We start from the raw sequence: 144,179 nt of genomic DNA, 5'->3' as shown, positions 1-144,179 counted from the left end.
TTCAACATATCAAGTAGGTGATATTCCATCTTTTGCATCTTATTGCCAAGTGAAATGTCCCTTTACTGATTTTATATGATATTTCAAGCCTCTAATCAGATCTTTAAAATCAAACAACCAATATTTCAAAGATCCACCAATTTCTCAATAAACCCCAAATCGGGTATGCCCGAAATAGTGCCAAAAACTTCACAGCTTCACATATTATTAATAAATCTAAAAGTGGATATTTTTATAAAAATTTCAGCAGCATAACAGCCTACAAAATGACATTTCCATATCTGTATAACATTTACACAACAGCTCCCAAATGGAGGATAAAATAATGCTCATCGGGCTCTCGAAAACAACATAGAATAGCTCGGAAACACCATAAAAAACTAATAATCTATCATAGAAGTATAATCATGACCAAATACATATATTCAGCTCTATTTTAACATCTAAAAGTCTGAAATACAGTAGCAACCCAAACTGATATGAAATACTCAACTGGAAACACCAAACTCTTACAAAAAAACACACCCGAAAACCCACAAATCTGCACTGTTCAGCACAAAGGAAAACTCTGCATGAGCATGCACATGGAATGGCTTCAAACTCCCATCCTTAGCCTTCTTTGAAACCTAAAAACTCCCATTCTTGGGTCTCCTTCTCCACAAGTTTGGCAGCCTCTAAAGAACAACAAAGCAATGCGCAAAAATCAAGTTCTCGAATTAGCCCAAAATGCCTCCAAACGCCTTAAAAGAGGGCATAACCCTAACTCACATCCAAGAGGGGTTAATAAAACATATTTTAATAATAATTTTCATTTATTAGTCTATTAGCTTCCAAATATTATCCCCTTTTTCCAAAACGTCACCTTTTTGGGCCTGCCTGCCTTAGAAAAGATTATTATTTTTAATTATTTGAAAAGGGGACATGACAAGTCCTCCCCTTCCAAATATTTCTTGTCCATAAGCAATGGCTGAAAAATAGACCAATCAATCCACCTAGATCCCAAATGTAGTCATGAACTATACTATTGTCAATTAACATAGGCTCCTACAATATCCTCTGCAATATAACTAAGAGGAATCCATAATCAAACTGACAATTACTACTCAACCAAACTCCAAAGTCACAACTTCCACAGTCAGAAACCCACGAGACACAAACTCTTAGAACATCAAAACTCAAGTAAAGTGGACAAATCAAATTGCCAACATAGTAAATACCATCAACGCATCCCACTAGCCTATACAGAATGTACAATCCAACTCTGCAACAATGGTGAATGCTCTCGAATGAAACTATACCAAGTATGGAGAATCCACACACTATACAACTCCTACAGTCAACACAACTCTACAAATCACCAACCACTATCTCATAACCATAACTCCCATGCACCCCTAATGGTGAAAAGCCATCACAAGATGAACAGCAAGAAATGGAACCCAAACCAAGTTTGTATGCCATCAACTCCTCAGCACAAGGATCAAATGCTAACTGATGTACATACCCTACAATATAATGTTGATAAAAAAAAAAAACCTCAGTCAACAGCTCACCATGAACAAGTGATACAACCCACTATGACTGATCACCAGCTAAGTCAGGAGATGTCATAGCCAAAGGAGTAGAATCAATAACAACACATGTTGAAGCATCACTCCAAAACTCCTGCTCTAAGTCATGTATTATCAAGCTGTCAACTGCAAGACCTATCACCATGTCGTGCCCATCACAACTCTTATCCCGAGGCATCAAACTATCCCATAACTGATGATAAGCACTAGGAACCAAAGTACATCTTTGAATCATCATCTCATCAACATGGTCATCAAAGGTAAATTGATGAGCATACCTCACAATGTAATGCTGATAGAATGCGCCAATCTCAGTCAGTGGCTCAGACTGCAATCCAAATGTAACTAACTGTAATTGATCACTAACCAAGTTGGAACTGACTACTACCTCTAAAGACATCACCAAGGGAGTAGTATTACTAGTAGAAACCATGCCAACTATCAGCTCACCAACATCATACATGGTCTTTGATATAGCATCTCTAGTCTTCGTGCCATTAGTGCTAGAGGTCACCACCATGTCAAGCATACCACAACAATCTGCTACAACAACTAACTCAACTGAACCTGACTCTAGTGGGGATGAACCCGATATGCCAATGTTAGTATCAAGGATGGATGCATCCCCATCTCCACTATCTTTGACAATCTCGACCATGGACATCCTCGGATCATTAGACACCACAGCTTATGACTGTATAGAATCTAGTAAAGAGTGTAGTTGCTCTAACTCCATGGTCACCTTAGCCAAATGAAACCGTGACTCCTTGAAAGCCAACTGTGTACTCTCAAGAATCTCAAAAATCACCTCAAGCTGCTTAGTAAGCTCACTCACCTCATCTTCCTTGGCCAACAATGCATCATATGCTGTACTGCCCCACTCCATAAGATAATCTCTGTCGGCTACCAACTACATATAATCCTATCTCAGAATCTGGATAGCCTCCCATAAATAGTGGAACTCTATAAAGGAAAGATAACTACCTCTCTGCTCATCACTAGTAGGAGAACCCCATCCATAAACTGCTAACAATTGACGAGCAGCATCGAAATGTTGGCAAGTGATAGCAATGTCTCGCTCACTAACTCTCAACTGATTAGACACATGATGGCACTAGCTTGACTATCTCCTACAAACCTCCTCTAATGCACTGTCTAAAGTAGTATCCTCAAAGTTACTAGTCTCTAGAGTATTACCATCCATATCCTGTAGATCAACTCTAAAGCTAATATCAACAAACGGAGTATCAAAAACTATAGCACTGTTGTCCAACTCCTTTGTACCCAAGGAAACTAAGTTTTCAAAACTGCCCACTACATCCTCCTAGATGTCATCAATTCCAATATGATCCTGGGACTCATTTGTACACACTGCCAAATATGAAAGATCGTCAACACATTCTAGCAAGTATGGTCGACTAGATATATGAACAAAGCCCAACACTGGTGTATAAAAACTAATACCAACATCAGACAAGCTGCTAGCACAAGAAAAGACAACACCATGCAATCTACTAATCAAATCCATGATAGCACCCAAACAAACACTGCTACCAAAAAGTGTTAGAGATCTCCAGTCAACTAAATCCCAAATGCCAATATAACAATCTCGAGTCCATATCTATAAACTAGAATCAGCTGGTAACTCAAGCAAAATCCTCACTTGAGTAATATGACCAATACCAACTAACTCCACATACCTGTCATGATGAGATAATGAAGTCACAATACTGTTGATGCAGGAGCATCCAGAGGTATAAGGGCAATCCTGTGTCACCCAAAAAAATGTACTTAGACTTAGTTTCTGTTTCATGTGTTTTCATTTTTGGACACCCATTTGGGTCAAATAAAGGTTCCAACTCTCACAGTTCAACTATCAGTGTGCTAGAAAATCCCAAAAAAATAGGAGCATGAAATTTGGCCATCATTTTGGTGACCTAGAAGGTGTGAATTGGCCATATGAATGTAATTTTGATTTAGAGAATTCCAGAAAAAGAATTAGGTCAAAAGGCCCCACGGTTTGAAAGTTATTGCAATTTTTTAAGTTTTGGAGACCTCCTAAGAATGCTTCAAAGTCAGGTTAGGGGAATTAAATGACCTTGAGAAGGGCCGAAAAATGGGGGATGAGCAAAACTTGTCCGTAGGGCTATAGAGCACTTTGAGAGCTTTCTAAAAATGTAAACAATTCATCAATCGGAGCTACAGTTCAAAAGTTATGTCTCCCGAAAGTTTGATTACCATTTTTGGATTCTTCTAGATTTGCACTGACTTCTAACGTAGCTTTTGGAACCTTCTATTTGGTCAGTGGATGCCTACTAGCACTTTCTAGAATGTACTCCTAGTCCTTAACCTTTTGGGGTCTATTTAAGGAGATTTCTGGCATTGTAAAAGGCAGTTTAGAGTGGAGTTTGAGAGGAGGTACTGAAAGGAGAAATTATCTCCAGATTTATGCTATTGTAAGCCCTTAGGGCATGTTTTGAAGTTTATTTTCTCTGTACTATTTGTACTAGCTTATTTTTCAGTTAATACAATTTCCCTTTTCTGTTGTGTCCATTTTGTACGTGGGTTGTGTCCCCATCAACTGTCTTTGTTCACTTTCAACTAGCTGGACAAATTGTGTGAAGTACTACCAGCCTCAACCTCATGTGACGACGCATCTAATTGTGCCTGGTACTCTTTCTCAGCAAAGTCATGAATGTTCAATGTCTGCTCATCTCTACCAGGTATCTCACCATCATGCACAACAACATCCTCATAATCATCATCTGAACCCACTACGCTATAGTCACTACCTATTGTAACTATACCATCCTAAATACCTATGACATCACCCTTTAACAACCTGTATACAATTTTTTCAATTTGAGTATCAAGTTGACCATTACTATCAATCTGCGTAATATCCTTTCTCACTACCTCCTATGGCGGAGTAGAATCTGAGACCTCTGCCTGGCTATAAGCTAGTTTCTCAAACTCCTCATGGAAGTTCTTGGTAATTGTTTCATCTGCCCTGTGAGAAAATCTGCCAAATAGAAATCCAATCAACTTATCCACTTTAGCTGGGTTGGACAGTATGTCATTCATCATATGGTGGTGCTCAACCAACTGTTCAGACATGTCATGGCTTATTTTCCTAAGTTTATCTCAAATGTCTAAATAACCATCCTTTCTACTATTTTGACTTTGGATATCAATTGTCCAAGATCATGTCCTCTGAGACTCTGTACTATACCTGCTCATTCTGGATAAAGTAGAGTGTAACCCCAATAGGTTATAACTTCTTCAAACACTAAGAACTAACATGCAATTGATTAGAAGTAGCATGCAACCATAGATTTTGACATGCAGCTGATTAGAAGCAACATGCAAACACCAAATTCACCAAGAACTAACATGCAAATGATTAGAAGTAGCATGCAACCATAGATTTTGACATGCAACTGATTAGAAGCAACATGCAACCACCAAATTCACCAAGAACTAACATGCAAATGATTAGAAGTAACATGCAACCATAAATTTTGACATGCAAGATTTGGGTAGTTGTCAAAACTGACATGCAAACTTCTACAAACCCTCAGGCTGGCAAGATCATAGCTCTGATACCACTGAAATGTCTCTTTACTGATTTTATATGATATTTCAAGCCTCTAATCATATCTTTAAAATCAAACAACCAATATTTCAAAGATCCACCAATTTCTCAATAAACCCCAAATCGGGTATGCCCGAAATAGTGCCAAAAACTTCACAGCTTCACATATTATTAATAAATTTAAAAGTGGAAATTTTTATAAAAATTTTAGCAGCATAACAGCCTACAAAATGACATTTCCAGATCTGTATAACATTTACACAATAGCTCCCAAATGGAGGATAAAACAATGCTCATCGAGCTCCCGAAAATAACATAGAATAGCCCGAAAACACCACAAAAACACTAATAATCTATCACAGAAATATAATCATGACCAAATACATATATTCAGCTCTATTTTAACATCTAAAAATCTTAAATACAGCAGCAACCCAAACTGATATGAAATACTCAACTGGAAACACCAAACTCTTACAAAAAACACACCCGAAAACCCACAAATCTATATTGTTCAGCACAAAGGCAAACTTTGCATGAGCATGCACATGGAATGGCTTCAAAATCCCATCCTTAGCCTTCCTAAAAACCTGCAAACTCCCATTCTTGGGTCTCCTTCTCCACAGGTTTGGAAGCCTCTGAAGAACAACAAAGCAATGCGCAAAAATCAAGTTCTCGAATTAGCCCAAAATGCCTCCAAACTCCTTAAAAGAGGGCATAACCCTAACTCACATCCAAGAGGGGTTAATAAAACATATTTTAATAATAATTTTCATTTATTAGTCCGTTAGCTTCCAAAGACTATCCTCTTTTTCCAAAACTTCACCTTTTTGAGCCTGCATGCCTTAGAAAAGATTATTATTTTTAATTATTTGAAAAGGGGACATGACACCAAGGTACATCATCTTTGGTTCAAGGTCTGAAAGCACTCAACCTTATCTTGATGTTCAAAATTTTGAGGGGGTGGAAGAGATTATAACACCTTCTAGAATTTTCTTTAGAAGACCAAAATATTTGATTGATATTGATACTAACATTTTGAAATCAATGCCTGACAAGATTAGCAAGCGTACTTGTCAAAAAAAAGTTAATTTTATGTGGAGATTATTCTTTAAAGATTTAAATATTACAATTCAATGCCAATTATTTGTTGAAATGATGAGAAATTTTAAATTTAGGCCTATCATGAAGATTCTTGGGCTAAGAATGATGGACGATTCAAATCAAAAAAGCATTGTAAAGAATCTAATGAGTGGATATGACAAAGTAGGTTCTAAATCATGCACCAAAGATAGTAATATCACAAGAGTACATACATCAACAATAGTAAGTACCCAAATGAAGAAAGATTGACTCATGAGAAAGGCAAGCAAAACATTCAAAATTGGTAAAGGCAATCTAAGGAGAGCCATGCTAAGGCGTGAGAAATTGGAAGATCCAACAAAAAATGAGTTATGGACATTTAGCGATAGACTACTACAAAAGAATAAAGAAATTAGTGAAGCTTTGAAATCATTGATTGAAGATTTTTGGTCAAATAACACACGTGTTTCCCTAATCAAAGAGATTTTGTGAGGATTGGTAGCCAAAATCACGACCCACATGCAAAAAAAATTGGACTCAACTCAAACACAATTTTTTGTAAAATTTATTGGTATGTATCCTCAAATTCTAATAAGTCAAAGATTTTTTGAGATGGGTAAACCTTTTTATGTGAAGATAAATCATACACGCTCAACTTGTTGTTGTAGGATACATATTGAATTTTTTAACTATTTTGATGTTTTTAGGCATATATGTGTTTTTTTGCATTCTAAGTTTGTTTTGCAAGATTTTGAGATGAATGAGCCACCTAGATCTTTGAGAAAATCCATGTCCAACAGTTTATGTGAAATAGGGGATGGCCAACAATTTACAAGACATCATGCTTGGATGGTACATGCTTATTTTGTGGTTCTTTGCAACTTTTATTAACGTGTGAACATATGGATAGTACACATGCAATTGGAAATGAAATAGTAGATTACAAAAAATATAAGACACTGACATATGCTCTAAAAGATGGGAAATAGGGTAAAAGATGTGATTTAGTCATTGAAAATATTCTAGTGTATGAGTTCATGAAGATTTTTTGTGAAAATATTATTTACGAGTATGCAAGGCATACACATAGAGCTCTATGGCTAGATTTTCAATTCAAGTTGTGTAAGGATACGTTTCCACTAGATACCATTATTTTGGTTGTAAACTTCATAGATAATTACACACTACAACCACAAAATGAGGTGCAAGCAAAGTATTATATTTCTCAATAGGTTTCCATATTTGTTCACATAACATTCATGCATTCACCTACAAGTACAAAGGATGACAGGAAGATTTTGAGGGAGTACCATTTTTACATTAGTGATGATCGATCACATTCTATGAAGTTTATATATGGTTGTTTTCAAATATTTTATGGAGATTTGGCTAACAGGGGAATACCATATTGTCAGCACATTATTTGATCAAACAATTGTGCATCTCAATTCAAGAATGCATGGATGTTCTATTGGTTGAGTAGGATACATAGGTTGTCTAGAATTTAATATATGTGGAATTTCACATAGGTTGGTCATGGAAAGGGAGAGCACGATGGTGTAGGTGCATGCATCAAAAGAGCCTAGAACTAAAGTACAAAAATGGAGTAATATTGAACGATGCAAAATCCATCATCCAGTGGTGTGACACTATAATGGGTCCATGTAAGGAAGGTGAATCTATGGTTTGTAGATTTTTTTGGTTGATAGATAATACTAACATTGCACCATATGAAGATTTTTGCACACTAATAGTATCAAGTGAGTTGCACTCTTTTAGAAGCTTTGATGTAGGTTCATGGAGTATCCACACATGTAAAATGACATGCTATTGTCCATCATATGTAGAGGAAAATTGGGATGACTATGAGTCTGAATGGGTGGACAAATGGGATATATGGGTTTTGGACCTAATTGACACCTATTGTCCTCCACAATCACTGGAAATGGTGGAGATGGATTCGTCCATTGACTTTGACCACTTGTATGATCTAGTGCAACCTGGTAATATATATCTTCGTAATTTCAATATGTAACTTTATAACTTTTACGTAAGTATTTTTTGGATTATTGACTACATTTGGTACGTTTATCACTGCAAGCCATGTTTTTATTGTTATTGCAGCTAAAGACAATGAAGAAGGGATAGATTATTATTATTTTCGTTGTGTCCAAGCCAAACAAAAATTGGATCACTCAGTTATAGATGGTGAAGGTTTAGAGTACCATATCAGTGCAATGGTTATAACCAGCACATGGCTTAGATGATATTCTATGAAGAACCCTAACTTGTGCTTATTCGAGGATTGGCAAATAGAGAGAAAGATTCTTCATTATTCAAACCTTGTTGTCACATCAAATTTTCACTTAATAAAATATGGTGTAAAACCACATAATAAGATTCTTTAGAAATTTTGCGAGTTAGACCACGAGGCAATACTTGAGACATTAAAATGTAGAGCAGATCCAGTGGGTTCATTAGATTGAATAGTGCAAGAGGGAGAGAGAGAAAGTGAGTGGTGCAGGGGCACTTTGAATCATAGGGCCTTCACCTTTTCATTTTTGTTGTGTTATGCTCCAAGTGAGCCTTGTAAGTAGAATAAGGGTCATTGGACCTAGGTGTGGTAGTTAGGGTATTCGATGTCATTTAATGTCCTTAGAAAAGTCACAATTTTGGCCTAAAAATCAAGGCATACGTTGCCATAGGGAAATGAGTAACCTAAGGGATGAGTCATTAGCTTAGGGAAGGGTCCCTTGCATGGAATTGCTAAGGGATATCCTAAATAACAAGTTATAAGTGTTAAGAAGAGAAATCAAGAAAAATTCAAAAGTTGCTATATTGCAATTTTGCAATTTTTGCAAAATGTTGATTTTGCAAGAAATTATGGATTTTCCTTTTAAAACTTGAAGGAGGCCGATGCAAACCATAAGGATGAAGGGTAACGACCTAGGAGGAGATATAAAGACTTTCCAAACCCTAAAATGAGAGAAGTTAATATCATTACACGTACAGTCAGCATGCTATAGCATGATATTTGAAGGCAAAATTATTGAGTTTTTGAGTTTTAAGGAATTTTTGACATTACTTTTGTAGACTGTACTAGTTTCCATGGTATATTGGGTTGTTTAGAATAATTTTGTTTTAGCAAGTTTGGTTTGATTGTCTTTCTTTTCATAGTTGCTTAAAAAGTTGCTTGACAACTTTTGAGCAACTTCTTAAAAAGTTGTTAAACTTTCAAAAACTCTTCCCCAAAGGGCTAGTTGGTTCAAATCAACCTTATAACCATTGGGGACACCCTATATTATCCCTTACAAGTGGATGATAGGTATGATGTACTTATTTTGGCAAGAAGTTAATGAAATAACTTATTTTTCCAGCAAAATTCTCTTGTATAGACTGGTATAGTTGTTGGGACATGTGTCATTGATCCTAGGAGTTAGAGGGGTGAGTTACCTTTCATTTTCACTTGGTTTCATGTTTTTATCCTTTGTAGTTTGCAAGTTATTCAATTTTTGCTAAAGGTGCCTAGAAATCGGCATTAAACTAAGGGTTTCACCTAGGGCCTTGTTGTTTTGGCACTTTCCACCATGGGAATTTGATGCCCCTTAGTAGAATGCAAGCCCTATTAGTGTACTTCATGATTTTTTAGGTTTTACAAATGGCCAAGAAAGGAATGAATTTTTCCACCATACCCTAGGTGCATGGCTCCATACATGCACCGTTCAGCATTTCACCACAATCACTATAACTTTTTCTCTAGAGTGATCCAAGATCTATAACTTTAGATTTGTACTTGTTCCACATGCCCCTAGATGTTCCAATTTTTTTTTTTCTGATAAGTACATGTAAAAGGGTACCTGTAGTGTAATTGTAGCCTAATTAGGCCTATCAACACTTTCCAAATGTTGTTACAGCATTGGCTTCCAATCTCTTCCAATTTGTGAGGTTTACATATGTTTTATATGTCCTAAAAGGGTTCTTGAATCTCACTTTAAACTATGTCTTCATGTGGGTTTTTTCCATATTATGTTCAATTTACAGTTTGAAGGGCTCCTAGCCTTTTCAATGGCAAACTGTTGTAACTATATATTAGTGTTATTTGAACACAACATAATCACTTTATCTACTATATATATACCTTAATAGGTCTAAGGTGTTTTTGTATTCCATTCCATGGTCATTGTTTTCTTTTCATTCATGTTTGGGGGTATGTTCCCTTATTAGGCTTTTGGAGAATCCTTATGTTTTGGTGCTTTTGAACTTAGGAAAACCTAGTGATTAGGTTTCCTACCTTGTTTGGGTTGTGATAACCTATGATTAGTTCATTATTGATGCTTATGATAAGTGTCCCAACACTAAACCCTCTTTTTGGAAAATTTGAAGGATTCTAACCTTATCTAATTGCCTAATGGCTTGCCTTTTAGAAGCTTCCACCATGCACTTCTGCATCAAAACCTATCCGAAGTGAACTATGTAGGATCCTTAGGTGCCTTCTTTGATGATTCTAGAATGGGTGCTCCTGCACCAGTCATCTACTTGACTAGGACATGTTTGGGAACTTACATCTCCATTTAAACTCAAGTCTCCATTTAAAGGTGGCAATAAGTTTTTTGTTGTTCTATTAAGATCATTAATATATTTCAATGAGAACTTTGAGGGATCATGCCCAGCTTGAGTATCTTGGCTTTCCAAGTCCTATAAATGAAATGCCATTGATGAATAGGCATTTCTAATTGAAACATCTGTGGTGTTGAAATGAAGTGTGTGACCATATTCTTTGCCTACTAATGAGCCAATTTGAGGTTTCACTTCACATTGCTCTGTGGACAATTCTATAGCACTTGTTACTTCTCTATCTGAAAATTTTGCGTCTGTGTACCTGTGCACTCTTTCCCAATAGTTGTAGGTTTTGTCTATTCATCCTAAGTAATTGGCATACCTTGGATGGCACTAAAATAACCATTTTCTTCTTAAATATCCTTTCTCTCAGATTAATCTCTCTATTAAGTAGGTTTTCTATATCTTCCTTTGTATATTTAATAGATGCAGCTACAATTCCTCTATTTATATTTTTCTATATATTAAGCTTTCCTCCATAGGAATGAAAAGGCATGGGGAGTGAGTCCAATTGTTTGTCATTGTATTAAAAAGGTAGTTCTTGGCCATGCCACTGATGGGAATCATTTCAACCTTATTTTCAGAATCAGTAACTCATTTTTCTTGAAAAAATAATATATATTATTTTCAATGTCTTTGAAATATCTGTAGCTGGTAGCCAATTGCTTATTCATTTATTTTCAATATTCATAGGAAACTAAGGTATTTGGTTACCTAATAGGTCCTAGGAATCTTAACTAGGGTCCTAGAATACTCTTAGATGGACCCATTTGACCTAAATATGTAAAGAGCAAAAATTGCTCAAAAGTTGCAATGTTGCTCAAAAAGTTGCTTGAGCAACTTTTGCAATTTTTGCAAAAAAAAGTTGCAAATGGAATTTTGCGAAGTTTTAACTATCCATGCTCAAGTATATGAGTATGGGAAATATTTTTTCAAAGGTTAGAAGGTTTCTAGTCAAATTTGCATTTTTAAGCAACTTTTGCAATTTTGCACAAAAAGTGCAACTTTTGCAAAGTTCGCTAGATTTCACTTCTAGGACTTGGAAAAGGTTCCAAACTATTAAAAAACAACTATAAAAAACCTAATCCAAGGCTATCATTTCCAGAAACTCAAAAAGACCCAATTTTTCCTAATTAGCAACTTTTGCTCATATCTTGCACAAAGTGGCCTAGGCATGCATATCTTGCTCATATCTCTCTCATCATTCATCATGGGATCGAACTACCTATTTTGTTAGCTCCAGGTGGCTGGGTAAACCTTAGCCCCAATCTTGTCCCATCCTGTTGAGTGCTCCAACATCTCTGGCACATCAAACTGAAATGTCCCTAAGAGTTACTAAATGTCATAGGGCAGCAATCTTTGGCGAGGCATATCTCGAAGCTCATGCAAGGTATGGATGAGATTCTAGGTGCTATAGGACCATGTTGTAGAGACATACAATAACCTCTCACTTTTTGGAGATCTTACTCTGTTTAGATTTTGTGAGGTCATCTCGAGTGATGTTGAATCTTATAGTGTTGGCCAGTACAAAGTTGTCAACTACCAAATCTCCCTCACCGTTTGTCATGGGATAACACTATCTGTTCCCTTAGCTCTGAGTGGTCGAGTAAACCCTAGCCCCAAGCTCATTCCATCCCATTGAGTGCTTGAAAATTCTCAAGAATGCCAAACTGAAACGTCCCTAAGAGTCACTAAATGTCATAGGGAAGCAATCTTTGACAGGGCATATCTCAAAGCTTATGTGAGGTATGGATGCAATTCTAGGTTTCATAGGACTATGTTGTAGAGACTTACAATAACCTCTCTCTCTTTTTAGAGATCTTACTTCATTTTGATTTTATGATACCATCTTGGGTGATGCTGAAACTTGTAGTGTTGGCTAGTAAAAGTTGCCAACTGCCAAATCTCCCTCATCGTTCATTATGCGATCGAATTGTCTATTTTGTTAGCTCCAAGTGGTTGAGTGAACCCTAGCCCAAAGCTCATCCCTTCTTGTTGAGCACTCAAAAATTCTCGAGCATGCTGACCTAAAACCTTCCTAGGAGTCACTAAATGACATAGGGTAGTGATCTTTGTCAAGGCATATCTTGGAGCTCGTGTGAGGTATGGATGTGATTCTAGGTGCTATAGGAACGTATTGTGGAGACCTACAATAATCTCTCACTTTTTGGAGATCTTACTCCATTTTGATTTTGCAATGCCATCTTGGGTGATGTTGAAACTTGTAGCGTTGGCTAGTACAAAGTTTCCAACTGCCAAATCTCCCTCATCATTCATCATGGGATCAAACTATCTGTTCCAGGTGGCTAGTTAAACCCTAACCCCAAGCTTGTCCTGTCCCATTGAGCGCTGGAATGCTTTTGGGCACACTGAACTGAAACATCCCTAAGAGTCACTAAATGCCATAGGGGAGTGATCTTTGACGGGGCATATCTCAGAGCTTGTGTGAGGTATGGATGTGATTCTACATGCTATAGGACCATGTTGTAGAGACCTACAATAATCTCTCTCTCTCTATCTCTCTCTCTCTCTCTCTCTCTCTCTCTCTCTCTCTCTCTCTCTCTCTCTCTCTCTCTCTCTCTCTCTCTCTTTGAGATCTTATTCCATTTTGATTTTGCAATGCCATCTCGGGTGATGTTGAAACTTATAGTATTGGCTAGTACAAAATTGCCAACTGCCAAATCTCCCTCACTGTTTGTCGTGGAATCAAACTATCTATTTTGTTATCTCTAAGTGGCTAGGTAAACCCTAGCCCTAAGCTTTTCCCATCCTGTTGAGCTCTCCAACGTTCTCGAGCACACCAAATTCAAACATCCCTAAGAGTCACTAAATTTCATAGGGAAGTGATCATTGATAGGGCATATCTTGGAGCTCGTGTAAGGTATGGATGCAATTTTGGGTGTTATAGGACTGCATTGCAGAGACCTACAATAACCTCTCTATTTTTGGAGATCTTACTCCATTTTGAGTTTGCAACGCCATCTCCAGTGATATTGAAACTTGTAGAGTTGGCTAGTACAAAGTTGCCAACTACCAAATCTCCCTCACTATTCATCATGGGATCAAACTATCCATTTTTTTAGCTCTGGGTGGCTAGTTAAACCCTAGCCCCAAGCTCATCCCATCCTGTTGAGCACTCAAATGTTCTCGAGCATGCCAAACCAAAATGTCCCTAAGAGTCAATGCCATAGGATAGTGATCTTTGACAAGGAATATCTTAGAGCTCATGCAAGGTATGGATGTGATTTTGGGTGATATAGGACCATGTTATAGAGACCTACAATAACCTCTCTCACTTTTTGGAGATCTTATTTCATTTTGATTTTGGGACACCATCTCGGGTGATGTTGAAACTTGTAGTGTTTGATAGTACAAAGTTGTCAACTGCCAAATCTCCCTCACTGTTTGATGTGGGATCGAACTGTCTATTTCATTAGCTCCAAGTGGCTAGTTAAACCCTAGCTCAAATCTTGTCTCACCCCATTGAGTGCTCAAACATTCTCAGGCACGCCAAACCAAAATATCCCTAAGAGTCACTAAATGCCATAGGGCAGCGATCTTTGACAAGGCATATCTCAGAGCTCGTGTGAGGTATGGATGTGATTCTAGGTTCTATAGGACCATGTTGCAAAGACCTACAATAATATTTCTCACTTTTTGGATATCTTATTTTGTTTTGATTTTGCGACGCCATCTTGAGTGATGTTGAAACTTGTGTCGGCTAGTAAAAAGTTGCCAACTGCCAAATCTCCCTCACCATTCATCATGCGATCGAACTATCTATTCCATTAGCTTTGGGTGGTCAGGTAAACCCTAGACCCAAGCTCATCTCATCTGGTTAAGCACTTGAACATTCTTGGGCATGCCGAACTGAAACGTCACTAAATGCCATAGGGCAATTATCTTTGACGGGGCATATCTCAGAGCTCGTGTGAGGTATGCATGCAATTCCAGGTGTTATAGGACCATGTTACAAAGACCTACAATAAATTCTTTCTTTTTGGAGATCTTATTTCACTTTTATTTTGCGACACCATCTCGAGTGATGATGAAACTTGTAGTGTTGGCTAGTACAAAGTTATCAACTGCCAAATCTCTCTCACCTTACATCGTGGGATTGTACTATCTATTCTGTTAGCTCTAGGTGGTTGGGTAAACACTAGCCCCAAGCTCCTTCCATCTCATTGAGCACTCAAATGTTCTTAGGCGCGCTGAATTGTATTGTCCCTAAGAGTTACTAAATGCCATAGGGAAGCGATCTTTGATGGGGCATATCTCAGAGCTCGTACAAGGTATGGATGCAATTTCAGGTGCTATAGGACCGTATTGTGGAGACCTACGAAAACCTCTCTCATTTTTTGGAGATCTTATTCCATTTTGATTTTGTGATGCCATCTTGGGTGATGCTAAAATTTGTAGTGTTGGCTAATACAAAGTTGTCAACTGCCAAATCTCTCTCACCTTTCGTCGTCGGATCGTATTGTCTGTTTCATTAGCTCGAAGTGGATGGGTAAACACTAGCTTTAAGCTCCTCCCATCCCATTGAGAACTCATACATTCTCGGGCATGCCAAACTGAATCATCCCTAAGAGTTAGTAAATGTCATAGGGCAACAATCTTTGACTGTGGCAATTGGGTATGTCATCTCATCCAATGATGAAGACTCATGATATAAGGTAAAGGGGTGATCATACATCTCATTTTGAACATTTTTTTTTTATGGTAATAAGGTAATCCTTTTTTGTAAGGTCAAGGAACTTGAGGTCACCTATAAACCTAAGTTGCCTTAGTCCTAACGATTTCTCTTTTTTTGTTGTTTTTGTTAGTAAGTTGACAATAAGTTTTTTGAGATTCATTACACCTTATATAGGTCCCATGCATTACCAAAAATCACTTGGTTAAGTTCTAGGAAGATTTAGTGCAAAAATTGCATTTTGCAATAAAAGTTGCTGACTACTTCTTGGCAATTTTAGCAATTTTTTGGAAAACCTTGAAATTAACGTGGTAGCCAATCAAACTAACTAGTAATCTATTGGAATGGATGTCAAATGATGAAAATAACATCTATGAATTTAGAGGAGACATAAGGTGTTGGTGATTATTAAGTTTTTTTATATGGCAAGGAATCACTGCTAATGTTAAACATGTATATAGAATCATTAAGTTATTGTCAAATATCATTACTTCTTGTTTGGAATAGCAAACTAGTACTTTGTCAAAATGAAACACCACTCTAGCTGCATGTTATCACTAAATAGAGTTAGTGGAAGATGTTAAGGATCTTCTTGGTTGTCTTAATAGCCATTTCATGGGTTTGAAACATAATCACTTCCCTTTGTGGAGAGTTGTCTAAAAATCAGCAAATTACATGTTGTTGCAAAAAAAATACAGTCATAGGATGTTGGAATATTTTTTCACTCATAGGATGTTGAAGAATCTCTTGGAATGATGGAGTAGATGATAGAATGAAGTTTGTGAGATAGTTATTAGGTGTTCCTTGAAGTGTCTAAGATGTCAGTTTGAAGCAAGAAGTTGATTATGATCCATTTCTCAAATTTGCTCATTTTTCCCTTATTGCTTCCCAAGTCTTGAATAGGGAAAGTGATCAAGTAGTTTTGTGAAGTTGGGTAGAATTTTTTTCAATGTTGTAACCAAGTTGGAAAGAGTCTTTGAAGACACTTACGAAGGTGGGAAAAGTAATTTTCCTTAAAAGTGTTCTTGTTGGGAATCCACTAGCTTTTGGTGTGAGCACTCTGCATCATTTTCGATGCGATTTTAATTTTTAAAAAATTACATAAAATGTAAACAAGAAAAATAAGATATATATTATGATAACCAATAATGTCATACATGAACAAACATATAATATATTATGATAACCAATAATGTCATACATGAACAAACATATAATATATTATGATAACTGTTAGAAAGGTTAATCTTTCCTTGGATATATTAATTGGGATATTCCAAGGGTCCCTAAATATAGTTTGTCCTCTTGTACACATGTGGAGGACATGTCATTGTTTGTCCTTTATTCCACATGTAAGGACAACTCTTGTTTATTTCTTTATTTAGTTTATCCTCCTTAAGAGGATTGTGACACTTTGCACACACCTATTATGAATGTGGCATTCATAGAAATCGGAGTTACAAATGCAACTCCTCTCTCATCTCTATATAAGAAATGCTCCTCCTTCTTTCTTCTTCACTCTTAGCACTTGATGTTATTGTATTGAGCTACTTTTGCTCCAACAATATCTCTCTCTCTTCTCTAGGCATTTGCCTTCATTCATAATACTCACAAGGGGTTTTCTTTGCTTTCCCCTTATAAATCCTTGTCTCAATTGTTAAACCATCTTGGTGTATGCTCTTGGAGTTTTCTTATCTTATGGTAACATTGTTTCACACTTAACTTACTTGGATTGTTTCTCATTCCTTGCTCAATATTATAATTTCTTACAATAACCAATGATATCATACATTAACAAACATATAATATATTACGATAACCAATAATGTCATATATGAACAAACATATCATATATTAACCAATAATTTCATAAGTCTAATAATGTCATGCATCAAATCTAAAATGTGATATATACATCAAATGTATATCGAATATGTCCACTGACATAAAATCCACATATATGTTCACTAATGCCTATACATGTGTATCTATCAACTATATCTTCTCCTTCCCACGAGGGGAAGGAAACAAATCCCTAGAGGTCTTTGGTTGTAGTGTGGAGGGAGATAATGGGGATGATGGGGTCTTCCTCACATGCCCGCTCGTCCTCTTGTTTAGCTCTTCTCTAACTCGAGCTGATACAAACAAAGTAGATATGAATCAATAATTATTATACATTGAAATCAAATATATGTTCACAAAAAATTAATTATTTTCTTACTGTCATCAAATAGTCACTCTATACGTCCACCTCAAAGGCTCATAGACAATCGAGTGTAATAAGGCCCTACAACAATTCAATCAATATAATCACTTATAAATAATATTATAAATTTTGATACTAACTATTATAAACAAAAACTAAAATCAAGAAAATTATTTCATACCTCGGTCAATGGCTCTAAACTAGCCATCGTTGCAGCAACTCCATGATCGATGGACTAGCAAAGATGAGGAGTCTCAGACGTCAATAGTTGCATGTCATATAATACAATTTACATGTAACATGAAACATGAAACAAATATAATCAAATGAATTAAATTAACATGAAACAAATGTACCTCTATGAAGCTCGTATCACACCTAGTCTTGGAGTCCCTTGTGAGTGTCGATGGTCCAGTAGAGAACTAATGCACATGCATAATTTTTTTTGTCAATCTTTCATATGATTACTTAATAAATATATGTATTAATTTAAATGATTAAATCGATGCATACCTCTTGACTCATCGACAAAATGAAAAATAGGCTTGGGGAATCTGTACCAAGGTCGGCAACACTCTTACCCTAAATTTTGAACAATGTTAATACATGCTAATTAATTAGTCATTCACTATACATATGAGATGTGATCAAATTAGTTTATTATAATTGTAATTTACCTGTATGTCAATGTCAAATGTGTCACTCAGGAACTCATCAGTGACTAGCCCATCATCCATTCAGTCTCTAGCATGATTGCCAAATGTGCATAAGGATCGACATGATCATGTGCACATGTGACCACAACGCACAAAAGGCTCCTCCTCAACTAATGGACTCATGCAATGAATGAGGGTCTATGTCAAAGAATTAATGGTCCCTAGAGTGTTGGTCTTTACATGTTCCTTCACAACTAAAGGAATAATCACATGCTCACCATGTGGCTTGACAACAAGTGCCCTAACTACATTAGGGTCACGACATGCCCTTGACTTCTTAGATGATGACCCCCACCTCTACCATGAGATTCTAATATATCAAAATAATTGTGGATCTCTCCAAGGACAAATTCATAATATAATTTCTTTAAAAAATACATTGGAACTTTATGATTATTGCAGAGAGGGGCATTGAAGACCATCTACCATCTATCCCAAAAGTTATTTCTAATACCATCATGTATGCACTAATGGATGGGGGACCTTTTAGTTGTATGTTTAACGGTATCTTGTTCTACAAGCTTTTTAAACAATGTGCAAATGCTACCTTTTGCTATTTCTTTTTTTTTACATCTTGATATGATAATTTTTTTGCATAATATCTTCTTTTTTCATCCCTCTTAACACTCCAAATATCCAACTAACCACTAACAAAAGCTACACGGGTCATAATGGACTCAAGGGAGGATGCCAATCATGCTCTCATCAGATTGGTTCGTCCACAAGCTTTCAACCTACCAATGAGTACTTCTAATTCATTTTTCCCTCTTTCTATTTCATTCATTATGTTGTCTTGGGTGCTAGAAGGAGGTCTTCCAATCGGTGTAGGTTGTGGAATTTCTTGCTCTTGTTGTGGAGGGTTTTAATTTTCATCTTATGGAGGGTTTTGATTTGGATCTTGTAGAGGGTTTTCATTTTGATTTTTTTGATCCGATTGGAGATTTGGCAGTTCATTATTCACATTTCCTAATAAGAAAACCAATTGCAATCTAAATTTAAAAAAACAAATTTAAAGAAAATTTGAAAGAAAAACCTACAAAACAATACAAAAACAAGAGTAGAAAACATACGACATGATCCCGATCTTGAACTTCAGTGACAAGGAGGCATTTTGAGGAGGTGGGTGACAAAATTCTTCAATTTCTTCAATCTGCATGCATGCTGTGAGGAGAAATGCAAGAAAAATAAAATCGGCCACGGGTTTGTAGCCCATTTCTAAAATTTCTTACTTTTACAAAGCATGTGCGTGCTTTGTAAAAAAAATTAAAAACTTTGTGTCGTGTTTTTGGCACCACAACTTGGTGCACATATCCATATATGAAATTATTAATATCTAGTTTTTAATTATTAAAATTAAAATATTTTCATTTATAATTTCAAAAAATATGTAAGTTTTTTATTCATTATATATATATATATATATTCAATCAATAAACTCAAAATTATAATGCATGCTTCAACCAATTATTAATAAACAAAAGGACCAATATATGTATAACATTATCTTTAATTTATTTGAACACCATCAACTCAAACTAAATAACTAAAATTAATTTTTTATCTAAATGAAAAATAATATTTCATTAATGAATCATTTGGATAACTCTAATACTTTACCTTTCACTTGATTACTATAATCTTATCTAAATAGTAAAGTGTAAAATTTTCCTAATCAACAACACTAAAAACCTATTACCTTCACCTCACAATACCTGCAAATGTGAACAACCCTACAATAGAACCTATTATACATTGTTTGGTGCATTTACATCCTCAAGAAAACCATTATACATACATCTTACGTCCATTAAATCTTCATCTCTCATGCATTTTTCTAAACAATTTTAGTGCATGCTCTCATATTTTGATGCCTTCTATTGTAGTATCAATTACATATTATACAAAAATTACATTTAAATTCTAAATTGATGAATGTCGATGCCATGTCATAGACCTTCCATTTAGCACATGCACTATGAGGATGCTCCAATTCTAAAGTGGGTCATGTATATGTGTGTTCGTGTGGTGGAACACTTTTTTTAGATGTCATATAGAGGATGTGCTAGCAAAATGTAGAAGACATATTGTCAAGTCTATATTGACATTTATAGATTCTTAGAACTTATAAAATTAAATTTGATGCAATGAGTCTTCGTGAATTGGAAGCACTCAACATCTACTCCAAGATTGTAATTAAATGTACAACTTGACTCAAGTCTTACCCAAAAACCCACCACATTAAAGGCAGGGACTTTGACACTTGTGCCCCTTGTTAATGCATGAAACACAACATGTGAATAAATAAAGTTAAACTCTTTGGTAATAATAGATATGCTAAAAATTTAGTAATAATATATATAGATAGATATAGATATACATATAGATGTAGATGTGTGTGTGTGCGCACACACACATGACAGATAGATATACATATACATGTGTGTGTGTGTGTGTGTGTGTGTGTGTGTGTGTGTGTGTGTGTGTGCACAAATAATTTAGAAATTATATATATATATATGAAATTAATTTCTTAATTATTTGTACATGTATTGTGATCATAAAGATACACACTAGGTGGACAATTTAAAACCCTCTAATTACTTAACTACAAGAAAGTTTCTTCGCAAAAGATAGTCTGATGAGTTTAACATTATTTGAATTTCAAAGTAATATACATCTAGCTTATCTAGTATCACCATAGTTGAGCGCAAAATGTTGCCCTATTAAGAAACATCTTGAATAAAAAAGAATAACTACATTATGACTCAAGAAAGTTTTATTTTTGCTATAATTAGAACATAGAATCCAAGAACATATTAAGAAAAATGCTTAATTTTATTCAGTGGACCTATCATAAATCATATTCTCTAAAATCTCAAGTTATTATATGAAGATCTAGAAATGAATGAGTATAAGGTCAAGAAATTATGCAAGATCACGTGCACATATATGGCTCTTTGTTGTAATGGATAGTTTGTCATCAAGTAAGTTACTCTCCATTCTACTTCCATATTGTGGTATCTTTGATCTGCATAAGTTATTAGTCATTGTGTGTGGGGGGGTGGGGGTGGTAGAACATAGAATCCAAGAATGTATTAAGAAAAATGTTTAATTTTATGCAATGTGCCTATCATAAATCATATTGTTTAAAATTTTAAGTTATTATAAGATCTAGAAATGAATTAGTGTAAGGTCAAGCAATTATGCAAGATCACATGCACAAGATCTTTATTCCAATGCTCAATTTGTCATCAAGTTAGTTACTCTCTAAGTTGCTTTTATGCTATGTTATCTTCAATCTACCTAAGTTATTGGTCAATGTGCATATACACGTGTTTTATATTTATAATATAGAAAAGAAAGCAAGAAACTAATGTTCTCATTTATTTTAGGTCTATTAGTTGTAACAATTTTTTTTAAATGATTTCTAAAATTTAGAATGATTCTATTAAAAAAAAAATTTCAATCAATATTATCTAATTGAAAAATTTCCTAGGGTATAATTGATCTTTAAAAACAACAAAAATAAAAAAGGATTGATAAGTTCATTCAACTTTTTCCCCAAATCCATCGATATGAGTCTGCTCATATTTGAAATAAAGGAGACGTCATAGCAACACCTTCAATGACTTCAACAATCTGATTTCACTAGAAATTAGACCCCTGAACACTGTCATGGACAAATGTAGTTCTTCTAATTTCTCAAGTCATCTGATCTCCACAGGGATCGAATCAGGACTGAGTCGATCGTTCCTTCACACATCTAGAACTCAAAACTTCGTCATGTTCTGAAGTTTTGAGGTCATTAGACTGGTAAACCAATTACCAACCAAAAGCAAAACCCTAAGCCCTCTCAGGCACACCAATGCAGGCCTGCGTCAATCTCAAAGCAATTAAACCACAACATTTCTCGTCAAACCCTAGATCTCCACATTCTTATCAGAATAAAATTTAGTAAAGAGTCCTACAAAATTCTAGTAAACCCTAAAAAATCCAACAAACCCTAATGTCAAATTCTTTTCACACAACCATAGTTCTGCCGCAAAAATACACACCAACACAAACAAATCCCTATTTGCACAATGTAGGACATAGTCGGAGCACATCAGTGCTTCCCATGGCGGCACGGCCTTCCTGAAGCCCAAATCCTCCACCAATGTCGTGGTTCAAATCTGTCGCAAGGTTGCACAAACTGTGTCTTTCATTTGTTGTTGGTGCTTTGCATTATCCTCAAGGAGACAATTTCTTTTCTGGTTATTGTTGCTTTTGCCTTTTCCATAGCGAACCGCTCATTTGCGAATTACCTAGAAATTTAAACAATAATACATATCAAAAATCAAAGAAGCAACACTTATTGTTGTTCCTCATCATTGAATGAATGAATGAAAGATTTTTAATGGTATCCACGAGGCCACAAGCCTAAGGGACCCACATAGAACTCCTAGTTAGTCTAATGTGATTTCTCTAGCCTATCTTTTGTTGTGAATCTGCATAAGTAAAATGGCACCCCTGAGGAGTCTTGGTCCTTCGAAAAGGTTATTTATGTTGTTCACTTTTAATATTTCTTTGTGTTGGTTGAGAATGTCTTCGTACATCATACAATCCTTCAGATAGTACCACTCTATTTCCACCATGCCCTCATTGCAAAATCTACAAATTTTGTCCTCCCGCTCTTCCTTAGGGACCTTCCATCTACCAATTTCACATCTCAAACAGTGGGAACCAGATCTCAATTGAACAATTAGGATTTTTGTCTTTCCTTTGATCTCGGCTCATAAATATTATTTTTCATCATGTTCGCATGTGGGATTAAATTCTTTGACATAATAGGCTTTTTTTCTACCTAACTAATTTGCCCACATGACAGATGTGACTTTTCCTACCACCCACTTTTTAATTTCAGAATTATTTTCCGAGCATTCTTGGTAGTCAATGTTCCACTTATTGAACCATTTATCATTTTTTTTCTTCCATGTCTTCTTTTGATGAGTCAGTTCTTTGTCAACCACCCTACTAGGTCAGCGATGTGCATCCATTTTATTCACCTTCTTTAGATAGCTCAGCAATCTAACAAATCCCAAGGCCTCCACCGAGGACATGTCCGCCTCCACTAAAATAATATCATATGGGACTATGGATTTGATTCTGAGATTAGTTGTAATGAAGTGTTTGTGAATCGTTTCAATTTGTCGCTATTTATGGTTTGATATGATGCTCCCCCATACCTCACTGCCATATAAAATAACTGATATCACCAGAAACCCAAAGAGGGTTTTCTTAGTCTTCCAATCCCATAACTCTGTTGTCCTGCACTTATTTTGAAGAAGATAAGATGCCTTCCATCCCCCTTGTCTCTTTTTTGATCTACATGTTTCCCAACTAAGCCGGTAATGGAAATCTATCCCCAAATACTTATATTCTTCTACAATTCCTATTGCTTTGTCATTAAATATGAAAGTGCATTGTTGTTTTCTCTTCCTCAAAGAGAAGACTATGATCTTGGTCTTAGAAGTGTTGACCTCCATCCCTACCTCTGTGCAAAAGGTTTCTAAGTTCTTCAAATGTTCTCTCAACCCTTGTGTTGTTTTAGCAACGAGAATAAGGTCACCAACATATAAAAGCAATCTGATCACATAAGAAAACAGGTGAATCCCCTCTCCATTAGCTTTGTTTAGCGACTCCTCTAACTTGTCAATATAGACGCCAAACAAGGTAGGCAATAACGGGCATCCATATTTGACCCCTATGTCACTACCAAAGCATTCAGAGATGCCCACTTTGGTTCTGATTTTTTCTTTGGCCTGTTAGTAAAGTTTATAAACAACAGCTCTATACTCTATTGGGATCTCTAATTCTTCCATCATATTCCATAACTTATCCCTAGGGACAGGGTCGAAAGCTTACTTAAAGTCAACAAAGCAGTAACAAGCCTTGTCCCCCTGTTTATCGCACATTTTTTCTATGAGGAACCTTAGGGTAATGTAGTGATCAATGGTGGAATGTTTTGGTCTAAAACTTGCCTATCCCATAGCTTTTTTCCCTTTTTTTTTGCCCATCCATTGATTCTCTGCTCTACCATACTCCTGTAGAGTTTTCTTACTAGTGGGTTTACCATGATGGTGTGGTAGTTCGAAGGGTTGTTGACATCCTCACCCTTATGGAGAGGAATAACTACATTGGTGGTCCACTCCGTGGAAAAAAAGCCTTGCATGACCATGTTAAAACTATTCCTGATGTGTGGAGTCAACAAATATGTCCCCCACTTTAGAAATTCAGCCTGCAACCCATCAATATCTTGAGTTTTTCCACTTGCTAATCCTCTTATCCCTAGAGTAATGTCTTCATCACAAAAAAGTTCATCTGAATTGTTGGTTGTGGGAAGTGAAACTTCGTCCTCTAGTCTGTCATAAAGAGTCTTTGCATACTCTAACCATTGAGAATCTGTAATTTTATTTTCAACCTGTTTTTTAGCTTCTTGTAACTTCCTCCAAAAATCTTTAGGATTGTGCTTTCCTAACATGATTAGCTCCTTCCTTCAATTAATCACATATTCTTCTTTTTTTGGATTTGATCAATTGTTTGCTTATGATTGTTTTGGTTTCCTTTCTCCCTTTAAATTTCCTTTTTACAGCCTTGCATTCTTCGTCATACCATGGATTAGCCGGAAAGGTGTTTGAGATGCTCGTCATTATCCTTGTTCTCTTGCAAGCCTTTAGTGCTTCCTTAATTAGTGGGATTAGAAAATTGCTGTTGATGTGACTTTTCTTATCACTATTTTCCTTGATATTCATGATGTCATGATGCATTTGGAGCTATTGTTCAAGAGCGGTGCAAAATATCTTTTTATTATCGTTGTTTATAAGAATCTTGCCCTCTTTATGAGTTTTTGTGCTTTCATCTAGAACCTGATCACTTTTTAGTCTTTTGACCTTCAAACTGTATTTAATACAGAGAGGCATATGGTCTGAATTTAGTTCTATGGGACATTGTTTAATTCTGAAATCAACTACTTTGGTGATGACTGATTGCAAGCATATTAGATAGTCTACCACATTTTGTCCATTATGCGTTTTGCAAGTAATTTTTTTTTGATTTAGGCCACATCTTCATACCATTACACACAACTAGTCGATGGAGGCTACATAGCCCTAAGAGTTCAGCCTTAAAGTGAGACACCACCTTTTTCATCTTGTGAAGTCTGTTTGTTGATATTGTAATCATCTTTTTTTAGCCACAAGGGATTACTATCCTCTGTCAGATCGTTGCCCAGTTGAATAGCCTGGTTACCCGCTATCCTAGCATTAAAATGTCCTAGAAGGATTTGATTAAAGGAAAACACATCTTTCTTTATAGTTGCAAATGGATCTCCATTGTATAGCTGTCTCTTTTTGTAGAATTTAGAGTTTTTTGGTGCAAAATAGCACATTGCTAGCCATGTGATCTCCTCGTCATCCTCAATCTTTAGCCATATAAATTGTTTATTTTGGTCATCTTTCTCCAATTTTATGATTTTGTTCAACGAATCTTTTATCAAGATAGTAATCCCTCCACGACCTTTACCTGTCTTTATTTCTTCATTCCACATGGAAATTTTATTGTACCCTTCGAAATCTGGAATCCTACATCCCTCATATTCTTGTGTTTCTATGAGACAAATAATGTCTTGTCCCTTGGCTATGGGCCCCAACCCTGGTCCTTTTCTCCATGGATATCCTCTACAATTCCAACTCACTATGTTTAGATACTCCCACGAGGCCCTAAGTTCCTATTTCGGGTTTGTTGATTTGTCGACAATCTGTACTTTATCGTTTTTCATCCAAGCCCATTTATCGACAACCCTTGCTAATTTTACTTTCTCCCACTCCTTACTCCTTTTCTCTTGTTGGTTAATGGTTAAATCCTCATCTAAGTATATCTGAGTGTCTTTGAGTAACCCCCTGTTCTTCAAGATTGCACTCTTATCTTCTCTGTTGGTGAAAGTAACTCTCACATGTCTAGTTTTCCTCATTCCCATTCTTCTCCCAATTATGTTTGCTTGTCAGATTTTACCTGTCCATTTTAGTTTGTACCTAAGGAAGTCATATGTCAAAATCTTTGTTTTCTCACATTCCCCATAGTCTTTTAAGCCTTTGATAATGATGTTTACAGCCCTTTCTTGTATTTCCTTCTCCTCTCTGATTTTTTTGAAAGACTTCCTTCTATTCTATAGATGGTTCATTGACCACTTCTGCCCATGATTTGGCTTCTTTTATTTGCTCTTTTAATTCATTCACTTAGCACCATGCCTACTAATGTTGCTTGAACTTCCTCCATTTTTGTTGTAGTATCTGATTTAGTTATTTTTTCCAAGTTATTTTCTATTGTCACTTTCCCTTCGTTCAAAACCTGTTTGATAGTGATTATTTCTTGCTACCCTCTCTTGATGTCATATTGAAGATTTAAAACCTACTTTTTCAACCATTTATTTTCTCTTTCAAGTTCCTAATTGGTTATTGTGACCTCCTATAACCTTTCTCTATCATGTTGTCCTTTCTCCTCCAAGTTCTCTACCCGTCTTTTCATGTCCATAAGGTCATTTACATATGTTCCAAAGACCAAAGTAAAAGAGAGGAGGGGTTCTAAGGTTCTTGTAGAAAGCTCCCCTCGCAAGTTCCTTTGTCTACTCCATCTTTTATTGTAGGAATCCCTATCACAATTTCCTAAGATTCCTCTTGTATTGGTGAAACATCTTTTGCTTGTTCCTTTGTGTCAGTTATTAAGAAGTTTTTAGCTATCCGTGATAAAATCATGATAAGTTTTCCCTTCTGCAATTGTCTTTTCTTCTTTCAAATCTGTCTCCATTTAAGTATCCCTAGGTATTGTTTTTCATTGAAAATAACATAGTTTTAGTATAATTCTACTTTCCTTCTTTACAAAATTATAACAATTTTTGGACAAAAAAACATAACTATCATCATGAATAGAGAGAAGAAACGAGTACTTGCCTTTAGTTTTTATATAGATATGGTTTTAATTTATTATATTTGTTAAAATTAATAAAATATTATATATTTATAATTTTCTACGATGATATTAATTATTATTATTATTATTATTTAAATTTTATTTATCAATATAATTATTGATATATTTTTTTTTTATTGCATGTATATGATACTATTATATTATTACTAAATCATAATATCCTGATAATGATAATATATAATTATATTCCTTAAATGATTATATAATATAAGAAATTTTTTTTTTTTTAGTATTGCTAATTGAATGACAAAAATTACATTAAAAAAAATACAATATTAAAATATAAAGATCTAAACCAACCCACTTACATTCAAAAAGATATTAAAAATGAATCATAGTCAATAAAAAAACAACTAAACAATCCACCAAACCCGACCCAGCTAAATGAATTCACCCAATCAAATCTTTAAAATATATTTTTACAAAATTGTGAAGTTTAAAATCTTGCATCTATGCTTATGCAACATATTAGTTTGACAACAAAAGTTAAAATCAATTATTTCTCACTGTAGAAACCAAAAAGTTTAATCACTACTTAGCCTACCGGTAAGTACTAATAACTCCATCAAACAAAACCAATGAGAGTGATTATATCTAAATCAATTAGATGCCCATCCACTATAAAAGTGATACTTAAAATTTAATACTCAATAGTTTGGGATACATTGTTTCGAGTACTTATAATTCAAATCAATCATGCCAACCATCATTAGTTACCAATTCCTCTAAACATTTCTCAACTTGCATTGAATTACAAATAATTTATGTTATTCAAATAAATTAATAATCTATAATTAAATTATTCTATTATCATTTTTTACCAATAAAAATAATAGAATTATTTTAAAAGTATTATCTTCTTCCCTGCAATATTATTATAACCATTCTTGGACCGAAAACTCCCAACTATCATAGGAAAATAGAAGATTGGATTGTGATTTTGAATCACGAAGTACACAAACAATTAACCCTTCAGACTTAGAACCAAGGCTTGAAAAGTATCTATTTACAGATGCTTGAGACAAGACAAAATGACCACTTCAAATCAAAATAACCTGATACAGCTGCATTAGAAGAAGAAAATGGCCTTCAACTCAAAATAGCAAGATACATATGATACAGACGAAGAAAAATGTCCCCCAAATCAAAATAGCCAGATACAGATGCAACAGACGAAGAAAATGGCCTTAAATCAAACTAGCAACATACACAGATAGGATGCCACAGACAAAGGAAAGTAGCCTTCAAAAAAAATACAGATACTACAGACAGAAAAAATGCTCTCCAGATCAAAATAGTCATAAACAAATGCTACACATAGAACATCTATTTTCTACAAAATGCTAACCCATATTCTATTTCCCACAAAAGGCAGGGACTCTAGCTCCTCAAGAGCTCTTGTTTAATTTAAAGTTTAATATAACATAATTCAATGATAAGGGATTATATGCACTGGAATGAGAGATTAAATTGCAATGGCAAACAAAAATGATTTAAAATCTCCTTTATCCATTAAGCCAAAGCCAATAAGATGAAACTTCTTGACAATTAGACAGACAGCATCTATCCTCTACGCAATAAAAACATCAAAATGCAAAAGAAAATTGCATGTCAATAGCATAGTTATGCTTGACAAGTCAAGTCATGGTCTACAAATTGCACATAATCTAACTCTCTAAATTGTTACTTGATAGAATCCTAAAAATATACTGGATATCCTGAGACGCGTGTAAAATACTCAGCCCCAAATACAAACAAATGAAACTGAACATATTACATAATAGAAAGTTCACTTTTTTGAACTGCATTGCAGGCATCCAAATCTTACCAAGATTTATCAAAGTGTGCCGGCTTCTCCAACAAGGTATCATGGCACAATATAGATGATACACATCCCAAAATTAGTTAAATGTGCAGTTTCTGTTTTTAAATATACAAACTGGCATTGAAAATTTTCAAAACTATGCCAAAAATTGAAGCATAGGAAACTTGTCGGCCGGGATGGAGAAATTTTGCTCTCCTAGTAGAGAAAGCAGTCAGGAATAAATAATTTATATGTCCAACCCTGCACGTAGCCACATTATCTAGCACATATGAAATGGCTGCATGATTGTAATCTTGTCCAAACTCTTTTGGAAGATACAATGACAAAGTCTAGCCATTGTCATCAACTCATACAACCCCAGCCATAAGCTTGTGTATCAGCATGGACTATTAGATTATGCCCTCCATGCATCATTATCTTGAGTACCTGATGGAGAACCAGGTACAAAGGGAACAAATCCCCGGCCCCCAAACATAGGACGCATAAATGAATCATCAAACTTTCTCCAGTAATAATGCACTGTATACGAAGGTGCTTGAAGTAGCATGCGTAAGCTGCTTGGCCTTCTTATATGCTGCCCATCTTCTCCTGTCTCGCCATTTCCAAGCAGTGGATGTTGTAAGCTCTTTGGACTTGATGGATCTGATGTGTAACCACTCCCTGACTTTGAGTTATGTGGCAATACTAGTCTGATTAAAGGCTTTGTAATCAAGCCGAAGACCTAGACAAGTGTAAAACTTCAGTTTAGCATAATTGTAAATGGTTATTTAGCCTAAAGGAATTCTTTCCTGCAAACCATGTAATTCAATGCTTGAATTGAATGAATTCTTCAAACTACAATGCTATGAGAAAAATATGGAAAGAATAATATGAATCTTCCTCTCATCACTTAAAAGCATCTGGAACTCCCCTACAAAACATCATCATGGGAGAGCATCCATATTATATAAGGCAGTGATTATCATACCACTGTGCTGAAAAGGACCACTGTAATAGTGCTTGTTATCATAATTGCATTTTCAGACAATTTTGTAAGACCTGACCTTGTAAACTGTCAAGAGTGAAACCATCATAAGTCTCCAGATCCACATCAAAGTAGAAAAATGCAGAGCCTTCAACCCTCTTAATGTGAAACTTTCGTCCACCCCTAATATTGAATTCACATATAAAACTTACCTGATTGTAAGCTAGGGCCATTGAAACTGCACCTCTCATTAGACCAGCCCACCATATGATAAACTGGAGAAGAATATAAACTGTTACTGCTCACTTAACCTAAAACACAAAGCAATAAAAATGCAGGAAAATACAAGGAAAAGCCATCATTAGAAGCAGTTCAATTATCTTACTTGCTGCCGAAACGTAATTTTAGAACTTGGTGTCTTCTTTAAGCAGTTTGACAAGAAGGAAAGTGGGAACACAAAAGCAGCCCTTCCAACCAAAACCAAACCCAGGATAATGCAACTAAGGCCAACAGAAGTCCTGGGGCTGCATTAAGTGGATTATATTAGTTACAAAGCCATTACAAAAACTGAAACCATGCATATGTGATATAAGGAGAATTAAATGATATTTGAAGTCAACATGAATACAAATAATAAGAAGGTACAAACCATGACAAAAAATATAAACAATTTTCTACTCTATACCTCTAACTAAACTCTCCAAAAAATTCATCGAAAGCCAAATTCAGTGTACTAATAAGAAACAGTCAGAAAAAAGGGCCTTTATGTTAACAAATGAAAAGCACATTTCTGGAAAGCCCCTTCAAAGGATCATATAGATCATAGCTGGTCAACAAACCTGGCCATAAAAGCCTTCTTAAGAAAGTAATTGCTCCTGTGTATATTGTCAATCAAGAATGTGCTCCTATCGTGAGTTAGACTATAAATATTCTGGATAGTGATTAAAGCTTTTCTTTGTCAAGCAATCAAAGTGGAAAAATGTTAGTCCCATTCAAAATGGAAACAAGGATGCTTATCAGAAGAAATAATGTTGGAATTAAAGAAAATCCACGAGGCAAAGCTTTCACAAACCACGCCATAGGTTTTTGCATAGTTTTATAGAGCCCCAAAATCCTAGAGAAAACTGGCTTATTAGAAAGGTAGAAAAATAAACTACCATCCAGAAATAGGTTGATGCAGTGCTGGAAATGCGATCTATGTTGCAAAAAAGGAAGTACATAAAGCATCTCTAAGTACAAAAGTTAATATAAAATGAATACATAGGAATGGGTTGATCAGGTGGGCTGCGAGGAAGAAGAAATAGTGATGGCACAGGAGGCTAAAGCCCGAGGAGACCCATTGGAGGACCATGAGGCTGAGAGTATGGGATCTGAGGATGAGGATGCCACTGAGATTGAGCCTCAAACAGAGAGAGAAGATGGTTTCAGAATCTTCAATGACCTATATTATGCGCACATGTAGGAGAGTTGTGGGGTTGACAAGTCACTGATATAGGCTACTTTGAGTCCTAGCCTTCTAGGCTCTAACTTTTATCTCGATATATGATTTGAACTTTCGATTCGATGGATTTCATATTCCATGAATATTGTAGGCATTTGACACTAACACTTTTTATATTTCTAATGTGTTATTTAGTTTAAACTTATTTCTTTCAAAAATTTGCATTTATACTTGTGATCTGAGTTACCGATTTGTTTGGGTATTGCCCTGATTCAGAATCAAAGGCGGATGGGTGCGTGATTCTTCCGGAAGCCCTACGGAAGCTGGCCGGAAGCCAGTCACAAGCTTTCGGATGCGTTTGGAAGCTAGCCTCAAGCTTCTGGATGCATTTGGAAGCTAGAAACGACTGGCTTCCAACGTCTAGCTTCCAACCGCATCCAGAAGCCTGTGGTTGGCTTCTGGCCAGCTTCTGCAAGACTTCCGGACACATCCAGGAGTTACCCACAAGCCCAGCAGCCAAAAACACTGATAAACCCAAATAAAAACTTAGGTTGCCCAATATGCTCGTGTTTTAATTAATTTTTTTAGGTTGTTTTTTGCTATGAAACCCTAAAACGACCATAAAGGTGAGTGTTGATGTATTCACAACTCATTTTGGAACTTTGTTTGCACCTACAGCCCCTTCTCATTTGGTCTCTAGTTTGCATTGCCATTGTGAAGCCAGGTTTAGTATTTTCAAAGAGGATCAATCGAAGGGCGAGAGATAGTTTTCTCAAAGGAGTTTAAATCATTCAAGGTAAGTGATCAATCCCATTCTCGAGTATTTTGATGATTTTTCTTCAGTTTTGATGAATTTTTTCAAGTTCTTGAATAAATATTTCAAATTTTTTTTAGTAGCTATAAAAAAGCAAGTTTGTGTATCTATTTTAGTAGTTTTTATTTATTTCTTTCCACTTGTATGCATGATGTTCATAGTTGTTAGGACCTAATTAAAATTTATTTATTTTCTTATAGAATAGGTTGCAAAAAACTAGGCAAGAATGGATGCCAATAGTAGTGCTAGTCAAAGTTCAATGGGGGGCCAAGGATGACAAGGGACTAATAATTTCAAACCTGATATAGGTTCTCCTTTGTGGAGACATACAACACGGATATTATAGGTTGCACGAGGTGGCTCATACTATTGGAAGGGAAATTATTGTCAGTAACAAAGGACAACCTTTCAATAACTCATATTCCAAGGTGAAGCTTCATTTTATGGGCCCTACTAGCAAAGGATTTGGAATGTGCAAAGGCAAAAATGGTACTAAAATGACTAGTGCAAAATTACTTTCATTTGTAAGAGAACAAGAAGCTTCTGGTGTATTGGTCAATTGATCAAAAAAAAACTGCTATCAAGGTCCATCCTCAAAGAGCCAGATGCATCCATTCACTAAACCAATTGTATCCTCACAACACCCATTCTTGCAAGTACTTGTACCAAGAGAGGATGAGGAAGAAGTGGGAATTTCAATCCACAAAAGAGTCCCACTACACACCGCATTTAAAATGGAGGCAAGAGACCGTGCTAATGAAGTTATTGCACATTGCCTCTATGCAAATGGGCTTCCTTTCAATTTGGTGAGATCGCCATATTGGAAGGAAATGGTGGCAACAATCAAAGAATCACCAGCTGACTACACAAGCCTGGGGTATGAAAAGGTGTGTACAACTCTATTGCAACAAGAGAAGACACATAAAGAGAAAGACCTTCAACCAATCAAACAATCTTGGAAAACTTCGGGTCTACTATTGTAGTTTCCCCCAAAGGGGCAAATGTTTTTGAAGGTTGATAGTGAGGGGCAAGTGAAGGATTCTGAATTCATTTCTAGAATGCTCATCGAGGCCATCAAGATGATGGGTAGTGAAAATGTGGTATAGGTGGTCACAGACAATGTCAAAAATTGTAGGGCTGTTGGTGCTTTGGTTGAGAGTCAGTATGACCATGTTTTTTGGACCCCATGCACTGTTCACTCCCTTAACTTGATCATGCAGATGTTTGGCACTCAAATAGATTGGGTGAAGAAAAATATACCAATAGGGGGAGGAGATACAAATGTTTGTGACAAACCATCGCATGTCACAATCCATTTTTAGATAATGCTCAAAATTGGAGTTGCTGAAGGTAAATTTATTTTTTTAAATCACTATGTTTCATGGATTTGTAATTTCATAAAAACTAAAATTTTTAATTTTATTGTCAATTGACATATAGTTAACTTGCTTAGGTTGCTAAGACCCGCTTTGCATCTCAATCAATTGTTATGAGACGACTCCTCAAGGTAAAAGATGCATTGAGCCAAATGGTCATTGATAAGCAATGGGGCATATGGAAGGCCTCAAATTCAAAAAGAGCACAAAGGGTCAGGAATTTGGTCTTGAATGAGAGTTGGTGGGCTCGTGTGGCATATGTATTGGATTTCACCAAGCCCATCATGACTATGCTCCACTTTTCTGATACAGATACACCTTGCTTGGGGGATGTGTATAATATCATGAACAACAAGGGTAGAATTTGGGTTGTTTGCTTTGGGGTTAAAGCATTCAACCTTTCAAGCATCTTCAACCTCTTGCAATCAAGGTCTGATCACAAATAAGTTTTTAATTTTGTTTTGTTTTAAACTTTTATGTTTACACTTGCATTCTAGAATTTAATGTTTCACATATTCTTTAAAATTAATTTACTTTTCATTTGTATGTTTTGTGACAACTATCTAGGTTGCTAGTTCTTCTGCTGCTGAAAGGAACTAAAATACATACTCCTTTATCCATTCAGTGAAGTGCAACAGGTTGGGCTCCAAGAAAGCCGAGGACTTGGTCTTTGTCCACACCAACTTGTGTCTTTTGTCACATAAGAATGATCATTACAAGGAAGGGGCAACAAAGCTTTGGGATGTAGCCCCTAATGTGCAGATTTGGATGCAACACTTCATGCTCTACTACAGTCGGAGATGGTAATGATGATAGTGTGGCACGTGGTGCATCTAGCATAAGTGGAACCCTGTTTGGTTCAAATGATCTTTCAGCAGTTGCAAATGATAATGAGAATGTGGATTTTCTAATGAATCCTTATGATTTAGACTCCAATGCATATTAATTGATTGAATCTTCAATCATTAACTAAGTTTTTATTTTGTTGGAATCTTGAACATGACCTATTTGAACGTATTGTCTAAGAGTAAACTCTAATGTTGGACACGCACATATTGATATATAATATCTTGAATTTTGATAAAGGGTGAAGTATCATAATCATACTATCAAATGATTTGTTTTTATATATTTCTTGCATTTTTTTGCATATATATATATATATATATATATATATATATATATATATATATATATATATATATATATATATATATATATATATATATCCTCTCACATCCGCATCCAAAAAAAAAACCCCTACATCCCTTATCAGCATCCAAATCGATAAGTTAGCTTGTGATCAATGTAAGCTTGTATATTCGATTTATCTCAATAATTGTCTTTGATGTTAATTTATTCAATAATGCATGAAAAAAATTTAAATACTTGGAAATCTTTGAATTTCTTCGGTTTCTCAATTTGTCGAGTTTGAGTCTAAGTCAAAAATCAGCCTTCGGAGTCCGAGGCGAGCACAAGTCTTGTAAATATGGTCCTCAAAGCTAAGGTGATTAGAGATGAAAGAGAGTTGAAAAAGGCTAACCAAATTCTTGAGATTGATCTCTTACAGCTGCTTACAAGTTCTGAATTAAACTATGTATTACTTTTAACATCAACATTTTGGATCACTCCATCATATATCACTAAGATTAGGAGATTTAAATAAATTTGCAGGACTTGTTCTTTGAAAAAGAGGTGAGGGAGACAATATTAGAACCAATAAAAGGAAATAAAGGTTTAACAAGGCAGAACCGGTAATAACCAGAAAATAAAAAATTCAGCAAAGACAAGATGAAATGGTAAAAAATTTTAAAAAGTTAAAATTATAGTTCAAAAGCATATGAAAGGTAATGATACAATTTAATAAGCTAACAACTAAAAGTGCACCAAGGATGTATTGGGATAGGAAAGGAGCAACTGGAGGATTGAAATTAAGGTACAAATGTTAAGTAATGTTATTCATAAGATAATAATAGGTTACTTAAATAAGGGAGTAAAAATTAATCAGTGCTGCATGGGACATTGGAACAAGGGGATGGTGGGACCAAGGGTCCCAGGGATGGCAAGGGGGTGGTGGCAGAGTGGCACTAATATACATATAGTACTTGAAATACTGGTTATAAAAACATGTATAAAAACTACATTTTAAATGCGACAATGACAAATCACTAAAATTGCAAAATTGCAAATACTAGACTGAAAAATTGAATACTAAAAAGAGTTTGACAGAAAAAAATCTCAAATTGGAGATTTCCATTAGATCAAAAATATCATACAGATGATTATAATGAGTAGCATGGTATTAAAATAAGTACATGTCAAAATGTGGTGGAGGGATACCTTGAATCATCCCCGTAGGAAAGCTCTTCCTCATCACTAAGAGTATAGAACTACTTGGCTCCTCGTAATCAAGCTTCATTAAACTAACACCAACCAGCCTTGCATCTAAGGTTGTGGCATCCTCATTGATCCATGCTACTCCTCCAGCTCTAAATTCCATCTTTTTGCTGCTCTCTCTTTATACACAAGTGTCTTGCAGTCCATGAGATGCAAGACACTGGACGAGCTATAAGTAAACCAGCTCCTCTCAGCAGCTGAACAACTAGAAACCTGAGATAATAATCAAAAGGCTAGATGGCAATCTTGGATTTCGGTCCATAGCAATTCCACCACAAAATTGAGTCTTCTTGTACCATAGTTGCCATATCCATCTTGGCCACCTCGAATAGCCAACAAGAGTAGCAACTTTGGTCCACTCAATGCAAATCATGTCGACATCTAGAGGCTCATACATCTTCTCAATGCACCTAAAGAATCCTACCTTCACCTCTACCTCTATGGTGTAGCTCTACCAAGCCAACTAATGTACCACTTAGGATTCAATGCATAGGGAGCCATGTGCAAGGGAGTAATGTGTTTAGCTTGTCCTATTGAACAATTTGCTGAATCTGCTCATTGCAAAAAGCTAATGCAGGATGCTCTCATTTGGTCAAGCATAGTCAATGCACTCATACACCTCTCCAAGGTTAAGCGCATACCCATCCCCACAATTGATGACCTAACTAGAGTAATGATGGAATCTATATATTTGGAATCACTCCAAAACACATCATTCTTCGCTATACTATTCACCCTCCTCCCCTAGCACTGATTTCAATCTATTGTCATAACCATGAATTGCAATGACTCTTGCAACTCAAACATTGCCTCCAAGATAATGAAATAGGATGCAAATCGGGTCTCAATAGTTTCAAGAACTCCTTAGAGAAGCTCATGAAGAGTACATGTGAATGAGATGGTTGCAAAAACATACGCACATCTCTAGCATGACTAAGCAGTTCGCTGATGCACATTATTTGCCCCAAGTCCATGAGTGCATTGTTAATGGCATGCACAAAACATGGAGTGCACCTATTTGTAAGTTGTTTCAATAAGTTCCATGCAACTTTGCACACATGTGCTACATCTATCACTACTTGAACCACATTTTGTGGTCCAACCTCCTCAATAGCCTCCTTGAGGACCTAGAACTGAAAATCAGCATGTTTGTGATGGCTGGAACAATGAAATGAATTAAGAAAGTATGGGCCCTCTACGAATGTAACCATGATATTAGTGAGTGGATGATGGCTAATGTCCATCCAGCCATCCATTATTATAATGCATCTAGTCTTCACCTAATATTCCTTCATCTTCTTGATCAACACATCAATCATGGAATATCCTTATTCAAGATTGCAGTCCTCAATTTGGTCTTGCCTAGTGGAAAATATGATGCTCCTCCACTTGCTACCATCACCAACATCTACTTATAATAAGGAGATCGAGCTAGAAGAAATGGGGATGCATTGGCAAAGAAGAACTCGAAATCACTTGTACTTGCAAAAACTCAATCTCTCTCCTCCACCCTTTCATTCATTCTTTTATCCTATCTACACCTAGATGTTGGAAAAAGTTAAAAAAAAAAAAAAGGAAAAACAAATGTGATTAAAAGTTAAGGATTTTTACAATTTTTTCATGGCAACAAAGCATAGATGGGAACTACATGCCTTTAAGGTTCAACCATAGGCAAATAAAACGATTTAAAGAACAATAACTTTTGATGCCCTCAAGAGAGGAAACTTCCCAACACCCTTGAGATGCTCAAGAGACTGATGCGCATCCCCAATATCCCAAAGACATTTTGGTCATCTTGGTAGAACACCAAGGAACGCAGGGTTTGATTTGGGGGTGGGGCATCCTTATGGTTCAATGTTATTAATAAAAAATAAGTAAAATCAGAGACATGCAATTAGTAGTAGCAAAATTTCAAATAGCTAATGATAGGATAAAATTGGACAATATGAAATATAATGTTACAATAAATTGAACGAATTAACAATACTACAATTATTATAAATGAAAAAAAAAAAACCATAAATAGGTGATAAAGAAACAATTATTATTGCATCATAAAAATTGAGTTGGAGATCCCTATTGTTCCAATGCACTCAGTAACTAATAAGAAGCTCATTATAGAATCTTATAACATTCATCTTTAGAGATTTGTTAAATTTTTCATACACATAATAGAGTTGTAATGTCAAAATTATCAAATGAGCAAGCCCAATAATGAGAGGTGTTCTCTCATACACTTCAAGTTAGGGAAGACATGGGACAATTGTTCTACATGACAACATAGACACATGCTTCTGACCAAAAATAGTTCATATACGTGTAGAATGTTGATCAATTACTCTAAAACTATCTACCACTTAACAAGGCCTTTGACGACACAAAGATAGTCCAACCTTCTATCACTAACCCACAATGGTAGTTCAAGATGGAACGTAAAAGGGGTCTTGAAAAATGCAGAAAGGATGCATTCACACATAGTTCAAAAACTTGGACTTGAATTATATTTAGAAGCCCAAAATTGTAAACTGAACTCCTAGACTCGACACTCAGTACAAACTCGAAAAAAAAACATGACATGGACAACAAATAAAACTCCGAATTAGACCCCAAAAATCAATCAAATTTAGATACATAAAAGTGATTTTCCATAACCAGTGTTACCCAAGGACACGTTTCCAATCAAAATTGACTCGTCTCCATTTTCGTTGATATGTGGTGATTGATCAAGAAAATACTGTACACTTTTCATAATTCTTTGGGATTCGGGATTTTTCGAGTTGACTTGTCAAGGATTTTTGAGTTGACTCATCAACTATTTCCCAAGGTTGATTCCTCAAGTAGTTTTAGGTTAACTTGTTAAACAATAATCTAGCCCTAATTTTGTAAGTGACAAAAAGCGTGTATAAAATGGCATTAGGGTGTGACTTCATAATGTATGATGAGATAATAGCTTCTTGCAACAATATTGAGTTCTAAGGGATTACATATTGTAATAGGGTTGTAATCACTAGATAATAAGAATATTGGACTCGTTGGTGGAAGTAGCTCAAGGATTGGGTAAACCACGTTAAATCTCTGTGTCTTGTGTTCTCCTTTGTGTGCTTTATTATTTTCTAATATTGGATATATTTGCATGTAATTGTTATTTTTGCCTCTCTAATCCTAACAAGCGGTATCAAAGCTAGGTTGTTCCAGCTATCCTCAGCAGGATGGTTTCACGGTTGAGTGGGAGTCTCACGTTTGAGTGGGAGCAATGGCAGACGAGGGTAAGCTAAAGGTTGAGAAGTTTACCCAGCTGAACTTTCAATTATGGAAAATACAAATGGAGGACTATCTTTATTAGAAGGATTTATGGCAGCCATTACAAGGAAAATTCAATAAAGAAGCAAGTATGACAAATCTGGACTCGGATATTTTAGACAGAAAGGCACTTGTAAGTATTCATTTATGCCTGGCACAATCGATAGTATTTAATATTACAAAAGCAAAGATAACTGAAGAGTTGATGGAAGCCCTAGCAAAATTGTACGTAAGCCCTCCACTTCAAACAAGGTATTTCGCATGAAGCATTTATTTAATATGAAGGTGGCTTTGTTGCTAATCATTTAAATGAGTTCAATATGGTTACTAGTCAATTATCTTCTATAAATATTAATTTTGATAAAGAAATTAGGGCTGTCTTGATTTTGCGTTCTTTGCCTGAAAGCTGGAATGGCTTGGTAATGGTTGTGAGTAACTTTGTTTCTAGTTCTAATAACCTAAAATTTGATGATGTTATTGTTGTGATTTTGAGTGAGGAAGCTCAAACGAAAAGGTCGGATATACATCATGAAGTGTCTTGAATGCACAAAACAAAGGCAAAACGAATGAAAGAGGAAATAGTTCTAGAAATCATGGGAAATCAAGAGGAAAATCTAAGGGAAAGAGGTCTCAATCCAAAAAACCAAGAGATTGTTGGTATTGCGAAAAATAAAGGCACAAGAAGAAAGATTGTTGGACTCAAAAGAAAAATGATGGAGACAAACAAGAGGGAAACAAAGAGGCAAATGTGGTAAGTAATAAATCTGAAGAGGATGGTTTGCTTCTTTCCTTACAAAATGTTGATGATTCATGGGTTTTAGATTCAGGGGCTTCATTTCATGCTACACCCCATAGAGATTATTTTCTTGATTATGTCCAAGGGGATTTTGGGCTTGTTTATTTGGGAGATAATTAACCTTGTCAGATTGTTGGAAAGGGGAAAATTAAGATTAAGTTGCAGAATCGGAATCATTGGCTACTATAAGAGTTAAGAAATGTTCCAAGGCTAAGTAGAAATTTAATTTGAATAGGGCAACTGGGTGATGAGGGTTGAATTAAGGTAAAAAAGGTTTTGTGGGCACTCGAAACCGCATACAATAACAAAAGATCAACGATAAAAAGTCCACCATGTTTTACAAGGACTGAGAACCTATAGTAACATCATCAAAAAACCAAGTTTTACAAGGACCTGAAACCTACAAGTATCATTCTAACGAAAAAACCAGCTGGAAAGTAAAACCACAGTAAAGGACAACCAGCACAAAACCAAAAACCCAGACCAGTGATAATTAGCAGCAAAAGAAAAACAAAAAAACCCTATCACTGGAGCTCGTCCACAACCTTGGTCAAAGTTTTGGCAATATCAGCAATCCCTTGAAGGAGATCCTCAACAACGGAGACAAGGGCAGCTTCAATGGCCCTTTTAGTACTCTAAAGCTGAAAAAGTAGCAAAAGGTGAGAAAGTAGGCATCTTATATCTTTGTACAGATCATATTGTTCCTTCTACTTTAAATGCTTCTGTGAAAAATGAATGTTCTGAAACTGTTGTTGCAGTTCAGAAAGGGAGACAAAATAGTTCTTATAGATTTAGAAAGAGCACCATGGCACAACAAACTTGGGCACATGAGTGAGAAATGTATGAAATTACTTCATTCAAAGAAAGTTTTACCAAGTTTAAAATGTGTCAATATGGATTTCTACGAAAGTTGTGTAATAGAAAGCAAAAGAGAATGAATTTTGTGAAGAGTGGGAATGAAAAAAATGAGAAATTAGAGCTTGTACATACAGATGTATGGAGACCAGCTCAGGTATCTTCCCTTGGTGGCTCTCATTATTATGTTACATTACATTCATTGATGATGCAACTAGAAAAGTACAAGTTTATTTCTCTAGACATATATCTAACGTATTTGTAAATTTTAAGAAATGGAAATGCTTGATTGAAAATGAGATTGGTAAAAGGCTAAAATGTCTCAGATCTAATAATGGTGGCGAGTATTGTAGCAATGAGTTTCAAGATTATTGTTCCACTAATGGTATTCATAGACAGAGAACTGTTCCAAGGACTCCACAAGAATAAGGAGTGGTTGAAAACATGATTAGGACAATAATGGAGAGTGCAAGGAGCATGATGTTGGGCTGGCCTTAAACATGTGAGCAAAAGTTGTCAATATTGTTGTATATTTCATCAATAGAGGTCCCTCTATTCCTTTGGGTTGTGGAATTCTAGAGGAAGCATGAACTCGTAAGAATGTGAGTTATTCTTTTCTCAAAACCTTTGGTTGTGAAGTATTTGCATATATAGATTTTGAAAATAGTGCCAAGATGGAAGTTTGTAAGAAAACTAACCCGTACAGCAACAACAAAACCTCTAGTCAGACTTAATTCATGGTTAGAAATGGTGACAAATGGTTTTACCTCAACACTTCTAACTCTGCCGCAATATGCTAGAACAACAATGTAATAGCATAAATGATCAAAAGAGACTCAGAGATTTGCAGTATGTTTTTAAATACATTCAACCGAAAATTCATTAACCTGATTTATACTCCATACTAGACGTTTAGCAACAATATTCATAAATGCTCCTCCATAATGCTAAGCACCTCGTCTAGGTGTTGCAAATGCCCCTCCCAAGGCCTACTAAAACCAAGATATCAAAGAACACCAACAAAAACTCATAGTGTTTGTAGTGGCATCTAAAAGTTGTCTTATGCACATCCTCCTCATAAACACATATTTGATGGTATCTAGATCGAAGATCTATCTTTGAGAAATAGTCTGCCCCATGTAGTTCATCTAATAACTCATCAATGCGAGGAATAGGGTACCTATTCTTAAACGTCCTTTTGTTCAGATCATGGCAATCAATACACATGCGAAGAGTACCATCCTTCTTCTTCAACAAAACTACCGAAGAAGCAATAGGGCTAGAGCTGGGTCTGATATGTCCCATGTCTATGAGTTCCTTGATCGTCCTTTCTATTTCCTCTTTATAGTGCCTAGGGTGACGATAAGGAGTGATAATGACGGGTTTAGCGCCCTCCTCTAACTCAATGATATGCTCAAACTCTCTATCTAGGGGAATACCCGAGGGTATGTCTTCAAAAACCCTCTTGTGCTTATCAAGCACTGGCTGAATGTCACAGTGAAACTGCTGTCCTGAACCTAATGTAGCCTTAGAGGAGATGAAATAGTGCATTGCCCACTTAATGCCATCATACCTCATAGTAGAATCCATCCTCTGAGCTGAAATCGCTCTAGGTTCACCCTTTGGCATAACCTTGAGAATCACATGTCAGCCATCCTATAAGAATTCTAGCTACATCTTACCATGATCAAATGTGTACCTGCTAATAGTTTGTAACCACTACCTACCCAACATGGTGTTTAAACTTTAACCCATCCAAGTCAACAACATAAAAATATGCCTCTAGAAGATAGTCATCAAAGTGAATCAAGAGCCCTGACACTTTCCTTGTGCACCTTAATCTATCACTTCATGCTACCCTAACTTCAAACTCAGGTATATCATCAACCTGTAACTTTCTCTTTCATACCCAACATGTGCTTATCAAATTATGTGATGCATATGTATCTAAAAGGCACACAATACACTACCCTCTAACTATGCCCTTTAGACGAAAGCGGTGACCAATGGGATCGCTAGAAAGGGAAGCTATGATAGGAGACTATCCACGAGTGGATTCTTTCTTCCTCTCTTTAGGAGGTTGCTCCTCACTTCCCTCCTCATCGCTGCCTCCCTACTGCTCATCCTCCTCTTCTGAAAGAACCTCAACATAATGTATTTTACCCTTGCCAAGCCATCTGTAATCTGATGTCCATGACTCCCTACAGGTGAAGCACAGCTTCTTCCTCCTCAATTCATTCTGTCTCAAAGTCCAACCTGGGGGGGGAAGTCTTATGCTGATTCTTGTTCTTATGGCTCGAAGTAGACCCCTTATAAGGTTTCTTAGGGGGTTGTAGTATCGAAGGTAAGTGCAGATCATGTGGAATCTTAATAGCATCATCCAAGGTGTTTGGTTCAAGGACCTTGACCAAACCTCTAAATTTGTCCTATAAGCCCTCTGTAAACAAGTTTTGTCATATTCGTAACCATAACCGAGATCCGTTGAAACTCGTCAATGAAGTCATCTAAAGATCCATCCCTTCGCAACTGCGCCAAATCCTTGTAGTAGACCTCAATGTCCTTCCTGTCAAAGCGAGTGATCAGCTTAGAGCTAAAAGTCTCGTGAGATGTAATGAGACCATGATCTTGGGTGACTAGTCCATGGTGCCACCAATCCTATGTTGCTCCCTCTAAATACATCATGGAAAATCTAATAGCTTTTGTTTCCGACATGGGTTTGAGTGTCAGGAATGTGTCTAACTTGTGAATCCAAGCCCTAGCAGACGTCTTACTGCTACCATCGAAATTGGGGAGAGATAACTTGTTCATGGTGTGCTTCAAGTCTCTATTTTGTACCCTAGGTCTCATGTCCTGTTGTGTCCTCTCCAACTCCCTTTTTTTATTCATGTATTGAGTAAATGTCATTTTTTACTTAACCGGATCAAAGAACAGATCCCATTCATCGTACATAGCCATAACATTATCCGGAAGTAAGCATGTTGCCTTAGGTTGGGCTACCTCTACCTTGGCATTATTATCAACAAAAATGGGCATCAATGGCCTGTCAGTGTTCTGTGTCGAGGCCCTAGCAGCCCGAGGTGATCCTGCCACACTATAACTCCACTGTGATGACTCGGTGCTCTCTTGTGTATCAGAGCTAGCTATTGCATAGTGTCTGTAAGCTATTGAAGTGCAGTAGCGATATTATTTTGTCCATCTCTAATAGCGTGCAAGGTTTCCCTCACTTCTTGTTCGTATTCATTAGCATCATAAGCCATTTGAGTGACTTGTAATTGTTCAACCTGTCCAACTTGTATGTTTGTCTCAAAGGTTAGCTCCTCATCAACTGTGTAACTATCTTCAATGTCAATCTGATCTGAAGATCCTGCCTATTTAGGTCGGATGTTAGTAAAATTATATGGCTCCCTACTCCTGCCTATCTAACATTTTTCCAATTATACAAAGTTGTATGGATATAGATACGGATACAAATACAGATACGGTATTGGGTACGAATACGGTCATTCTTTAAGACCACCAATATGGATAGGGTTGGACACAACATTAATAAATAAAACATACACATATATTTTACCTAGTTTTTAACTTATAGGAGATTTTCATTACTTCAAAAGCGATATTGACCCAAATATTTATAAGTTAATTTAACACTTCACAATATGTAAAGATAGTAGAGTTGCACTAGAAGATGAACTGAAAAATGGGTTGTTGATATAGAAAAACATTTAATTTGTCTTTCTCATTTGATGTAGGTTTTGTTTAAACAATTTTTTTTAAATTGCTTTAATAAAGTTTTTTTCAAATCAAATTTAGAAAGATGTATGTCAAATCTTTAAAAAAATCAAATCCCATAGTATTTGGCATGGTTAGAAAATCAAGTTTTTTAGGCAGACATGGGTACAATATTTGACATATATCCGAACAGTTTTGGATACGTTTCCAAATTGGATACGGGGATACAAGCGCCCAAGGAAGGGCAAAGGAGTTCCTAGCAACTCTGCTATTATAACCAGCCTGCAATTCCAATAGTTTACCCACAGGTTGGCAAGTCTTGTGGCTCTAATACCACTCTAAGAAACCGAACCCATACAACAACAACAAAACCTCTAATCAAACTTAATTTATGGTTAGAAAAGGTGACCAATGGTTTTACCTCAGCACTTCTAACTCTGTCGCAATTTGGTAGAACAACAATGTAATAGCATAAATGATCAAAAGAGACTCAAAGATTTGCAATATGTTTTTAAATATATTCATCCGAAAATTCATTTACACAAGTTATACAACATACTAGACGTTTAGCAACAATATTCATAAATGCCTATACTGGCCTGAACTTAGAGATTGGACATTTTACATAAACAAACATAAAGCAAGTAACAATGACACCTGGTGTTGTCATGTATAGTCTGCCATTTCACCCAATCATGACGAGGATAAGTCCATTTGCCAACTCACTTAGTATAGACTCGTGGCGGCCTGCATTGAATTCCCAATGCTCCCCGTGTTCATTGCTAGTGGTCACGCAGACCTGCACTCTAGTTATACTACCCGTGACCTGTGATAGGTGGGTTTCTTTACCACTTCCTCCTTGCAGTGATAATGTAAGTTGCTAACGCCTCCCACCTTTATGTGATCAATCAGACTGCTTGTTTAACCATATCCGACTACCAGTAGAAACTCCTGCTATGTTGATATCGATGATGGCTACTAGCTCACACCCTGCCGGTTAACTCTGCTATTTCTAGTTAATCTCAGAAAAACGTCTCTTTCTATGAATGATAGATCACTTACTTCTGAAGTTCGTCCCATATTTGTGATGAATCACAATGCAAACTCCACGTTTGGTTAGGAGTGGATCCTTCGATGAGATGTTCGGGCTACGTCCAGCTCCTCCACTGTCCGTCCTCAAGAGCAACCAGTCACATTTAAGCAACCTTTGTTGTTCGAACAATATCATATTTCACGATGACAATCCCAAGAAGGCTCATTGCTTTTATAACCTTGATATGAGGGGAAGTGCAAACAACTAGGCAATGTGGGATAAAAACTATTTTTATCTTTTAGTCACTTAAGTTACTTTTGTTATAAAATTGACTTTAAGTCATAAAGCAACTTTATGAAATAAAGTGACTTAACTATAGAAAAGCTCCACAACTTAAATATTTCCCAAACGAAACTAGAGAAATTCCTGTGACTGGTTGGCATATTCAAGATTAATGTCGATAGCCTATCTGAACGAAAAGATAGACCAACAAGGCGCTAGTAAGGACTAGCACGGAAAAGGGGACATTACAAAGTTAAATCTAAAAAACGTGTATTTGTTGGATATAGCATTGATGAATTTGCTTAGACTTTCGAACGTGAGAATCATAAAATTGTAATAAGTAGGGATGTCATATTTAGTGAGAAAGTGTTGTACAAAAATCTATTGCAGCAGTATAAGAAGGAAGAAAATAATTATGTAGTACTAGATGATACTCCAAAAGATGATGTTCCAGTAGTTCCTTATGCTCCACCACAACAAATACCATAAACTCCAATGAATCTTACACGGTCACAACAAGGCTGAGTAGACCTCCAGAAAGATTTTCTCCCTCTTTCTATTGATTTTATTAACATATGTAGGTCAAGCGATTCCTAGTAAGTCGATGAATCCTCTCGGCAGTTTTTGGCCCACAAATCTCCTAAATCGGCGATTCATGCAAAAATCATCCAAAACTAGGTCGAGAAATCAGTCTCGCAGCTAGAAAAGAGGGTGACTTAGAACCAAGGTTGCATGGGAACTGGGGTACTTGGGGTACTTAGGGTACAGGTACAACGGGCATCGCTATTTTTCATAATAGGGGATTGGGGTACTTGGGTATGTCAAACTTTATTTATAATTATACTCTTGTATTTATAGAAAATCTGAATTTATGAGTCATGACAATGGTTTTTCAAAACAAGAACAGTGATAAAAGTTTGCAAATGTAATGTAATGTTTTCAGTTTTAGATTTGCTATATGTTTGTAATAATAATATATGATAAATGTTTAGATGCATAACAGAGAAGGCAGACTTTAAACATGAACAAGAAGATCATAAATCACATGACCATGACATATTGCAAATGATAAACTTTTTACTTGAACAATGATAAAGTTTATTGTTAATCAATATTGTATCAAAGTTTCAAATTTATTAGGTATTGAATTAAGCTTGATAAACAAGAAACTGATATGCAAACAAAAAATAAAAAATTTTAAACAAGGTCCTTAGCTATGATGCTCTCCAACGAGTACCCAGTACTTAGGATACGTGTAACTGGTACTTGGGTACGTGGGCACTGAGTACAAGTACCAGGGGTGTGGGTACAAGTACCCATGCAACCTTGCTTAAAACATTAAAAAATAGACATTTTTTTCAATCTTTTTATTTCCCTTTCCTCTTTCTTATAACCCTAAAAGGCTTTCTAATTGTTTAACATGAGAAGAAGAGTGGAAAAGTGAGAGAGAAGAAGAGAAGAGAGACCATAGGGTTGCAAACAGCAAGAAAGAAGAGCATCAAGGAGATCAAAAATCGGTTTGGGGAGGCCATAAGATTGCATTGGGAGCATTAAGTGTAAAGTTTCTGCAAATTCTGATGGAAATATTCAGTAAAATCTGCAACAAACTCTGATCTAATATATTTCCCTTATGAAGATCGCCCTTATCGAATTTCAGATTGTATATGAGATCTTTCCTTGCTGATAACAGTTCTGTAAATCTTTTATATTCTGCAATAAATTGCTTGGATGATATTGCTTGAAGAGACAAACTTAATTGTGTAAAGTGTGTTCTTCAAACTGCAATACCATCCCTCTAAATATCTTGACTAAAAGACGTGACCCTCAAAGGACATGTCCCTTTCCTTAGTCGGCTTATTATAACTTCTCATTAATCGGCGATTTCAAGTTTAATTACAATCAACTAACACAATGTGCTAGGTTAGTGTTTAATACCAAATCAACATAGAAAGTTGCCATCTCACAAGAGGAAAACAAGGAGTATATATAAAGCCATTAGTAGACATTTAGAATGAGAAGATGAAGTGCGATCTGCACTTCCAGACCTGGAGATTATCATGTTATATGCTTAACACTCCCTCTTAACTTGATAATCACACAGAGAGATATCATATCTAGCAACATCAATACAGATGAATAAGCAAGAATTAACACTCTATATCTGTCTAAATCTTCTTAGTATGTGGTATCATAGAACACATGATACAATGTCATATTACTAAATCTGTGATATGACAAATCACTGCTACTACTGATAAGATATAGGATAAAACTGAAGAGTAATTTAATTTCTTCATTTATCCAAGTTGTCACTCATAAAAACTGGTATTTTTATATCACAACAAGATCCTGAGTTTAAGATCTACCAGAATACAAGATAAACCCGAAGAATACTAAAATTCTTCCTTTATCCAAATTGTAACTCATAGACATAGCAATGTCTACATCACAATATGATCTTGAACTCATCTAGATCTTACAATAGAACTCTATTGTTTAACAAATTATCTAAGAGATCGTCATCTCTCATAATGTCTTTTAGACAAGTATTCATTATCTCAAAGATCGTCACCTCTTAAGTAATGAATACAATTGGTGAAGCCCATAACAGTCAATAGCCTGACAAATAAAATTATTTTATTAATAATTTGAAGAATACAAATGGATTACAATTCAACCGTACCAAGTCTTCTCCTGAAGTGGTTTATCTTTACTCTGGATAGAGGTTTCGTGAGAATATCTGATGTCTGATCTGCAGTGCAAACGTATTCTAACTTTACAGAATTCATGTCTACCATATCTCTTACATAATGGTAAGGAATTTCAATATGCTTGGACCTGTCATGGAAAACACGATTCACTAAAAGGTTGATTTAACTCTGATTATCACAATGAATAATCTTAGGATTCATGGCTTGTCCAAATAATCCTACGAGTAACTTCCTTAGCTAGACTGCTTCTCGAAAGGCCATTGCTGCTGCAATGTATTTGGGTTTTGTGGAGCTCTGAGCTACTGAAGACTGCTTTCTGCATATCCAAGATATCATATAGCTGATCCTAAACTGAAATAGCATCCTGGAGTACTTTTTTTGTCTTTAACACATCCACCCCAATCTGAGTAGGTGAATCCATGCAAATCTAAAGCAACCTTCTCATATTTGAGTCCAAAATTAAGAGTGCCTTGTCAGTATCTCATAATGTGTTTAACTGCAACTAGGTGAATTTCCTTTAGCTCAAACATAAACTGGCCTTAAGGCATTAATAGCATAGCAAATATCTAGTCTTGTATTTACTAAATACATAAGGGACCCCAATCATCTGTCTGGAGAGAGTAGAATCTATGGAAGGTGATTTTGTTGTTGCTTCTTTAAAATTATGTAAATTAATCTCCATTGGAGAAGACATAGACTTGCAATTCCACATCTTAAATCTCTTTAAATTGTTTAATGTATACTTTCCTTGATTAAGTATGATACTGTCAGAATTCTGCCATACTTCCAATCCTAGGAAGTAATGGAGGAGTCCCAAATCTTTTATCTCGAATTCTCTAGTTAGATGTTTCTTGCACTAATCTATGTGATGATCATCACCTGTTATTAGTAAATCATCAATATACAATATCAGAATTACCATATCATTTTTTATCTCTTTTATAAAATAAATTGGGATCGGCTTTATTCTTGAAGAATCTTAAGCTGGTGAGATACTTATCAATTCTTTCATACTAAGCCCTGGGAGCCTGTTTAAGCCCATAGAGAGCTTTCTTGAGCCTGCAAACAAAAGCGTTAGGATCATGAGTTTCAAATCCTTCAAGTTGCTCCAGATATACTTCTTCTGAAATCTTTCCATTTAGGAATATTGTTTTTACATCCATCTGATGTACCTTCCATCCCTTTGATGCAGCAATTGCTAATACTGCTCTTACGGAGGTATATCTAGCAACAGGAGCAAAGGTTTCTTCATAATCAATCCCTTCTTTCTGAGAAAATTCTCTAGCTACAAATTTGGCTTTATACTTCTCAATACTACCGTCAGCAACATCCTTTATTTTAAATATCCACTTGGAAGAAACAACAGATTTTCCTTTAGATCTTGGAACAATTTCCCAAACATCATTTTTCATAATAGATTGGTATTCTTCTATTATAGCTTCTTTCCAAGTTGTATGTTTAATAGCATCAGAAGGATTGGTTGGTTTTGTTTTGGATAAATCACTCATGTTTTTTGTATCACTAGAGAATCTTTTAGGTCTTTTTCTTTCTCTGACTGTTCCGAAAGGTGCAGCAAAGTCTTGAGTTGTTTCAACTTTTTTGATGGCCCAAAGTGGTCTTTTCTTTGAATTTTCTTCAAGGTTCATATTTTGAAATTCATCTTCGATGTCTTCTAAGTTCTCCCTCTACGACCCAGATTCATTATTTCTTTCAGAACTAGATAAAGGAGAAGGTTCATCAGAACTTATGGCCCTTTTGAATGCAAGATCTTCTTCAAAGATTACATTCTTACTAAGTTCAATACTTTTTTGTCCAGGTATGAAAATCCTATATGCCTTAGATGTTTCACTATACCCTACAAAAATACCTTTCCTCCCAAAGGGTTCTAACTTGGTTCACTTTTCTTTTGGAACATGGATATATACAGAGCACCCAAATACTCTAAGATGACTTATATTGGGTTTAACCTTAGTAAATACTTCTTCAAGAGTTTTATCTCTAAGGCAGGAATGAGGACTTTTGTTTTGAATATATACAGCAGTACAAGAGGCTTCTGCTTAAAGAAAATATTCCAGATTTTGATCAAAAATCATGGCTCTAGCAGCTTCTATAATTGTCCTGTTCTTTCTCTCTGCTAAAACAGTGTACTCCCTCTTAATCCCTGATTCTTTACAAAACCTTTTAAACGAGTATGAGATATATTCCCCTCCATTATCAGTTCTAAGAGTTTTAATTTTATGCCCAAAAATTTTTTCTGTTAATGTTTTGAATTCTTTAAATCTCTGTAGGATTTCTTCTAATTCTTTGCATTTTAAAAAGTAAATCCATGTTTTCCTAGAGAAGTCATCTATGAACAAGATATAATACCAAAATCCTCCAAGAGAAGGAACAGACATAGATCCACATAAATCTGAATTAATTAATTCTAGCACATTATTTGTTTTTCTAGTGCTATCATGAAAAGGACTTTTGGTGTTCTTACCCAGAGCACACCCTTTGCAAATACTTGACTGGTCTGTATTAAGTTTAGGTAATCTAGTAACCATCTTCTCCATAGTTGATAAAGTTTTAAAATTTAGATTTCCTAATCTTTTGTGCCATATTTCATTTATATATGCAGCTTCATGAACTAAGGCTTGAATAGATCGACTAAATTTTGTATTCAATTCATACAAATATCCTTTTCTTTGACCAATTAACTTTGCTTTCTTGATGGAGGAGTTCTTTGCCCAAATTAATACTTTGCCATCCACAAATAAACATTATGCCCATCATCTTCAAGTGTTGTAATTAAAATTAAGTTTCTTTTAATTCCTGGTACATAAAGTACACCTTTAAGAAGAAGAGTATTTCCTGATTTTATTTTCAAAGTACAATTTCCAATTCCTTCAACAAAGTGTGCTGAATTATCACCAATGGTAACTTCACCATTAACCTTCTTTGATAAAGAGTCTAATGTTTCTTTGTATCCTGTTATATATCTAGAAGACCCACTATCAATTACCCATGCTTTATTTAAAATTTCATTTGATAGTGAAGAATACAAAACACGGTTCTCAGGATCATAAGTATCTTCTTCCTGAATAACATTTGTACACTTTGCTTGTTGTTTGGAATTTTCAGAACAATTAGATCTCTAGTGTCCAAATTTTTCACATTTGAAACACTTTATTTTAGATAGATCTTTCTTCGGTTTTCCATTCTTTTGGTTTCCCTTTTTCTTCTTGAAATACTTCTTCTTGCCCTTATAGGAGTTTGTATTAAGAACATGAAGTTCTTCATCTTCTGTTTTCAGTTTCCCTCCTTTCTTTAGTTTTCTAGATTCCTCTTGAACACAATCATTCTTGAGTCTGTTAAAGTTCAGAAGATTATCTTTGGCACTTATTCCTTGTGCAAATGTCTCCCATGAATCTGGCAATCCATCTATAGCCATAAGTGTTGATTTTGTGTCACTAATAGTGGTTCCTATACTTGATAATTCATCTCTCTGAATGTGATTTAGTTGCCTTTTCAGTGCGAGAACCCTAGTTGCATTGTTTACTTCATATGCATTTCTTAATGCACTCATCATATCAAAGGCAGTTTGATGTTTTGTAAACATAGGTATGATATCATTTTTTACTCCATCTAAAATGATTTGAATAGCTTTTCTATTTCCTCTACTCCAGATAGATTTGTGAGGTTCAACTGGAGGTTGTTTGGATGCTCCATCAACAAATTGTTTTACATCGTTCTCTTCAAGAATCATCATGATTCTGAATTTCCAGTCATCAAAGTGTTATTTTCCATCAAATCTATCCTTAGGTCTGATTGTGTATGCCATTGAAAATAGAAGATAGTTGCTAGATATATATAGAGTCTAGTAATTGAATTTTGCAGAGCCTAGGTTCGACTACCAGAGCTCTGATACCACGTAAAGTTTCTGCAAATTCTTATGGAAATATTCAGTAAAATCTGCAACAAACTCTGCTCTAGTATATTTCCCTTTATGAAGATTGCCCTATCGAATTTCAGATTGTATACAAGATCTTTCCTTGCTGATAACAGTTCTGTAAATCTTTTATATTCTGCAATAAATTGCTTGGATGATATTGCTTGAAGAGACAGACTTAATTGTGTAATGTGTGTTCTTCAAACTGCAATACTATCCCTCTAAATATCTTGACTAAAAGACATGACCCTCAAAGGACATGTCCCTTTCCTTAGTCGGCTTATTATGATTTCTCATAAATCGGCAATTTCAAGTTTAATTACAATCAATCAATCACTAACACAATGTGCTAGGTTAGTGTTTAATACCAAATCAATTTATAAAGTTGCCGCCTCACAAGAGGAAAACAAGGAGTATATATAAAGCCATTCGTAGACATTTAGAATGAGATGATGAAGTGCGATCTGCACTTTCAAACCTGCAGATTATCATGTTATATACTTAACACTAAGGCAACACTCCTCAACTCATTAGCAAGCGGTAAGTGTTGATTTTTTTTTTTGTATGTTAGTGTATTTTTCGTTCTTCTGTCAATTTTCTTAATTTTCATTTGTAAATCTTGAATGTGTTTTTACATGTTTTTGACTAAACTGCAAGTTGAAATTTTGCAAACCCTACAATGTTTTTATAACAAATTTGCAAACATCTATTTAATTTTACACTGTACAATTTGCTCAGCAAATAATGTAGAGTTTTCTGTTTTTTATTTAAGTTTGAGTTTGTAATGGGTTTTTCTTATTGCAGCAGCCTTAACTTTCATTTTCCATAATGCCTAAAATGGAGGAGGCTTGGATCTATACCGAAGAACTTCTTGGAAGAACAAAATAACAAACAAAATGTTACTTTTGTAAAGAAATAAACTCAGGTGGCATCTATTGATTCAAATATCATATTACAGGCATAGTTGGACATGATATTAACACGTGCACTAAACAAACCGCTGAGGCAAAACGAAAATGTTATATGGCATTAGAGGCATTGGAACAAGATAAGTTAAATAAGAAAAGACAACTTGAACAGTTAAGTGCTATTGGCTCCCATGCTCCCTCGTCCGCATCTGCATCTATAGGTTGCGTTGAAGAGGATTCTTCTAGGCCTCCCTTTCGTCCTAGTACTAATGCTGGTGCTGATGTTGGTGCTGGTGCTGGTGCTAGTGCTAGTCGTTCTTATACTGAGCCTAGGCCTATTATATTTCAGCCTAGACTGCGGAATTCCAGATTAAATAGTTACTTTGTGTCACGCACTACTCCTGGCTCACAACCCTCACTTGAGAGCATCAGTAGTTTGAATAAGAAGATTCATGATGCTGCCAGAAAACAAATTTGCAAGTTTTGGCACTTTTGCAACATTCCATTTATTGCAGCGAGGTAATTAACTCTTTTTTATTTGTTGTTTTTTTTAATTATTTCTACTTGTGTAATCATAGATTCATATTTGATATTACATAATGATTTGTCATCTAAATTTCTAATCATAATCGATTTGTGACAAGACTCCTTATTGGTAAGGCATGATAGATGTCGTAACTATTTGTGGTCCGGGCTTTAAAGCCCCCTATTGAAGCTGAGTTGAGTGGCTACCTCTTAAATGAAATGGTAGAGGACATGAAGTTTAAGCTAGCAAACCACCGAAAGGAATGGACCGTAAAGGGTTGCACTATCATGACTGATGGTTGGATAGATAAGAGGGGAAAAACACTAAATTTTCTTATTTCTTATGAAGGTGATTGATCATTCTACTTTCTTATATGCTAATTTAAATTTTGATTTGTTGATTGCTAACTTGTTGATGGTCCATGATAGTTGAATGTTCCGCTCTCTTCAAATTTTGCAGGATCCACCATGTTCATCAAATCTATTGATGCTTCCTTTTCATGTCAAAAACGTCACATACTTGTGTGAGGTTATTAAGGAAGTCATAGTGGAGGTGGGGGAAGAACATGTGATGCAGGTAGTGATAGATAATGCAACAAGTTATGTTACTATAGGTAAACTTGTAGGTTTTAAGTTTTCAATTTGACTTTATCAAATTTTGAACTTTTCTAATTCTAAGTTTCTTAACATGTGTAAAATTCTAATTAATTTTAAAATTGTTACAGGTAAATTATTGATGGAGAGGCACCCTGCGATATTTTGGACTCCTTGTGCCGCACATTGCCTTGACCTCATCATGGAGGACATTGGTAAGATTGAGTGGATCAAATTATGTGTAGAAAAGGCCAAATTATGTGTAGAAAAGGCCAAAAATGTATGCAAGTTTAAATACAATCATGCATTTGTCCTTGCCACAATGAGGAAATACACGAGAAATAGGGAGTTAGCTCATCGAGGCATCATGAGGTTTGCCTCAAATTTCATCACACTGAAGTCCTTGATGACATCAAGGGAAGAATTGAGGCGCATGATTGTTGGGGAGGAGTTTGTTTCCTCTTCCTATGCTACGACCACCGCAGGGATAGATGTGGGGAATATCCTCTTTGATAAGATGGTTTTTGGGCACCTACTCAAAAAAAATCAAAGTAATTTTTTTTACAATTTAAAAATTAATATTAGTATTAATATTTATTATTTAATTGTTTAATGATTTAGTTTTGTAATTTAATTTTGAGTTTTGACTCAAATGGTTTTTTTTACATTGTGCAGATAAGTGAGCCCCTTGTATTTCTCCTGCGAACTGCTGATGGGGAGAAGCCCTCTATAGGCTACATATATGAGGGCATAGACAGGGGGCCAAGGAGGCCATTAGAGCCCAGTGTGCAGGAGTGTCAAAGAAGTATGGCCCCATTTGGGACATTATTGATAGCAAATGGCAGAATCAACTCCATAAGCCCATCCATACAGCTGCCTATTTTACCTTAATCTAGCATATCATTTCTTTCCTGACTTTAGGGCAGATGAGAAGGCTCTCACCGGCCTATACACAGTCATGCAAAGGTTGAGTCTAATGGTAGTGCCACAGCTGCAACCATTAAGTTGGACAAACTCAATAATAATGAGGGGCTGCTTTTATCTAGCAGGATAGCCATAGAGGCTCACACATCATTACAATCAGGTAAAAATAATGTATTTTTAAAGTTAATTGTTACGACTTGTGCATTTTAGTTTTTTATTTTGTAACTTAGCCTTAAAGTTGTGATTGTAAATGAGACATTGTTTTTATTTTCCCTCATTTCATATAGATGGTGGCAAATGTTTGGCCAATTAACCCCAAAGCTTTAGAAGATTGCCATCTATATTTTGAGTCAGCCTAGCAGCGCTTATAGATGTGAGTGTAGTTGGTCCATGTTCGAGCATATCCACTCAAAGAGATGAAACAAGTTGTCTGTGTAGAGGTTGGACAATCTTGTATTTGTTCATTACAACCTCCGCCTTAGGACCAAACAACTTAATGTTAAAACATATTTTTTTCATGGTGATTTGGATGAAGAAATATACATACATACATACATATATATAGAACAGCCACTAGGATTTAAGGTCAAAGGTAAGGAGAACTTAGTGCGCAAGTAAAAAAAAAGTTTATGTCTTGAAGCAAGCATCTCAACAATGGTATATTAAATTTGACAGTTTTATGAATGAGCATGGTTACACTCTATGTCATTCAGACCATTGTGTTTATTTTAAGTGGTTAGATGATGACAGTTACATTATTTTCTTTATATGTTGATGATATGCTTGTAGCTGGGTCTAACATAGATCATATTGAGGTATTGAAACAACAATTAGCACATTCATTTGCTATGAAGGATTTGCGGGTAGCAAAACAAGTCCTTAGAATGAAAATTTGAACAGATAGAAAACACAAGAAATTGACTCTATCTCAAGTTGATTATATTGAAAAGATGTTGCAATGTTTCTCAATGGAGAATGTCAAAGCTGTCAGCACACCTTTGCCTGATCATTTAAAATTGACTAAGGAGATATGTCCAAAGACACAGGAAGAGGAGGCTAAAATGTCCAAGGTACCTTATGCTTCAGCTATAGAAAGATTGATGTATGCCATGGTATGTACTAGGCCAGATATTGCACATACAATGGGTGACGTTAGCAAGTATATGAGTCATCCTAGGATTGAGCGTTAGAATGCAGTCAAATAGATTCTTTGATATTTGAGAGGAACATCCAATAAATGTTTACATTTTGCGGGCTCTACTTCTGATTTACAGGGCTATGATAACTCAAATTTGGCAAGGGATCTAGATAGCAGGAGTGCTACAGGATATGTATTTACTATTGGTGGGACTGCAGTGAGCTAGGTTTCTCGATTACTGAAGGTGAATGTTTTACCCACTACAGTATGTCGTTGCTACAGAGGTAGCCAAGAAAATGATATGGCTTTAATTCTTCATGGAAGAATAGAAAACCCACAGAGGGATAATTATCTGTATATAGTTAATCAAAGTGTCATTCATCTTGCCAAGAATTTTGCTCTACATTCAAAGACAAAACACATACAATTGTGGTACCATTTCATTCGGTCAATTTTGGATGATCGACAGTTAAAGTTGGACAAGATACATATAGATGCTAATCTAGCATATATGTTTAAAGGTCCTGACAAAGGAGAAGTTGAACACCTTTTCAGCTTCAGTTGGTCTTCTAGACTAAACAGAATAAAGGAAAAGTTAAGTCCCAGGGTGGTTCGATCCAATGGGAGCCTTAAGCAGTAGTGGTATTGCTACATGATCAGTCTCCAAGTGGGAGATTGTTGTTTACTGAAGAGTCTGATCAGTCCCAAGTGAGAGGGAGATAGTTGATACGTGGTGACCGACCAGGAAAGTGTTGTACACCTTCCATAATTCTTTGGGATTCAGGGCATCGCCTTGAAAAAAAAATTGGTTGACTCGTTAAGTATTTTTAAGTTAACTTGTTACGACAAAGTAATCTAGTTTTAATTTTGTGAGCAACAAAAAGCTTGTGTAAAATGGCTTAGGATTAGCAATTTCATAATGTATGATGAGATAGTAGCTTCTTGCAACAGTATTAAATTGTAAGGGATTATAGATTGTAATCAAGTTGTAATCACTGGATAATAAGAATATTGGACTCGTCGTCGGTGGACGTAGCCCAAGGACTGAGTGAACCACATTAAATCTTTCTGTCTTGTGTTCTCTTCTGTGTGCTTTATTATTTTCTGATATTCGATATATTTGGATGTGATTGTTATTTGTCTCTCTAATCCTAACAGTTTAAGAGGCGTCTTGGCTAGCTGTCCCATAAATTAATGTTTCAGTCTTTGATAATTTGTTTGATTTCCACTCTCATATAAACTCTAAAGCTCAATTATTTAAGGTTCTATAATTCACATAAGCATGCTTTATCAATGTTTTTATATGAATAATCAAAATTTCGCTATATATGTTAAATTTTCCCTATTTCTTATATAGTTGTCCCCACTACCATCCCTAACGTCCCCTACTCTAGAAAAAGGAAATCTGACCCAAAAGCTCATTTCCCCGTTCCCTCGTCCCCTACTCCAAGAAAAGAATACCCATTCCCTTGTCCCCTCATCCCGAAAACCTAGGGTAACATAGGTCATAACTCAAAGATTACACATCATGTGACCCTCATAAAAAGTTTCTTGAAATATATAGAAAGGATGCATTTGCACATAGTTCTAAAACCTTGGACTTGGATTTGACTCCTAGAAAACTCGTTTCCCTGTTCCCTATCCCCTCTGCCGAGAAAAGAAAAATCGTCTTGGAAACCCATTCCTTGTTCCTCCATCTCCTTGTCCTAGAAACCTAGGGTTAATAGGCCATAACTCAAAGGTTACAAATCATGTGATCCTGATAAAAAAGTTTCTTGAAATATATAGAAAGGATGCAATTGCGCATAGATCATAAGCCTTGGACTTGGATTTGACTTAGAAGCCCAAGATATTGTACCAAACTCAACACTCAACGTGAACTTAACAAAAAACATGGCACAAACTCCGCACAAAATACCTCATAATTAAATAAAAAGAAGAAATCAATGCATTTAGAGAACATGAAAATTAATTTTACTATAAATTTCTTATAATCCAAAGACTACTCATCACGTCATCTTCAAACTATCAAAATTTAAAAATTTCTATCACTATGTTTGTTATGTTCAAGAGCTAGGAGAGTCTAATCTTAGGAATTGGAAGTCCAAGCCTTTGATTCAAGTGTCTTGAAGCAGCATTCAATTGAGTACTCTCCAAGACTCGACTAGACTCGACAGAAGTGTCTAGTCCACACAATTTGGCTAGCTTAGAGACTTGGGAGTTTGGTGACTCTTACCATATACTCACAAAGTCTTCTAAGTATTCACAGAAGCATAACAAGCAGAAGAATCAAGAATAAGTAGATTTTCTCCTTTTTGCCATTATGAGAATTGTAAATTAATAAACAAAACAAAATTTGTTTCTACAAATACAACGAAATCAAAAGATTGGTGCCTATACTTGTGCAAACAATATACCACATGAATACATCTCAACAATATCATCCACAATCAAACCTTTGACATACAAATCTCACTCTCAAATGCATTCCCCTTTTAAGTGCAATTTATGCCTAATTAATCCCTAATCAATCAATCATCACACACATTCCATTGGAAAAGACTTAGAAAAATACTTGATTTCAAACTAATCAAATTACAACACAAGCGCAACAAATGTGTACCTAGGAATATGAGTTATATTTTCTTGAAACAATCGTTCTTGCACAAGAATTATTCTATTTCTAGTGGACTAAAATTAAAGATTCTTAAAACCTGTTTTCCATGGAGTCTAAAAATGAAAAGACATTAGGAGTCTTGAGATTGTGGAGACCAATGGTATAAAATTGGGGTGGGAAGTGGGCAATAGTAAGATGATAGTGGAATGGAGCTAAGACTACAGTGAAAGGATTTACACAACTCCCAATGAAGCTTAACAATATACTCAATTATATATGATGATGGTACTGATGTTTGTTTTGCAACCACACCAACATAGAATAAATTATCATGTTTTGTATCTTACCTTCATTGAGAAAATCCTCATGTATGCTGAGATTGCAAAATATCATACATGCGACTCCAAGGTTCTTTTATGTCAAATTTTGACTTGTAGATAAGCTCAATGGTATTTGTGATATGCTGGTAACGCAAAGGGACTTACGTAATTTTTCTCAAGATAATTTATACAAAACTAGCTTCAGGGGCTATTCAAATGATATGGCAACGAATGTACTTTGAGAAGTTTTTACAAAATATGTTGAAAGTAAAGGAGCGAAGGTTTAGAGATCTATACAAATCCAAAGAATTCAAAGATAATATTGCTTTGGTACGGTCAACCTTAGTTTTCTTCACCAACTCAACTATGCAAAAAAAGGTACAATCTTCAAGGGTTGTGTGAGAAAATTTCATATCACAAATAAACACCATCACGGAACAATGCAAATTTAGTGATGGAAGTTAAGCATACACATAAAAGTTTTACAACAACCTTAGACTGTGCATAGAAATCATCTATCTACAAAAGGTATGAGGAAAAAAATATCATCATTACAATACAATCAATCTCATTCACCTAACAATTTGAAAACAAAACTAATCCAAGTGAGGGAGTAAAGATATCATGCAAGATCCAAAACACTTCAAATTATCACCAAACTTCAATGAAAACTTTATTAGCGTAATAGCTCTTTAGCAACATTCTCATCAAATTACAATGAGTAGCCCTGATTATGCTACCTCAGCCCTAATTAGGACTAGGGCACAAAGAGAGAATCTATCATAAACAACCAAGTCCACATGAACCAATAAGAAGATAGCTCATTTAGTGGAAGAGTGGTCAAAGTCAACCCATAATGGAGGTAAGATTCCCACTCAACATTGATAGCTCACTCACTCGAAATTGCTCAAGTTAAATTCTCTCCCTTAAATGTTGAGAATTTAGACATAACTATCTTCATCTCATCCATGCAGTCACTTGGCGTAGTCCCCTATTTGAACTCCATAATAGATACATCCCTTTTGCACTTAGTTATTTTCCTATCTGGTGTTGACTCCTAAATTTTGTATAAGATGTTCAAGTATATGGAAGTACTCTTGAAGTCTTCTGCCAAGGACATTTGTGCTGAAAATATTCTTCTACTCTAATTTTCATTGTTTCTGCAGTCACTTTCACATAACTAACCTCTTCTAAAATATTGCCTCAATAGCATTGAGGATCCCTTCTCGAATTTTTAATTTGGACTTCTCAAACAACTCCTTCCCTATGATTAGTAACCTATACCACCAAGCAAAGTCATAAGCTTCACCTTCTATTAACACCATTCCATCTATAAATTATTGTTTGAGAGTCTCCGTCAGTGCCTCCAAGTATGTGATGGTCTTGTTATGATAGATATGGGCGTATTCCCAAGCTTCATCCACACACTATATTCTAGAAACGATACTTAAGGTTCTTCCATGCATCTAGATCAAGTCCTAAATAAATCTGCTTATAGTATACTTAAAACTTCTTTACCCACTTTTCAATACCTTAGCAACTCTCCTCATTCTTTCAATGTCACCCATTGATTCTTTCGAAAGCATTGTAGGGGGATTAGATGCCTAATTGTACTGACTAACTGGATTTGCCTTGGTAACACACTCTGTCAATTCTCACATCATACTTCTCTCAGTTCTTCATCCAAACACATCCTTGGTGACCTTGGAGAACTTTTCTGCCCAGACCTTCCCCATTGTCTTGTGGATTTTGCTCAGAAACTCCTAGAACTCTATTGTAGGATCAATCTCTTCCTCTGGATCTTTCTACATCCTCTCTCTCAACAATCCTAGAGCAACTAAATCTTACTCATGTGCCTAAATATGGTCTTGTTTTGGCATTGCTTCTACATGGATTTCTCCATCTATAATAGGAATTTTTGCCTCCCAGATCTCCACCTATCATTGTATCAGGGCATCCTCTACAGTAGTTTCTCACTCTTGAATCCCTTGTTGGACAAATTCCTAACAAACATTACTGCTTTTCCTATCTTATACCAATAGAGTAATCTAAACTTCTTGTGGCCATCTACTCATGTTGGTTCCTACCTCTTCCCTTGTGAAATTATCAATCTCTTGCAAGCTTAAGTCCTGTTGGGGCATGCTCATGCTATAGCTGACCTTTCCTTGTTCTACAGAGGCCTCTAACTTGGCAAAGCTAGTATTTTCCTTGGTTACACAATCTAGACAAACATATTCCCTTTTCCTCATTCAATATTTTATGATTGAATTTCACCTTTGGTTCTAACTTCTAATGGTTGCCCAAACCTATCATCTTCTCATCCTTAAACCCCCACCAAATCATAACAAGTCATAAATTATCTTTAATCTGCTGACCTAATGCTCCACCCACCATCTTGTGAATTTTAAGACTGTTCTTGATATACTATAAAGGTCTCTTACTTTAAGCCTAGACCAATCAAGTAGTTGGATGACCATACTTTTTTCCTCTTCAAACTTAGGTTGCAAGACATACATATTTTATTTTGCTTGCTCTATAACTTGGATGATCTTGCATGCTCTAATTATTCTAAGTGGCAACCTAGAATACATCCTTTTCTTGAACTCATATTCATCTACAGCATTGGCCTAGAAATCCTCAAGATGCAACTTATGCCTTTCCTATTTGCTTGTTGCCACTCTAATTGTATTATAAGGCTCATAATCCATCCTTGTTGTGTGAAATGCAAGATTATAGAACTACAACTTTTTTGTTGACTTCTCTACTAGTGGCAAACATGGGCATACTTCATTAGATTTGCCTATTATGATTCAGAATTCAAGTCCTATTTTCCTTCTTTTGAATTTTAACATATGCAATCAATTGCCTAGTGACTTTCAATTGCACCATGTTGTTAGTTGAATATATCTTGGAAGCCTATCTGGTTCCAAAGAGAATCTTGATATAGGAGAATGTTAGGAATTGTATAAACCAAGTCGTATTTCCCAACCATTTTCCTTGCTTCTAATAATAACCTTGTGGGAAACCCCCCCTCACAAAGATATGACAATATGCATAGCAAAGGCATTATTGACTCAAGAAATCAATCCTATCATACAGGCACAAGCAATGTACTTCTAATTGGTTTGGACCGCATGCTATCAATGCTTTGCATTTCAATCCTACAATATTTGGTAAACCTAGCCAACATGTACACAAGAGCTCGTATAAAAATTTCCAGACTATATTTTTTAGATGCTCATTAAAGTTGCCACAAATAATTTTTGACCAACCCATCACTTTGACTCCATCAACCACTTCAATAAAGTACCACATCCATGGCTTAAAAATGCAAAACTATGAACATCTGAATATTCTACTTAGCATCATTACAAAATCACTATACTCCCACTTGCAATCCAGCCAAGCAATTTCTTTGGGCAATTTTCAATAATGATCCTTAGGCTTCAACTATCACTTTTGATTTATAGCTGCATCATAGCTATCAACTCTACCACTATAAATTGCCCTCTCCCTAGATTTGTGTGTCATTTGACAATACACTAGGATTTGAAACGCCTAGGAAATTGTTGGAGCGAGATTTGCAAACCTCTTTCCATCTAGAGAACATCACCATTTCCTCTAATTTGTAATGCCTTGCACACTCAACAATCAGGTTTGAACACTAAATGGTAGGAAGGAATCTCGCTGCCACTACAATTCTACTTTTGTCTATCTCCCTTGCCAAGGATGTTAGCAAATAAGCAGTCATCCTTTTGTTGAATTGGTCCATGTGAGGCATCCCAAATTTGTATCAACAACTTCCTTCCATTTCAACATGACCTTGGATTTCAAAAGAAATCCCTTCACTACGTACTTGATAATTGTCTATCTTGTCAATTCAGATCTCGTGGATTCTATCATCTTCTTTCTACAAAACAATATAATTGACATAAGAATCGTGCAATGAATTTAAAATATAATATATATAACTCTTGATTTCAACCACGGAATAATTTCTAATTTGACGAAAGCCTCCAAAAATTTGAAACTTGATTATAAAAATTATTTCTTCAAAACACCCACCCCTTCTTGAATCCTCCAATTCAACGTGAGAAGAATGATATGAAATCCTAATCTTATACAGAAAACTCACCACCATCTTGCCAAATTGCCAATGCATTAAATTTAGTAGAAGCATTTAATACCTTCAACATATCTTCCAATTTTCTATTCGGGGAGACATTCTTCTTTTTTCCTCGTACAAGGTGCCCCAAAATCTCTTGCCACTTGTCATGCAATTTCTGTTAATCTTCAAAGTTTCTATTTTAGGCATTTAACTTCATTTTTTTAATAATTTTTAGCCAAGATTTATTATTTCCAATGTTTTGTTATTTGATTATTGGGAGCCATTTAGGAGGAATGTTCAAAAAAGGAATGGAGATGAAATTTCACCATGGAAGACTCCTTGATCATGTATGCCTAAAGTGGAAGTTGATGGAAAAAGTGATAAATGGCTAAGCATTGATTGTAAAATACGTGGAGGAATAATAAAAATGTCAAAGTCTTCGAAAAATCAATGACACCTAGTGTGCTGCAAAAGTTGGAAGGGAGGTGAAAATGTTCAAAACAACTAAGAATGAGAAAATTCCTTCACTAAGCCTTACGTGTTATCTAGAGCACTAATCCCAAGGGTGCATGGAACATGTTCCAAGGTTGAAATTCCTCCATAGTCAAATTTACACCTAGGTGTGCTAAACCATGGGTCTTAATGAATTGTTTCAAATGTGGCAAAGTGTGCTTATGAGCACTATTTCTCAAGTGGCAAGGAATTCTTTAAAATGTAGAAAATCAATTTCCAAGCCTAGAATGCTCCCAAGGGTGTGGATCCACAATGGCAACGAATTTGTTCGTAATGGAAAAATCCTTTAGCATGGCCAAATTGTGCCCTAGAGTGCTTAATCTACTAAGGCGTGGAAAAGTTTGAAAATGCAAAAACCTACTAAGGTGCCCAAGCCGTGCCCTAGAGTGATATTCTTAATAAGTTAATTAATCTACATAAAATGGCCAAGTAAATGAAAATTCCTTTGTGTTCAAAGAGCACCCTTGAGCGATAATTTCAAATCAACATGGAAATTGTTTTAAGAGAGAAAAGCCATCATTAAGACAAATTGTGCACATGAGAGTTAGTTCTTCATGGCCAAGAAATCGCACCGAAAGAACAAGAACCCTCTAGACCACTATTTCTATTGTACCAAGGAATTATTTTAAATGTGAAAATTCCTCCTCAACATCTACTATGCACCCAAGACCAATTTGGCTAGATATGGTGAGAAATTCTTGTATCCATTGATGATTCACACCTAGAGATAGGAAATTGAGTGAAGCATTTTAACAATTCGTTAAATGTTAAAACACCAAGGTTGACATTGCAAGAAACATTAGAAGGTGTGATTTGATTTTGCCAGAGCATAATATCCATGCCCATGTCTTATTATTGCCCATGGAAGGAATGGAAAAGGATGATTAAAAATTTGGTCAACTATTGAAAATCTAAGGATAAGGTTGTAAGAAAAATTGAAGTGGGGGTATATAATTAAATATGAAATCTTTTCTTCAATTTTTCCATGTCTTGTATGCCTTTCCAGTTTTATATATTTCAAGGATGTCTTCAAACAGTGTACATTTTGAACCAACTCCTTGTTCAACTTCCCAAAATTGCCTTTTTTGGTCATTTCTTTGCCAATGCTCATCAAACCTAGCAAAATAGACTTACTATAAATACAAAGTTTGTTTAAAAAGTAAAACTAGGGTAGCTAGGACATAGTGAGAATTACTAAAAAATGGACACTGACAAAAATAGCAAGTTCCAAAATCAAATTTAGGTCATTCTTAGATGTAGTTAAACTTACTAAATCTAGACTTATTAAAAAAAGAAATTCCCAAAAATAGAAAGTTCATCAAAAGACTCAATATTTCACTAGCATCCCCTCTAGAAGATGACTTTGCTTTTATTCTTGGCCAATTCATTGTTTTCCACAAGAATTCCACTTTAAGAACCAAAGGCAAGTTACATTTCACTTCTATACTTAGCAATAGGGCTCAAAGCTTCATTCAGAACATGACGAACTTCAAGAGACTAACACCAAAACTACCAAGAACCAAAGCCAAAAAGACAAAGTGGACCAATAAGTAGAGGGCCCAAATTTGCAATGGGGGCAATGTCTAAAAAAGTTACAACAGATGGCTACACAATTTTTTAGAGTTCCATGAAAACTTGGCACTGTCTCTTCCTCTTGCTCTCAATCTTCCTAATTCTCCCACTCAACTAATGAAGAATTAGCTAATGCTCTCTTTGAAATTTGTTCTTACTTTTCCAATCCTAACACAATCATTCATGCAACCTCTCACACTTTTTTGCGACTCCTTAAGATGTGGGTGAGGCTCATAAGCCATACATTATAGTTACCAATACCATAAATAAATAAAAATGTTACTTTTTGAGCTAAATGGTAAAGGGATGTGTAAGCATTTTTGATGCAGGGGCATCCGAGGGTCAAGGTTGTTGACTCAGATGTGGGTTTTGGTCGAGATTTACTTCCGGGGGTCATAACTTTTGACTCGAATGTGGGTTTTGGTTGAAATTTTACAGGTAGTTGCACTAGGAGTTATTTGGATTGCCGATCGAGCTCAACTCAATAGGTGGCCGTTTCGACATTTTTCCGGGAGCCTGAAAACTCATCTTGACCTCCGAAATTGGTTGTGTTTTTTCCAATTTTGTTTTTGTAATAAATCCGAAATCGTATCTTTGATTTCGTTGATTAGTTGGCAATTCATCTTGCCTTAGTTGGGAGCTTTTCCTGGGAAAAATCAGGATTCATAGGATGAGTTCTAAAAATTACCAAAAATGGAAATTTTCATTTTTCCCGAAAATCTGCCAAATATGGTAACTTTTGGATTTGTAATAAGTAGGCATTTGTTTTTATTGTAGAGGTAAAGTAGAGTTGCAGAATTCTTAATGAAGAGTTATTATAAAACATTTGTTTTGTGTCAAATTCTAAATTATTCTTTAATGACATTGGGGTTATATCATTTGGTATCAAAGTAGTAAGATGGTTGGGAGAGGAAGAGGAAGAGGAAGAGGAGGTGTCACGCCGATGCAAAGATTGGTACTAGATATGCCAAGGGAGATTGAACAACTCAATGAGCGGTTAGATAATCAAGAAATACAAAGAGGAAATGATACTGATGAAGGGGGAGAAAATGAAGACGCGAGACTGGGGGAAATGAGCTACGAAGATAGAGTTCTCAGGGCTTTAGAAGGAAAGAGTGAAGCAATAAAAATTGATGTTTCAAACTATGCTGGTAGTCTTTATTAAGATAATATCTTATACTTTCTATAATAGTCAACTACTTGTCTGTAGTCTGTCTTTCAGTCTAGATAGGAATGTTTCCTATCCTATCTCTTTTGTCTTTAGTCCAGATAGGAATGTTTCCTATCCTGTCTCTAGTTTTGTTTCTAATTCCGTCTTCAGTCTACGTTGTTTCTTTTAGAAACAACGTCCTTGTAATTCTTTATAAGGAACACATTTGTTCCTCTATTAACCAATGAATCATCCGGAAATCCGTTAATCTACCAACTCTTCTTGAATCCTGTAACATGGTATCAAAGCTATTACTTAAATTTTTCCGAAAAAATTTATAATTTCTTCGTGAAATTATTTGTTTAAATTTTTTCAAAATTATTTTTGTTGAATTTCTCTAAAACCCGCTTAGGGTTTTCGGCCTAGAGAAATTCTCGAACTCGAGTCTGCTTGTGTTTGTTCAGCATACTCTAGCCCCATTCGTCCATGCACATTGATCCTTGAAGAAAAATTTGCCATTTTTTATCAAGAAATCTGAAGTTTTTTCAAGCTTTTTTCAGCTAAGGCCGTTTTTTCGAAACCCTAATTTTTGGGGTAAAACAAATATTTTGTTTGCAAATTCTTGATGGGTTTTTCGAGAACTCAACTGGGTTGTCCGTTTTTCTGGGTGCCTCGATTTTTGTGCCTCAATTTTCGAGCTAGCGGATCCAAAAAACGACAGCAGATTCCTTTTGGGTTTTTCGAGCTCTCTTCTGGGTCATTCTCTAATTCTTCTAGGTCTTTCGTATTTTTGCCTCGAAGAACGTGCCTTCACAGATTTTCACAATTTTTCATTGAAAAACGTGCCATGGCATCTCTGACAAATATTCTACTCGAACATAATTCCAAATTCAATGGTCGCAATTATGGAACCTGGAAGCAGTGCATTATCGCAATTTTCGAATATCGAAACACCGATCAACTTGTTTTGGGTGTTAGGCAGCGTCCGACTTCTCCGGGTCCTAATCAAGGCGAAGCTACATTTTTCGCCTTCTGAATCTGTTTCTGAGATTCTAGGTTTGTTGATTTTCTCCTCAAAAATCATTTCAAGTTGTCTGTAATACGCAAGGTTGTGGAGATTCTAGGTTTGTTGATTTTCTCCTCAAAAATCATTTCAAGTTGTCTGTAATACGCAAGGTTGTGTGAGATTCTGGGTTTGTTGATTTTCTCCTCAAAAATCATTTCAAGTTGTCTGTAATACGCAAGGTTGCGTGAGATTTTGGGTTTTACCGTTTTTTCCGCAAAAACGAAGTTTTGTAATTGCAACTTATTTTGAGTCATAGCACTCTTCTGGCAAAGCTTCTTGGTTTCAGCATTCTGTAGATCCAGGGAGGGTCTCAGTTATCACAGAATGTTCCAACATCCGTACGTTGACCATTAAGGGAGGGTATTAAGATAATATCTTATACTTTCTATAATAGTCAACTACTTGTCTGTAGTCCGTCTTTCAGTCTAGATAGGAATGTTTCCTATCCTGTCTCTTTTGTCTTCAGTCCAGATAGGAATGTTTCCTATCCTATCTCTAGTTTTGTTTCTAATTCCGTCTTTAGTCTACGACGTATAAGGAATTACAAGGACGTTGTTTCTCTAAAAGAAACAACGTAGACTGAAGACGGAATTAGAAACAAAACTAGAGACAGGATAGGAAACATTCCTATCTGGACTGAAGACAAAAGAGACAGAATAGGAAACATTCCTATCTAGATTGAAAAACGGACTACAGACAAGTAGTTGACTATTATAGAAAGTATAAGATATTATCTTAATAGTCTTAAGCCAGAAGAACTAATAGACTAGCTGAATGAGATGGGAAAATTTTTTGAATGGAAGCCCATGACAGAAGAAAAGAAGAAGTTTGCGTGCACAAAGCTAAAAGGACATGCAATGATATGGTGGGATCACCTCCAAAGGGAACGAGTTAGAAATGGCAAGGAGAAGATTAAGACATGGATCAAGATGGAAAAAAAGCTGACAGAAAAATTCTTACCCATGGATTATTCACAAACCCTCTTTCGCGGATTCCATAATTTAAAGCAAAACTTGTCTTCAGTGCAAGACTATACAAATGAGTTCTACAAGCTATCCATGCACATAGAGCATCAAGAAAATAACAAGCAAATGGCTGCTAGATATGTTAATGGCTTGAAATTCTCTATTCAAGATGAACTGAGCATGCATCATGTTAACAGTATGGAGGAAGCCTACCAATTAGCTTTGAAGGCTGAAGAAAAATATAACCAAAGGAATAGAGGTGGTCAAAGGGGTACATCAAATCCATTTCAGGGAGGTTCTAAGAATGGCCGGGGAGAGAGTTTTCAAGGCTCTAAAAAAATTATAGATGCTAGGCAGGATCCTCTAAATCAAGAAAGAGGAAGGGGGTTTCAGCGAGGTCGAGGCTACAGAAGTGGAAGAGGCTGGGAAAACTAGAGAAGGCCTTTTACTTGTTTTAGGTGCGGAGAAAAGGCCACAGGGCTTTTCAGTGTTCCAATTTCAACATGCAAGATAGAAATCAAGGAGGGCCATCCAGAGTGAACCTAGCCCAGGCTGACAATGAATCTGAACAAGAAGTACCTCCAGATATGGGAGAAAGTCTCATGATGAGAAGGACGATGATTATTCCAGCCAAGGAGGATGTAGAGGAGAAGGGCATTGACGATTCATGGCTGAGGACCAACATATTTCAGACAAGGTGTACCTTAAGGGGAAAGGTATGTCAAGTAATTGTTGATGGAGGCAGTTGTAAGAATATGGTCTCTAAAGAAATGGTAGATAAACTAAATCTCCAGTGTGAAAAGCACCCTCATCCTGATCGGATTGCATGGTTTAAAAAGGGAAGTGAAGTCACGGTAGATAAGAGATGCCTTGTTAAATTTTCCATAGGGAAGGTCCACAAGGATGAGCTATGGTGTGATGTGATTCGATGGATGAATGCCATGTCCTCTTGGGTCGTCCTTGGCAGTATGACCGAAAGGTTGTTCATAATGGGGAAAAGAATACTTACATCTTTTGGAAGGATGGATCTAAGGTAGTCTTATTACCTCTAAAGGGTGATGGAAAAACTCAAAGTATGATGTCTGAAAAAGAACTTGTTAAGGAGATGAAAGTGACAGGGTGTTGTTATGCATTGGTAGGACAAAAGGGGAAAGAGGAAGACTTGACTATACCACCAGAAGTAGCTACAGTGTTGGAAGAATATTCAGATGTCATTCTAGAGGAGCTACCTAATGGACTTCCCCCAAAATGAGATATCCAACATCATATTGATCTTATTCCAGGAGCAAGTCTCTCCAATCAAGCAGCATATAAAATGAGTCTCACCCAGCATGCAGAACTGGACAAACAAGTGACTGAGCTCATACAAAAGGGCTTAGTACAAGAAAGCATGAGCCCCTATGTTGTCCCAGCATTATTAACTCCAAAGAAAGATGGAACGTGGAGGATGTGCACAGACAGTCGAGCCATCAATAGAATAACCATCAAGTATTGTTTTCCTATCCCACATTTGGATGACATGCTGGATGTTCTTGCTAGAATGAAGTATTTCTCTAAGATTGATCTACGAAGTGGGTACCATCAGATCCGCATCCGAGAGGGGGATGAGCGGAAAACAGCTTTCAAAACTAGGGATGGTTTGTATGAATGGAAGGTTATGCCTTTTGGTTTATCCAATGCACCTGGTACTTTTATGAGACTCATAGAAAGTTCAATCATAATTTCAGCAGCATTGTAGCACCTGTGATAGATTGCACTAAGGGTCGAGAGTTCTCGTGGGCCAAAGAGGCTGAAGAGAGTTTCCAATACGTAAAGAAGGTCACTAAAGCTCCAATACTAGCACTACCAGATTTTGACAAAGTGTTTGAAGTGGACTGTGATGCCTCACATGTGGGCATCGGTGTTGTACTTAGCCAAGAAGGTAAACCCATTGCCTTTTTTAGTGAAAAATTGAATGATGTGCGGAAGAAATATTCTACATATGATATGGAATTCTATGCAATTGTGCAAGCTTTGAGGCACTGGAAGCATTATCTAGTACCCAGAGAATTTGTGTTGTTTACAAACCATATTGCTCTAAAATACTTGAACACACAAAAGAAATTGAACGCTAGACATACAATGTGGGTCTCCTTCCTACAAGGGTATACCTTTGCTCTAAAGCATAAATCAGGGAAATAGAATAAAGTTGCAGATGCCTTAAGCAGGCGAGTTGTTCTTCTGAATATCATAGAAACAGAGGTGGTTGGCTTTGATGCAATCAAAGACTTGTATGAATCTGATAGTGACTTTTGGGAAGTTGTTGATCAGTTGAAGAATCCAGTACCTAGACATGCAAACACTATTCAAGGTGATTATCTAATGCAAGATGGTTACTTATTCAAGGGAAAGCAGCAATGTGTTCCTATAGGCTCAATGCGATAAAATATTATTCGGGAATTTCATAGTAGTGGTATGGTTGGGCATTTCGGGAAGGATAAAACAATAGCTTTGGTGGCAAATAAGTACTATTGGCCAAAGATGAAGCGAGATATCACCAGATTTGTGAAGAGGTGTCAAGTTTGTCAAGTAGCCAAAGGGCAGTCCCAGAACACTAGATTATACATGCCATTACCAGTACCAGTTAGACCGTGGACAGACTTGAGTATGGATTTTGTATTGGGATTGTCACATACACAGCGAGGTAATGACTCTATTTTTGTAGTTGTGGACAGATTCTCAAGTTTGGTTCATTTCATTGCTTCTAAGAAAACTAGTGATGCTACTAGGGTGGCTGAGTTATTCTTTTCTGAGATAGTCAGATTGCATGGGGTACCAAAAAAAATCACCTTTGACAGAGATACCAAGTTCTTGAGTCATTTTTGGCGGACGTTATGGAAGAAAATGGGAACAAAATTACAGTTCAGTAGTGCTTACCATCCACAAACAGATGGACAAACAGAAGTTGTCAATCATAGTTTGGGTAATCTGTTGCAATATATTGCTGGAGAGAAGCCCAAACAATGGGATTTGGCGTTTCCTCAAGCAGAATTTGCTTATAATAGCTCTGTGAACAGGTCAACTGGTAAGTCACCATTTCAAGTTGTTTATGGACATAACCCTCAAGGTGTTCTCGATTTGGTGCAGCTTCCTTTGGGTGATAGAGTCAGTGATGATGGAGAAGCCTTTGTAGAGCAACTCCACCAGTTGCAAGAAAATGTAAGACAAAAGTTGCAGGACAGCAATGAGTAGTACAAAGCTTCTACAGATGCTACTCGAAGGTATCAAGTTTTTAATGCAGGGGATCTAGTGATGGTTTACCTCAAAAAGGAGAGGTTTCCTACTGGGACTTATCATAAATTGAAATATAAGAAAATTGGTCCCTGCAAGATTTTGAAGAAGATTAATGATAATGCGTATGAGGTAGAGCTCCCAAGTGGTCTTGATATATCTCCTCTGTTTAATATTTCTGATTTGTATACTTTCCATGGTGATGATACCTCTATTGAAAAAGAGGATGAGGTAGACTAGACACACACCATACCCATCAAAAAGAGAGAAAAGGTTGCACAGATTCTAGACAAGAAGATTGTTCAGACTCATCAGGATGACTACAACAGATACCTTGTGCAGTGGGAAGGGTTGGCACCGACTAATAGCACTTGGATTACGGAATGGGAGTTGCAAAAGCTAGATGAGCCTAAAAGGAAGCAGTTTGAGGACCGGAACTCGCAAGAGCTTCATTCTTTTCAAGCAGGGGAGAATGATGCAAGGGCATCCGAGGGTCAAGGCTGTTGACTCAAATGTGGGTTTTGGCTGAAATTTTATAGGTAGTTGCACTAGGAGTTCTTTGGATTGCCAATCAAGCTCAGCTCAATAGGTGGCCGTTTTGACATTTTTTCGGAAGCCTGAAAACTCATCTTGACCTCCAAAATTGGCTTTTAGTGTTTTTTCTAGTTTTTTTAGAATTTTGTTTTTGTAATAAATCTGAAATCGTATCTTTGATTTCGTTGATTAGTTGGCAATTTGTCTTGCCTTAGTTGGGGACTTTTCCTAGGAAAAATCGAGATTCATAGGATGAGTTTTTAAAATTACCAAAAATGGAAATTTCCATTTTTCTCGAAAATTTGCCAAATACGGTAATTTTTGGATTTGTAATAAGTAGGTGTTTGTTTTCATTGTAGAGGCAAAGTAGAGTTGCAAAATTTTTAATGAAGAGTTATGGCATTCTGCAACATTTGTTTTGTGTCAAATTCTGAACTATTCTTTAACGACATTGGGGTTACATCAATTTTGAGTGCATTTAAGATACACGATCATGTCCCCTAAGGGTCTTACGGACATCCCAATGTTTCCTTGCAAAAAGAAAGATATGCCCCAAAAAATGTCCTCCTTGAAAGAGACATACGTTGATAAGCAATGGTGGTGGCAAGACGTCAGGGGAACGTTTCCCATAAGTTTTTACATCTTGGGGACATCCTTATCCCAAAAAGAGCTAGATTTTCAAGGGGAAAGTAACCCCATGGAACACTATTTAAAAAGTTAAAAACCATTAGTTATGCATAGATGTTAAAATATTTTGATACTACATAGACTTCAAAAGGGATGTCTCTGACAAATAATTCCTAAGTGACAAATGCTTTTTAGGTAGTAATTACTAGCCAAAGATTGTCTCCATCAGATTTCTGATATGCTAAATATGCTTCACATCAAAAACAAGATTTGCGTTTCACTTTCACATACCTTTGGCAAAACTCTAAATTGGTAACTTTTGCATTGGATCCAAACAAATAAACAATTTTAACATCCTTCCTGCATTTGAAAGTAGCAACTCTATTGGATGCATGAAATATTAAAGAATATGGGAATTAATTTGAAGCAATGTTTTGCATCTATATGCTTTGTGTGGAAAAGGTGTATCAAGTTTTAACTAACATTTTAGTAGACTATAAGCATCAAGGAATCAACATAAGTGAAAAACATATTTAATGATGAAAACAAGCTTTTGTAAACAAAGTTACTCAAGTATCCAAGAACATGTGACCATTATGCACCATACTTGCATTCTAATATTCACCTGAATATGTAGAGACAAGGAATAATATTGTAAGCCATATCAAGGACTTTGATAATAGATGCACCTCTCTAAGGATCTCTTTGCCAATGTGACTAGAATTTGCATTGTTTCAATACTCCAAACCAGCTAATTGGAGGCAACTCACCTTGAAGAGGTAAACTTTTGTGATTGATCAACCTTGCTTGATGAAGAGAGAATATTATACATTCTTATAACATTGTATCAAACTTTGCAATTGATCAACCTTGCTTGCTTGTGTTTACATTCTTATTTCACTAATTGATTAGTTTCTTGTTATTCCATTGTCTTACTATCCATGATATTATATATTAGAAAATAACTATTCTCAAAGTTGAAGTCAACCGATTCCTTCTACTACTACTTGGAGTGTGTTTTAGGACACGAACCATATAGAATAAAATAGCAAGGGAACTCTATTCTATCTTGAATAAAAACCTCAACTATGCTAAACAAACAAACCATATGATCACAACGACGATTCTAAGGTTCCAAATGCATGTGCTTTGTTTTCCATGATCCAAGGGGTCTTATGTGGTATTAATTTCCATGCTTTCAAATGATTTTGCATTTGAGCTTCTAGATTCTTCTTCTATTGAGGTTTTTAAAAAGGAAAAAGATCAACGGTTGAGGAAGATTATTCTAACTCTAACTAGACCTATGAACTATTGTAGACAAGTTTGCAAACATTGAATCTAAACCAATCCTTCCTTTACCAAATTTAAAAATTACACAAGGAAGATGCTATCTTCTAAGGGATCCAAATTATTTTCACATTACATGTGCTCACCAACATCTAAATAATGGACATGGTAATGAAAATTAAGTTTTCATTCACAAGTTCAGACCAACCTTGCACAATAGTTGAAAATCATCCAACTTTCAAAGGTAAGAACATATTGATTCCAAAATAAACATTCTCATCAAATCCTTAACCCAATTTAATAACTTGAAAATTAAATCTACTCTATGTGAGAAACAAGAAACCATGCAACATGAAAAAAGATATTAAATTCACCAAGAATTGAACAATGAATTTACATAAGAAGTGTTTTATGCAACAATCTCTCTAAATCTCTCCTTTATGAATGAAATGAGAGGGGTTCATATAGGAGTTCAAATACAGATGAAGGGCCAAAATCAATTTACGATCGATGGCCAAGATTTAGGAAACTATACCCTAATTAGAGTTTGCAATGATTATCTAAGGAAAACCAATGAAAAATGAACTAGTCAAATGGAGCTTTTCTTGATCAAGGATAAGGTCAAGTCCGCTAAACTTGGACAGGTTGTCTTAAAATAATCTAATTGGTAGTGATAAGTGGTTTCCAACTTAATGTGCTTGTCTCTTTGAATGAAGTTAGTTTTAAACAATTCTTATTCAGTTTTGGGAATTTGGGAAAATATTCCCTAATTGCATCATCATTAAACATCCTTGAACTCTAAATTTTCACCCTCTTGAATGCTCTTCAAATCTTCAAATCTTGGACTACTTGGTGTGAACTATGAAATGAAGAAGATGTATTTGAAATTTTCCCTTGCCCATCCATCCCTCTTCCTATTTTGAAACTTATTGTAGGTGAAGTCCTTGGTTGTGTTTGTTCTCCTCATCTGTGAATGTCATTTTTCCTTATACCATTTGAATTCCTTCCTTTGATCTTGATCTTTGGAAATTTAGGGTTGTTGTGGCATCTCCTTTGTCTTTGTCTACCCTTGATTGTTCATTTCTCATCACAAGCTTGCATTAAACCTGCAACAGAACAAACGTTGAGAAAATTGTTAATAAGTCATTAAAGTCACTTCACCAATCTTTCCAAAAATATAAAAAATGGCCTTGTGAATTTTGATAATGATGACGACTCGTCCTTGGAAATGCACTATCATGTCTGATTTTTAGGATATTTCTCATAATGAGGCAATTTTCACCATTGATTCCTTAGTGATTTCACTCTCTTTTCAATGCATAAACTAAACATTTTCCCTTTGAAACTTGGCCATTTCCTCTTTCCCACTTGGAATTTTCTTTGGATGCTAGGTAATTTGAACCTCAAATGGCTTTGGACTCCACAATTTGTGATATTGCTATCAGGACTTAACTGTGTAGTTTTTTAGTCAAACTCATTGACTCCACAATTTTCCAACTCTTCTCTTGCTCTGAAACTGATTTTCATCTATAGTCTGCACCTTCACCTAGGTAGTCAACATTTAGCAAATTTTTCATCACTTTCAAAAGAACTTATTTTGAATGAAAAAAATGTTAGAAACTGCCACTCGGATTAGAAAACCTTGACAAAAATCCTCAAGGAAATCAAGAAAAGGACTTGAACATTGCCTCTAAAATTAAGAAAACTTCACTTTCCATATGAGATCTAGAGATTTGATTCTCACTTTGTGAATAAAAGAAGTGCTTATGTATTTATAGAAATTATTGACATCCAAGAAGAAATTGATTTAATACTTTGTTGCTTTGTGTTTTTTTGTTTAATTTTTCCCTTTCTTCCTTCATGGTCAATCCCTCTTGGATAAATAAAACCATTTTTTTTTTTTTCTTTTAGCTTCGTCTTTCTTCTTCAAAGCTCTGTCTTCTTTTTTTCCTAGTAAATTGACCTCCTTGGAGTAAAGAAACTTGTTTCTACAGAACTTGCTTTAATTTCTTTCTCTTCAAGTTGATTTCTTTTTTTGCACAAGTATCTTTTCCGTTCTTATTTCCAAATTGATTTCTTTCTTTTTCTTCTCCATAATTTCCTTAAGTTTTATGTTTAGGGAATTCGTTTCTTTTCTTGATTGGGCTTTATCATGCTTTTCTCAGAATTTTCCTTCTTCCTTAAGTGGACTTGACAACGGATTGAGGATTCTTCCATGTTGGAGCAGGTAGATTTTCCCCATTTTACCTTGGGTGGAGTGAGGAATTCTATGTTATGCCTAAAGCAAGTTCCATGCTTTCCCAAAAATGAGCAGTCTTTGTAATCACTTATGGATTTTCCTTATTTTACCTTGGGTAGAATAAGGAATTTTTCCTTTCTTTGGTCGGACTTCACATGGTTTTGAGGATTTTCCTCATTTTTGTTGGTGGATTTGACATTGGTTTGAGAAATTCTCTCTTGAGAGGTTGAAATTCATGTCTTGCAAAGGAATTCCCAAACTCTTCACATTTTTTTGCAATTAACCTCAATACCTAGCCGGACTTGGTCTTGCAAACCAGATTTTCCACAAATTTCTGTGAATTCTTGAAATCTGGGATTTTCACAATAATCTCAGTTGCAGACATAGCCTCTAGCTTCCCCAAACTAGAAAGTTCTAAAAAAGGAACTTCAAAAACAAGCAAAAAAGGAGGAAAAAATCAAAACCCAACTGACCTATTAATGCCAAAAATGAAACTTTCAAAAAGGCATTAAAAAAAACATTTTCCTAAAAAGTAGTATAGCCAGAATTGACCTCAAGCAATATCGATCTTCGTCATTTGGTCCTTCTGAACCTCATGGCATCAGATTACACATTTAGTCATGCTTTCTCCTGATGACACATTTTTTAATCTGCCGAACTTGGATTGAAATCCTAAAATTTGCACTGTCAAAAGATCAGAGACTGAAGCATAAACAATAAAACCTAAAACCTTAAAAGGGAAAACTGGGGATCCCCATGTGCAATGGGGCAATGTGTAATTACATCACAACACTGCTATAAGCAAAGATTGAGAATTTTGCATAATTTTGTTAAGATGTCTTCACTTAGAGTCAAGGATATGACATTCGGATTTGAAGCTGAAAATTACAAGTTCCAGGTTCCTTCAGCTAAACATAAGAGACTTTTTGCAGTTATGTCAACTCTACACTAGAACAAATAGGCACAATGTTAAATGATAACATATAATAAAATCATATTTGCACAAAAATATAATGAACTTTACATCAAATCATGTTAAAAAATAAACATTCATTTGCTAACAACAAAATGCAGGTTTATAGCTCATCTCACCTTCTTTTAGCCATTTTCCACTTTTCAATGTCCATGGCATCCATTCCCACATAAAGAAATATAAATACTTCAGCAATGAAGGACATTGTCGCAAATGAATGCCTGCATCCATTGAATATCATGAGTTTCAATAACAGTTACCAAAGGGGCAGAGGGAATATCTTAGATTTGACTTTAACTGATATCCTTTATTTTTCAAAAGCTAAATGTGCAATTAAAACCAGAAAAAATAATAACAAATATATGTTATTAATTTATTTTATTTTGTTGTTCTATAGATAATGACATCACAGATTTAAGTGAACTCTTTTACATACTTGGTCGTAACCCTTGACTTTTCTGTAACATTATGCCATGTGTAGTGGGACATTACAATGCCACAGAAGAAAACAGTCAAAATGCCACTCAGATAAAACAGCTGCACAATGACAAAAGACATGTAATTTAAAATTTGGTATTAAATGGAAGAAGATGAGAAAACATTCAATCTATAAACCACCTAAAAAACATAATGATGGTAACCAAAGCCTTCTAATGAAAACATTTACTTACTTCAGCAAGCATATACGAAAGGTAGGCCATGAGTATCATGATTGCAACTTCACGATCCGTAGAATGTCTGATTACATGATCAATGTACATACAAGAAGCAAATCAATCACCAGAGAAAATGACAAAGTAAAGCTTACTGCATCACTCACCGTAACTGTTAAAAAAAAATGTTCAGAGGACATTTTTGAAAAGGAAAGCTGTGTGATGCTCTGTAGAAGAGATGAACCAAAAATTTTACTTTGGAAAAACAAACCAGATAATAATCAAAGGTCATCAAGCTGTGGTCTACCTAAAGCAAACAGGGGGAAACTTCTAAAAAAACAAAAGAAAAAAACCAGGGCAGTATATGCAAAATGATTGTCTTGCTTTCAGTAATGTATTTGAATAAAAACATAAGCTCTATGCACTTTAAAAACAACCATCTAGCCAGAAAGATTCTAAAAAATGCTACTGTAGTTTTCAGCCAACCTTCCAAAATATAATGCTTTGATGATATACGCACTTAGAAGTCCTGCCTGCAATATCAATGGAAAGAAGAGTAAGAATGCATTGAGAAAAAACCTTTATAAATTCACTGCAGCTCCACAAAAGCTTACATTAATAGAGAGAAACATGTATACATTATTAACTAAACAAAATCCACATGACAAGTCTCATCTTCGGGACTATTTGAGCAAGTGTTGGCAGTTTTATGAAGATTTACTTACTGCAACTCCCAATCCTGTGCTTGTGAAAAAGAGATAAACAAAGTTGCCAAATAATTGCAATGCTGTAATCCCATCAATGTGTGTGAGGTCAAAGTTATGAACGGCATTGAAAAGAACGACAGCTGTAGCGTCATTTACAACACCTTCCCCAAATACCAGACTATAGAGTAAAGGAGTTTCATCCTGATTCAATATCTGCATCATAAGAGGATTCAGATTTATATTTCTCAAGAAAATGTCACACCAAATAATAGAAACATTAGCTGACAAATAAACAGGAACACCATGAGTATGCATTACATAGCATACTCCTAAAATGAAACCAGCATGAATTTTAGTTCTTGTTCTCTTTGCTCAAAACAAAAGGAATTAACCAATCGCATTGAATCTTATAAGCAAAACATAGCATGCAGGAACTCAATGTAACTTTAATTTGTATGGATGATTAGAAATAAAATACTGAAGTAAATTTAATATCTGTGGCAATCTTGCAACTTCTATTTCTTTTGATTCTATAGATTCCAACTCTATCTATGGGCTATTATATATACTAGACAAGTATCATGTATAAATATCACAATAATACATTTCTTGCTCTTCTAAATCATAACCCTGTGGTACAACCTTAATACTCTTCTGTCTACCGTCCATGTTCACAATATGAACATCCATTTTCTACAATTTTTGTCCTTAATGGTGAAAGTAATAAGTTGTTTTTTTTTTTTTCTGAATTTCTCTCTTCACAATCTTTGGCAAAGACATTTGCCACTTGAAGTTGAATAGCACAACATGCAAACTCAATTTTTTCATGTTGCAACCTTTTTAATATTAAACATAATGTACTTAATATAAGCTTGATCCTTGTCTGCTAAGCATTTCACCAGTCATAAAATAACTTAAGGCCTTCTAGTGTTGCCACTGTAAATCATGAGGAACATGTTGTCTCCTGTGTTTCAGTAGCTGCCACCATGTATTTTCTTTCTGCAGGTGGCAGAATAATAGCAATTTGGTTTTACTGCCATTACCATATGCTCAGAAAAATCATAATGTTTCTCCTTACCAACAATACCATCTCACCAACAGCAATTCATACCCAGCTAACTTTATTAGTTATGTTAATTATATGTTGGCTGGGTTGCCACCACATCTTAAAGAAAAGGAGGCCGCTATACCCTTCTGCAGCAACGTATGTCCAAGCTACTTCATCATATCAACCAGCAAAAAGAGAACCAGTTATGATGCAGAACTCCATAAGACAACAATAATAAATATTTAAGTAATATAAACTATAACTGTCGGCATCTCCACAACCAACAGAAGGTTATTGTGCAAACTTCTTAGTGATAATAAGAACAAAAGTAAACTTGCTGAAAGTATGCAACAATTGGCTTGTAACATGTACACCATCATGGTAACCTCAAGTTCCACTTTCCAAAGGACTCCATCTCTTGAGGGATTCCAATGCCAGTTCAACTGTATTAGAATCAAAACAAGTACCAGTAAGGAAGATGCAACAACTTTCACTTATTTCCTGGGAAGAATCCTGTGCTCCAGTAGCTGCTGCCACGTTTTTTCTTTCTGCAGGTGGCAGAATAATAAGCAGTTTGGTTTTACTACGATTGCCTTATGCTCAGAAAAATCATAATATTTCTCCTCCTCACCAACAGCAATTCATCCTCAGATAACTTTAATAGTTATGTTAATGATATGTTGGCTGGGTTGCCACAACAAATTGAAGAAAAGGGGGCTGCTTTACCCTTCTGCAAAAATGTATGTCCATGCTACTTCGTCATATCAACCAGCAAAAAGACAACTGGTTTTTGATGCAGAACTCCATAAGACAACCAAAGGAACTATGTAAGTAATGCAAAGTTGCAAACCATAGTGGCAATATAACAGCTTCTCGCGATAAGTTAGATGCCGCAAGAAAACTCATCCTTTTCGTGCGAGAAATCAGGAAAGAGAAGTTTCAAACTTCTCTGTGCAACAATTGCCACTTCTTGGCGATAACTTTACAAGTTATTGCAGGCTTCAACAGTGAATCTGGAACAACCAGCAAAATGCCAAAACAGAACTTATTTGCAGCATTGACCATCTTGGAGAGTGGAGAAGGCTTTAGCAGGAGAACAGAAGTGTTTGGCAGTGATCTAGAGTGATTGTAAGTGGATTTGGAGCGGATACAAAGCTCTTCTCAAGCAAATTCAGATTCACAAAACTCTTTGAGTTAAAAATTGTTTTGTCTTGCCTTAGTTCCATCTTACTTTATTGAGATTCTATAATACCATTTGCAATGTTCTCTAACACGTTTTAGAGTGTAATGACTAAAAGATCTAAGACCATGTTTTAGCAATTTTTCCAAAACAAAATCATAGCTTTCAACTTTTCTCAATAATTTCATAATCTAATACATTTTTTATTTTATTTTTTCAAGTTTCAGCTTATGTCTAAACTTACTTGAAGTTTTAAACTTATATATTTTATTTATTTTGTTCCTAAATATGTGTATTAAATTTCTAAAAATCTGTGGCTTCAATATGAATTTTATATGTGTAGGTTGATTTTACATTAAATGGCAAATATGGATTACTGTACGACTGGTTCAGCTGCAGAATCTGGTGGTGGCCCCATAGATGCATGTCCATCTGGATTCATAGGCACGCATCCTAAAGCAGCTAGAGAAAGTGCATGGGAATATAGCTTTGAAGGAACAGAGTATAATAGCGTGATATGCATAAAATGCAAAAAACAAATTCATGGAGGCATATCTTGTTTGAAGTAGCACCTTGCAGGTATAAAAAGTGTGACACAAGGGTTTGTGATGCAACTACAGAGGAAACAAAAAGAGAGATGATTGCTTTGCTCGATGCCCAAGAAGAGGAAAAGTTGAAAAGGGAAAGGGCAAAATTGGCCATGAAGGGCATCCATTTTTTAATCGCAAGATATGTTTCCTTTTTAAGAATCATATATTATTTTCTAATCACCATTCTTAGTTTGGATTGTACTAAAACAATGATCATGATGCATAATGAACCGATGTGGGTTCTAACCAGGTATCCCTGTCACCCTTGATGAAGAAGAAGAAGCACTTGAGAGAATAGTGGGCTCTCTTCATGGCCCACGGATCAGCACACCTACCATGCACTCAGGCTCAGCTTCCGCTTCTGCTGGTCTGAGTAGACCATAAAAATATTCTATTCATGGTTATTTTGTGCATAGAAACACACTTGGAGCAAAACCATCACTCGAGAGTACTGGGTGGAACCATGATGTGCATCAGCAAGTTGACATTCAATGTGCCAATTTTTGGTTTGTTAACAAGCTCGCCTTCTATGTTACCCCAAGTTTCCGGGATGGGGGGACAGGGGGAAGGGTTTCTGGGACATTTTTTTTTTTGGCAGGAACAGGGGACGGCAGGGGACAGCTATATATATATATATATCTAAATTTTCAAAAATATTCATCAATTCTACATTCATAACAAAAATGAAAATAAAAATTAGACTTCTCTCTCATGAGTCATGACATACATTAAAAAAATTGTATTAAAATATCAAAAACTTTTAACACAATAAATATTAAATATTAATCTTAGAATACTTTAACATTAACATTAACATATATGATATTATCTTAAAATAAATAAATATGGATAAAGCCAAACTCAGAATGAAAGTTTCATTATGAAACCCATCCTTTTGCAGTACTGTACATCAGGCCATTAAGAGCACGAATGAAGAACAGCAAGACCATACTAAGACTCAAGTATGCTTATCCAGGAGTTTTGAAATAGTAAATTCTGCTAAAAACTGAACTGTTACAATATAAGAACATCGTGACAAACATCCTGAGCACCAAATTTCTGACACAATTATGCTGAGATATTCCCTGCTGGGCAGAGATGTTTGGCATATCTTTCTCAACATCAAATTGGATATCTTATCCCAAAAATGTTTAACAATGAAGTTAATTAGAAAATGTCTCTTAAGCTGATAGATGTTCTTGAGCTAAAATTTAATCATAATTTCATAAATTTATAACAGTTTTAAAGTTTTTTTTAATAGACATTTTTAACAGTAAATATAGGATGTTGTGTCCATCTGGATTTGATCAATCAACTAATTGATCAATGATCTCTTTGTATTGAAGAACAACGATTTGAATCCTATCTGGAATGAACATTTTGAGTTCGAGGTTGAAGATGTTGTCACACAGCATTTAACTGTAAAGATTTATGATGAGGAAGGGGTCCTTCACGATGCAAAAATAAAAGGGTGTGTTGAAGTGCGGTTGAAGGAGCTAGAACCAGGAAAACTGAAAAACAAATGGTTTTAAACAACTCCAAAGAAATCATTGCAAGCCTGTATAGATGACTCGCAGGGCCCTAGTTTATGCAATGCAGGTCTTGAATATGCTTGCGGCTTGCCAGACAAGGGGGAATTTTTGCTGGTCTACCCAGTAGATTGCTTCCCCAAAAAAATTTAAAAATAACACCCAGCGATTTTTATCATTATCTTGACATTATGTGAGCTTCCCACAATAAAATCGCTTCAGATTAATGGTGATTCAGGCCCTAAAAAAAACGCTGGGTGTTGCCTAGCCTTAGACGGCAAAAATAGGCACGCTTTGCCAAATAAATCACCAAGCCCGACCCCAGCAATGTGCAGATTAATTTCGCCCTAGATAGAGATGACAAAATGAAAACACCCAATCTTCTATAGCATATGATAAAGTCAACAACCAAGAGGATAATATACTTGTAAAACTCGGCTCTTGAGTCTTCAAAAAACTCTCAAACTGCAGACCAGGTGAATTGCGTTGGATCTTCAACCCTTCAACTGTCGGGAATGGGAAATGAAAATATTTCGTTTCCTTGTAAAGTTTTAAAGTATTAGACAATAAACATTAACAAACATAAATCTATATAAAAAACATTAGAAGTCATTTTTTAATATATTTGAAGTTCAAGAGGCGGCTTATTTAATTTTATTATTTTTGTGGTAAAAATTAAAAATCGGAAACTTTTTTGAAAGTTCTGGAAACGTCTAGGAAACAAAATTAAGTCCCCGGGACAGTCAACAAGTTTCGAAAACTTGTTGACCGTTTCCAGTGTTTCGGGGACACGTTTCCGATTTTCCTCTCTAGGTGGGGACGGCTTGGAAACGTTTTCTGCCGTCCCCCCGTCCCCGAAACCGTCCCCGTTTCCGAATCTTGGGTCTTAGAGGTGGAAACACGTTTCCGGGTAACATAGCTCGCCTTCAACGTTGCAACAAGTTCATATTTTCTGAATTTTGTGACTGGTTGTACAGTAGTGGGAGAGGTCTACAAGCCACCTACTCCTGCAGACTTGAGTGGGAGGTTAGTTTACTCATTTCAAACTTTATTACTTTTATTATTTTACAATTTACTTACTTTTGTTTAATGTAATTTTTTTTATCAAAGTTGTGTACCTATGTCATTTTTTATTTTGTGCTTCTAGATTGTTGAAAGATGTTTCTAGGGTAAAGATGTGGTTGAAGCACAAAAATTACAGTTAAACAATATGTCTACACCATACTTTCAAATGGATGGACGGATGGAAAAACCGTACCATCATCAACTTTTTGGTTTCATGGAAGGATCAAGTACTCTTTCTAAAACCCTTGGATGCCTCGAACAAGGTAAAGATAGTTGAGACTTTGGCTCTAATGCTAGAGAATGTTGTGATGGAGGTTGAGGCTGAAAATGTGGTGCAAATCATAACCGATGATATAGTGGCATATGCGGCAGCAAGTAGTTTCTTACAAAAAAAGCATAGAACACTCTTTTGGTCTCCTTGTGTAACGCATGTTATTGACCTTCTTTTGGAAGATATAGGGAAATTGGATTGGGTGAAATCGGTTGTACAGGATGCAAGGAAGATAACAAAATATATCTACAATCACTCTTGGGTCCTTTGCTTGATGAGGGACTTCACTCATGAGAAGGATTCGATTAGACCCATAGTCACAAGATTTGCAACGATTTTTTTAACGTTGCAAAGTGTTCTTCTTCATATGAATTCTTTGCGAGTCCACCATGGCTAGAGTCAAATTATTCAAAGAAGTCCGATGGACAGGGTGTTGCACGCATTGTCTTTGCTGCCTACTTTTTTTTATCTAACTACAAAAATTGTTGAGGTAACTTGGAAACTTCAAAAGCTATATATTTAATTTTTTTGTATTCATTAATCAAGTTTTTCATTATTAATTTAAATTTTATAACCATACTCTCTGATTAATTATTGTTTTCTACATTTCAATTGTAGGTGGTGAGGCCCTTGGTTAAAGTTCTCCGCTTGGTGGACGGGGAACAAACCCCAATGGGGCCCCTTTATGAGACCATAGATAGGGCCAAAGAGGCTGTAAAATATCGATATAGGCAGAACAACCTAAAATTGAGCCCATATGGGAAACTATCAATAAGTGGACCAATCAGCTCCACCAACCCATTCATGCAGCAAGGTATTTCCTCAACCCTCGTTGTGGCCGAGATGGAAGAATATCAAAATGCAACGAGCAAGCCACTCTCCTCAGTCATGGCAAAGAGAGGCAGACACACTCAAACCTCAAGTACAATATTTGGAATTTGGAGTCTTTCACATGCATCATAAGTAGATAAATACTAAGCAACAAAAACATGTCCTAATCTTGCTTTCTAACTCTTTGATATGTATCTTGCAGATGCTTGGTGACAAAATTGGGGTGGAAATGTCCCAAATCTGGAAAAACTTGCTCTTCAAACCTCATGTCAGCCATGTAACTCATCCAATTGTGAGTGTAATTGGAGCTTATTTGAATCCATTCACGCAGAGAAGAGGAACAAGTTGGTGCAAAAATGCCTAAATGATATTGTCTTGTGCAATATAACCTTAAGTTGCACGTAAGAAAGGTAAATCATCACCAATTCAGCCACTTGATCTGGATGACATCAATCCTTTTGATGCTTGGACAGCATAGGAGCAGCCTACATTGCTCACATAGGATTACATATATGATTTGGAGAGGCAAGTTATGGAGGAGGGTTTTGCACCAGGATTGAACAACGTTCAGGAGGTGGGCAATAAGAGTGAGGACAGTGACAGTGAGGATTCAGATGATGAGTCATTGCCAGTGCTAGTGCCAGCATGTTCTTATCGAGCAATACTCATCGAACCAAAAAGTTACCTTACACCTTGGGCTTATTCACTGAATTCTCATTCTCATTCACCACAACAACTCTTCTATCACTAACCTTCTTGTCCATATTTGGACATTCAAATAACCTATATTCTTCTCCTCAGACCAAGACGTTTTGATTCATCTTCAGCCACTGACTTATCTTTCATCAAGTGTTCCTACTTCTCCTTCTCTCAAGAATTACCTTGATGTCTTCTCTTCAACTTATCTTTTGCCTTCAGAGCATACTGATAAGTATCCTCACCTTAATCAATCTTCAACATGCCAATCTCATCTTGAATATTGAATCTCAAACCATTAATATATCTAGCCACCTTTTCCTTAGAAAGTTCTCTACATCCAGACCGAAGTGTTAACTTGTAAAATTCCTCGAATAATCCTTCACAGTCGTATCCTTCTGCTTCAGATTCTGCAACTTCTTAAACAACTCAAGTTCATAATCGGCAAGAATGAATATAGCCTTCAATTATGTCTCCATCAATCTCCACTAAGTGGTCTTTAATTGACCTTTTTCTCTAACTCACTGCAATTCTTTACATGACAAAGCAACATTTCCTTTTCAACTTAGCCTATGCTTATCTCACTCTAAGCGAATCTCCAATATCTTCCAACTCACCAATCCGATCAATCAGGTCCTCTGGACTCAAAGTACCTAAGAAATTAGAGCCTTCCATCTTATGCTTTAGTTTCAATCGAGCTCCAAATCTATCCAATCGACAAGTTTTGTCTTCTACAAATCTCTCCATTTGATCGGTCATGTCTTCTCCACTGGATCCAGCAACCTCAAAGTCTTCAGCAGCTTCCTCATAATCATCTTTCATACCCACATTCCTTGGTACACCAACCAAATCAAACCTTCACTTTGATACCACCTGACACAGTACCCACTAGGTTGGAGGGTCTGAAAACAGAGTATCCAACGAAGTTGCTAAAGAATTCTAGCGGAAGCACAATACAACACACCACAAGATTTGACAGGAAATCAATTTCTTCATTCGTCAACAACTATTTACATGCAATGTGTTGGGCTATAAGGCCTCCCAATTATGGCTAGATACATAAACAATTAGAGTAATAGTTGTGAAAGATCCCACAAGATCCAAAGAAACCTTAGCTAGCCCAGATTTGCAACAGCACAACAATTTAGTAGAAACAACAAGAAAGATCTAAACTTGTGCTTGCAAGCCACTAAGCAACCATCTTGTTTTCCAAGCTCACACTTAGCTACTAGCTCTACTAAATTTCACTCCTCTTAGCTACTCCTCTCTAGAACACAAAACGCTAGCTTACAATAATCATTAAATACAACTAGGAAAAAGAACCAAGACCAAGAATAGGTCCCCACACATCCCAAGATCGATCCATGTCACAATCAAATACAACACAAATTAAATGCACCAGTCGGCTGGCCAAACAATCAATTGGTGAACCAAACCACTGAGCATAAGCAACAACAACAACCGGGCACACCAAGTATCACCGAGGATACCGAACACATTCATCCACTGACTACGAGTTCAACTGAGAAAAAGACCAACTGAGCACCACCAACATAATCGGGTCCCTTTAGTCATCGAGCTCATCAGAAAAGTCGCATCTTCAAACCGAGAACTACCACTTAAGTGACCAAGCATCACCAACCTTCAACCGAGTTCTCCAACTCCAAGGTCAAAAGCCACTCCAACATACAAAATTGCCAACTACCCCAGGACACTCCTACATCACTTGAGGGATCCCAATGCCAGTTTGGCTGTATTAGAATCAAAACAAATACCAGCAAGGAAGATGCAACAACTTTCACTTATTTCCTTGGAAAAATCCTTCTCAGAGTTTGCCCATAAGTAATTACTATTTAGTGTTTCTTAATTTAATTTCAAATGATTATGTTCCTTAAGTATTTTTTCTATTTCTGCTATACGAGCTCAAAATATTAAGCTTGAAAAATAATTGCTATCAATACCCACTAATTTCAGCTTACTTGGCTTGCATGAAGTGTTGGTTTCAAAATCAGATAACTTTATTAATATATAGTCATCATTTTCATAATTTGAAAAAATAGCAGAAATACTCAGGGGTATAAGATTCAAGACTAATTAATACTCCAGTATGCCAATTTATGATATTTAAGAGGTTTACATGAATTCTGTTCCCACACCTGAATCTCTATTCAAATTTTGTACTTCTCCATAACAACTAGAAATGATTTCATAAAATTATCTTAGTATAAAGTATTATTGTGTGGATATTTCAAAAATTATAAGCAACAATCCAGTTAATTTCTTTCTCCTAACATTGTCTAACCCAGTGACATAAACTGCTGCACTAAGTAAAACAAAAAATAAACAGTTAGGAAAACTAATTTAGTAAGCAAGAGACTGCCTAGAGCCCAGTGATGTCCTTTCGGACGCCTAGTTTGACATTTAGATATAATGGATGGAACAATGAAAAAGAGCATCTGGAGAAGCACAAAGGAATAAATAAAAAGAAGTAAAGACAGCCAGCAACTAGCATAGAACATCATCATCAATTGGACTAAGCTGCACATTTTTTGAGTGTTCTGGTCCGTGTGTCCTCTAATAGTCTAGGATACAACTATCAGAGTCTCCAAAATAGGCAGGAGTCTAATATGGGAATTCTTAGGGAAAATAAGAACAAAGGAAAGTTATTGAAATTTTGCAGCAAAAGATTGACCATGGAGAAAATAAAAGGAAACAAATGATGTCTAGCATATAAGTCACCATATTAGCCTCAAATTTAACCTTAATAAGGACCCAACACTCAAGTGGTACCAATTCCAGCTTAGCTGTATCAAAGTCAAAATAAGCGACCAACATTCACTTTATTCCCAAGAAAGAATATTTCTGTGTTAAAGGAGCTCTCAAAAGCTTTGATATGCCCTTTTTGTTATAGTCTTGACTCTTACAACTTGATGTCCATAAATAATTAGTACTTTTTGCAAGTAGTTCAAAATACTACAATCACTTCTTGTGCTTCTATTATTGGATGGTAAAAAAGCTAATCTTTAAAATACTAATTTTGTAATCAATACCGACTGCTTTGAGCCTACTTGGCTTTCATAAAGTACTGCCTTTTTAAAATCTGATCTTTTATAAAATACATAATTACATATTTTCCAACATTTAAAATAACTGGTAAAAATACTCACCATATAAGACTCAAACCATTAGAAACTCTGGCATGCCAGGTTGTGATTTTGGTGTGGCTTACATGATTTCTGTTCACACACCTGACTCTCAATCAACATTTTGGCAACTTGTCCACAACAACTAGAAACATTTTATTAAAATTATTTAAATATAAATTACCACTGTGTGGGTCTTTTAAAAGTAACAGAGAATTATTCAGTTAATTTATTTCTCATACCCTCAGGAGACAGACACAAGTAAAGGAATATCCACAACAAAGACTTTTACTTCTGCAAAACAAAAAAAATAAAGATGAAAATTTATTTAATAAAAAATGAAACTGACTTCAGCCCAATTAAGTTTTTTGTGATCCCTAACTTGATATATAGAGACACAAAACAACAGAGATTGAGAGGAACAATGAAAAAAAGTTAAAACCATCTGAAGAAATGCAAAAGAACACAAATAAATAAGGAAAAACACCCAGCAATTACTATAGAACATCATCACTTGGACTAAACAGAACAATGATTCAGTTTTCTGGTCAAGGTCTCCTCTAGTTAATCCAACCTACAATATCAGCATCTCTCCAACAGTCAGGAGGCAATTGGGGAAATTCTTAGTGAAAATAAAAATTAAAAAATATTGCTGAAACTTTGGAACAGACAATCAACCAAGGAGCAAATAAAAGGCAACAAGTTACCAACTCGGTAAAAATCTTAATTTTAGGTTCGTCATTACAGAAGTCGGGTAAACACCACACACACACACACATATTGCAGATTAATGACAAGAATTAACTTTAGAATACCACATACTATAATATAATCAACAAAACAACCATCAAGTCTAATGTCATTTTAAATGTAAATGGTAAATATTATCTCAAGCTTCAATATTGAAATAATATTACTCAAGTTCAACAATCAATTTTCAGTGTCATAAGAACCTCCTAATTATCAACACCAATATCAGCATTCAGATGGGGTAATTAAGGAACAATTTTAAGAACCACAAGCAGTGCAAGTGCCACTCACATTAAAAACATGCAACATGCTGGAAAGTGGAAGCATCCAGAAGGAACATCAAAGGCATAAATTTTATAAAAACAAGTAAAAAATTTTGAAAAAGGTAGAAAATTGGATGGGTTCACCCGAGGTTTGCCTGGGTTTCCCTGGATCCTACTTGGGTTCATCCCAAACAAACCAAACCCCTCTCCAACATCTCAACTGTATTTTCAAGCAGATTGAATCAGATCTGAAGCAAACCTGGATCCAGCCAATCTGTAGGTAGATCTACTAACATAGATTTGGACCTGTAATTCATTGCAGTATCCTCAAGTCCAACTTTTAACTGTATTTTCAAGCAGATTGAATCAGATCTGAAGCAAACCTGGATCCAGCCAATCTGTAGGTAGATCTACTAACATAGATTTGGACCTGTAATTCATTGCAGTATCCTCTAGTCCAACTTTTAAAAGTAGCCCACCTCTCAAGGGATCCCCATGCCAGCTCAGCTGTATTGGAGTCAAAACAAGTATCGACAAGGACGATGAGACCATCATTCACTTATTTCCAAGAGAAAACTCGTTTTAGCATTTAAGGAGCTTTAAAATAGCTTTGATACGTCCTCTTTGTTATGGCCGTACAACTTGCAGTCCAAATTAATTAGTGCTTCATACTTCTAGTTCAATCCATTATGATTTTTTATTTTTCTTTCAAGTGCCAGATATCAACACCTAGACTTACAAAAGCTAGTCTAGTAGTTAATACCCAATACATTCAACTTACTTGGCTTGCATAAACAGTTGCCTTTGAAATATAATCTTTTCTATAAGTATATAAATATACTATTTTGATAATTTTAAGAACATCAATAAAGATGTTCATAATATTTCCATGAGCTTTTCCCATGATAATATTTTGGTATTAGTTCACATAAATTGCCGGAATGACAACCCACTTTATCCCATAGAAAAACTAACCTGGAGAGTGCAAACTGAGTCAGTTGCAGAGAAGATAGTTCCAATTGCTGCAGATACAAAAAATATTAAAAATACATTATTTTACAATTGAAATAGTCTTCAAGCAAATTTAAAAAGAACAATGAAACATTGACAAAAAGATAAAAACACAAACTAGTGCTCACCAAGATAATCTCCAATTTCAAAAGAATCAATATCAAACTTCTTGAAGAGCAGCATCGCACCTGATGATGGGATTATCTTAAATTAGAAAAAAAAAATTGAAAAATCTCTATCAATAATTAAACAGTGTTTGCTTAAAAAACTAAAAACAACTATCTACACTAAGTTTCAACTGCTATATACTAGATTTGCCTTCAAATAAAAGGTGCACGTAGATAAATTTCTAACAATGATGACTGTCAATTGCTATGTAAAGCCTCTCATCACTAACACAAGATTTGCAATCTGTAATCCTCGTTAACTAAGAAAATAAGTACTAACCACTAGTTTCCTATTTTTCAATTTGACCTTTTATAGACATTATCTTAAACTCTGTAAAAATCATAGTTACACCACCCTAAGAGATGGGGGAATGGGGGAACGGGGGGACAAGTTTCCAGGACAGGGGAACAAAGGGACCATAATTTGGGGACGGCAAGGGAACGGCAAAGGGGCAGGTCTTTATTATAACTCCAAAAGGCCTTCTATTTATTGAGTATGAGAAAAAGAGAGGAAAAGTGAGAGATAGACTTGAGCTAGAGCTAGAGCTAGAGCAAATAGACTTGTCTTTTCATTTTGTTTACAGATAGACATGTTTCATGGATCTTAATTTTACATACATTTATGATTTGACAACATTTATAATTCTATATATCTATGTCGTGACTCATTATAATACTATGATTTCTATTTACTTAAGCTACAGTTTATATTTAACATATGTAATGGATTTATCATTTATGATCCTTGTTTGTGTATGTTAGATTCTATTTGATGATGTTATAGTGTGCTTAAGTTATATTCAATATAGGGTGCATGAAATAAGCTTTAAATTCTCATTTAATATCTAAATTTCAAGGATTTTTTTTTATTTGTCGATTCATAGCTGATTTGATTCCAAATCATGGCCGATTCACAATTCAATTCAGCCTTGTTGATTTCGATTCTCATTACTTTGCATCAAACACTGAACATAAATAGTCAAATCAGCAAATAGTTAACCTTTTGATTCAATTCCCCTACACTTTAAGCTTTGCTAAACCTAGGCAGGTAAACATTCCTTAAACCCGTATGACCTGATTCAAAGGTTTTCTATAGTGAATTTAGACTTTGTGAGTTATAAATTGGCAAAATCTTTAAAAGTTATGTGAATGCCTCAAAATGATTGAATGTTTGATATAAGATTTTATCAATAATTAAGTTGACGCTTGCAAAAAGTAAATACAAAAAAGAATCGCTGACTTCAACTATAAATCCAATTATTGTATTTCAATGATTCCAAAGACCAGTGCCTTGTTTATTCGAGCAATAGAGTTTAGCACAATGAAGATTCTTATGTACAAATTTATGAGACAATATACTTTAAAATATCATCAATATGTGCTCTAAATGCAAAAGATAAATCACTTATGCAATTTGATGCTAGTCCAAAAGGATTCTAACTTCTTTGGTGGAAAGCTCAATTAGACATGGATGAGGAAACACGTATATATATTTCACACTATCCCTGATTATCAAACAAACAATGCTGTGACAAATCTAATGCATAAGTATCGTCAGAAATAATCCAATAAGGCATTGATCACAAAGGACAAATCCAAATTGTATTTTATTCTCTTTAGCTTAAATAAACACAAATAGAGATCTTTTATTTATCATTAAAATATAATATCAGTCTATGTACAAGCCATGCCTTCTATCTGCAATCTTCCTTACAAAATCTGAATACTCCTTAGTAATTCTCTCGCTATTGTTTTTCTTCTTTTGTCATGTCTTTCCTACTTCTCCTCCTTTATTTATATGCCTATAAATGAATAGACATGTCACGTGTGCCTTATTAAGAAGGTACAACCCCTTGTAGGATGACTAATTACTAATTATACCCTTTGTCACTTTAATTGTACCGTTTAATTTGAATATGGTAATTTCTTTGAACAAACATCGTCGATGAGACACCACCTTCCCTAAATAACAAATCTGATTAGTATCGCACCCATCCAATCTCTTAAAAAAAATTTAAAAAATTACAACAAATGCTGTCCAATCCTCCCAAATTGGGGTGCTGCATTCCTTCTTGCCACTGCCTCTGGCTGCATAAGACTCCCGACACCATTTGCATACTTCACCTGTCAATCACTAATTTTCTTATCCAGGAAACCAAATAAGGACAAGGCGGAGACCATAATTTATTTGGCATAGGAGCATACACCAGCATAGTACACTGCATATCATCAGGGTAAAATAAACATGTGGATCATTCAGATTGCCAAAACACGATTCCATGTTTACCTGCCAGAGAAACGTTGTGCTCCAGTAGTATGTTAATACCATCAGGTGTTTTGTAAATAAGAGCGTGTGACTTGAAATTTTGAACATATGATTAGATACAGCTGTGCACAACTCAGGATGACGAGGCACTTTACTGAAGGCTTCCAGTGTAACAGACGCTGTGGATACTGTAGAAGAACATCAACTCATCCCCCTGCTATTAGCGTTCCTGTCCATGTTAATAATGGCTCGGCTGTGAGAAGACAGCATACAGTGTTTTGGAGAAACATAGAATTTGCTATTAGAAAACAATCACCATTCGTGGGAGCCTGGGAATCACAAGAGTCTGGCTTTGAATCTCCCGAGGTCACTTCATTACTTGCATCCCTATATGCCATGGTTTGGAGTTAAATTGTACTGATCCTTGCCTGCTGGGCGAAAACCTTCAACAGTACATGATTTATGGAGTCTGAAGCATATTCACAGATTTGTTGCTGGTGTGGGAGGAATATCTGCAATTAAACTGAATCAAAATAGACTATTGCCAAGCGCTCCCCATATCATATGGTATACTCTTTTGGCAGTTGGAGTGAATATGTTTGACTTGAAAGATGAAGTAGATCTGGACGTGGCTTTCCTTGGCACTGTATTCCCTATTGCAAGGTTCTGTGGATAAGAATTTTATATGATAATCTCTCATAACCAGCTTTCAGTTACAATCATATATGAGATATTATTGTATTTCAGACTGGAAAACTATAAGACTGTTTAGGTTCTCTGTTATGTTATACCAGTTTAGTATGAATTGCATATTGATATGATTCAGTCTGTCACAAGGTGTATAACATGCCGTCTGTACAGATTGATGCATCGTCCTTCATTCATTATCAGCTTTGAAAACTCCTTATACTGATGATACGTGAGCATATATTTGTTTGACATACTTTCCCATCCTCTGTGTAGTTTGTATTCTCTTTCATCAGCTGATTCCTTTTCTGCTCATCTGGGTAAAATTTTGCAGATAGAATATAATTGACACTCCGTCTTCATTTCTCTAGCTGAAGAAACTACTTTGAAAAGAGAACATCCTCCTTGTAGTATGGTGTCAGAACACTTGAACAGGTTTTGAAGAAGTATTTGTAGATAGAACACAATGGGTCTTTAATATTGGTATAAGATGCTCAAATGGAGGCCTAGATTTTTAGAAATTAGGGCTCCATCACAGCCACTGCCCAAATTTTTTGTTTGTCTGGCTCCACTAAGCATGCTATTGATCCTCTCCATCAATGTCAAGTTCATACATTTTACAAATCCATTCTATTGAAAGTGTATGGAATAGAATGGAGTTGCCTGATGTCTTTCTATGCCATTCTCTTTACAAAAAATACTAAACTCTAGTAAACAAGATTCTCCACAGTTACCCATTCTCAACACTTTAACCTTTACCCATCCGGTTCTCCAACTCTTTGATCCAGGCTATATAACTTGAATAAGGATTTTTTGTTATTTTGTCCAAAGCAAGTTAATCTTTGTTTCTCAACAAAGCGGGTTAATTTTCAAATATAACCATGAAATCTCAATTTAAGTAAATCCTCCATCGTGATCTTCCTTCCAGTCCTCGAAATTTGTACATTTAAATGTTTCCAACTCCAACTTACACATATTTGCCATCTTCTTTAAAAAGGATATATAGTTTGCACACAACTCCCAATCAAAATAAGATTAGTTCAATTTTTTTCCTTCACACTTACTAACCAAATTGATCAAGCTCTAATATCAAATGTAAGGAAGCTAAGATAGTGAAAATGCTTCCTATCCTAATCTATGAGAAGAGATAGTGCAAAGACATATAGATCAAATGATTCCAAATAACAAAACAACACATGCGTTCATTTGCAAGTGACATACTCAAGGAAAGCCCTTTTGAGAAAAAAATCCCAGCCTCCGAAGTAGAACCAATTATAGTATCAATAACAATAATGGTTATATTACAACTCCAACAACTAGCCTTCAGAGAAGAGCATACAAATCAATATATGATGAAGAAATTTGACAACCTAAGAGCACTTGCAAAACCTTCACATAATACCTCCAAATTAGGCTCTCAATATATAGGCATGTGCAAAACCACAAACCATGAATGGCTCTAAAACCATGTGCTGGAAACCACTGGCTAATTTAGGCATCCATATCAAAATGCAATTTCCAACTCCTAAATTAAGCTTAATTAACTGACAAGATAGAAACATTCACTACAAAACACAAGTACTCAAGTAGTCTTAACTTGCCTTTTTCATAGTTGCTTCATGATTTTCTCCAAGTCCACAATTAACTCTTCTTCATCATGTTCCTTTTAAGCAACCCTTACACAAATTGTTGATTGGAATTAGTAACCCTCATGAAACTCCATGAGTCTACATTTTCCAAAACGTAACATTATTAACCACTCATAACACCAAGTCCTCCTCCAAATGAGATCCCCGATTATGTGGTTGCAAATTATTAAATAAACACTTCAAATATCAGAATATTTCAAGGTGTATGAAACCTATCCATATGTCCCAACAGAAACAGTGACTACAAAAACAGCGCCAATTTTGATCAATTTTTTTTAAGGCATCACTAGAAATGAGATATCAAACAATGAAATAGATAGTTCTAAAAGCCTACCAATGGAATCTTTGTCAATGATAGTGATACAATTTCCACTCAAGATAGGGTGACCACATACATCTGTCATTTCTAACACAAACTATCATACATAAGTTTGAATAAGTTTTGGTTTCTTTTAATCATACTGTTCACCAATTTTTTAAATATTAGTTTCAACATTCATCATGGAACATTGGAATGATATTTCCATAATATTCAACTTGCAACAAATGCCAATTCACCCTTCAGGAAACAAACCAGATCTCTCTCGTCCACTCATCAATGATCATTGCCAGATCCTTTATTTATAATCCTCGTGAATCTTTCTAAAAATTCCTTACCACAAGCACAAAGGAAGTAATAGCAACCTCATCCAACCAATCATCCCCAAGCTGTTAATCCTTCAAGGAAGCCACAATGCCAAAGCCAACAAGAAGTTCCATGGGTTTATAGTATCATGCCAAAAAAGCCGTTGGCAAGCCAAACTTCTCGCAAAAATGAAATGGCCCCTTCAAAATGGAGGCACAACCAAAAATCTGACATCTGAGAAAATAGAATACAAACTCCAGTGCTAATGGGAAAACTGCTCTATTGTAATGTCCCCATCTTGGGAGATCAGAAATTTAAGCCAAAATTCATGAAATATTAAAATTGACTTTGAAAGCTTAATGTAAATTTTTAAAAGGGGGTCGATTTAATATTCTAAGGTGAGCTAAAAGGGACAAAGGAGGAATAAGACAAAAGGACAGGAGAAGGAAGTTGAAGGGTCACATATTTGAGCATTGAAAGATGGAAGCCAGTTCACTTTAACTATGCTTTGGATTTGGATATTGTTTTCAGATTTCTCTTTGAAAAGGTAGAAGCTTTTACTTTTAGTTTTCAGAACCTGCAACCCCTTCATGCTTCTCGTGGTGAAAAGGACACAAACCCAATTCGACATCAACTTAAGAAAATTCATATCAGAGTTCAGGTGCATTTCATGGTTTTCCAGTGAAGTAAAAATCTCCAAAAAATCGTGACTATTCCTGAATCAAGGTCACTCCTGATTTTTTCTCCCAAAATTGCCTGAAATTGGTCAACACAGTCAATGATTTTTAAGCCTTGAAAATCATGTTTAATCATAATCAAATCGCAATAAAAAGTTTGAAAATGTGCAAATATTTGCTACCAAGAAAGCCTAAATGCGCCAATGAAAGTCTTCATTTTCTATTTACGGTCATCATGGGCCCTCTAAATCACATATTTGCACTTGTGTTGGGAGTCTATTGTAGACAATGATTAAATTATTTGTTTTCCATGGGAGTCGTTGTTTGTCAAGGATTTAAATCATTTATTTGTCGTGGGAGCCATCAAGGGATAAAATCGTTTGTTTGTTGTTTGTGTGAGAGTCCAGTTGCTTTCAGCTTCTTGCTTGCGTTTGTGGTGAGAGAGAAAAGTCCATCAACTCCAGACTCAATGAACTTTTTGCCAAGTTGCAGATTATTTTTTCTCAATAATTATTTTGTTTTCCTAGAGTTGATATTTAGTCTATATTAGCCTTAAAATGGCAGTTGTTAGTTGTAAACCTTTGTTTCTGTTATATGTATATTTTTGTTTATTTGTTTTTGTTATTATATTTTATTATTTTCATTTATTTTGTAAATACTCATCTGATATGCGATAAAAACTTAAACAGTGAGTTAACAGTTTTGAAAACATCATGCAGAGTCCGTCATGATCATTAATTAATTTTACACATCAACATCAAAAATATGTCAATTATGACAAATTGTAAGTTTTGGGACTATAGTTAACAAAAAGAAGATAACATCAATTACATTAAAGCCTTTTGCCTATAGGAGTTATAGAAATGCATTAAGTCGCTAGAAGATAATTGCAGGATAAGAGAGGATTGTTAATTAGCCAACTTAAGCTCTCATGCTTCTCTTGGAATGAGCCTAAACTAGCACCCATGACATTTCATGAAATCTACAAATCTATATTTTAATTTTTCCAAAACTAGAGGTGTTTATATCCTATTCTGTGTTTGACCATTTCTTCAAACCTTTTAAGGATGTCCTTTTCAGTAAGATCTAAAGAAATGCAATTAGTAAACTTCAGAAATTTAAATTTTCTATTTATAATTTTGTAGATGTCAAAGTCTCTTCTCATGTGATCTAGATAATATTGAGTACTTTATCACTAAGAGGTGCTAATTTTTTTCAATTTATTCAACAGGGCCTCGCATGCCATTGCCTACTTTAAGTTTTTAGAACTTTTTACTTAGTTTATAGGTTGAATTACTTAGTTTATAGGTTGAATTCGTACAAAATCGCAAACTATATTGTAATTGACATTTGACAATTGTCTCCATCTAGTTTGATGGAATTATAGTCATTGATGTCAAAGGTGCGAACAAGAATCATCATTGATGGTTATACAGATATTGAAGATACTATGATGATGACACAATAGTTACTTCATTACGCATTTGTAACATGAAAAGAAACATAAGATATATGAAAAGATGCATGGAAAGAAATAGGGGAGATTAATATTGCCTATAGTATATGAAGAATATCATTATGACAAAGATGTTAGAAGTGAAATATATAATCTGTTTTGGAAAGAAAGTAATGAATACACTGACTAAATACTGGTCTTGAATAAGTCTTAGAAAGTATGTACATACATTGCTTAAAGTGAAGAGTTTCTATTGGTGTGAACACATATGGAGGGATATTGCACACTAATGTTGAAGAAACAAAAGAACTTAGTACACAGTGATCAGAATTATAAATAACTTATCAAATATATACATAATCAGTGGTTTAAACATGTTGGTCCATGATATCCTATATCAAAGATTATAGCAGCAGCGTAGCACAAAAGATCAAACTTATGTTGACTGACATTGTGAATAAAGATAAGACTAAATGAAATAGCATCAAAACATTTCCAGTTTGAAACAGAAGTGTGTGCAATATATCAACGAAAAGGTTGGTCCCAATAGAAGGCAAAGATGGAGATCATATATGTGATAAAGACCTCTGCGTCACAGTGCAATAAGTAGATGGATGGCAGCAGGATAAACAAGTGATTAAATACAATAGCAATAGCAATAGCAATAGGAAATTGAACAGAGAGGATTCTACGTCACTATTTAAGGGAACAAGACTCAGTTTGGAAATTCATGTTGATGGTGGAATAATTGATAAGCAGCGATTATGATTACTAAATCCCAGTATATCATGAGTATCCCAGTCAGAAAAAATTAAAAACAATTGGAGACAGTGATATTCTAATTATAGCAACAATCTCTATGACAAATAACAAAACAAGTGGGAACAAAATCATTCCATCACCGTGCATGTTCAGAGTTTTATCAAAGGAAGTCAGCGCCACAAGACAAACATGCATGATATAAGTGTTGGCTATCACAGGTGTAATATTGACAAGTTAGCTAGTGGTTTGTATGGAAGGTAATGCCTTAATAAGAAAATAAAACAACAGTGACTATCTACCTTGTCTTATTACCCATGTCAGAGCAAAATATATACAAGAAAGAAAAGACCGTGAAATGGAAATATAAGATAGCGACTAAGAGCAGACACAATTAATATATGGTGTGATTAAGGAGATTTCCGGTGATCTCAGCATCGGCAATTATTGATAGATATAAAGTTATGCAAGCATCAAATATTATTTGTGGCAAGTACCATGGAGACGGAGTAAATAATAAAGATACAACAAATAAAAGACAGACCAAATGAACAATACAACAGCGGCCATGTCTGCAGGGATCAAATATATGAAGCAATAAGTTTTAAGCAATCACTACTTATATTATATATGAGACGGAGTCCTCAGAAACTTACATGTATTGAAGCCTACTTGATTAGAATGGCTTTTGAAAGAAGACCAATGGATTCAAATTATATGATGTTGTTATTGCAAGAAGGCCAGCAGATGAAGGCTTATCATTGATTAAATATTCATCAATCATATAGCAATAGCTATTGAAGACATATATAGTTTCAGTGTTCACAAAAACACAGAGAAATTGGGAGCAGCTTTAACTGAACAGGCAGGTAAACTTGTGATAAGGCAACGACTATATTCATCAATGGGCGATTGAATATGTTAACAACAATAGACATGAACCAAGCATGAGTATCTACATGGCAGTGAAACTATTGATAGCAAGAAATATTATACACTAAAGAATTGTTTTATAAAAGGGGATAACTTATATGAAGAAAATCTTCAATGGCATCTTCAGCAATATGATTATTAAGCAAGCAATAAGAGAACAAATGACTAATGTCAAACAATAGAAAAAAGAAATAAAAGTAATAATTTGTGTCTCAAGAGATAATCTATAATTAGAGGAAGATGATATTAAGAGAATTATATAAACTAATAGAATAGCTAATAGTTTTGAAAAGTCATCAATCACAAAAGACACAATCTTTTCATAAAGAGCTACGTATGATGCATATATACTATAATTCAAAAAATCATACTAAAAGAAGTGTACAGGATAGTGAGAGCAGATAAATGAAGAATAAAAAGGAGTGATATATATATGAAGTGGCTGTGTATATGAAGACTATCGTTCTATATATTAGATTAAAAGAAGGCTGTAAATGAAGATATATGTAAGTGTGTGTGATGTGGAATAAGATATCTAAGTGACATAAATAAGAAGTCAGATATAAGAAAAATAAAGCAAATTATATGTAATCAGACTGTAAAACTTATATATATATTAATGCATGGAGTGAAATAAAATAAAAGAGATATAAAATAAGATAAGAAGTGTGTGGAGTAGACAAGAAGTCAGAAGTGAGAAGAAGGGATAAGATAAAAGGAAGACATATAAAAGACATTTATTCAGATTTTAAAAATCTGAAATATATATCTATAGAATAGAGGAAAGGTTGAATAGATATTAAAATATAATCAGATTTTTATCTGATATATAAATATACATATCTTTGTAAGGAAGAATAATTGACTGACTTTAAGAGGAGAGAAGACTATATAAATTTATACAAAGACAAGAAAGAGTGAAATAAAAGTGTCAATCATCAGTTGTAGAAAGCAACATTTTTGTTGAGCAGTGGGGGTTGGTAATTCCAGTAGGTTGGAGCCTACGAAGTGTGGGAGTTGGAGCTTCCAGTGAGTCGAGGCTCATAAACACAGGGGTTGGAGCATTAGTAGGTCGTAGCCTACAAATCATTGTAAAAGAACAAGTTTATATATAAGGCAATTATTTGTCATGGTTTTCTGCTGCATTGGGTTTCTAGTAGGTTGAAGCCTATGAAATGTGGGAGTTGGAGAGTCCAGTGAGTCGGTGCTCATAAACATAGGGGTTGGAGCCTCTAGTAGGTCGTAGCCTACAAATCATTGTAAAAGAACAAGTTTATATATATAAAGCAATTATTTGTCGTGGTTTTCTGCTGCATTGGGTTTCCCCGTAAATCTAGTGTTCTTGTGCTTATATGCATAATTATTGATTTCAGCATTAAGAGTAATTAAAGTAATTGTTTGGACATAAAGTTATAAATAGGCAAAGTTGTTATTATACTGATCCACAACCCCCCCCCCCCCCCCCCCTTCTCAGTATAATTGTGTGCTCTTCAATTGGTATCAAAATCGGTTCTTTCTATAAAGCCTAACCGCTTGAAGGTAGATCTATTGAGTACACATGGGAAAAAGGAAAGCGAATAGGAGGAAAGGAAATACGAAGAAGAATATTAATGCACTAACTACTAGAGATGAAGTGATAGATAATGGATTCTCTAAAGAGGGAGTTGACCATATTGACATTATTGAATCAAACACGTGATGGTATGGAGGCAAATATACGTGATCAAGTGGCACTTGGAATATGCATGGCGACAAAAAATGATGATGTGACACCAACATGACATTGTGAATGATGATAAGGATAGGATAGAAGGTGGTAATGAATCAGATACAAAACAAGTCTCGGATTATGGATATTATGAAAGTAATTGGTAAATATTTGCTTGTATTAACAGAGACCAAGAGGTCTACATATACAAAAGAATAAAGCGATGTTTCCTTAGGAAACGATTGTGAAGAATGGAAATATTCTATTCTAGCTAAAAGAAAGCTAACAAATAACTACAGCTAACTAAATATTAGAAATATTTTATTATTTACAATAAATTACAAATAGATTACCATTAACTAATAATAGACGCTTATCTATTATCATAATACCCTCCCTTAATGGTTAATCTATCCACAACGCCAAGTTGTCCTCTAAATTTGACAAACTTATCAGGACCAAGAGGCTTGGTGAGAATGTCTGCAGTCTGATCCGTAGTAGGAACATACTACAAGTCTATTGTCCCGTCTTCAACCAACTGTCATATGTAGTGACAGTGAACATCCACATGCTTGGTTCGTTCATGGAAGACTAGATTTTGTGCTAACTTGATAATGCCTCCGTTATCAACAAACAAAGTAGTCGGTCCTGCTGGTGACATTTGCATATTCCCAAGCATCCAACGAAGCCAAATAGCTTCACAACCTACCTTAACTATTCCTCTGTATTCAGCCTCCGCGAAGGAGAGAAATTGTCTGTTGCTTCTTACTGGTCCGGTCCATGTGACAGCACCTGATCCCAAACTGAACACATATCCAGAAGTTGACCTTTTATCGTCAATAGAGCCTGCTCAATCAGAATCTATGAACCCACTGAGTCTAGGATTAGAACTTCGATAGTAAAGAAGCCCATAATCTGAAGTGCCCTTCACATAACAAAGCACACGATGTGCTGCCATCCAATGATCAACCTTGGGAGATGTCATAAAATCGTGAGATGTAGCTAACTACAAAGCTAGTATTAGGCCTAGTAGCAGAGAGGTAGATGAGGCTACCTACTAGTTGCCTATATATGGTATCATCAACAAGTGGAGAATCGAACTTTGTTGATAACTTGAGACCTTTCTCCATGGGTGTAGATGCAACCTTGCAATCCTGCATATGGAATTTGTCTAATAGAGGTTGTGTCATGTAGACTACTTCATGGAGATCACCATTCAGGAAAGCACTCTTGACGTCCGTCTGATCGACCTTCCAGCCAAATTGTGTTGCCATGGCTAGGGCTAATCTGATTGTGCTCATCTTTGCAGTAGGAGAAAAGGTCTCCTTATAATCAATGCCCTGACACTAAGAAAATTCCTTCACTACTAAATGAGCTAGAGTTGCGATATGCAGATGGACGAGCTAGAAAATCGTTTGTTTGTAGATGGATGTCGTTATTTTTAGTCGTGAGCCAGTTCAAATGCGAGTTGCAAAAACTCAAGTTGCAGACAAAAAACCCTAGCCGAAACCAAGTGAAGCAGATAAATTATGGAAACAATAATTTCAAAAATTAGAGTCAGATAATTTCAGCAAGAAATTATTATTATTTTCGAAAATATGCAACCGAGCTCTGATACCATATTACGGAAGTAATTGGTAAATATTTGCTTGTATTAACAGAGACCAAAAGGACTATGTATACAAAAAAATAAAGCGATGTTTCCTTGGGAAATGATCGTAAAGAATAGAAATATTCTATTCTAGCTAAAAGAAAGCTAACGGATAACTACAGCTAACTAAATATTAGAAACATTCTAATATTTACAATAGATTACAAATAGATTAGCATTAACTAATAAAAGACGCTTCTCTATTATCATAATAATGGAAACCTCAAACAAGGATCTACTACATACGTAGAAGATGAAGAGGCCTACAACGAGGAAGAGGATGTTGATATCATGGAAAAAACTTCATTGTGCTTACAATGAAAATGGAAAGCTTAAGAAGAAGAATGTGAAGCTATTTTGATTATAGCAGCTGCCATCATTTGAAACTGAATTACAATTTTATGAATAATTGAGTTTGATTTGTATGTTAAACATGACCCATAGCATTTACATTGTTTGTATCTGAGCTATTGCTTTCCAAGACAAGGTGTTAAAATGATATTATTAACAATGACCTCTTACAGATAAATGATCATTCACAAAGATATTTTGGATGTCTCAATAATTATTAGCAAGGTTTATTGCACATCACTTTGGTGCTAGCGCAATTAGAAGAAGCCAAACGAGTTCAGAATGAGATGATGAGGAAGTTAAATGCAAAAGAAGCAGATTATGCGGAATTAGAGGAACAGGTCACCATGCTGAAATGTGATTTAGAGAAAACCACTGCCAAATTGAATACCAGTCTCAAGTTTGAAAAGTGTTCTGATTTCCTAACTAATATCATTGACAGCCAAAGGCCATCTTCCGTCAAGACAAAAGTAGGATATGAAGGAGAGGAAAACAAACAGGATCATGCATTCAAAGGTTACAACAAAGGAGGAAGTAATAGGACAGAATCAGAAATGTTTTCCTCCTAGACAAGAGAATGCATCTAATATGACACATAACTTCTATAAATATTGTTACTCATGCAATTATTTTGGCCACGGAGTGAGAGATTGCAGAGCACAAAATGAATGTTTTCATGGATGGAGAAGTAGAAATCAGTATGGCCATTTCGCATGGTACTGCAAATATGGGTACATGAAATCACATGAAGGATACAAAAGAAATTATCGGAATATCAAAACAAAAAGGACCTGTCTTTCAATGGAAAAAGAAACTTCATAAAGACAAAGAAAGTTATGAAACCTCATGGACTTCATGGCAGAATAATCAAAAGGGAAAAACTATAAAAGTATGGAGAAAGAAGATAACCAAAGTAGAAGGAGAAACAAATGCAAGTGCAACTTACAGTTCATACATTTCCTAGTTTTGAGAAGAAGCATAAATTCAGGAGGATATACACATGAGAGTATTTATTAGTCCCTTGGAGAAAAGAGTAAGATGAGTTCATCACATTAAGGAGATGGATAGATTGCATTGTTGTCAAAGCTTTCATAAGGAACTTTCAAAGTGGCAGATAGAGTAAGCAATAGAGTAAGCAGGACTATAATACAAAATTCTTCTCAAGGGGAGTACAAGAGAAATTTCACAGGGGGAGCATTTGATGACAGGTTTACAGATGGAATCTTGGTAGTCATCCCTTTGCCATTGATGTCAAATGGGGAGAGAAAGATTGAAAGAAGGAAATTCGAAAGATTTGGTATTGCCATCAATGACGAAGGGGAAGATTGATTGAATTATTGTCATTGATGTCAAGAAGAATCGTCATTGATGGTTATACGGATATTAAAGATACTATGATGGTGATATAATAGTTACTTCAATATGCATTTGTAACATGAAAAGAAACATAAAATATATGAAAAGATGCATGGAAAGAAATAGGGGAGATTTATATAGCCTGTAGTATATGAAGAATATCATTATGACAAAGATGTTAGAAGTGAAATACATATCTCTGTTTTGGAAAGAAAGTAACGAATACACACAGACTAAATACTGATCTTGAATAAGTCTTAGAAAGCAAATACATACATTGCTCAAAGTGAAGAGTTTCTATCGCTGTGTGAGCACATATGGAGGGATATTGCACACTAATGTTAAAGAACTTAGTACACAGTGATCAGAATTATCAATAACTTATCAGCTGTCAAATATATACATAATCAGTGGTTTGAACATGTTGGTGCACAATATCCTATATAAAAGCTTAGAGTAGGAAGTATATTTTGCACCATTCTTTCATTTCATCAGGGACATACAAAATCTTAACGATGCCCAAGGGTTAGTTCATTGTAGTCTTCAACTCAAAACAAAAGGAATATCGCAACATTTTAAAGAGATTCCCCATTCCTCAATAAAACTAGGCAATCTTACAATGCATTGAACTCCTTAAAATGTTAATATTAAATAATTCTAATCAGAGTTACCATTTTTCTAATGCTTTAATAATCATTAAATTCAGCACACAGAACTTTGAAATTATGTAAATGAACATAAGTACACAACAATTTATGGCTTGAAATCTGCTTTCTGTTCATTTGAAAGCTCACAAGGAAACCTCCAGAACTCACAACTAAAGCTACACAGAATTATTACACGATATAGAGTTATTCAAATTGTATCTCGCATCTATCTGAATACCATCCAGCTGAAATATCTAATCTTTTAAAATAGAAATCTAATCTCACACAACAAATGACTTGGAAGATAAGTCAGATTGTCTCCACTTTAATATACTTACTTACTAAACAAAACACTCACTTCAATCACTAAACTGAATTACAAAAACAGAAAAACCACAAACTACTTGCACTTCACACTGAATTTGAGAAAAAGTTCTGTACAAAGCTAAAATGCTCAACATCTAGGAGTAGGAAATACTTAGTTTTTTGCACAGGCAATCAGGAGCTTAATCTTACATAATTACTACAAAGTCTAGTTAGTACAGATGTTCAAATAAAAGAGACTCGGCCATCATCATTTTCAGATCTTTGTCAAACAAAACAATATTAAATGGTAACATCCAACCATTAGATGTATACTAGTTTTAGTGTTCTTTCTTTGCTGGATCTTGATTCCATAGCACCAAGCATATCAAGTTTGAAGGGCGTATATGTTAGTGATTTAATCAGATTTATATGTTATAGGAATTTTAAATTTTAACCAATGTTCTGCAGATGTATATGCTTATTTATTGCAGATCGAACGCTACACTGTTCAATGTCCTTTGTTGATCACAATATATCAGAATAATAAACTTAACTATATCTATTATCAATATAACTTTGATATGAATTTATTGCTGAGAGTGATAAAGTTTTTTCTTCTTAGTTAAATAATATTGATTTAATTATTAAGTCACTTCTTATCTCTAGTTTACTTAAGCTAAACTTTGGGCATATAATAATTAATTCTTTTATTAATTATTATCATGCAACCTAGGTTTTACCTGTTAGGGTTTTGATCTCCTTCTATAAGGATTGATCTCTTTGTAATTTATTCATTCACTTTTGATAATAGCAATCTCTATTTTTGCTCATCAACAATGTCTCATCTATGGATCTGGGAATTTCAGCCTCCATAGCTTTTGCTTCTCTCTTTCTGTGATAGGTGTTTGCATGCAAGTGATTCTTGGGAATTGTGGAGTTGATCTTTCATGAACTTCAGCATGGCATCAAAGCTCCAAATCTTCATGCCCCTGTTCTATTTATGAAAAGTTTGGCTTGGCTTTCAAATCTTTCTTTTTTCAGAGGGTTTCATTTTTCAAAGATTTTTTGTATTGGATCTGGGGGATCACCTTTTTCCGGTGAATTTTAAGCCAAAACAGACCTCACTGTTGAGCTCAAAGTGCCCAAAAACCCCTATTTTTCATATAAAATTGTCCAATTTGGACACAGTTGGAATCTGAGGCAAAAACAAATTTGATCCCAAATTGGACACATTTCCCAATGTGACAATTTGTTTTTTTTTAGCACGCAAATTATGATCTTTTGGCACACAAATCAGAAAACACGTGCAAATCAAGACAATTTTTGGTATGAAACTGACACGCTTCTCGAGGTAATTTTTGTACTGATGGGTATGCTTCCCATGGCGTTTTGGCACAAATCCTGAGGTAGCAAAAAAAAAAAAATTTTGCCCTTGTTGCTCTTTTTTGACCTACATGTGGTTTTTCCATCATAACTTGCTCATCCAAACTTTGTTTTTGGCAAACAAGATATCGTCAGAAAGTTGGTTCCAAGCCTATTCCAGTGGTGCAGGTTATTTTGAGTTTTGATTCTTTTTTTATGACTATTTTGGCTATCAAATTCGGGAGTTCTATTTTGCACTCTGGGAGACATATCTCAAGACATTCTATTTTCCAGATTCTACTCCAAGCATATCCTATTCGGTTTTTTTTTTTTGCATTATAGTGGATATCTTGGTTGTTTCAAGTCCGGAAATCAATTTTGTTGCTTCAGATGATTTGTCATGGGTTGTACTATCTCTTTTATCAGCCTTATGTCTCTTTCGATCTTTGTTGACATCCTTTTGTAGTATTTTTGCAAACTCACTGAGATAAAGTGTCACTCTATTGCATTTCGGGATCTTGGACATCTTTATGTTTTGTTGCACTCACAATAATTGTAAAGTGCCTTGGGGGGTTTCATGTTGGCCATATTTGCCATCTTCCTTTATCAAGTGAGTGTTCTTTCCACGACATTAGCCTCGTGATGTGTCGATGACGTGTGTCATTATAGGTGTTTTAGTTCTTTTGCACTCTCGATGTTCCTGGTTCTTTCTTTCTGCAGGAGATATTACATTTAATTTTAGCGTTCATGTCTTACCCCTCAACATTATTGAGGGGTTATGTTGGTTCTTTTGCTTTCTTGGTTCGATGGAGTAAGCTATGTATTCAATATTTGATCCTATGTACTAGGCGATTCCAATGGCTGGATACCTATGCATTTCGGTGAGATGGATCATTTACCATATAGACATTCTTTCATTCTTGTTTTTGGAAGCCATAAAGATACCTTCCATCTTCGATTGATCAGCTCTTCAGACTTAGTCTTCTCTACCTGGTCATGTTCTATAAGATGGATCATTTACCATATAGACATTCTTTCATTTTTGTTTTTGGAAGCCATAAAGATACCTCCCATCTTCAATTGATCAGCTCTTCAGACTTAGTCTTCTCTACCTGGTCATGTTCTATAAAATGGAGGTTCTTTAGATCAGCAATTTGGCAATGTTTGCAGCTTCATGCTTCAGTGGTGTTGTTTGTGATCATCTTTTTGGTTCCCACCTTCTGGGACATTCCCTAGTTTGGAGGCTTCTTCAATCCTTCACTAGTTCTTTCAGCACTCTTTCCATCTCTTTTTTGGAGTAGGGCTTTTCCCACATGGTTTTCTCTATTTCTTCTCTTTTCAGAGATTTGGTTGTGCTTGGCTACCTCATCAGACCTTGTTGCCGGGACCCAAATTTACTTTCAGTAGTAATTTCAAGGCATTTAGCTAGTCCTTAAGATTACCTTAAGGGGTGGCTGTTAGTGTAATAAAGTTTTTTCTTATTAATTAAATCATATTGAGTTAATCATAAAGTCACTTATTATCTCTAGTTTACTTAAGCTAAACTTTGGGCATATAATAATTAATTTTTTTATTAATTATTATCATGCAAACTAGGTTTTACCTCTTAGGGTTTTGATCTCCTTTTATAAGGATTGATCTCTTATTCATTCACTTTTGATAATAGCAATCTTTTTTTTGCTCATCAAGAATGTCTCATCTATGGTTCTAGGAATTCTAGCATCCATAGCTTTTGCTTCTCTCTTTCTGTGACAGGTGTTTGCATGCAGGTGATTCTTGGGAACTGTAGGGTTGATCTTCATCAACTTCAACATTTATATCGATCAATTATAATCTCAATATTGATATCAAACTGAGATATGGAATGTTGATGAGATATATTTATGAGGAACTGCTGAATATTTGCTTTGCACTAGTCGATTTCTATTTATTACTAAGCAATGTGAATATGATCGAAGGGATGTCTCCCGTAGAGACGTAGCTCTAAGCGGACCATATGGTCTTGCATAGTCATGTCTCTACATGAGACATGATTCGACGCTCTACATTTAACAATAACAACCGTTCATCAATATATCTCAGCAAGATTAACAGTAATCATAAACAATATTCGCTGCAACCATACACACATTATTATCAATACGATAAGATGTAATGTCCCCAAGTAAGTTCAACTATAATAACTTAATTTATGCTATCAATGAGTGCATTAATAATAAACTATATTGAGAGACCATGCTATCCGGATTATTTATAAGAATGCCGAGATGCAACAGGTAGCTTAGACACCAAACTCTATGGCTTCCCTCAAAGATTTTTTTGTATTCAAGCCCTTAGCCTTTCTTGGACATGTCCGCAAGGCGCTCAAGGTTGCTGATCTCTATCCTATCTTGGGATTGACCAATTGGCTGGATTTACAAAGGCCTCTCCCTTATTGCATTCAGCTCTTCTTTAACTTTGAAATAATAACTAGTTTGATCATGGACGTTAGATTAAGGTTAATGATTTGGTATTTCTTCTTATTAAATTTATCATTGGATAGCAAAAATAGATAATATTATTCATACCAGTCACTATGATGCATAAGGCCCTGCCTTATAATATGAATGTTATCCCTTGCTCGGTGCGATTGGTTATGCCAGAGACCTGACTGTATTCATTATACAGCTGCAGACTGTATGCTATTTAGTTATGTTATTATATGTCCTCCTTAAGGATGCAATGGTGTAAAATATTCCATGGGAACTCTGCAATTGTTTTTTATGCTTATGATCCTGTTTTATTCTGCTGTGTTATTCACTGTTGTGTCAGGCATCCTACTTTCGCAGTGATTGGTATTAATATTAGTATGAAATGTCACCTGGTTTAATCACTGCTTCCCTGCATACGCTGCATAGGCATCCACTCTTGAAGCGTTATTTGGGTTAGTTGATGTTGATGATAATTGCAGCATAATTTGTTTGTCAGCATTAAATGCCTATTAGACTTGTCTCGAGTTCGTAGAACAATATTCACAGTCCATCATGGAAAAGTATTTATTAATTTTTTTTTGAATTAGATAGTAATAGATTAAGATGATAAATAATTTATTAAGAATGGTTTAATCAATATTTATTACAATTACATTTTTACTAACTATAATTAGGAATTGGTAGTTATATATTTAATTAATCAATTATTTTAATTAATATTTATTATAATCATAAATTCTTATTCAATTAATAAGAATATATATTTAATCAATTATTTTAATTAATATTTATAATAATCACCAATTATTATTGAATTGATACATTTAATTATTTAATATTTAATTTATTTGTCAAATAAGAATTAAAAACCTTATTATAGGTAGGGGATGTCACATAGGATCAATATGATCATTGATTATATATGTATCTATATAATAAAATAATCACTATACATACATGCATGCATGCATGCATACATACATGCATACATACATACATACATCCATACATGCATGCATGCATGCATGCATACATACATATATTTAAATTTGGTGATTATCACTGACTAAAGTCATAAATAGGAGACATTATTATGATAAACATAATCATCTTATGATGTTGCAGATAATGAGAACAGTGAAGGATAGGAATCAAATGAAGAATGGGCCAATTATACATTTGATTCCATTGGTTAGATTAATCCGATCGAAGCTCCAAATCATTAACAGTATATAGTAGGACAACATAACTTCATTCCAAATCTCAACCAGTCTCAAATATCTAATCTAGTCAATATGATCTTTTAGGAGGTGTTTTTTTGACATTTCACCTCAACAACAAAGGAGACCTAAGTGGTGTAACACATTGCAGTGTGTGCAAGAAGACAAACTTCCCCAATAGAATGTATAGCACAAAGGCTGGGAAGAAAACCTATTGGTTCGAAGGCACATGTAAACTTGCTCTCCACTTGTCCTTTTTTCAAGAGAATGGGCTGACCACACATGTAGGAAGCAACCATGGAGGCTAAGTATAATGACAAATTGAAGAATCATACTTGGGTGTTGGCCGATGTGTCACAAAGCAAGCAGTCCATCACAATGAAATAGATTTATATGATGAAATTAGTCCACTAGCAAGCAGAAAGAACACTTTAATATCTCAAAGGTATACTTGACTTTGGCATTTAATACTAGTTCCCTTCAAAGCTCAAGAGAAAGAAACTTTTATTTGACCAATTATATGGGCATGAGGAGATCTTAGATATTTTTTTCCATAATACAGCTGCATTGTTTTCCACTAGAGCACACTGTAAGTCAACCATTACTACAGATTGTGAGGCTATATAGTTGCAATGGACGTAGCATGAATTGCAAGTGAATCCAATTATATGCTGGCTCCCCTAAACTATGAGAATCAAAATGTTCAAATTTTCTGAATAACCCATTATATCATGTCCAAACCAATCACATTGATATTCATTGTTGCAACATTTGGGGCATAGTTGATATTGTGAAAAGTAGTCTTCATTATTGTGCAACATAAGAGTAGACTGTAAATACAAGAGACGCAAGCATCAAAGTTCCTGCCTGTTGTATAGTGTTTTTAGGAGTAAGATTTGGTAAAATGAAAATGAGTATTAAAGGAAGAAGTGACGACTTATGTCATAGAATAATAATAGCAAGACATATTTGAACAATGTTTCAACCACAAGTTTGTATGAGAAAATGATGAATATTGTGAATTACATTTCTTTCCTTATTATTGAGGGCAACTTAAAAATTATGATTGCACAACTTGGTACATTAGTTGTCTAACTAGATTTTTCAAAAAAAATTAAACTTTATTGAGTAATTATCGTTGATAATCTTATTTAAAAATTTCTATTGAATACACATTTTTTTTTTTTTTTAAATGTTTCATAATTTTAATCTAAAAATATAGTTCTTAAAGTGTTAAATTACATTAACACAAATTTCAACTTACCACAAGTTAAGGATTGTTAATTCTTATAATACAAAATAAAATAAGTAGAAAAAAGCTAAGATGACCTATTTCTTAAAAACTAAAAAAAATTCAATAATATAACATTTTTAATTTTAGATATAACAAAAATATATTTCATAATAAATATATTATTTCATAACCACATTTTGTATTATCTTTTTTTAACCTATTTAAAATCATCTATAGTAAGTATTTCATATTTAACTTAAAAATTAAATTAAGATAAAAAATTAAAAATTAAAAATTAAAATTAATAAGTAATAACATCTATTAAAATCTATTATAATTATATATATTTAGATGTAGAAAATGATTGAACCTTATAAGTTTTAAAATTTAAAAACAATAGTTACATAGAATAAATATATTTAAAGTAATTTTCTTATAAATTAAATCAAACATGGATAAAAAATTACAAAATAATATCTAGTGACATTAATAAATAAAAAATTCTACCTTCAATAACCGAAAAAAAATCAAATATAAAAGTCAGTCACGTGCTATGAAAAAACAGTAGAAAAATAGCTCTGCGGCCAAGAAAAGTGACTTTAACTTTTCGTCTTCCAAAGCGAGTACTGCATTAATTTAGCCGTGAATAAATGCAGGTTGCCGAAAGTGGCCACTAATGATTGGGTCTTTTAAAATTTTGATATTATTTTCTTTTGAAAATTTGATTTTTCCTCCTTACTATTATTGAAGAGAACCAATAACAATGCAGATAAATTGTTTTTTCTTAATTTAATAAATACAGGAAAAATTGAAACTTTATAAAAAAGTTAAGATCTCAAAAAATTCGTAACTGTGATTGGTCAAAGTAATATGCTTATTTGCCCCTAATCGATGCATTAGTATCCTGCAGGAACTAATAATGACTAGATAACGTGTCTTATACATTTGTAAAATTTTGATACAAGCTTGAGGTGGTCTCTTAACTTAGTCATTAACAGGTGGGAACAGAGATATTATTAATTGCTAATGTCAAATATTGTTCACAATGGGAGTTACGAAGTGTAATAACATAATAAATTAGCTTATACAAGTAACTTATAGCTATATAGAACTTCCTCTTCCTTTAGAAATAACCATGCACGAACATTCTAATGTGTGTCAATTTCCCCATCTTCATAGAACATGAATACCTCAAAACTTGCCCACTTTTGCCAATACTTGGAACAATTTTTTTTGATTAAGACAAGAATCTGCAATACGGATTTGTACAGTAATTAGAAAGCATCTCCATTATGCATTCTATAACTTGAGTGGAACAACCAATCTCGGGTACCATTAGAGAGTTCAGGTGTGAGTAATTCTTCCAAATATGTCAGTAATTTCAAAAACACAAGCCACGTGCTTCAACAACCACAACTCCCTTACATGTATTGCAACTCTGCTCTAAACAAAATGTGCATACCATGACAGTTGCAGGCTTCAAGATCTTAGAGAATGCAATTGCGATACTGATTTCACCCATATGTTTTTCTGTCTCAGCATTCTATCAAGTATGAGTATTCTGTGAATGATATTGTTTTCTAGCACAACTCACAAATAATATTGTTTTTATATTAATCATGCCAAATCATTCTGGACAGAATATTTATAGAGGACAGAGTCTTCCTAAAATTTCTCCCATGTAGTTCTACCTTATTTGGGGATGTTGTTATTAAGATAACTCATACCCAACACAACAATATGAGAACTACCAATAGTTTTCTCCATGAATTGAAAGTCGGAACAATCCCTAGACTGAACTTTACAGTTACGGCAATCCCCATAATCACCACTTTACAAGGTTGTAAGGAAAGTCAATAGTGAAGAATATCATTGGCAAGGAGAGCAACAACGTCCTTGAAGACTATTGGCAAAATACTAATTATATTGTTCTTTTATTCACCGTGCCTAATTATTCAAGACATTACATTTATATAGGATAGCTTCCTGAAATTTCTCTCATAGAGATCTACCATATTTTATTATTAGGAAATTATTAAAACGACACATGCCCAATAAAATTATATGAGCATCAACAATTGTCTTCCCAAAAAGTGTATGTATGTTTTTTTAGTTCAAAAAAGTTATTACATATTTAAATAGGGTTATAGGATTTGTTTGGCTTAAATTATTGTCACAGAGATGAGCATTAAATGCCCCTGTAATCACCTCAGAAAGAAATCTTATTATGAAAACCTGTGGTGATAATAAAAAATAATAACATTATGTAACTTAGAACAATGTTGAATTCACTAGGGGAAATTCAGCACGTCACAGATCTATCACTTTTTCATACTAGTTCCAAATAGAAATTACTTCAGACATAATATGTCTGTCTCTAATCAAAATCAACTGTAAAAATAATGACACTTACCAGAAGAAATAATTGCAAACGAGATAAATGTGCCAACTGCTCCAAATAGCACAATGGTTATGAAATTGCGGAAGAACTGTTTCTTCTTAACCTGAAATCTGCACAAGCAAATTTGAAGATAAACAAACTGTCATAGGAAGTTCTCCATTACATTCAACTTAAAGCATTACATTCAACTTAGAGCATTGAGTTAACACGTACATTACTTTTTCTTGCAAATATTGATTTTCTTGCATTTCATTATCAAAGCTTTGTACCATATACCAGTCAAGATATTTTGAACCAACATCCCCTAACATTAACAATGAAAGACCAGTGTGATTCTTCCTAGCTATCTATGTCTCCTATAGCATGTACAGATTTATTCATGTACTACAATTCTAAGCATCTGTTATATAATAGTAATATAATAAGGCTGGTTATTAATAAATGGTTAAGATTTGCCAAAAAAATGTGCCACACAAATCCAAAGTCATGGTGTCTTTAAGACTCGGTCAGCTTGTGTCCAAATACAAAGTTGAATGACCAAGAAGCCTGCACAGAGACATCATTGTTACATGAAATACTCTTTCCTCGGATTTTCTGAAACTTATTGTAATATATATTATTTGCTTAGATGACTTATCTCACAGCAATAAGGGTTCAATTTATTACATCAAAAAGCTAAGAAAGACATGTTAAATAGATACACTGACGATCAATAGTAATATACCCTATATTGAAATTGGGAATTCATGTTACACATTTAAAGCATGCAAATGATTACTCCAAGATTGAAACTTTCAGTCAGTAACCTGATTGCTTGATAAGAAAGATTATCTCAATTAGTTACAGGACCTACGATTTTATTATCTATGGCGTCTTCATGTGCTGTGATCACTTTGGTTGCCATTGAATTGCTAAATAATCATTCTGATATTCTGAAGATGATCAAACTGATTCTGCTCGGATTAGGATTGAATTCTGATCCCGATACCTGGTGTGGTCACCTCTGTACATTGCAAATGAATTAAAAACCAGCAATCATGCCTGCGATTACGTCCAAGCATGGAGTTCTCAGCTCTCAGGGTGTGTCCTGAAAAAGCTATTCAATTTCCTTGCATAGAGAACCAAAACACAAAATGACTCATAATGAATTCCAAATCCCATAAATGCCTCTTGAAAAAGGACCCTTAGCCCAAAAGGCTGCTATCATATCCTTAATTCACTGATTTTTGACGCCTTACGCAATAATACTATTTGCTTCTCATTAAAATGGTCACCATCATGTCAATTGGCTGAGGAAGATAAGATCATAACACAAGTAGCCCCCTTCAATAATTACACATGAATAATTAAATTCTATTAACTACAACCTTAGCTTTTTGCCTACATATTTTATCAGCTTAACTCCTTTAATAACTTAATGCTTTAGCATGGGGGGGAAAATTAATAGGCTAGCATTATTATTTATTTATTTATTAACATGTTAGACAATAAGAGACAGTACACTCCTCCCTACTCGGAAATTTCTTGTCCTCAACCAAACACCAAGCAATTTGCAGCTCTGCTCTGATATAAATACCCAAACAACACAAATCATGAATCAATATAGTAGGGGGCAAGTGTGGCAATGCATCCAGCAAATCAATTCCCAGATCCCACACCAAAATATTAAACCTGTCGAATAGGATGAAAAAGTAATATCTTAGAAAGTCCCCATGAACCATCCACCCAACATTGTTGTTATAAACAAAGTAGCGTGTAGCAAAAGAGGTGCATAACTCCATATGATGAAGCCAATACTATCCTAGTCAAGAAACGGTTAAGCTTCAACACTATACCACTTCCCAAGCAAGGATGGATGATATAGGTCACCCAAATTTGACCAAACATTTGTTGTCGATAAAAATGAACAATCATCCCATGCATTATTATTTAGCTGCAAGCCAACATTTTGGAGACCCTTCTCCATGATGAGCAATGATCATCACAAGAAGGTCTTATATCGCTACTAACACTATATTCCAAGGCTGCCATATCATGAGCATAAGTAGATATGATAATGAAACTGATGTCATAGTTGGGACAGTCTAATGTATCCCCAATGTCACCCAATGGTATTTTCATTATCAAGGTGAGCTTGCATACACTTGGCTGCCACATTTGGGTTATCATTTTTGGTAGCCTTCAACACAATTTGTTTTCCTCCATGAGTAAACTCAAGCTCCATATTGTTGAAATCTTACATGCATCTTCCAAGGGACTTCTGCCTGTTTTTATGTGGAGCCTAATCAAACTCGAGGGGGTTAATTTTTCCCACTGATGGGATCAAGGGGCAGCGCCCCTTGCATGGTCCTGGGGCTTTGCCCTAGGTGTGCTCCCTGTCACAATATAGGGCAGAGTCGAGGGGCAGCGCCTCGCGAGGCCAAAAATGACTTTATGATTATAAAAGGCGTTTGGAGTTATTTTTTCTATTAGACGACATATTCAAGCCCTAATTTTCTAAGTGGCATAAGTCTTGTATAAAATGGCTTAGGATTAGGGATTTTATGATGAAGATTATTTAGTAGCTTGTTGCAGTGGTATTGAGTTGCAAGGGATTGCAGATTGTAAAAAGGTTGAAATCACTGGATAATAAGAATATTGGACTCTCTGTCTGGTGGACGTAGGCCAGGGATTGGGTGAACAATGTTAAATCTTTCTCTTGTTTTCTCTTCAGTGTGCTTATTCCTTTCTGATATTGGTTATATTTGCATGTACTGCTATTTCTGTATCTCTCATCCTAATGCTACCATGGTACTCCAATGATATTTCAGTCCCACCAATACCAACCACATAGTACTCAATTTAAAATGTATAATCATCCAACTGTATGGCCAACCTTGGTATTTTTCTTGTGCAACTGATTTTATATTCATCCACCAACATGACACTGAATCCGGGAATGTCCTCCAATTGCAATCCTTCCTTGACTACAAAGTCCTCGTCAAGAAAGTTATGTGCACTGCTGCCACCACATGCACAACTCCCAGTCCTTTGACAATCACTTTTAGTACGAAAAGATGATCTCTAGAGCCTCTAGAAGGGGCGCAACAGTACCATGTGCCTCGACATCATGCTTAATGTCCTTATTACAGTCCATGTCAAAAATCATCTCAAAAAGATATACCACTGTCATGGTTGCCAAGTTTCTTTGCAAGAAAAAGAAAGATTCCTTTTTATCTCGTTTCTTGATCCTTTTTCTACGTTAGAAGACATGACCTTGGGTTGATTAGGAACCTTCTCAACTAATTTATTGTCTGATTTCTTATTTCTGAAGTTCTTTTTGTGTAGCTGAGAAGGTGTAGTCTCTACATCAAGCGCTAATCCAATGGCATCATCCAAGGTAATATGCCTATAAGCCTTAACCAATCCTTTCAGTCTGTTTCTCAATCCTTCTACAAATAACATTGTGACTTCTATGTGATATGTGACTCTTTTATGTGACATATTACCATGACTAAGATCTTTTGGAGCACATTAATGTACAACTCCAAGTGTCCAACCTATTTCAGTTGAGCCAACTCCTTGTAATAAACTTCTGCATCTTTCTTGTCAAAGTGAGTGACAATTTATTAATATATTCTTCATAGGAGTGAATCACGGAGTGATTTGAGATACTAATCCATGGTGCCACCAGTCATATGCTACTCCCTCTAGGTGCATGGTAGAAAATTATATCTTCTTTCATGGAATTAAGAGCCAAAAATGTACCTATATACCCATGACCTGTTTGTTATCTTACCACTTTCATCAAAGGTTAGTAAAGTAACTTTATTTAATGCATCATTATATTCCACGTTTTTATTGTTTTGTCTTTCCAAACGGTACCGTGCCTTGTCTTTTTGATGGTTCATAAGCTGATTCAGAATCATTAGCTGTCTTACCTCAGCTGGAAGATTTTTGTATTAATCATTGGTCACCATGACATCAACTGTAATATCAGTTTCTTCTTTTTCCACCTTTAAAAATGTTTCTCTTACGAGTTTCCTTGGCAAAAATATGGGGCATAGTACTTTGTATTCATTATCCTCGCAACATTAGAAGTTGTTCTGTCCCAAATCCCACGCGTTACATCACTCCAGTTGTGCTCACTACTTGATTTTTTTACCCAGCATAGTCCTTTCTTAACTGACCCATAGTTGTAATCATCTGATCCTAAAATTGTTGGAAACATTTATTGTTGGTGTTGGGCAATAGTGATCAAGAAATCATTAAGCTGATTGTTTAAGTCCCTAGGCAAGCTTTCACCTCTTATTTCACCCATCTCTGTTTCAACTAGGTCAATTTCAGCTCCTTCCCACTATCCTGACCTACTTCTAGTATAATATATGTGTGGTGCATGGAGTCAACTTAGACTAACATGCAATGACACACTTTCACAAATTGTTCAAAAGTGACATGCAACCATCTGAGTATCCATCAAGCTAATATGCAATGCAAATCCACAAATAAAGACTGCTCGAAAATAACACGTAATGATAACCCTCTTCATGAAATGCTCCCAAATTGACATGAAATCATCTAGATATTCACCAAATTGTCATCAATGACATCGAACGCATGCAACTTAAAAACCGGCAAAGAGTATTCACCAAAATGACATCAATAACATCAGACACACATGCAACTAAAAAAGCAGCAAAGATCACTAACTCTAATACCACTAAAATATCATTACCTCTGATTTAATGAAGCTTATTGTAATATGCATGATGTATTAGACAACTTGTCTCACAACAATAAGGGTTCAATTTATTACATCAAAATATACTGCTTAGTGTGGACTGCTTCAGCCCAAAATTTCTTTGGAACACTCTTATGTTCAACCATAGATCCGGCCATTTTGGTAATCATGCAGTTTCTACACTCAGCGACACCATTTGTTGAGGGGTTTAGGATATTGCTAATTGGCACTTTATGCCATGCAGTTCACAGAAATGGGAGAAGGCAAATGAACAAAATTCTCCCCCATTGCCAAATTCTAAGAGAAACATTATGTTGAACAGACTCTTTTTCTACAAAATCTTTGAAATTTTGAAACAGAGCAAACACCTCTAATTTTTTTATGGAGTAAATACACCCACATTCAATGACTAAAACCATCAACAAAAAGCATGAAATATGACTGAAACCATCAACAAAAAGTAAGAAATACATAGACAAACTGACAAAAGGGGTAGTCATAGGTCCACAGATATCAGCATGGACCAATTGTAATACCTTAGAAGCTTTCTGAGAGTCGCCATCTGAAAAAGGAGTGCAATTTTGTTTCCTAGACTGGCATGCTCTCCAAACTCCAAGGTTTTGGATCTGAATCTCAGGCAGTTCAACAATGAGCTCTTAATGAACAAGTTGAGAAAGATAGGGCACATTTAAATGCCCATACCATTGATGCCAGAGTGTACTAACATAGGAGTGATGGGCCGCCATATCAAGCTCCAGAGAATCTTCGAAGTCAAAGGGACTGAATAGACTATTATCCTCAAGACCCACAGCAAAAGTAGATTGAGTCTCTCAATCAGTAATATTCTATTGATGTGAGTTGAAGGTCGCCTCTAGCAAAGGTGAACGTCGCAGATTTTGATTGACTAAGAAGGTTTAGCTCCATTCCTGGAACATAGTAGACATCAAGGAAAATCAGTTTCCTTCCTCTAGAAGCAATTTTTATATTGTGTTTTCCAACAACGATGTACTCTTCTCAATCAATAACTTAATTTAAGAATGGCTGAAATCTGTGAACCAATCCCAACAATGAGTGAAGTAGTGAGAGACACCTAAATCAATACACCAAGCAAAGGATTTTAAATGATGTACAGGTTTTTTAGCCACGAAGCTATAGAAGTCAAACTCACCTTGCTCAATATGCTCCACAACATGCACTTGAGGTTGTGAACCAGATTCTAAAGCAGTTAAGCATTTACTACAATCCAACTTCGTATAACCAAACTTATGGCAGTAATTGCATTGAATATTTATCTTCATTGGATCATATAAAGACTGAGAGATGGATTTTGCTGAGAAACCTGAGAGAAATGATAGTTGCCTGTGGATTTACTTGAGAGAGCTTGTGTGCTTTAAGATGTTCTGGTACCACTATCAAATTGTTGTTTCTAGTGATCCTGTCATAGAAGCATTATGCAGAATCAGCAAACAAAACATCAAAATGAGTGGAAGCAATGTTGAGAGAGTTTCCACAAAGTGCTCATAGCAAGATGGTTGGAATTCTGTACAAATGCTTGGTGCCAACTCTTGCTTGAATTCCAAAACTACAACTACTCTTCGTCTCCTAAACATTTGGAGGGCAACTTGGAGAAGATGGAGCATTCATAGATTTTTGCTTTTTCTGTTGAGGCTCTTGGACGTCTTTCTCACCCCTGGGATGCTTTTCTCGAGCTACCTCTTTCACTTTCCTGGTTTCTACGCCTTTCGATGGAGTTTGTCTTTCTTCAACAATCCCTTCAAATATTTGCCATGGTCTTTCATCCCTAAGCAGTCGGTGACTAATCAATCTATGCATGATTCCATTTGCTAGTGCAACTAGTTTTTTAAGCTTTCACTCAAACCACCCACTTTGTAAAATCCAAGATTGGCTTTGAAAGAGTTTCCAGATTTGTAACATCTTTCTTTTTCCAATCATATGGCTGAGCTGTCATATCTGAATTGAATCCTTTCCGCGTCACATTTGGATCCTCCTCTATCTGATCAAGCACCTGGAATATGTTGCATGCTCTAATAATGCTCAATGGCAACCTTGAATGCATCCTCTTTCTAATCTCATGCTCATTTGCAACATTTGCCCAAAAATCTTCAAGGTGAACTTTATGTTGGTACTTTGATCTCGCTACTAATGTGATCTTATTGTAGGGATCAAAATCGGACTGTTTTAGATAAAGTGGAAGACAGAAGAAGTGGAGCTCATCTGATGATATCTCTTTGCAGCCTTCAGATATAGGCATGTCACAATTTTTTCTTCTCCAATGGAAATTGGGAATTGCGATCCCAACTTCCTCTTCCGCTTTTGAATCTTGTCATAGACTGTGAGTTGCCGAGTAAGTTCCAACAAGACCATCTTACCTATTGGATACCCCGGAAGTTTGTGCGGCTCCATGGAGAATCCTTGAACTTGGATGTATGAAAAGGTGGAAAATTGGATAAACCAAGCGCCATAGTCCTCCACCAACTTCATTGCGCCAACTGATAATCTCATATGCAACTTCTTTTGTAGGGTTCTCACTATGCACATGGAAAAGCCATCATTAACCCTTACATAATCATCCATGGAATATAAATGCAACTATGGGTAGCATTCATGAAATTTCAAGTCTTGGAATCAGCTCCCAATCAGTCCTTTGCATCTCAACCCATCATAATTCATCCTGTGTGCTAGCATATAGATGACATAAGATCTCATGTAGAATTTTCTTGTGTGCTCTAGATTCACCAATTGGTCATTTAAGTTATCACTTATGAGTCCAGCCCAATCTATCCTGTCACCTTCTTCTGTCACCTACTCAACAAAGTACCACATCCAAGATTCAAATCTATACGAATGAGGCATGCCAAAAATGCAACTAAGCATCGTGATCATGTCGCTATATTCCCTCTACAAGTCAAGCCATGCTAGTTCCTTAGGAATCTTTGAATGATGTAATCTATTCTTTTTCAAACATCTCTTGTTGATTATTTCTTCACAGAATTGAATTCCAGCAGTGTAGATTACGAGTGCTTGCTCCTATGTTTCCGTCACCAATCTCAAGTGTGAAGGAATCCCAAATGCTTCAATTATGGATGCCAAAGAAAAGTCTACGAGAATATTTTGTTCTAAATCCCTGATTGTTCTATCTCTTGCACTATAGTGTTTGGCACATTCCACGATTAACTCTGGATGCCAAAAGGTAGGAGGGAAACTAGCTATAGCAACAATTTCACTCCTCACGATTCTAGTAGCTAGGCGCATAGGATGATGGTCTTTGTATCCAAACATTCTTCAATTGAATTCTTCCAAATCGAGGCCACCAAGGCTTGCATTTCCAATCTCTTCCCACTTCGACATGATTTTGGATTCGGGATAAAATCCTGTCCTTTGATTCTTTATTAATTGTCCTTGTGTTTCACCTGTTCCTCGAGGTTTTGTCATTTTTCCTTCCTACAAAATAGAAAATGTTCATACATAAGCATATGAAGAAAACACAAAAAAGGAGGAATAATTCTTCCAAAAGATGAAGATTTTGTAACTTTGTCAATATTTCTAGACACTTCTCCTTGGAATTCACTTTTCACGCTTTTCTCAAGAAACTTGCATATATTTCTAACTCATTGAACAAGTTCCTTTATGATCAAGTTTGGAATTCTTCTTTCACGAATTCGAAGAAAATTCCTTTTCTCTCCTCAACGATCACAAAAATTTCTTCAAAAATCTACCTCAAACTCTCTAAATTTAACCCTTGCTCTTAATTCGCTCTTTAAATTTGTAGGTGTGAGAGAGAATCAAATGGTTTGATTATATAAGCCATCCTTCTAAAAAGCAATCATAAAGTTGTACGCTAATATTAGGCAGCTACTTTACTTAGCCAACAAGATTCCCATTTCTGTGCCACTTGTCGATTTTCTCCTTGTTTTTTGAAATTTGTCCTTTTGACGCATGAAGCTAAGTCCTCATTCATCCAATTTCAATTTTTTGGGAGAAATTAATTAATTAAATATTAATATAAAGATCAATATTTAATCAATATTCTTATTTTAATTCAAAAAATCAAAAACAAAAATTCAATTTCTCCAATTAAATTTTTTTGAATTATTTGCAAAGAGTAATCAAATTAAATATTAATAAAAAAATATTATATATTTAAATTTCCATGTAAACCCAAAAATCATTCACACAAAAGTCCTTTTGGAAAAATCGTTTTTTAAATCTAACTTTTTGGTCCTTGAGGAATCTTCTCAACTTTTTGCTTTTCAGATTTTGATTGATTCTCCACTACATTTTTTTTTCAAACTTCGACTCTTTTCAAATTACCAAAAAAAATTAATTCTTCTCATTTTCCAAACTTACAAAATTTCCAAACTTCCAAATTTTCCAAGTTTTAACTAATTTTGAAATTTTCCCGAATTTTTCAAATTTTCAATTCTTGGGATTTTTCCAAATTCCCATTCTTTGGAATTTTAAATTTTTTTGATCTTTCCAAATTTCCAAATTTTTCAACTTTTTCGAAACTTCTCTCGTTTGGATTTAAAAATTCTCAACCTTCAGAATTTTCACAATGTTTTGGATTTTCAAGTGTCCTCACTGTTTGGGATTTTTTAAATTGTTCCAAATTATTTTTATTGTTCCAAAATCTCATCCTTTGGTGCCTACCAATTTGGAAGAGATAGAAAATTTCTATCCTCAAATATGCACTCCAGTGCATTTTTCCTTCCCTCGTAGATTTTATCCATGATTCTAAAATTTTGTGCCTTAATCCATTTCCTGCCTATCAATGAGGAGAATGTGGGTTCTACACAAGCTAAGGAATTTCTTTGTGTCAGACAAACTCCATAGGTGGGTGAAATGTGCACTCCACGAAATTAGGAAAGCGCGGTTTAGGAAGGTCCATAGATTTCATCCACGGGAGAATCAATCTACCATATCATGAGAAGCCTACTCCACAAAAGTAGGAAGGCGCATATTAGAAGAGGTCACAGATTTCGTCCCAGGTGGACAAAATTCGTGACATATGAAAAAGTGCACTCCTTGACTTCCGGTGACCATGGTTTGGAGGTCACAGATTTTCTTCCTGCCGAAAAGAATCCTCCACCATGTCAAAAGTGTACTCCGTGCATAGTGGAGAGCAGTGTTTTGAGGTTGTCGTGGATAGTGAGAACATGCATTTTGAGAATCAATCTGCCATAGCATGAGAAGCCTGCTCCACAAAAGCAAGAAGGCACATATTACAAGAGGTCACAGATTTTGTCCTAGGTGGACCAAATTCGTGACATATTTAAAAGTGCACTCCTTGACTTCTGGTGAGCATGGTTTGGAGGTCACAAATTTTCTCCCTACCGAAAAGAATCCTCCACCATGTCAAAAGTGTGCTCCGTGAATGGTGGAGAGCGGTGTTTTGAGGTTGTCGTGACTAGTGAGAACATGCATTTTCCATTCGGAGCGTAGAACCAAGCTCAATAGTATTTGGTTGAGAGATCTTTATTAACACAACTAAGCTTCACTTACTTATTTGGCTCCATTGTGGACCATTTCAACTTCATTCAAAACAATCTGCATGTTGGGTAGTCCATGGTGGATCGTTGTTGAACTTTGCATTTAGCAAACAGTGGGGGGTCCCATGATTAGTGGGCGAAGGTGTGTAAACAATCACAACAAGCCGCATGATCTCTAGTGTAGCTGATATATAGGATTGTAGCTCAAGTAAATTAAGCATTTTCCTATCCTGTTCATGTTGTAACTGCTTCATCCGGTGCAAAATTTTCTTCACCTCTTCACTATAGGTAGTAGCTGAACTTAAAATAGGATCAAGTTGACCACTCAAGCTCTCCAACTCCTTTTGAGCTTCACCTCTTTGCTTGTGAAGTCTTTGACAGAATAAGAATAATTTGATACTTTAATAAGTAAACAACTAACCTACATCATTAGGCATTGACTTGCTTTCCTTCAATAGATCTGTCAATTTGTTTGGATCTACAGTAACCTCTTCCATCAATTTACCTATCATCTTCTTTTCCAAGTTTTCTTCTACAATATTCATTGTTGCAATCTGCAAGTTTGGGCCTTGATCAAGGTATCCATCTGATGAATTATTGAATCATCTTTATTATTTGCTACATGGGTACTAACTCGGCTAGAACATTTCTAGCTTGTGTCAAGACTCTTGCCTTCTTCTTATGTCTCCTCTTGTCTCGTTCAACCTTCTTTAATTGTTCTGACTATTTCATCGGTGCCTTAGGTTTCAATTTGGTAATGTCCATTGTTGTGCGGCCACTGGACCTTCTTCTTCTATTTCCTCCTCTTTCTCTAGGTTTGTCTCTTCTTCTCACTTAACTCTCTGAGGCTCAACTTCCTTTTTATATTATGTTCTTCTTCTATCTGTTTCCAACTGTTTTTCCTTCAGACTCTATGACTCCTTCCTTCTTAGACACCAATTCTTCTGTATGTTCCATAGGAGATGGTGAAGGAGAATATTTATGACCTATGATGTCTACTATCTCAACCTCAACTCCACCGATTTGTCGGAACTCGATCTTTTGTTCCTCAATATATTCCACTTGTTTAGGGACATCAAGAACATCCCCAATTATTTGATCAATTATAAGTGTGATCTACCTCAATAGGTGCATTAGATCATTTAGATGTAGTTATGTAGTTTGCTGTTCCTTTGCTCGTGTTGCATCCTTCTTTATCTTAAAGATCTTCTCTCATGTCTCAACAATATCATTGTGTAGATTCTCTGTATCACCAATCAAAATCCTAGTTTCTCTATTCTTTATTCCAAATTGTTTCTACCTTTATTTTGGCATCTTCAATGCTTAGCTCGGGCTACACTTGAATCAGTGCTTTCTCCATGATTTCTCTATTGAAGTGCAGGGTTGTGACCCATCTGGCATCTATCAACTAATATATGATTCAATGAGAATGAAAGAAAATGAAAGAATGTATCTCCAAAGGTGTTCAGCTAAATTTGTAAAGATGATGCACAATGTCATCATCAATTTTCTTCTTATCTTCATCACGACCCAAGTTGTATCTTCTACCAACTGAAGCTAGTCCACCTCATTCCAAAATACCTTTTACACTATCATCAATAGTAGGGGCCTTCTTTGTCGTTCCTCTCTCTATCAGTTTTGAAGCTTCCCTATCTGACTTTGTCCTTTCTGCTTCATCCTCTACAAATTCCTTTTGATCATGCTTCCCCTATGTGTATTTCCTCTTCCATGTGTGTGTTTCTTTCTTCTTTGCAGATTTACTCTTTGCTTTGGTTTCCTTTGCTACTGGTTTTCTTTTTTTACTTTTCAGCCTTTTGTATGTTGAAAGCATGTTTGTTGATTGGGTCAAATTTCTACTGTAATAGTACCGGAGCCTGCTTCACCACCACTAAGCTTATGATCTAGATTTGCTAACATTCTCCTCATTTTCCTTTTAGTAACTGATTTCTTTAGTTCCTTAAGAATGCTAGCAAATGCCTCTTCATATGTACTAGATCTCTGTCTTTTTGTCCAAAGGATTTGACAGTAATTCATTTGCAAGTTGGCTTACACAATCACTCTCTACTTCATATCCCATTGGTGGAAGCCAATGTGTTCTAGGTTTAACTGCCTGCATAATGCATGAATCTGTGTCTACTAGAAAACAAATATTTTTGTACTTTTCCACTATGTTAGTCAGACTTCTTTCTCATTTATGCATCTCGGCTTGAAAATCTTTGAAATAACCCCACATAACATTGTTAACGTTTTCTCATAATTCCTTTATGAATTTACCTATCTGAGTCACTACCAATTTGTCCTTTGTCCATGTAACTTTACCTCTAGCAAGGAAGAAGTTTTGGATATAGAAAAATACACATACCAACAGGGCACTATACTCGAGTGACTGTTTCTTATCTCTCTTTATTATCTCCATGTTCCCCAAAAGTTGGCTCCTTAGCATTTCACATAGATCATAGACATCTTCTTTTACAACCTGATGTGCAGCATGTATAGCACCATTGGGCACATTATTTGTATGACATGACTGACATACCCTATAACCTATCACCATTGATGCGAAGCAAACTTCCTTGTCTTCAATATCATCTATCGACATAGCGCTGCCATCATACTTGGATTCGATTAGCTTGGTAACCAAGTTTGTTGCCACCATTCTCATTGTACATTCTTCACCTTATGCTCAAAAACCTGTAACTCTATGAATTAGTGCTCCGGAAATTCTGCGTAGTTTGTCCAGCCACATAAACTAATCATGACTATTCTTAACACGTAATAAATCCAATCTAAATGGAACTCAGTGGGAATGTCCACCCCATATGTTAATCCCTTCAATTGTAGATGCTTATGTTCATCTTTCGACATTCCCCTAGGCGCGTATCATCATATTCTTCCTTGATTACTACCAATTTTTCAATTTCGCATGGATATAGGACCAAACATCTTCAATCAACAACACTCTCAGTGGGATGGTGGATAGGACACCTGACATATCAGCTTTTGTCACTTTAGTTGAGCAGAGTTTAAAAACGGGTCAAAAGATCTCAAAGTTGTTAACTAGAAAAGGAGAATCGATGTTCTTTGCCATTTGAATCAACTGCAACAGCACACAAATATAACAACAAACCAAACTAATAACTCGCAATACACCAATTATGGTTCATGAAAACTTGATAGCAATTCACCTCAATGATCTCAATTCAAACACAAAAGTTGCTCTATAGTGCTCAAGACAACTCTCGAATGCTCAAATGAAAGCAAAGGTGCAAAATGAAATGGCGTTCCTCTATTTATCATTGAGAAATAGACGTTGCACACTCCAACAGTAATAGTACCTTTACCAAACGGTAGAAATAGTGCATTGTCATTGGTTAACGAATGTTCATAGGTTGATACTCATTAATGGTTATATTTGATATCAAATAGATGCACATCATGAAATATTTTGTGCGGTCATCATAGAACTACTCACAATCCTCCAAGTCTTTAGAGAAAGCAGAATCGTACGAATTTACACCATAATCTATATAGATAGATCTTGCCACTTTTCAATGAAGAGGATCCGTAAATGATTTGTCTATGAGTGTTCCCCCTAAGCAAATACTATGCTTAGTTTGAAGATGAATACTTAGTACAAGAGGATGGAGAATTTCCTTTAGGTGACTTGACTTGTCCTAGTTGCTCTTCTTTCTTCACTCAAGTCTTCTTCATCTCACTTCTTACTTTGTCAAAATTCACAATCGGTTAGGAGATAGGTTCCTAGATTCGTAATCTCTAGCAAGGCAACCGACATTACGACATTAGAAACAAGCCATACAAGTTGACCGCCATGGTCCAACATTTCCTCTTGGGGTTCTCATCCTGCAATTTGTTGTTAGATGACCATAGTTACCACATATTGAGCATGTAAAATTGAATTGTCGCTCACTTCTATAAGAATTAACTGGTTGGACTGGTGACCTAAGAGCTTTCATTTTAGATCTACATTCTTCAACTTTGTGCCCATATTTATTACACGTACAATAGTATCCATTAAAACTAACACCATTGGATCTACTGCTAGGTCTAGATCTACATTCACAAGCAGTATGACCATACTTAGGGAAATTATAGCCACGACCCTCAAATGAAAAAAGTTTCTTCACCAGTTTTCTCCTACACACATTTGCAATATGACCAAGCTTACCACAGATTGTGCCCTTACTTCACCAATCATAATACTTGACCATCCAGACTTAGTTTCCATCGATGACAACTAAGCTGCCAACAATCTCTCCATCATAATTGTAACATCTCCATTTTTAGCAGGTTTTTGCAGTTGGCTAGGTCAGTTCATCATTGCAGCCCTCGTGAGCTAATAGGGATATTTGAGGATCTTAGTTGTGGACTTGCTATTTTTAGTAAGTCTATTTTGGACAATTGCCATATTTGGTAGTGCAGTTGGTGGGATAGACAGTTGATCATCATTTGCATTGGATGGAGTTATTTAATGGATGGGTTCATACTTATTAATTAATTAATGAAGCTTCATTATTATAAATGCACTTTATGTTATTTAATGTTATAAAACGAAATTGTGAAGATGAAGTTTCTAAAGTGAAAAATGTGAAGAAACAGCTAAATGCCAAATGTTAAAAATATGAGCTCATTTGTGAGAGAAAGGCATGGAATTGTCTATTTGTTTTTATTGTCTTTTGTGAGGGTTTCTGAGTTTCGTGATCTCAATTCCCTTGCTGAGGTATAAGGGTTTGATTTGAGGTTTCTGAAGATTGAGTTGTTTTCCAATCTACTGCTGAGGTATAGTAGAATTGGAATTGGAGTTTTGTGAATCAATTTAGAGTCTTCAATTATTATCATTATTGTTTCTTGGAAGGCAATTGTTCTAAGAATTTGAGGATTAGTCCTATCTGCACATTTGGTTGTATAGCTCAGTTATTTAGCATTTGTATTGAAGCTGAGGATCAAGTATTTGGACGCCAAGATCCTTGTGGACTGGAGTAGGTTGTTTATGCATTGTTCGTGGTTAAAGATCTGAACTCAAGCGCCTAACCACCCAGTCCCAGGCGTTGGATCTTCTGAAGTATTTGGCAGGAATTATATCCCATCGGGCTGTTTGACCCTTTCCTGGGCAGGACGTTACTCTTGCATTTCTGAATGTATGCATCTGCAGAATTTGGTGCTTAGCTACTCAAGATTGGACGCCCATATGATGAATTTTGGGCGGCATTATTGAGCCCTGAGGTTGTACTGATTCAGCCCTGCCTATTACAGCTGACAGCACCATTTTGTTCCCTGTGCCGGCGTTTGTCTACAAGCTGCCAAGCAACATAAGCAGGTCCAGTCATTAAATGCTGCATTTAGCATTTTGATCGCAGCCATCCATCACATTTTGGTGTGAGCCTGGCCAGTCGAGTGTGTGTCTATTATTGACGAATTGGAGATGTGGAGAGCAGATTGCATTGAAGCAAGATCATGTCCCTGTTGTAGATTGAGCATGGTGTTGTCCAGGTTTATTTGCATTATTGCAATCCTCGTGTTCAGTTGTTATAACAGTAGGTAGTCAATAAACTTCAAAGCTTAGGTAATGAATATTTCATTCAGTTTAAGCTCATAGCTAGTTGGAAATTTCACCGTCCAAATAATTATTAGTAAATCTTCAATTACATGGGCAATCTTCTTTGGTAATGGCATCATCAGGGGCTGGATATTGATTTAATAATGCTAGTCTTGAGTTGATATTTCAAAGTCCAAGAGTCATTTCAAAAACATTTGGAAATTCATATTGCTAGCAACCTCAATAGTGTGTGTCAGCTAAATTCATCACAGTGGTATCAGAGCGGTTTCCTGCCAGCCTGTAGGAAATGGACTCAGAAATATTGTGATCAGTGCATCATTCAAAGATTGTCAAAATTTTATTGAATGTTTTATTATTCAGCACGATGGCTCAGAGGTTTATTTTGGGTAGACATTATACCCACATAGTTTGCACTTCACCTCCTAGGCATGGAGAACCTGATATTCATATTGGTACTATGGGCGACAGCGGTGCTGGTAGTCCAGATGGTTCAGCTGATACAGGTTTTAGAGATGCTGGGATTGGTTCTGAGGTGGATAGAGAAGCTCAGGAGACATTACAAGATCTTGTGCATGGTCAGCACCATGTTGTCGAGGTGCTGCAGCACCTTTCTGACACACTGCAGCAGATTCCACTCCCTAGAGCTCGGAGTAGGGAGCGAGGTACTCGTGATGCTTTTGTCACTTCACACAAGTCCTGAGTGGATGACAGGTTCAGAGATGGTGACATGATTAGAATAGAGGATCAAGACTAGATAGCTGACAGGGTCGACAAGACCAGACAAACAGGCACATATGATACACCACAGAGGCCCACATTTCTGAGACTTGAGATAGATGCGGTCGGGAGACTGAGGTCGTACCTTTTGCAGCTGATGTGGAAGCACATTTTGTTGAGTGGAATGCTACGCCACAGGAAATCAAGCAGCACCTGAATTTTGATAGATCCCTGACGCAGAAGCAGGAGCATTCTAAAGGGAGGCCTGCACCTGACTAATTTACATGAGGTGGCCAGCAAGATGACTTTGGAGCACTTCGATGGCAGTGGTAGAGTGACAGCTTGAGCTTGGGTCCATAAGCTTGACACATATTTGGCATTGCGTTTGATCACTGAGGAGGACGCTATCAGATTTGAAGTGTTACACTTGGACGGAGTAGCCCATGACTAGTGGTACCATTGCTTGGTCTCCTTGCGACATGACCAGCTTACTTCCTATCAAGAGTTTGTAGATTGATCGATTGAGAGATTTGATAGGATGGATCCTGAAGTGTATTTCAAAGAGTTGGCTTAGTTGAGGCAGTTTGGAGGCTTAGAGGCTTACATCAATGAGTTCCAGATGCTCTCAGTGATGGTTTATGACCTACCTGAGTGGAGCCGAGTGATGTTATTTATGGACGGATTGATCGAGCCATTCCATGGGTGGGTTAAGTTATTGGACCCATTTACTCTATAGGAAAGCTAGGGAACTAGAGTCATCTTCTCGAGGCAAGTTTGCTTCGAAGTCTTGTGCCCCTCTACCTTTTTATGGGGAGCACCCACCCGTGACTAAGAGAAGGGGAAGTTAGCTGGGAGGATTGATGATGTTTCTTGAGAAGACCTAGGGAGGAGACACTTTTGCTTTTGGTAGTTAGGGTAGTTTTATCAAGGTCTTGTGCAGATCTAAGCGAGGAAGATCAGTACTATAATTTTCAACAACGCCACTTTTGTATTTACGCTTTCCTCCTCCTATTTTTCTCAAAATGTTATTAGATAATGTTAGAAATAGATTTTTCAAGTGTTGGGTTGCTTCAACACTGCACTCTGATTATAAGGAAGTCGGCCTTCTCCAAAGACACAACCTCACTTGTCAAGATCCCACACTTGGAGGTTATTTCCATGTTTCACAAGGTTGCTTAGGGGTTAAATGCCAAGCAAGTCTGCAAACTTTTGTTACAACTTTTGGCATACCCAATGGAACTATCCTTCAAGCCAATCAAACAAAGTCACTAGTCAGACAATGTTAATTTCATTCACTGAGAATTTGAGTGTTATTCTCAATAAAAACAGCCTTTGGAGGCAGGCCATTCAAACATCATGGAAACCTACTGGTTCAAGCAATCTAAGTGCTGGTCTGTACAAAAAGCAAATCTGATCTTCCATGTTTATCAAGCTTCCTGTGAGATTGTAATATATTTGAATGCTTAATCATAGATACATTATGTAGAAATGCATTTTATTCCCTGTCACATCATGATATCATATTATTCCCTGCCCTAACTGATAGCATATTATTCCCTGCCATATCATGATAACGGTGCCCCTGCACCCTCCTACTATCCACATCATCTTGAACCACAATCTGCTCTTGGTTAATATTCCTTTGCACCATCAAGTAGACAACCAATTCTTCCCACTTGCAGATGAGATTTATAAGTTCATAGAAATGATATACGACCTAGGGTAAAAGTTTACAAGCCTAGGTATGGTTGTCGCTGAAGTTTCCAACCCACCCCAACCTTAAATTATATAGGATACAGTAAGTTAAAAATCCTTTTTGTTGAACTAGACTAGACACTTGAATGAAATTAAGTGGCAGCAAGGGTTTGATATTCAGTAAGAAGAGATGACATATGAGGTGTATCTCCTATACATGGAGGCAAAACAAGGAATGAGGAAGAGCTTGCAAGGCAAATGGCTGCGAAACTGCAGTAAATGAAACTTTTGTTGGCCCAAATGCAAATGTTAGAAGCCCAATCAGCCCCTCTTCCTAAATGTGTCATCTTGTGTTTTAAAAGACCTTCACCATTACAAAAGACTACACAAGTACAAGAGACCCACTCACATATCACATTGCCAAATCCATCATCCCAAAAACAAAACCCTAAATGCAAATTCCCTAGCTTCAAAAAGAGTGAGCCTCCCAAATCCATTCCAAGCTCCAAAGGCCCTAAGCCCACTATTGAAACTCTTTTGTCCCATGTGCAAAAAAACTCACATGTTAATCTCTCTATGCATGATAAAATTTCACTCCTTAGGAGCAGACCTATTGTATTGAGTGTTGATAGTTCTTGTTAACTCCCGATGTTGCCCTTGGGAGGCAGCAGCCTCTATGGGAAATCCAATAAGTAGGGGACACTTATTGCACCTCGCTAGATGACCTCCAAGATTTGAGAAGTCTGCTCTTTGTTGAGAGGAGCGGAAAAGGGTACAAAGAGATTTTAACGGGAACTAATGTGATGCGCCAAACTTCTGACCGAGCACACAGACTACCTTGGTATGAGGTATCATGGAAGCATAGAGGAGGTTGATGAAGATGACAACTTTATGAATGAGTTTGATGTTGTTTGCTCATCCATTGATATTGAAACATCATCTACAAACTCGAAATATTGTGAGCTGCAGCAACAACCCATAAAGATCCATGTCCCACCACCCATACCATAAGAGCCAGCCCCTACTAACAACCATCAGGATGGCTTACGGTGCACAATAGCTAGGTCAAAGCTGATCCCTTAGACCCAACACCATCAAGAGGATGTGCTATAAAGCATCTAGATTTGCAAGAAGTTTGCAAGGCACCCTTGGTCGTGCTTGCTCTAGAGCATGAAGATGAACATCGACTGGAGCAAGTTTATCTTGCTCAAAGCAAGTGTTGGAGAGCTTCTTTGTTCTTGGCATTTGGAGGACATTCCAATAGTAAGTGGTATGTCTGACATTCTTACTACCCTACTAGTTGTTTGCATGCATGAAGAAAGCCATAAGCCAATTAGAAAGGGTGGCGACCTCAAAAAAAAATTAATGACTTTGATTAATTTCTTGCTTGTAGATCTCTAAATATAGTAGATTAGTTGTTCTTTGCTTTCCAAGAAGGGTATGTGTACTAGTTATCTCCCTTCTAGAGATGGAACAATTTTGATCTTTTGCCAGGGTGTAGAAGTTAGAAAAGAAAGGAGGAACCTCAAAGAAGATATAAAGAAGGTTGCATTCAAAGAAACCTATTTGTTGATGATCCCTTCCAAGCTCCTTACGCAATGAATGCTTAAGACCACTAGTCACCATGCTTAATAAGCAAGCATCCTGTAGAAATCACCGAAACCGCTACAATTTTATGCCTCCCTTAGCTCATCTTGAATGACTGATTTGAGATACCCCAAATGGATAGCTTCACCTCTGTCAAAAAGCCCAAGGCTTTAAACCCCACCCACATGCTTGAGTAGTTTTCTTAGCGATTTCCACCTTTATTTGCAAGCATATTGGGCATCGTAGAGACCCTATTTTGCTATCCTTGATAGGGGTTGGTGGTCATCGTCAAGCAAACAATCAAGTGGTCACACAAGGTTGAAGAGCGTCTTCCCAATCTCTAATGGAACACAGTTGATCGAGCGTCGAATACATGTTTTAGTCCCTTCAATCTTCATAAGAGGATATCACACATGTTGGAAAAAGGACTTTGAATGTTGAAGAGACATCTTTTGGGTCTCTTCGACACTGATCAATCACAATACAAGTATGTTGGTGGGTACCCATCAAGCATCAAGGAGAGCTTTTGGTCTCCATGATCTCCAATAAGATTCTTTTCCCCACAATTTACAAAGGATTTAAATGTCAGGATGACCCTTTTGCGGTCTCTTCAACACCCAAGAAAAGCACAAACGATGGACTTAGCAATTATGACAAGCTGGTCATTGACTAGAGAGACGATTTTTTTTTCTCTCAATTCCTTGATGAACTCGGTGCTTTTTATAGGTACTTCTCCAAGGATGTTGGCCATTTGTTTTCACACAAGGATCTTCACCAATGGCTCATGTGAAAGGACAATTTGAAAGCCATTCAAAGAGTGATTATCGACCAGTAGGTCAAAATTGAATGCTCACTAGTTAACAACCCTAATTGAATTCGACTCTCCTTCAATCAGTTCAGGGCATTGCCTTTACTCCCACAAGCTCTGTATAGGCAATCCAAGACATTTTCCATGCCTATTGATGACTTCCAGGCTGCCTTCCTCTAACAAAAGAACCACCACCCCCTGTCATGCTACATGTTGTCTAGTTGCAAGAGTTTCTTCTTTCATCAATCACAGGGATGCATTCATTGTGACTGCTCTCTGGTCACTTCCAAAGATCAACGTACATGACAAAAATCAGAATCTTGATCTGATCAACAGATTAGTTTCCTCTACAACCTAGCCCTAGTCTGGCTAGGGTCTATACTTACAGCATTGTAATCTAACTTATGCTTGAAGTATAGAGGCAATTTTGTAGCATATTTTGAGGGTCTTCTTCCTATTTCTGATATAGAGCTTCCATGCCTATTGATGACTTCCAGGCAGCCTTCCTCTAACAGAAGAACCACCACCCCATGTCATGCTACATGTTGTCTGGTTGCAAGAGTTTCTTCTTTAATGGATCACAGGGATGCATTCATTGTGACTGCTCTCTGGTCACTTCCAAAGATCAACATACATGACAGAGATCAGATTCTTGATCTGATCAACAGATTAGTTTCCTCTACAACCTAGCCCTAGTCTGGCTAGGGTCTATACTTCAGTGTTGTAATGTGACTTATGCTTAACCTATAGAGGCAATTTTGTAGCATATTTTGAGGGTCTTCTTCCTATTTCTAATATAGAGATTCATGTTTTTTATAACTGTAATCATCGCCTTGCCATTTTTCTCTTTTAAAGTCCAAGTATCTTGAGCAAATTTTCATCCATTCTTGTCTGGACGTATTTTCTCTCTTTCCATGTTGTATGACAGTGTTGCTATACTGAAAAGAACTTGTTTGTGAACTTGGGTTCCTTGCAACATCTCATTGAGTTCAAATCATTGTATGATCATGGGAGTCTGATAAATCCAAAAACTGTGGAAGATTGGGATGTTTTATTAATCTCTTATGTAGTTCCACACATGGAATATCAATATTCTAATTATAATCTAGTCGTCAACCCTTTTAGATTTTTGCTTTCCTCCTTCCTTTTTCCTCAAAAAGCTGTTAGATTAGATTAGAAGTAGGCTTTTCAAGTGTTGGGTTGGCCAAAAACTGCACCCTAATTGAAAAGGAAGTTGGCCTTCTCAGGAATTCAACCTCACTTGTCAAGGTGTCACACTTTTCACAAGGTTATTCGGGGGTCAAATGACAAACAAGGGTGAAAACATTTGTGACAACAGTAATTTTTCATGGCTTGGAAAAAAAACAGGAAGAAGTAGCTTTCCGTCACTCCCACCCTTGTTGGATGATGCTTGCTCATGAAGGAAACATAGATTTGATTCCCTTTGGATCTCCCACAAGGCTGATTCCATAAATATGAGATTTGGTGGAGATGCCCATGGCAACCCACAAAACCAGGAGCAGGAATGATTTTTCGTTTCCACGCGGATATTTTGTCAAAGGTGTCTAGTTTTTTTACCACTCAAGAATGAACAACAAAGTGGAAGCTCTATTGCTGTTAGAAGGTTTACGAGTGTCTGTAGCTTCTGGTCGGAAGAAGTTGCAGGTTCAAAAAAAATTCTCTTGCTGGTGTTAATGGCCTGGTCAAACATCAGATTAGTTGAAGATTGAGTATAATTGATAAGGCAAGAAATTGATGTAATTCTTTTGATCATGTTCATATCAGCCATTATTTTCGTGAATCCAACTTGTTTGTTAACAAGTTAGCCAATGAAGTCGCCAATCAATGCCCTTTCTCCTCCAAACTCAGCTCTTGCCCAAAGACTGGGGTGTCATTAAATATGATTTGCCACAAAATTGTGTAAGTTAAGGATGACATTTTCCCTAACTTCAGGTCCCTGTCCTGGTGGTATTCAGCCTAATTTTGGTGGGCTTTGCTGCACCTTCTGTTTGCTTGGGATCAGTAATAATTTGTTAACTTTCATTTTGTGTGTAATCCTTGTACTTTTTTTATTCTTCTATTATGGTGGAAAGCCCCCTAGAGAACAAAAATAAAATTATTTACAGGTTGAAAAGAATTGTTTTCTATATATATGTTTATAAGGCTCTGGAAAAAAAATTAATTACATTATATTCAACGATAGAGATAAGCAAACGATAGACACAAGTATATGTGGAGTTTATATCTAGTAAATTAATTGGTGCGTGATGCCTTGGAAGTTTGAAAAGAGTGTACACGTCCTCAAACCACTTTCCAGAATTATAGATCCTAATACAGTTTGCGCCGTTAGCTTACTGAATTCTGTCGACTTGTCGCTATACATCTCTAGAGAGAACTAATAAAACACAACGTATCCTGCCAAAAGTGCGTATGACAATCAATTTAGGACAAGCTACCTTGTCAAACGTGCGTAATGCAATCAATCCTTAAAAAGCTGGCATGTTTCTGCTGGAAAAACAAAGAAGAAGCGGGTTGAAACTATATTCTATAGATATCCTGAAGTTGACAACCAGAGGCCTCGCATCTACTCATCATGTAGATCACTGCAGCTAATTCTTATTAGTTCGTTCCTACTAGAAGGAATTTGCACTAACTAATTACATAAGAATGGAATATGCATCCGGATATCACGAACCAGATGTTGAAGCCTAGGTATTTTCATGGAACTAGAGATCTAAAATGAAAATATGAAAAGCTCAATCAAATGTGAAATCATAATTGCTCTTTTGAAACTAAAATAATTAAAAACCAAGTAACAGTATTTCATGTCATACCCGGCATTGAAAATTATAGGTGGAAGAAGGTAAATAAAGAACAACTCTTCACTGAACACCAATATATGAGAACTTTTTCCTCGACTGAAAAGCAATACAATTATTCCAGTACAGACGCCCTGAAAAACATTAAAAGAATAGAACATGGTTATTTCCGCTTTCCTAGTGAGAAATAACAAATCAACTTAGAATACAGATCAATACTTACAAGAATAACAGCCGTGATAGACTCGTTCATCCATCGATTCTCCTCAAGAAGATGACCAATTACAATGCAAGCACAAAGAAGAGTAACCATTAAAGTAATTGCGACCACTGAAGAATGATCTGATGTACTGCCCAACCCCATCCTCACCAAAAGCGAACGCAGCGGCCCCATGTGATCAACCACAGAGGGGTCAACTGGAACCCCCATTCCTCTCCACCACAATAATCAATTTCGAGTTCAACTCTGGATCAAACCCACATCAATCAGCTTAGCAAAATCCTATTCGAATGAAACCCACAATAATACCTAGGAAAATTCCTCAAATGAAACAACGCCAACTAGCATGGGAAAATTGTTTTGCAATCAAACCCACGTCCAGAAGTTTGGCAAAATGTTTTGCAAAACAAAGGCACATGAATTGAGAACCTATTCAGAAATGCATGTAACTCACTCCGGCACACCCACCTAAATAAAGACAAATAGCTGATTTGTTGGATTCGGGAAATTTAGTGCAGGAGAAGGCAAATTAAAAGAACCAATTGTAGAAAGACGTTCTGCAATAAAAACTAAACGTACGGGCACCCATAGGTTGGCGCCTAACGCCAAACGGAGGCCCGACTTGGGTTACATGGGTTTGTCACAGAAGATTTTGCATTCCTATATTGAACTCCTGGAATATGCTTGGGTAATTTTTACAGTTTCTCTTATTCGGCAATTAGGTCAATTAAGGTTTCTAGAAATTGAAAATACTCACAATACTTTAAATTTTTTATTTATTTATTTTTTAAGGTTTTCGATGCGAGTCCCGTGATAGACCTTTTTATCTTCGCCCCATGCCAAGACCTCTTTGTCTGATTTGACATCCAAGCAATTTCGATTGAATGGAAATCTGCTTCGGGATTACTTTGCAATTTAATAACGACTTGAATTCCCATGGATTAAATCGGCATTAGTTGCTTGGGAACGATCAGCCCATCGTGCTTCAGGTGTGTTTTCTTATGTGAAAATGTTTATTTATTCATTTATCTAAAATATCTTAGGATTTTGTTTTCACAAGATTGGTTTAGGAAACATATAAGAAAGAGTTTTAGAATTTAGATTAGGATGGATTATCAAGATAGTTTGTGAATTTTATTACAATAAATTAATAAATTATTAGTTTGAAACTATTGTATTTGATGCACTTTTATTTTGTAATTTGTTTATCTACTTAGAACATTTTATTATTCATTTATTTTATTTTTTGAAATATAAAGTTTTTATATTTATTATATTTAAAATAATTTAGAACATTTTATTATTCATTTATTTTATTTTTTGAAATATAAAGTTTTTATATTTATTATATTTAAAATAATTTAACACAATATATATTGACAATTTGAGTGGTTGTTTTGTGGTGCAACTTTTTCTTTTATTTGTTTGTGTAATCAAAATAATTTATTATTCAATTACTTTTTGTAACTATAAAGTTTTCGTCTATATTATATTTGGAAGAACTAATCTTTCATATAAATATATTTACCTTTATTTGTTTGTCCAATCAAAACAATTTATTATTCAAATTTTTTTTTCAACTATCAATATATTTACCTTTATTATTTTCTGCCTTTGGCAGGATACTAATGGAATCACCAAGTTCCATATTAGTTCAAGTAAATAAACTAAAAATTTCATGCATATGCTAATGTTTGCAAAAGGTTTATAAATTTGCATAATTTTTTGAAATTGAAAAATACATTTTTTCCCAATTTCTATTGGTTCATGATGAAAAAGGCAATGAATAAATTCAATTTTCTTCAAGAAAAATACAACTATTTTTCCCATCAACTCTATTAATGCATGCATTAATTGCAACTTTTTCTTTTCCACATTTTGACAAGTGGATAAACTTTTCAAAAAAAAAATCATTTTTCTTACATCTATTAATGAATGCATTAATTTCAATCTTATCTTTTTCACATTTGTCATGGCTTATGTCATCTTTAATACAAATCTTAATATTTTTCAATATAGTTTTATTTGATTTTTAATATTTTATATTATTATGTTCAATTTTCTATTTTACTTTTTCAATTATTGATTGTCAAGTACAATATTTATATAGATATTTAATCACAATAATTTAATATAAATATATTAGATTTTATGTTATTCATAATTATTTATTTATTAAAGTTTATTTAAGAACATTATAAAAAAAATTTAAAACCAAAATCAAATACGATATCTATATATGAATAAAATATCAAGAGAGTTCTTTTAGACAAATCTTAATATTTTTCAATATAGTTTTATTTGATTTTTAATATTTTATATTATTATGTTCAATTTTCTATTTTACTTTTTCAATTATTCATTGTGTAGAATATTTATATAAATATTTAATCACAATAATTTAATATAAATATATTAGATTTTATTTTATTCATAATTATTTATTTATTAAAGTTTATTTAAGAACATTATAAAAACTTTAGGAATTAAGCTATTACATTCTAATATCTTTTATTTTATATAATTTACAACTAAGTTTTATTCTATATTATAATATTATAGATTACATTACATTACATATATTATATTTTTTATTTTTTTATTTCTCGAAATGATTACTGATCCTTATAGTTTTGCATGGCTTCTCAACCCAACTAGTTTTCTAGCATAAACAAAAGATAGCAAGATGAAGCTCAAAAAATATGTTATCTCATCTTCTTCACGATGTCATCTGATTTTAATTTAGCATGATACTATAATGTTTATTTATATATTATTTTACTGCTTTAATTAATATATATCATTGCAGTTATATCATTTAATAATATACTAACTATACTCTGTAATTTAATTGAGTTTAGTACTATAATATTATATTTCTCATTACTATTTATTTGTTATATTTATTAAATTAAATACATTATATTTTAACCAAAACCTACTTCAATCAACCCTAAAATCATGAAGGCAGGAACTTTGGCGCAAGCGCCCCTTGTTTGTTTATCCAATCAAAACAATTTATTATTCAATTTTTTTTGCAACTATAAAGTTCTCATCTATATTATATTTAAAATAATTCATACAATTATATTTATTAACAAATTGACTTGTTGTTTTGTAGGGCTTTTAATTATTTATACACAAAATGTAACATATTATTTTCAAGACTTTATACATTTTATTATTGCATAAAATTCATATTGTTTTCTTCTATCGGCAAGAACTAGACTCTTTGCATTCTTATTAGTTATATGAAAAATGCAAGAAATAAATCAAGATGATTTACCAAAAACAATATATTTTAAAAGCTCACAATTTTAGAATTGTATTAAAAATTTAGTTTATGGGGAAGTATACAAGAAATGAGCTTTAGATTAAGATAATTTATCATTAAAAGTAGGTACTTGTGTAAAAAATAAATAGCTCTATAAAATCATTTAGATCGTAATATTAAATAATTTATTGTTTTTATTGTAAAAGTAGTAGAATAAATGTACTAATTCTTTATAAAGACAAGTTAAAAGGTCACTTACAATCAATCTAGAATATGTCATGGGTAGTGTGAAATAAAAATTCATGGTGTTATGAAAAGGATTATGTTGGTAAACAAATTTGTCACTTGAAAATGGCCCAACGGAGTGTATGTGGCAAATTGTTCACAATAGTTGGATAGGCCCTTGATATGCGGCCTTCCTCTACATTTAGAGTGACAACTCCCTCGTATGATATAGTTTTAGAGTTTTTCAAATAAAGATGAAATTGAACTTTAAAAGATGAGAAAGCTCATGATGACAAATGCACCACACGACTTCACAACTTTCTTGAATTAACATAAACTGATGATAAAGATAATTAAGAACTATGCTTGAACATGATCATTATTACCTTACTGATTCATTACTCATAAACCTTTGCACAATACCATGAAAATATTCACTATAGAAAGAATCAACAGTTTTATGCTACAATAGTCTAGATTTCAGAAAAATATCTCATATGCATTTCTCATTTTATTTTCTTGCACCAAGAGCATAATAGAGATTTTCAATTTCAAAGACAAAATCTGTACATACTTTCCAAAATTTGTCTTTTGCTCAAAATTTTAGTATAGTGTTCCCTTATTCTAAAGTCCAAAAAAGTCCCTTTACAAAGCCAAAATGATTCCTTATATGGACATGGAGTTTAAGAACTATTCCTTCGTGGTTAATAACTACCTCCAAAATACATAATTTAGGAGAGGTTATTTAACCTCTCTAAAAATAACTTGTACAAGGAAAACTCCAAAAAAGTAACTTAAGTTGGAATTAATAAGAATGTATATACATACAATCACTAGTCTTCTAGCTATGAACTTTATATATCTGGACATGATTGACTTATCTCGAAAAGTTCTATAAGCATCGAGGATGACCACCATTGAATCATAATTGAGAATGAACACATTTTCCATCCTGAGTTTGGTCATAAAGTATTTATCCTAGATCCCTTTTGACTCTTGTTGATAGGCTGAAATGTTGTAATCTTCCAAAGTGACTGAGACTACACTAAGCTTTATCATAGTTTCAACATTTGA

At 35.4% G+C, this 144,179-nt stretch overlaps 1 protein-coding gene across 2 annotated transcripts; it reads right to left on the bottom strand.

Moving 5' to 3' along the window:
- Nucleotides 1–28,994: 28,994 nt before the first annotated feature.
- Nucleotides 28,995–140,286, bottom strand: LOC149539640 (sodium/hydrogen exchanger 1-like). 2 transcript variants are annotated; one of them, XM_089800875.1, is made up of 15 exons: nt 140,075–140,286; nt 139,610–139,852; nt 139,402–139,520; nt 115,968–116,065; nt 92,158–92,217; nt 91,994–92,040; nt 79,671–79,865; nt 79,432–79,478; nt 78,964–79,030; nt 78,729–78,829; nt 78,412–78,513; nt 30,680–30,818; nt 30,507–30,569; nt 30,298–30,381; nt 28,995–30,051 (listed from the first exon to the last, which is right to left on the bottom strand). In XM_089800875.1, the coding sequence occupies exons 2-15, from the start codon at nt 139,814–139,816 to the stop codon at nt 29,725–29,727; spliced, it is 1,656 nt and encodes a 551-aa protein (XP_089657001.1). In that variant the 5' UTR covers nt 139,817–139,852; nt 140,075–140,286; the 3' UTR covers nt 28,995–29,724. The 2 variants fall into 2 exon arrangements, with proteins under 2 accessions (XP_089657001.1, XP_089657002.1); XM_089800876.1 differs by having other exon boundaries at nt 139,610–140,286.
- Between the last annotated feature and the right edge of the window lie 3,893 nt (nt 140,287–144,179).

Source organism: Cupressus sempervirens, chromosome 9 (genome assembly GCF_028749045.1).
Source record: "Cupressus sempervirens isolate cs-2001-9-10 chromosome 9, ASM2874904v1, whole genome shotgun sequence".
Taxonomy (NCBI): Eukaryota; Viridiplantae; Streptophyta; class Pinopsida; order Cupressales; family Cupressaceae; genus Cupressus; species Cupressus sempervirens.
This window is presented reverse-complemented; position numbering and strand designations above follow the sequence as displayed.

What these genes read in the sequence shown, in the direction of transcription:
- LOC149539640 (XM_089800876.1), bottom strand. Translation starts at nt 139,816, where the DNA reads ATGGGGGTTCCAGTTGACCCCTCTGTGGTTGATCACATGGGGCCGCTG. An exon ending in ACTCAGTTTGCACTCTCCAG is followed by an intron (nt 79,866 to 91,993) that starts GTTAGTTTTTCT and finishes CTTATGATGCAG; the next exon opens with ATATTGAATCAGGATGAAAC. An exon ending in AAGTCAAGGGTTACGACCAA is followed by an intron (nt 78,514 to 78,728) that starts GTATGTAAAAGA and finishes CAATGGATGCAG; the next exon opens with GCATTCATTTGCGACAATGT.